Raw genomic sequence first — 127,096 nt, forward strand, 5'->3', positions numbered from 1 at the left:
GAATCAGACAAATCTGGCATTTTTATTTTTATTTTATTAAAAAATGTGTTGATCACCTAGAATAGTCCCCTGAATATTCCAAAGGAGTGATCTTTGTCCTTCCTTCTCATCTCCAAAAAAGCCGCAGGATAGGCAAAACAGAAGCCAAAAAAATACCCTTGAGGTGTGGATTTTTTAGAAGTTGAAGATAACTCTTTGTAAACAGTTGTGTATCCTATCCAGCTACCATCTATTTTTTTACTCCCCCATCCCATTTCATCTCCTTATTTCTCTTATTTCTATAAGTCTGAGAAAGAAGACTATTTATTTTTATAAGCTATCCAGGGAGCCCCCCCCCCAATTTTCTTTTCTTTTAAACTGAAACACTCATTAAAAATCGAATGAATGAATAAAACTTCAATTTCTAGGTAAACTTGAAACCAATTAAACAGTAGAACCAAATGAAAATAATGTAAACCTGTATTAATAATCATAATAACACTGCAGAAAATACTTAAGGTAGTAGACATTAGATCATTGGTTCTCAATCTTTCTAATGCCACAACCCCATAATACAGTTCCCCATGTTGTGGTGACCCCCAACCACTTATACATCACCGGGTGCCAGGGGCGTGGCCAAAGAAAAGGGGGAAAAATGGCGGACAGCCTTGTTTGGCGACCCCCGTGAAATGGTCGTTCGACCCCAAATGGGGTCCTGACCCACAGGTTGAGAACCACTGCATTAGATCCTGACTGCAACTATTAAAAGAGAGTATTTTACCTGGCACTGAAACAGGTATGTTAGTTCCCCCTCTCCCTTCTGCTTCTATTCCAAAGTGAATGAATCCTAATTGCAGCAAAAACCCTTTCTTATCTCTCTTCATAATATACCTCTCCTACCTGTGGGATACTGAGAGGATGCTCCCCCACCCCCCGCTGCTTCTCATGTGTGGTAGTATGTTCTTGCACAAAGAACAGCTATATATTCCATAATTCCTAATTTATTTAGATATGCAGTTATAACCACAAACTTAGGCCTGCCATATCAGAACTGTAAAAAACTGGATGACAATTTGATAAGATACAAAGATGCAGAAGACTTTAATTCTTTGCTGTAATTTAGTGATTATCTGGATTTTTGCAGCCCAGATAGGATACCACTACACAATCCAATACTTGGAGAGAAACTCCATTCAATTCAGTGGGGTTTTCTTCTGACTGTAATAAACTGTAAGCTTTAGCAAAAGATCTTCTGCCACCTTTAGTATTTACAAATACCCTGCAAAAAGAATAATGTTATTTTTAAAAAACCTGGGGTGAAAATAGAATACCATCAAAGAAAAAGGAAGTATTGTTTTTCCCATTTTTTAAACTTCCTATGTTCTGTTTCAAATGAAAGTAAGTTGAAAGCATTATGGTTACTTGATCCACTTGAGAGAGTGGGGTAAGTCTATCCATTATGTTAGTGCTCTGAAGTTGATGCCCTCAGTTCTATTTTTTAAAAGTGCTACACAGTGTTTTTTTCCAACTTACTATTAATTTTTATAATGATGGCAAACATAAGATAGTAGAATTATGTCTGACCATGTTCGTTGTAAAGCAGATAGATTATTGCAAATGGTCACCATGGTTAATAAACATTGTTAAATAAACTTGATTCATATTTACAATTTCATGATCCAGTGATTTTTTTTCTATCTGAAGTTTTTGGTTGTTTCCTCTTAAAATGTACTAAATATGGAAATTATGCTTTCAGGATAATGCCAATCTTTATGCTTCTTTTATAAAAGCCCAGATTAATTGCGAAACAAGAGAAAATGCATTTAGAATTGCACACAGAAAAACTGGTATAAAACAGAAAAAGAACAGTTCATGTATCTTTAATTTAGAACAAATACATGAAACCGTTTCCTAACTAACTGAATGTTGCAATGCTACGTTGGGAAAAAAACATAAAACAGTGCTTCAAGAAAGAAAATGCATTTTTACTGTAGCTCTATATCCTTCTGAATTTATTTGGAAGAAATGACCTCATGTAAGCAGAAGCACAGCCTCTTTCCTATGCATTAAAGAAGTCTATCTTATTCAGATTTCCAAGCTAGTCTAGAAATAAAAGGTGCCATTGTTTCAAAAGTTACATGTGTCAAAAAATAACATTGCTTGATTATAGATCAGTGGTATTAATGGGTGATTGGAATGGTGTCTTAGATACACAAAGGGACAAGAAAGGTTCCTCTCCTTTTCTTAAACAAGCAAGGCTACCTAAAGCCTTTTTTGATATGAAAGAAGACTGGGAATTAAGGGATTATTGGCGGGAACGTAACCAAGAGGAGAGAGACTTTACCTTTTTTTCTGATAGACACCAATCTTTTTCAAGAATTGACTTTTTCTTGATTACCACGGATTTGTATAATAAAGTAAAGAATGTAAAGATTTTTCCTAGATCACTGACGGATCATAGTCCAGTTTGGATGGAGCTGATTCAAGAGAAAGAGGAAAGAAGATCCTGGAGAGTTAATGAAAATTTGTTTAGACAAGAGAAGAATGTTCAAAAATTAAAGGAGTGTTTAAAGGACTATTTTGCTTTGAATATGTACAAGGGGACTTCAATGTCAATGGTATGGGATGCAGGTAAAGCATTTATGCGCGGTGTTTTGATAAAAATGAATAATTTTTATAAGCGAAATCAGATTCAGAAACGTAGAGAACTTGAAGATGAAATTAAATTAAAAGAAAGGGCTTTGATTCTAAATCCTTCTGATGAAAGTACTAAAGAATCTGTAAAGTTATTAAGGTCACAATTTAATATGTTGATAGCAGATCAAGCTGCAACCAACTTATTATTTATGAAACAAAATACATTTTGTAATGCTAATAAGCCGGGGAGATGGTTGGCTTATCAATTAAGAAAGAAACAGAGACAGAGAATAATAGAGAAAATAAATTATAAGGGTAAACTAGTTTCTCAGAAGGAATTAATTAAAAAATCTTTTTTGGATTATTATCAAAACTTATATAAATCTACTAATGTACAATTGTTAGATATAAATAAATATTTAGCTGAGGCGAGTTTTCCTAAACTGACTGAGGATCAGAAATATGAAATTAATGGCTTAATTACTAAGGAGGAAATTGCCTCAGCAATTCAACAATTGAAATTAGGGAAAGCACCGGGTACGGATGGGTTAACAGCTGTTTATTATAAAGCTTTAATGGAGGAGATGATCCAACCATTAAATGATCTTTTTAATGGTATCTTACAGGGTTTAGAGATTCCTCCTTCATGGCGTAGTGCCTTTATATCATTGATTCCAAAGGAGGATCAAGATCTTACTTTACCAAAAAATTATAGGCCTATATCTCTTTTAAACGTGGATTATAAGATATTTGTAAAAATTTTGGTAAATAGGCTTATGAGGGTGGTGCATCATCTTGTGCATAAAGATCAATCAGGGTTTATAACAGGAAGGTATATGAAAAACAATGTTAGACAAATTATTAATCTATTAGAATACTTAGATAAGAACAACCAAGTTCCTGCAGGGCTCATATTTTTAGATGCTGAAAAAGCATTTGATCAATTGAATTGGCATTTTATGCTAAGAGTAATGGAAGAAATGAATTTTGGTGAAAACATATTACAAGCCCTTAAGGTAATATATCAAAAACAAACAGCACAACTTATTGTTAATGGAGGTCTTTCGGAGGTTTTCACAATAGAGAAAGGTACTAGACAGGGGTGTCCTTTATCGCCATTGTTGTTTGTTTTAACATTGGAAATATTATTGATCAAAATTCGAGAGTCTCAGGAAATTAAAGGAATATATGTTAATAAAAAAGAATATAAGTTAAGAGCTTTTGCGGATGACTTGGTTGTTACTTTGTCGCAACCTGATTATTCTGTAGTAAACTTATTACAGTTGATTCATCATTATGGCTTGGTCTCGGGTTTCAAGATTAATGTAAATAAGACCAAAATTTTACCTAAAAATATGTCTAGTCAGGAGAAGCAGATTTTGACTAACCTGACGGGTTTTGAGATTGTTAATAAGGTAAAATATTTGGGGGTGATGTTGTCTGTTTCTAATGTAAAATTATTTAAAAATAATTATGAAAGGTTGTGGGTCAGGGTACAGAAGGACTTGAAGAACTGGGAAAAGTTGCAATTATCCCTCATGGGAAGAATTGCAGTGATAAAAATGAATATTTTACCCAAGTTTCTTTTTCTGTTTCAAATGTTACCAATTTTGAAAAATGAGATTAATTTAAATGAGTGGCAGAAGGGTCTTAATAAATTTATCTGGGCAGGGAAAAAGCCAAGGGTTAAGTTTAAAATTATGCAAGACTTCCGTGAGAGGGGTGGACTTAAGGTACCAAATTTGAAATTATATTATGATGCGGTGGTTTTAACACTAATCAGTGATTGGGTAAATTTGACAAATTCTGAGATACTTTATCTAGAGGGATGGGATTTACTTTATGGGTGGCATGCCTATTTAATATTCAATAAAAAAATGGATTGGGCTTTTAAATCTCATATCTTAAGAATTTCTTTACTTAGGATTTGGAGAAAATATTATAAAAGTGATTTCAAAGTACCATTATGGGCTATACCTTGGCATGCGATAGAAGCAATAAAAAGAGGGGTTAAAATGGATATGGTGTCTTACAGACAGTTACTTAAATGGGATGGACAAAACTGGCAATTAAAATCACGGGAAGAGTTAGCACAAGAAAACTTTATTTATTCTTGGTTCCAATATAGGCAATTACTAGACAGATGGAAGATGGATTGTAAGGTGGGTTTTCTTAGAGAAGATGAAAATCTTATTAAGCAAGTGAAGGATTCAAGACAAACCCACATTAAGAGAATTTATGTGGTTTTAGTTGAATTGGATTCAGAAACGGAACTAATTAAAGATTGTATGATAAGATGGGCGCAGAATTTTGGTGAGCCAGTCTCATTGGACACCTGGGAAAATATTTGGGTGAGAAATGTCAAATTTACACAAGCACAGAACTTAAGGGAGAATTTTTATAAAATGTTTTATAGATGGCACCTTGATCCACAAAAAATGTCTTATATGTACCCTGACGTGCAACCCAAATGTTGGAGATGTGGTTATAAGGAGGCTTCCTATTATCATATTTGGTGGTCATGCAGAGAGATAAAAGCATTTTGGATCAAAATATGGTGGAATATCCAGAGAATTTTTAGAAGGAGGGTAAAATTTACTCCGCAATTATTTTTGTTAGGTATTGTTACAGATTGTGATACAAAGGAGGTTGTATTGATGTTAAATTTGATTACAGCCGCTAGGCTGTTAGTAGGACAATATTGGAAGAAGGAATCTTTGCCTACATTGCAGGAATGGTTTCTTAAAGTAGCTTATCTGGCGGAAATGGCAAAGATTTCGGCTTTCTTAAAGCAACAAACGCAAGAGAAGTTTTTTGCTGTTTGGGATAAATGGATAAAATTTATACAATTTAGATTGGGTATACAAAAATATTATATAGTTTTTTCATAAGTTTTATTTTCATATATATTATAGATAATCTTTTTATATATATAAATATAAAGTTCTTAATTTAATTTTTATTTTTACTTCTTAAGCCTATATTCTGCTCTGGGAAGCTCAGGGGGGGGGGAAGGGAGGGGGGGGGGTTTTGGGAGGGGTGGGGGGTTTTTTTTTTTTATATATGTATTGTTTAGTTTTATTTTTTTTGTATATGTTGTCTCTTGTTTTGTATTCTTTTTTCTTTTTTGTAAAATTTATAAAACTTTTAATAAAAAAAAAAAAAGTTACATGTGTGAGTTCCGGCACCTTTTTTTTTTTTTAAAGAAAAAAAGCACTGTCATTTATTATAGACAATGTCTGGTATTTTGCAAAAATGGTGCTGTTTATCAGTTTAAAGAATTCAGTCAACATTGCCTTTACCTCAGAATGAAGAAATCAAAGATCAAGGATATTTGACACAGCAGAGAAGAACAGAAGGAAATTAACAAAAATTACTAACTGATCACAAATCCTTCAACATTGTTCTTGATTTGATTTAATGTTGTAATGCTTTTGATGCAGTACAGTTCATCCCAGGTTGGCAAGCCACAGCCCATAAGCTACATTAATTTGATATGCCCCCTTTTTTCATAACCGAGCTTTCCTCTCCAGGCTGTATTATTAAAATTCACAGGCAAATGGCTAGATAATTAGAAGAATGAGTTTGTTTTGGCATTCTTCAGAAAGGAAAGGGTGAAATAGAAGCATTTAATCTTTCTTTTCCTTCTTGTCCAAGTTAGCTGTACAATGGGGTACTGTGGTCCCAGCACTTTTAGAGGTACATAATGTGCACCTCCTGATGGTAGAAGGATATGGAAGTACACACATCTGATAACTGCATTCTAAGATACCTTATCCAACCTGATCTCACCCAAAGATCACTTCCAGCTAGGATGGCCGATGACTAATGAAACTCAGTATAATTTTGCATTAACTGAATTAAAAATAAATAAATAAATAAACCACTAGGTAATTTGGCAAATCTACCTAAATAGTGTAGGATTAAGTTCTTGGTAATGTAAACAACTGCATTAGTTTTATCAATTCAATCCCTCAAACTCTATGATATAGACTTGTCTAATGCACAACACCATCATGCAATCTTCAACAATTGACTGCACATTAAAAAAAAGATTGTTGAAATTTCATCTTTCAGTAATGTCATAAGGTTTTAATGTTGTCATGCAAGATTTCACAAAACATTACAAAATCTTAGCTATTAATTTTATTTCAGTAGATATAGATAGAGACTGGTAAGCATCAAATTATTGAGTCAAATCTTCTACATATTTTTTTAGGAAGCTTTAGGAAGCAGTTTATACTGACTAGCCTTTTAAAGCATGTATGCCCTGTTCACCTAGAAATGGTTTTATAGAGAAAGAGGATGACATGTATATTCTGAATGCAGCAGGAAACAAAATGGTCCAATTTATTCCTTTGCCGTAAATAAGAGATCCATTAAGTTCTACTGTCTCTGCCAGGAAAAAAAATCTTTTATATCTATGAGCAAACTTAGTATTACCATTCCAGGACTCACATTTTGCAAATCAATGAAAAGCATTTGTGTTTGTTTCTTTTAAATTCCAGCTTAATAGGCTCCTTGAAAATGCTCAGAAAATGCTTTCCCTCATCTGTTACCTATTAGATATTTTGGGATTTCAAAACCTTGGATAGACATTCTGAGAGCTATAATCTGAATACATCTGATTAACACTAATTTGAGGGTGGTTAGTCTGGAGCATTATAGGTTGTCAGAGTGAAGTGCAGTTTTAATCAGATATGTTTTGTCCTATGTGTTAGATTCTGAAAACAGAAATCATAACCCTAAGCCTAACTTTATGATTCCAAAATTAGGGTAGTAGAAGGTACATCAGTTATGAGGGGTGCTTAGCCCTCTTCCCTGTTAGGTTCCTCCACTGCTTCGATTTACAGGCATAACTGACCCCAAAATGTATGTTGCTAAACAAAACAGTTAAGTGAATTTTGCCCCATTATTATTTTTCTTGCCACCGTTATTAAGTGAATCATTGCAATTTTAAGTAAGTAACACAGCTGTTAAGTGACTCTGACTTTCCCATTGCCTTTGCTTGTCAAAAGGTTATAAAAGGTGATCACATGACCCTGGGACACTGCAATCGTCACAATTATGAATCAGTGCCAAGCATCTGAATTTTGATCACATGACCATGGGGATGCTGCAATAGCTATAAGAATGAACGTCATAAGTCACTTTTTTCAGTGCCATTGTAATTTCAAATGGTCACTAAATAAACTATTGTAAGTTGAAGAGTACCTATACTAAAAGTACCTATACTATGAGAGATCCAATGTAGCCCAAGTAATTTTCTACTCATGGAATGATTTATTTTTTCCTTTCCCTGAACAGTTCCCTCTTCTAAATATGCTCCATAAGATTCTTCCTGGGATAAATATCGGGCCCATGACCACATAAGAAATTTTGTAGAAGATGACTTTGATGCCATAGCATCCTTTGTTTTAAAGGCAAAGATTTTAAAATTGTGGTTACAAATGGAATGTAATATTACGGGAATATATATCCACTTCTTAAACAACATAGTGCCTTTGCGGTCCTTCTGCATCAAGCTGCAGGAAGATTGTTTTCATCCCTATCCACTAATGGATTCAAATTTTCATTACTAGGAGAGAAACCTAATTCATTTAACAATGATGCTTGGAATAGCAGCCATGAACGGAATATATACAGTATCTTCATCATTCCCAGCAGAGGGGAAAGGGCAAAAAATGAATCAGAACTGCTTGCTTGATTTTCTAGTTTTGTTACTGCTGTCATTAAGTGCTGTAATTGATCTGATCTATTTTATTTAAAAAAAGGGGGGGGGGAGAAGTAGCATGTGGTCCAGTTGACTGGATGTTTGATGCTAGATAATGAAAAGTGCTACAGAAATTACCTATCATTTAAACAAATACTCCCATTGTACTGACAGAGTTTATTTAAACGAAACAGTGCAGCCTTAATGAAAAGTTTGGACAGAATGGATTTGTTGAAAACAACAAGATTAGGTAAAAAACTGATCTTTGTTCATGTATCTGACTGAAGCTGATTCATTGATCATGAGGAATGATTCTACTTTTATTTGTCCCTCCAATATACACATCCTTACCACAGTTAAATCTTCATTATTTGTGGACTGCAATGGTGAATTTCCTTGATATAGTCTTTAATACATTGGTTTCCACAGAAACCAGTGGCCATATCTTAGGTGGTTCATAAAATATGCTTATCACGTCCCCCACCAACACTACCTTGGTGACAGCAGTAGTTATATTACTTACCTTGAAAATGAAAAAGTGGGATATTCAGGGAAGAGAGTAAACAAGTGGCTTTATTTCCTGAAAACTGCATGAGGAAATATTGCCTTGAAAGTCTAAGAACATTTATTGACCAAACAGCATTACAGTAGGAAGCAGAGAATTCACAACTAGTCAAATTATTTCATTTTAAAATCACATTGTGAATTGTGTTTTGCTGCATACTTGTTCTATGTATCAAAAGGTGCATAAAGTACAATAACTGCAATAAGCCAAAGTGTTGGAAAACTGCTGTCTTAAATGGACTGAGGTAAGGAGAGAATTGTAACTATTTTATGAGGCATAAAATGGTTAAATGCCTTCAAAGGGAAATGTAAAAGTAAAAAATACAATTCAAAAGCAAGATAAACTACAAAACAAAACAAAAGCAAGATAAGCTACAACAAGCATGTTAAACCCTACAGCTGAACTATCTTTCTTGACTGTAGAACAAATTAATGTCTTGCTCACATATGATCTCTAAGCTCTGTCTGTCTGTTTGTCTGACTATCATCTCTCTAATATCTCTCTATCTAGGAGTTGAAGTCCACGAGTCATAAAAGAGCCAAGGTTGCCTACTCCTGATCTACTACATTAAAACTTACATAATTTTATTTTAAATATTGCATATTATTAATATTAAAAATATTACATGAGAACTAGCACTAACTCTGACCTATTCTAGTTAGAAGCCTTGTGGAAAACACAGAGGGCCAGCCTCCAGAAACATCTTCAACCGTACTTTTGAATTCCACATAGGCACCATACATATTCTCAGAAAACCAAAATGGTGGGAGACTACAGCTGGACATTTTGTAGTATGGCCAACTGATCACTAGAAAAGACAGCACTCAATAGGGGTGCTATCTTTAGAAATTACAGATGATGGCAGGGAGCAACATCACTAGTTGCTTTCTGATAAATTAATATTTTATGAGAGGCAGCATCCACTGTGCATTCATTATGTGAATGGGCAAGCCCTGTGGCCCATTCCTTTATTCATTGCCTGTCCTTGCTTCTACTCAGTCATGGAAGAAATTTGTCAAATGATTATTTCTGTCTCTTTGGACCTGTTTTCACTCCAGCTGCCAGCTTTAAAGTCTCATGCTATGCCTAAATGAGCATGCCGGCCTTAAGCACTTTCTCCTGTCAGGCATTTAAAAAAAAAAAAAACCTTGCTGAATTACCAACAGCAAAAGGTGCCAACTCATCTCCCCAGTACTTGCCTAATGCTCAGAATTACGGGCCTGATGGGGAGGAGAAGAATTTAAATTAAGATGTCAGACCCCAAAAAGTATAAAAGACACATTTCAGCCAAGGGGCAGGAAACAAAATGAAAGAGTGAATAGAATAATGGAACCAAGGAACAAAAGAAATATCTCTCTTGCCATTCACTTTGATTGGTCCACAGAGTAGCTGAAATGATAAGTCTGATGCTGCAAAATCCAGATACATAATGATCGCAGGGCTTCTAAGGCATCCAGCTAAATAAGGGTAGCTTGTTTTTTTTTCTTTGAATCCATAACTGAATTAATTATGCTGGAAAAGACAAGTAGCTTGACCATTAATAGAACAGGTTGCTGCTGAGCTGGACAATGAAAGATCATTTGCTGCCCTTTTCATATCCAGTGGTGGAAACCATATAACCCTCAGTGGGTGGCTTGACCATGCTTTCCAGCATTTCTCACCATTATACAGCTTGACTGGGATTGCTGGTATTGTAACTGAAATTCAGCATTCAGGCATTGGAGGACAATGTCCTTACTCTTTTAGCTTTACAGAGGGCCCTGAAGATGTGACTTCTCCCCCCAAATATTGAACTAAGATGGGGGTTGAGCAGAATGCTGTTTGATCTGGTGCCTGGGAAGCAAAAGGTACTTTGGTTTTTAACTATATTTTTATGGATTGTTGTGAGCCGCCTAGAATCATTATATGAGATAGACATCCATATCACTCCTGAAAATAAATACATAAATAGATAAATATCTTTCCAGTTTTGTTGTAATAGCTAGAAACAATCTGCAACATTGTGAGATCCACACGACACTTTTGAATATATTGACTTTCCCTCACTTGATTCACTATCACAAAGCAGGATCTTTGTGCATGCACACTTTTAGATACAGGAAGCTACTACTTAGGCTGAAATATAGCTCTGTGTATATCTAAAATCCTCAATCTCTGCAAAGAAGCATTGTTTCTGACGTTTTTATTCATACCAGTTTTGATACCATTGTAAAATAACAATAGAACAACATAAAAAATGTAGAATGTAGACAAAAAAGGGAGGGCTGAAAACAACATGACCCTTCTTTTTACACTCCCACATGCATAATGTGGACTCAGATTTTATTTCAGTGCAGCATTAATCATGGAGAAAACATGTCTACAGTACATAGATGGTCACTAGGAGTGGACAATGACTTGATGGTACATAACCAGTCATTCACAGCATTAAATTGATCGTTATAATTGGTTAAAATGCATTGTTCAAAAGCCAAGTCAGAGTGTGGGGCAGTATTTATAATCTCTCTATGGCACACATCCTCCTTTTTCATGAGCAAAATTCAACACTGATGAATTATTACATTTAGGAAGCAAATATATTTTGCCTGGTTGCTTTTGTTAATAATCAGAAGCATGCCTTCCTTTTTCTAACTAATATAATATATGAGAGTGAGAATTGTTTTTTATCATAACTTATAGTGTCCAAGATAAAAAGGATTAATACATAATGGTTGTCATTTCACAGGCATATTTGAAAAAAATAGCCATGCTTCCCCCCCCCCAAAAAATATCCCCAGTCATACAATTCTAAATCCTCAGATAGCTCTAATTGGTGATTATTGTTTATTGTTCTATCAGTGATTAATATTGGGTTAACCAAATATGTTCAATTCAAAATAGGGACAATAATCCATATTTTATTTATTTCCTTTTCCATGTTCTATATTTTTTTACTTTTTTTGAAATAAATAACATAAAAATTGCCTTTTAAAAAAAATATATATCCACAAATAGAAAATTTGTTTTAATTAAGAATATTAGTGAATGTCTATTTATTTATTCATGTATTCATATTTATATAACCCTTGCATAATTTATTCTATTTCTACTCATGATGGACAGGGAAATAGATTAAATATTATATTGAATTCCTAACTCTATAGAGATTTTACTCATTTCACTAAATACTGGTCACTTTGAAAGGGAATTAGGCAGTGGTGGGATTCAGCTGGTTCGCACCAGTTCGGCAGAACCTGTAGCTAATTTTTTGTTGCCCAGGACCAGAATGGACTTCCGGAAGTGGCATCCACACAGAGAACCGGTTGTTCACATATTTGAATCCCACCACTGGATTTAGGTGCCCTGGTAGATTACTGTTTAAGTATGAGCCAGCAATATGCCGCAGCTGCCAAAAAAGCCAATGTAGTCCTAGGCTGCAACAGTAGAGGGACAGAATCAAGATCCTGAGAAGAGATAGTATATCTCTATATTGCACTGGTGAGGCCATGCTTTGAATACTATATTCACTTCTGGTTACCACAATATAAAAAAGATGCTGAGGTCCTATAAAGAGTGCAGAGAAGGGCAACAATGTTTAACCTGTGTGATGAACAGCTAAGGGAATTAGACATGTCTAGTCTATTGAAGAGAAGGTTTAGGAGTGACATGATAGCAATCTTCAAATATTTGAAGAGCTGTCACATGGAAGAGAAAGTCAATGTCAAGCCCCGACGGCTTGCCATACAACCAGGGACAGGGGGAGCACGAACGTCAACTCACGGGGGCGAGAAACAGTTGAGCTGTGCACTGCCACACCCCACCGCCGCCCCGGGCGAACTCCCTCGCGAACGTCTCCACGGACAGCACGACAGACGTCAACGGCACCTGATAGAACGGAGGGAGCTCCAACGAGCCATTTGCGAGGCGCTGGAAGGCCAACAACGGGCGAAACACCTTGTGCTAATGGGGATGCATCCCGGCGGGAGAGGCGGGGGTTGTCTCCCAGCCGCCAGGGAATCCAGCAGGGCGAGCTTAGCGGCGGGCAACAGGGGCGCAGACCGGGCGCACGGACAGCGGGGCGTGGGGGCGGAGCTTCGTCGGGAAAAGGGACAGCGCAGGGAACGGACATAGCATATATCCATTTCAAACGGATGCTGGTTTGGGATGGGGGGCGGAGCTACAGGGTGGAGCACGCCGATATATTGCGGTGGAGGGGAATCAGGCCCCAGGGCTGACTTTGTCTCACATGCTTAATAAAGAGCTTGGTGGGTGTCAGCGTGTGCCGGTCTTCTTTGCTTTACGTCACGAACGACTTTGGATACGCGGACATAAAGTCAGCCCTCACCCCAACCCTCCAGTCTACGGTTCCCGTGTACGGCTATGGTATGGCGGAGGGGACTCAGGGGGCTGCCTTGGTCGAGGGAGAGGTGGCGGCCGGCGGGGTTGTGGATGCTGTCCCGGCGGCGGAGCCGGCGGTGGCCCAGCCGGTAGTACGGCCAAAACTGTTACAGTCTGTAATATCGGAGCTCGCTGTGGGAGAGGCAGGAGCCGCTAAGCCCCAGGAGGAGTGGTGGCAAAGCCCGGCGGTGACTGGTCTACAGCCCGAGCAGCTCCTAACGCCAAAGCCGCAGCTCGGGCATTCGGGGTGGCGGGAGAGACGCGCCACGGTGGAGGAAGATGAAGACTGGAGCTACTCCACGGCTCCGGGCCAGGAAACCATGGATATCCTGCGTCACCGGTTTGGTGAAGCGAGTTACAAAGGCGCCGCCGATACGTGGCAGTCGGAAGGGGAGGCTACGGGTCGCACCCCCTCGTCTAGATTCCGCCTGAGTAGTCCGCGGCTGCGGTTGCCCAATCCCACAGGTGGCCTGGGCGTTATGGGACTCCCCTCGGGCGGGCCGGCGGGTCAGCCACACCCAGCCCAGCCGGGTGGGCCCAGGAACGTGGCAGGAGGCCTGACCACAACAGGGGGGAGGGAACGGCAGGACTTCGCGGCCGGACATCCAAACGTGGTACCAGGCCAACCCCAGGGCCCGTGGGGGCCAGGATATCTATGGGGGGTTCCCCCTATTCCGGTTACCTTCGACGGTAACCCTGACCAATTGGCGATGTTCCTGGGACAGGCCATAAGCCACCTGGACCAGTTCGCACAGCTATATGTCTCCCAATGGGCTATGGTCGGCGCCATTACTGCCGCCTTGCGCGGAGAGGCGGCCGCATGGGCGGCCGACCTGTACAGTGACCATGCCCGGGAGTTGGGGAGTGCGGGGCTGTTCCTGGACGCTCTGCATGGGCGGTTCGATGACCCCACTCGGGCACAGAGGGCCGAGGCGGACCTGCTGGCGCTCCAACAAGGGAAACGTCCGGCCGTCGAGTACGTGCGGGAGTTTCGGAAGTTAGCCGGGCGGTTGCAGTCCTCTTGGCCGGAGCGGATGTTGGTACATCAATTCAGAGCAGGCCTAGACCACGACTTACGGCAAGCCTGCGTATATCGGGGTGTGCCCAACAGACTGAGAGACTGGTTCAGGGTAGTGATCGAGATTGAAGCAGGCCTGAAAGAAGTGTATCGAGGGTACGGGGATGTTTCGCGGCTGCGGCGTCCCGGGGATAGACCTCGCGAGGGCGGCCAGGACCAACAGCGGCCAACACCAAAGCCACCGGGACCGTCAGGAGCAGCGGGTTTCCGGTGCTTCCGTTGCGACCAGCCGGGTCACCGCGCAGCCGACTGTCCAGCACCCAGCCCCCGTAAGACCGCAGCAGGTGGTAGAGCCACACCACTGAAGAAAGCCACAGAGAGTTTAAGGGCGGTTGTCCAGCAGCCGGTTCCAGGGGCGAAGCCAGGAGCCCCGGTCACGCCAGTGCCCGTAGCCGGGGTACGCTACCAGACGGGGGACGAGGAGGACAGCCCTGACGAGGGAATGGCCGATCCAATGGTGAGTGATCCCATCAACCCATTCCTCCTCCCTATAGTCCTTACGAGTCCGGTGACGGGTGTACGGAAGGCGTGTCAGGCCTTGATCGATACCGGATGTACACGTTGTCTGATGAGTAGGAGGGTAGCGGTGGACAGTGGGTTCCGGATATATCCATTACCACAACCCATACGGTTCGAACAAGTGGACGGGTCATTGTTGGGGGGGGTCCCCGCGACCCATGTAACGGAACGGGTACGCATGGACCTAGGAGACCATTGGGAGGTATTACGATTCATTGTGGTTCCCATTACGGCGAAGACGGTCATCTTGGGGTTGTCCTGGTTGGACAAATGGACCCCAACTATATGGTGGGAAGGGGGGTACCGGAAAGTGCGTCTTGGGGTAGGTCCAACGCCAGGGAATGGTGGTGGCGAGGGCCAGGTTCCCAAGCTTCCGGGGGTAGCGGCGCAACTCCAGGAAACGGTGGGGGAGGTAACATATCCCGAGGAATACAGGGATTTAGCGGCGGTCTTCAGTGAGGAGGAGTGTAATCACCTGCCCCCTCACCGGCCGACGGATTGCGCTATAGAGCTATTGCCGGGGGTTAAGCTCCCGAAACCCCGGATGTACGCGATGACACCACCGGAGGTGCAGGAACTCCGTAGATACATCGACCAGAACCTAGCGCGAGGGTTTATTCAGCCTGCTAGGTCCCGGATAGCGGCCCCCGTCCTCTTTAAAGAAAAGAAGGATGGATCGTTACGCTTATGTGTCGACTTTCGGGGGTTGAACGCGGTATGTGTTGAGCATGTATACCCCCTGCCCCTAATGAAAGATCTATTGGCACATTTGGGGACGGGCCGCATATTCACTAAATTAGATTTACGGGAGGCGTACTATAGAGTACGAATTAAGGCTGGCGACGAATGGAAAACGGCGTTTAACTGTCCGTTAGGCAGTTTCCAGTTTCGCGTCATGCCGTTCGGGTTACGAGGAGCCCCCGCGGTATTCATGCAGTTGATCAATCAGGTGTTGCATGAACACCTATACCGCGGGGTACTCGTGTACCTAGATGACATTCTAATATATACCGAAACACGGGAGGAGCATATCAGCCTGGTACGGCAAGTACTACAGAAGTTGTTGGAGGCCCAACTTTATGTGAAATTATCGAAGTGCGAATTTCACCGGGAACGACTAGATTACCTGGGCTACCGCATCTCGGGGAGCGGGGTGGAAATGGATCCGAGCAAGGTGCGAGCCGTACAGGAATGGCAAGCACCCCAAACTAGACGCCAGCTGCAAAGTTTTCTCGGATTTGCAAACTTCTACCGTCCGTTCATTCCATCGTTCGCAACCGTGGTGCATCCTCTCACGGAACTACTGCGGACGAAACACCTCGCAGCAAGGCCCCGCCCGAGCCAACGGCTAGAGTGGTCTGTGAATTGTCAGAAAGCGTTGAGTCACTGAAAACATTATTTGCTAAGGAGCCCGTGTTACGCCACCCGGACCAGAGTGCCCCTTTTGTGGTCCAGGTGGACGCCAGCGATGTCGCAGTGGGGGCAGTGTTGTTGCAGAAGGGTAGTGGGGGAGAATTGCAGCCATGTGACTATACGTCGCGTAAATTTACGACGGCCGAACGTAGCTGGACTGTCTGGGAAAAGGAGGCCTTCGCGATACGCTGGGCCCTGGTAACGTGGCGGCATTTGTTAGAAGGGGCCAAACTGGCCTTTGAGGTGTGGACAGACCATAAGAATCTGGAGGCGCTACAGACCCCGAGACGCCTGGCCCCCAAACATGTTCGATGGGCACAATACTTCAACCGGTTTAACTTCACACTGAGGTATGTGCCGGGGGGAAAGAACTTTTTGGCCGACGCATTGTCGCGGATGCCGCAGTACCGTAGCAAACGGGAGGAGGTAATACAGGCCCTGGTGCCGCCTTATCGGCGTGAGACCGTTGAGGCCGTAACTCACAGGTCTCTGGTAAGCGGGGTAGAGGACATTAAGGCTGCCTTACTGTCTGATGCGTGGGCAAATGAGCATTCTGAATGGTTGACTACTCGGGACGGTGTGGCGTGGAAAGGGGATAGGATGTATGTGCCCGAGAGCCTACGCCCCTCCGTTCTTCGAAGGTGTCACGACGCTAAACAAGCGGGCCACTTTGGGTTTTTAAAGACCCTGCACTTAGTGCGGCGGCAATTCTGGTGGCCCAAACAAAAAGCAGATGTGGACCAATATGTAAAAGGGTGCCACGTGTGCGCTAGTGCAAAACCCCGGGTAGGGAAGCCTATGGGGTTATTACAACCGGTGGCCGATCCGTCCCGGCCGTGGGAGAGATCGCCATGGATTTTATCGTAGAACTACCCAGCAATCGGGGCTACAGTGTGATATGGACCGTGGTAGATCTCTTTTCCAAGCAGGCACATTTCATCCCCTGCAAAGGCCTGCCATCAGCACGACGATTGTCCCGGTTGTTTATTCAACACATCTATCGGCTTCACGGTGTACCTAGAAGAATAGTGTCAGATAGAGGGGTGCAATTTACCGCAGAATTCTGGAGGGTGTTCGTTCGTTCGCTAGGGTCCTCACAGGCGCTGAGTTCAGCATATCACCCGAGCACTAACGGGGCGGCGGAAAGGGCAAACGCCATGGTGGAAAGGTACCTCCGAAGTTATGTGTCATTCCAGCAAACGGATTGGGTGGATTTATTGCCGTTTGCTGAAGTGGCATATAATAATACCGTCCACAGCAGTACGGGGTATACCCCGTTTAAAATAGTGTATGGTATGGAGTTTAACCCCATGCCCGAATTGTCACCAGAGGTGGCCAGCGGCCAGACCCCTCAAACATGGACGTCCAAACTTCCAGAGTTGTGGGACCGGGTGAAGATAGCCCGAAGGAAGGCCGAAGCGGCTGCCAAGGTCCAAGCCGACAAAAAACGGGCCGAGCATAAACCGTTCAAAGTGGGAGACTGGGTGTATTTAGCCACCAAATATCTGCGTCTGCAAGTGCCATGTAAGAAGCTAGGCCCGAAGTATGTAGGGCCTTTCCAGATCCTCAAAGTGATTAACCCAGTTACAGTTCGGCTACGGCTTCCCGCCTCTCTAGGCAAGGTTCACCCCGTGTTCCATAGTAGTCTACTCAAACCAACACATAGAAGTCCCTATGCTGACGGGGTACCAGGACCGATATCCGGGTCCCATTACGAGGTGCAGGAGGTCCTAGACTCACGGAAGCGATATGGCAAAACCCAATACCTCCTTCGGTGGAAGGGCTACCCGCTATCAGACGCGACCTGGGTGGGAGAGGAGGATATAAGGGCACCCAACCTGATTCGGACATTCCACCGGAGGCACCCAGATAAGCCGGGGCGGAACAAGTGTAATGTTGTGTACTCAACCCCTTTCTTTTCCTCCCCAGGGGGACGAGTGGTAGAGGGGGCCGCATGTCAAGCCCCGACGGCTTGCCATACAACCAGGGACAGGGGGAGCACGAACGTCAACTCACGGGGGCGAGAAACAGTTGAGCTGTGCACTGCCACACCCCACCGCCGCCCCGGGCGAACTCCCTCGCGAACGTCTCCACGGACAGCACGACAGACGTCAACGGCACCTGATAGAACGGAGGGAGCTCCAACGAGCCATTTGCGAGGCGCTGGAAGGCCAACAACGGGCGAAACACCTTGTGCTAATGGGGATGCATCCCGGCGGGAGAGGGGGGGGTTGTCTCCCAGCCGCCAGGGAATCCAGCAGGGCGAGCTTAGCGGCGGGCAACAGGGGCGCAGACCGGGCGCACGGACAGCGGGGCGTGGGGGCGGAACTTCGTCGGGAAAAGGGACAGCGCAGGGAACGGACATAGCATATATCCATTTCAAACGGATGCTGGTTTGGGATGGGGGGCGGAGCTACAGGGTGGAGCACGCCGATATATTGCGGTGGAGGGGAATCAGGCCCCAGGGCTGACTTTGTCTCACATGCTTAATAAAGAGCTTGGTGGGTGTCAGCGTGTGCCGGTCTTCTTTGCTTTACGTCACGAACGACTTTGGATACGCGGACAGTCAATTTATTCTTCAAAGCAACTGAGAGCAGGACAAGAAGCAATGGGTGGAAGCTAGTCAGAGAGAGAAGCAACCTGGAACTAAGGTGAAATTTCCTGACCATGAGAACAATCAGTCAGTGGAACAGCTTGCCTCCAGGAGATATGGGAGTTCTCTATTTGTATTTTCAAAAAAACATTGGACAACCATTTGTCCAGGATGGAATAAGGACTCCTGCCTTGAGCAGGGGGTTAGACTAGAACAGAGTTCCCCAACCTTTCTGGATTGGTGGCCTGAAGCAGGGGGGGAGGGGGAAGATTTTGTGAGTGGGGAGGCGCATATGCACGTGCATGCGCATGAGAGCCGACGAGGCTTGTGCAAGTGGAGCCGCAAGCACCCAAGACAAAGTTTGCACAAGTGGGACCATGCACGCAAGTGGGGCATGCAGACATGCAGACATGTGCACACTGTCCGGCCACTCACACAGCTCATTGGCGATTAGGCCAGGACCCAGTACTGAGCTGCAGCCCATAGGTTGGGGAGCCATGGACTAGAAGATTTCCAAGGTCCCTTCCAGCTACAATTTCCAAGTCTAAATATGTTGGGCCACTCCCATAATTCTCAGACAACATAGTAATCTTGCTCAGGGCTTTTTTTGTCATAGAACACCCAGAAAGGAGTTCCGGCACCTTTTTTGGATGGAACCTTGTAGGGTAGGCAAGGTGGGTTGTATGACATGTGTGAGTTCCGGCACCTTTTTTTTTAGCAAAAAAAGCACTGATCGTGCTATTGTTGTTGTTTTAAATGAAGCTGCTCTCATGTTGCAGAGTATTTTGTCCACACACCCCCCTTGTGAATAAATAAGGGAAGGAGAAACTTTTATTGGTCAGAGACTGGACTTAGAGGTCGAAGGACAAGAGCTGTAGATTCTTTCATTATATAATTACTGTGGTAATATTATTATATGAAATGGAAAGATTCAATCCTACCCAGTATGGAATAATGGTTGGTGAAGTTGATAGATTTGACTGAAATGAATAAACTGATTTCTTTGATTAGAGCAGCGGTTCTCAACCTGTGGGTTGTGACCCTTTTGGGGGTTGAACAACCCTTTCACAGGGGTCGCCAAGCCTCCTCCCCATTGTCCGGACTACACTGGGGCAGGAGCTTCTCGCCAACCACTGGAGGGCAGGTGGGGCAACTCTGCCCCGAAGTGCTCCCAGTCGTGCCAATTCAAAGGCGGGACATTGAGGGGGGCTCCCGTCCCATCCCGTCGCAGCCCTTGAGTCTCTCTGCCTGAGCGGCCCCCGGTAGCTCACCGCTCCCGCAGGCTTCCGGGGGCGACCGCGACGCCCTCCAGCAGATCCAGAGCCCCATCGGCGCCCACTTCCTCCGGCTCCTTCCCCCATGGCAGCGACACCCGCTACTTCACCTCGCCGCTTCCCCTCGCGCTCGGCCAAGAGGGTGGCGGGGCTGTGTGCAGCAAGTGAGGGAGCCTCCTTGCCTCCGAGCCAGCCTCACCCTTTTCGCTCCCCCGGTGACAATTCTGCCTTTTAATGCCATTGGGGGAGTGGGACCAACCCCCGCCCCCATCTTTATTGCCGCTGACTAAAGAAAGCGGCAGGTGAGAGCCGCTGCTCGCCCGGGGAAGCTGGTGCGCTTAAGAGACGGGAGGGCCACCTGCTCGCTCACTCACACCAGCCAGCTGGCCGGCCAGCCGGCCTGCTCGCCCTTGCTTTACTTGGCAGCTAGAGAGGCTCGGGGCTTTCGTGGACTTCCGTCCCAGGTTCTCCTCCAACCTTTGTAGGCTGGCTTGGCCGCCCAAGCCACCCAGACTGCTCATACCCAGTCAATAACCTCCACAACAGAGGGTCGGAACTGGTCAAAAGTTCCGCACCTCCAAATCGATCCCCGATTGGACAGAGAGGGAGGGAGGGAGAAAGAGAGGGAGAGAAAGAGAGATGGAGAAAAAAAGAGAGAGGGAGAGAAAGAGAGGGAGAAAGAAAGAGTGAGAAAGAGAAAGAGGGAGGGAGAGAGAGGGGGAGAGAAAGGGAAAGAGAGAAAGAGAGGAGAGAGAAATAGAGGGAGAGAGAAAGAGGGAGAGAGGGATAGAAAGGGAGAGAGAGAAAGAGAGGGAGAGAGAAAGAAAGAGGGAGAGAGAGATTAAATTAGTAACATGGTTCTTAAGTGAATCTGGTTTCCCCACTAACTTTGCTAGTCAGAAGGTTGCAAAAAGCGATCACATGACCCTGGAAAATGTGTTTGTGTATGTGTGTGTGTTGTAGGGTAAGGGGAGAAGGGCAGGCCTCTCTTCAGAGCCAAAGGTGGAGCAGCTGAAGGTGTGATTCGGCACCCATGCTTCAAGACAAAATTTCATTTATTTGTAATTAGAAATAAATATTTCACAATATATAATTACATATTGTTTTTGTGATTAATCACTATGCTTTAATTATGTTCAATTTGTAACAATGAAAATACATCCTGCATATCAGATATTTAAATTATGATTCATAACAGTGGCAAAATTACAGTTATGAAGTAGTAACGAAAATAATTTTATAGTTGGGGTCACCACAACATGAGGAACTGTATTAAAGGGTCGCGGCATTAGGAAGGTTGAGAACCACTGGATTAAAGCAAAAGACATTATCTACATTGATTGGTGACTAGAAGCTTCTTTTGGACTTTTGGTGTAAAAATGGGGGAAAACGATCTTATGATTTATGGTTTTGATGATTAGACAGCATAGATTACAGAAAGAAGAGCTTTATGTTAGAATCCTAGAATAACAGCTCTATTTATAACTGTACTTATACCTGTTGGGAAGAATATCAGAAACTACTTTTTATATCTTTTTTTCTTTTCTACTTTTTTTTCAACATTTTATCTTTTCTTCCATTTTTTGCTTTTTCTTTGATTTCTTTTTCTTTCCTTACTTTATATTAATTTGTGTTGTTTTTTTATCTTCTCATTTAAAAGTTTTAATAAAAATTATATACAAAAAACCCCCCAAGAACTGCAGTAGGTAAAATAATGATGGAAAGTCGAGCAATGATACATACAAAAAGTACCAGAATTTTTTCTATTTGTTTGAAGTTTGGGAGGTTTTGCAGAGGGCGTTTCATTTTGCTATGCATTTTTTTTTTTTTGACTCCTAATGACTGCCTGGTCAAATTCCTGCAATTTTCTTGGCAGGGTTTTTCATAAGTAGTCTGTCCTTGCTTGCCTCCTTCCTAGAGCTAAGAGTAAGGGACAAGGCCACCTAGCTGGATTTATGCCTAAGGTGCGAACTAGAAATATCTGGTCTCTTGGTTTCTAGCCTGATACTTTAAATACTACACCAAACTGGCTGAACGGGATTTTGAGTTTCTTTAAAATTTCATCCAGATGAAACAGTTTTTATATATTCCCAATCCCAAAATAGCAGAGCCCTGAAATTTGCAACGCAGCTCCCAAACTGCAAAGCCAAGCAAAACTTGCTGAGCTATTCCAATACATTAATTGGTAATCCAAGACGCGCTCTTGGAGAAGCCTTTCAGAACAGTACTTGTCATCTGGCAACTAAGTAATAACCACAGTTGACTAGGTCAGCCGAGAAAGATTTCCAACAGGCTGAACAATTTGTTTAATAGCAGCTGAAGAACTTTTCAAATATCATTAAAGTAAAAACATTTGTTTAGCAGCTTCCTGTTGTGTTTTTGCTGCCTAAGGTTTGAATTCTGGCACATGGCCTAAAAACCAGATGCAAAACATTTGTATGCATTATTTCTTACCTGTTTTTGTTTTAGCAGTGAGGTGAGGGGAAAGGAAAAACTTACCACGCAGACTGAAAATGCATGACCACAGTTAAACATTTGTTTTAAGTATCTCCATAAATTATAAATATTCCTGAAACTCATGAAGGTCAGTTCTCAATTGAACTGGAAGAAATTAAGGAACAAGACAATAAAATAAAATAAAAATGAGATCATAAGAGAAAGAACTGGAATAGAACCAATTGTCCTCACTGTTAGGAGGTTTCTCCTTAATTCCAAGTTGCTTCTCTCTTTGATTAGTTTCCATCCGTGAAGAAACTTGCAAAGAATGTGAAGAAGTAGATTTACAATAATCCTCAGTTAATGACCACAATTGGGACCAGGACCTTGATTGCTAAGTGAAGCAGTCACTAAGTGGAAAATTACAATACTACACCATGCTTACAATTTCAGCTTTCCTTTGTCCTCACTCCCAGAAATCAGCAAGCCCCCAAACCCAAAACCACTCAGCCTTGTTCAGTAATGTTTTCTTTATTCCCTGAAACAATTTTTGTTTTGTGGACACAAACTGGCCTGCTTCATTTGTGATAGGGCTGGAGATGCAGTCGGACACATTAGACTGCCCTCCATGCACTGGGAACTGTCAGTGTGGGCCACAGTGGAACCTTCACAGGAAAGACAAGATGTCTGTCTTTCACAGAAGTATTTGAGTAGTGCCTGAGAGCAATTTTTAATAGCACCTCTCAAGTCTTACCAAGATTCCTTATGACATGGACTTAGCACTATTTAGACACAACACTTGATCTGATTTTTAAACATAGGACCAACAATGTCTTGACAGAGCACTAGTGTTGTCCCACACAAAAGGACAAACTAGAAATAGACCCAGGTTCTGTCATCTTTGGTTCCAGTACAGTTTTTCTCCTACTTCGGTTAAGAAGAGGAGCCACACGTCATACTTTTGACTATTTATATAATTTGGAGGCATGACTTTTTTGTCAATTCCATTCCAATTTTGGCAAGACTAGGTGCTGCGTTCCCTGAGTTCAGAAATAGACTCCTTGATAGCACAGCTGTGAAACAGAGGTTGCATCCAGCAGTAGATTGAGGGCCATCCACCCTCTACTTTTCACCTCACTAGATCTTCACAACTGCTGCCTCTGGCTTGATTTGCTTGACAATCCATTTGTTTTCACGTTTATCCTTGGTATTCTCAGAAATCTCTTCTAATAGTTTGTAACACAACATGGACCAGGAATGTACTCCTCAAAGGTCCTGAAATGTATTCCTCAAAAATCTGGACTGACCTTACTTCAGGGGAGCAGACTCAAGAAAAGGAACAGAGGATTGTTCAGCAGTTCTGTCAACCTACTTGCTTCAAATAATTTGAGAGCAACAGGAGTATAACCTCTGTGTTTGGATCTCAGAAACTGAAGAACAATAATTGCATTTGTCTGACTGCTAAGGGCAGTATAAGAAACACAAGCCTTTGTCAGAGATGCAAAATACCATCCCCAAATATCTGAAGCATGTCAGTTTTGAATGCTGACAAGAATAAGGAACAAAAGCATTGACTGTACATTTGATGACTGATATTCTCCTTTGTACTTCTATTTCTGTAGGTAGCATGCGTGCACAGAGCTTTGTCTTCGATAGATTTTGTCAAAAATTACCCTTTCTCCATACCGCCTGTCTTAACAAAGGACATTTGGAAATAGATCATAAGAATTAGTTACAGTCTTGAATTGTTAGAGAAGAGTTTATACGAGTTCTTTTAAGAAGTTGCAAAATAGAAGGGCGCTAACAAAGGACACAAAAGAAGCGCAGTGATACTGCAGTGGAAAGGGCAAAAATCACAAAAGAGAAAAAAACCCCAAAGAATAGATAGAATTTCAAAAATGAAGAAAAAGAGAGCTGACCTTCAGGATTTCACAGCTAGGCTTGAGACAACTCCAAATACAGAGCTATATCCAGGCAGTATTTTAATTTAGAACATGGGGGATTAAAAAGACATTGAAAATAATCACTTGCAGATATGTGCCCTTCAAAAATATTCATTCTGCCAATGTAGGAATCTCAATAATGTCCTTACGTCACCCAGATAAAATGCAGTTTGTGGTTGCTTAGTTACAAGAAAAAGAAGTCAGAGATCTACGTGATATTTTCCTGATGCCCAAGGCTCTCTTTTTTTCTCACCAACAAGGTCCAGCCAACCTGTGGGATGGGTTCTGGCATTTTCAAAGTGGGAGGGAATGACCCGGAAACCTTGCTAGCCAGGAGTGATGAGTCTTATTATAGGAACCAAAGATTGTATTCTGTGTTCTGAGACCAGGTTGGGGGACATATATATAATAGAAATAAAATAGTCCGAGCACCAGGATAATATTAAAACAAAAGCTAAAGCTAAGCTTTTGTCGGCCAGCACTACCAACATCATCAGAACACAATACAAGATTACTGGGAGTCCTTTTTATATTGCCGGATTGAGCCCAGGAAAAAGAAAATAGTAACCTTGGAAGATACCAACACAGCAAGAGACACGTGCCCTTTAAGAACAAACCAAGTAGAGAAAACGGACAGACCAATGACTAGATCGAGAAGCCGGGCGCAGAGCCGTCCAGCAATATAAAAAGGACTCCCAGTAATCTTGTATTGTGCTCTGATGATGTCAGCAGTGTTGGCCGACAAAAGCTTAGCTTTAGCTTTTGTATTAAACAGTTTTTGTTTTAATATTATCCTGGTGCTCGGACTATTATATTTCTATTATATGGATTTACCCATGATTCACATTTTTGGTATAATTAGGGATTATATATATATATATATATATATATATATATATATATATATATATATATATATATATATATATATATATATGTATATATATATATATATATGGTGAGAAATAAAATGATCACCAGGGTAATAAAAATATAAAATTTAATAGAAATGTAAAAAGCGCCTAGCTTTCGCCGTCACCTGCCGGCATCCTCAGGGCTAGTGCGCCAGGGAGTGCGCCATTTCTATTAAATTTTATATTTTTATTACCCTGGTGATCATTTTATTTCTCACCATGAATATTCCCAGGGTTCATGTTTTTAAATTTCTTAAACGTGAATATATATATATATATATATTAACATTATATATATATAATCACTATTATAATCACTTTTGCCTTGCAGCCCCCCAAACTAGGGGCGTTAAGCAGGCTTAAGTCGCTACTGCGATACATTACAAATTCAAATTTCTTTTTTGTTGACAAAGAGTTAAAGAGTTAAATGGGAGACTAAGATGGCCATTTCAAGCTCATTTTGCTCTTATCAGCTAGCCATACCCTTTATGGGATTCGAACCTAGTATGCAGGCTACCCAGGTTCGAATCCCATAAAGGGTATGGCTAGTCGATGAGGGCAAAATGAGCTCGAAATGGCCATCCGGGTCTCCTGTTTAACTCTTTAACTCTTTGTCAACAAAAAGAAATTTGAATATATACATACATACATACATACATACATACATACATATATATATATATATTCAATGATGCAATCTTGTATAGTCACAACTGTGACATTTATTTATTTATTTATTTATTTAATTTTATTTATATGCCGTGACATCATACACATTTCTAAAATTTGGATTGCTAGCAAAGAATTAAGGGCAAAAGTGAGACAGAGCCTGTGGCCTAGAGGTTAATACAGCTGCCTAACATGCAAACAGCCCAGGTTCAAATCTCAGAAGGGTATGTCTGGTTGAAAAGAGCTAAAGAGTTCGAAATAGCTATTCCAGTTCTCCCTTAATTCTTTGCTAGCAATCCAAATTTTAGAAATGTATATGATGTCACAGTTGTGACTGCTGCCTGTGGATGGCTCTAGTTTGAGCTGATACAAGGCAAAAGATTTCTCTCTCCCATATTTGGGCAACAGGGTGTAACATACAGCATTCTATATATATATATATATATATATATATATATATATATATATATATATATATATATATATATGTAGGTCTTTGGTTGCTCAGGTTTTCTCCCGCGTAAAATTGGAAGTGTCTTGGCGACGTTTCGACGAAGTCCCATTCGTCATCTTCAGGCTGGTGCTTTCAACTTCGTGCTCCTCGAAGCAGGAAGCTGAAAGCACCAGCCTGAAGATGACGAATGGGACTTCGTCAAAACGTCACCAAGACACTTCCAATTTTACGCAGGAGAAAACCCGAACAACCAAAGACCTACATACAAACACTCACGAAAACCTCAGAAAACATATATATATATATATATATGAAGTTTTTCAGACAGATGTCTAATTGATTACACCTTGACATTTTTTAACTGCTATACTGCAGTTTTACTTTTTACAATCTCTTTTGCCTTGCAGCCCCCAACTAGGAGCGTTAAGCAGGCTCAAGTCGCAAATGCGAAACATTACAAATCCAAATTTCTTTTTCTGACAAAGAATTAAAGAATTAAATTGGGAGACTAAGATGGCCATTTCGAGCTCATTCTGCTCTCGTCAGTTAGCCACACCCTTTATGGGATTCGAACCTGGGCAGTTTACATACTAGGCAGTGATTTAACCTCCTGCATATACTCCCTTGACTCAGCTGGCAAAGAGGGAGGAGAGCCTGTGGCTTGGTGGTTAAATCACTGCCTAGTATGTAAACTGCCCAGGTTCGAATCCCATAAAGTGTGTGGCTAACTGACGAGAGCAGAATGAGCTCGAAATGGCCATCTTAGTCTCCCAATTTAATTTTTTAATTCTTTGCCAGAAAAAGAAATTTGGAGATAGATAGATAGATAGATAGATAGATAGATAGATAGATAGATAGATAGATAGATATATATATATATATATATATATATATATATATATATATATATACACACATACATACACACACACACACACACACACACACACACACACACACACACACACGTTCACTAGTTCTTCTTTTTTTTCAATAACCCCTCCTTCCCTTTTGGTCCTTTTGGTTTCACTTATTTGGAGAAAACTCCAAAACGTTTGCTGACTATTTTGTAACTTTTAGGTTGGTCACAATAAAAACACAATCCTTTCCATGTTTTGAATTAAAGAAAACCACAGGATTAACTGCAAAGCTCATCAGTTTGCTTTTCTAAAATGTGCTAAATCACATCTTGAATTAATCTTGTCAAATTCAGTTTGTTTAATTCTTACCTGATGGTCAAAATCGTTTAATTAACATTATCATTTTGCTTCAGAGCAGAACATTTTTTGACAAATACCAGTTTGTTAAAAGTTCTTTCACATTCAAAATTACAACAGCATGCTTAGATTTTGTTTCAGAAAGTTGTGTGTGGGTGAACAGCTTGTTCCCATTTTCAAGTCACAGTCCTTTGAAATCACAGTTGGTTACTCGATAAATTACCTTAATGCAGCCAAAGCCACATCATGAGCTCAGCTAGGAAAGAAGCAGCATGAAAAGATCAAATTTAAATAATGGTTGTCACAGCACTGAGCTTGCCCCTTGACTGTAGAGTTGGGAAGGCAAATACAAAGAAGCCTTCATAACAAAAGCAAGGCCTGCATTAAAAAACATGACAAAACAAACCCTTTAAAAATGCATTAATGGCACACCATTGCAAAACAGTAGAGAAAGCCCCTGTCCAAAATGCTAGATAAAATACTTGTGTGCCTTATTTTTAATACCAAATGTGAGGGAGGAGTAAATGTTAAAAGCATGCAGCCAGGTAGAGCAACTATAGGTCAGTACCCTAAAAAAAAAAAAAAAAAAGTGTTAATGTGATGCAATCGAATTAATGCAATTGATTAGCTACTCTCTTGCATTGCTGGAGTGACAGAGTAACTAAAGAATCAATACCAACCTCCAGGAGAGGATAGCTGAGGACTGCTAGATGCCATGAACCTCCCTCTGTGCCCTCTCCCAGGACACAAATCCCTAGGAAAGCAGTATCACGTTTCCACTCATGATGCTCTGAAAGCAATGGTGGGATTCAAATAATTGAACAACTGGTTCTCTGCAGGAGGGGGAGCAGGGGGGAGGTGGAGGGGCCACTGCCACGAGGCAGGTGGGGGAGGGTGGAGCTGCCCCATGCATTCTGCAACCGCTTACCATGCCAAAGGGCCTCCGCAGCCAAGGCCTACCATGCCCCAACACCCATCACACTACTGTTTGGTAGTGACTTCTCCCACTTTCTCCTTCTTCCTCCTCCTTCACTCCTGTTGCTGGTTTTTCAGTCCTGGAGTTTTGTCCAGAGCATGTGCAGAAGGTCATTGGAAATGAAGCCTCACAGCAATCGGGTGGGATGGGAACCGTTCCCTTTGCTTTTTGACCGGCTCTGAAATGGGCTGGAAGGAGCAGCTGAAGGACTCCAATCTGGCTTTGCAGCAAGCAAGGGGATTGGAGGCACCTGAATGCACACTAGTCTAGCATCTCAAAAAAATGGGGGGGGGATGCCCGTGCTGGATTTTCGCTGCCATACTGTTTAACTTTCTTTAAAGTTTACTGATGCAGAACGGGCAAGCTTTAAACTTTAATTAAAGACAGTTAAACTGTATGGCAGCGAAAATCCAGCATGGGGGGGGAAAACCCTGGGTTTTTTTGAGAAGCTAGACTAGCATGCATTCAGGTGCCTCCAATCCCTTTGCTTGCTGCAAAGCCAGATTGGAGTCCTTAGGCCGCTCCTTCCAGCCCATTTCGGAGCCAGTCCAAAAGCAAAGGGAATGGTTCCCACCCCACCCAATCGCTGCGGGGCTTCGTTTCCAAAGACTCTCTACACGGGCTCAGGACAAACCAAGATCCAGGACTGAAAAAGCAGCAATGGGAGCGAAGGGTTGTTTAAAGGAGGAGGAAGAAGGAGAAAGTGGGAGAAGCCCAAGGGAGGCCTCCTCTGTCACCCTGCAAGCGGAGGCGGGGAGGGGAGGGAGGGCAGGCAATCCAGACATGCTGCATGGTGGCAGCAAGCAGAGGTGGAGGGAAAGCCTTCCCCTGCCTGCCTCCACTTGCTGCCATTGTGCAGCACATCTAGATCACCTGTCTCCCCCCCCACACCTCCCATTGCAGGGTGATGGAGGGAACAGGGTATCCATCCTCCCCCATCACTGAGGAGCGTGAGAGCAGCAAGACCAGAAAGACTGAAGGGAGGAGCCGAAAGAGAAAAACTCAGCATCGGATTGAAAAAACCAGAAAAATCAGAGATGGGAAGGCCAGGAGTGGAGGCTCAGATTTATCACAACCTGTTCACCGAACTCAACAAAAAATTAGGTATTGATTCTGCCAAACTGGTACAAACCGGCTGAATCCCACCAGTGTCTGAAAGCAAAGCCTCTGAAAGGGGGATGACAAGAATACCAGATCAAGCATCTTGCAAACACCCTGATCTCCCAGAAGGCCACTCACCCACCTCAATCACGGCACAAGTAGAATCAGTGTGGTTGGTTGAATATAAAATGAGGAGGAGGAGGAGAATAAGGAGAGAAACAAAGAACTAAAACTATGGAGTCCTTGGTGATCTCTGAGCTTGGTTGTTTGCTTGCAGGACTCCACAGTTCAACCTTGAGCTACATATATTCTCTTCTATTGAAATGAGTAAAAGTCCCACTTTCAAACCAGATCTCAGGGAGGCAATGGAGGTTTAACTCTGGCCATAGATCTCTCAGGGGAATTTCCCATCCATTCCAGAAGGATTGCTCTGCCTGAGATGAACTATGTATCCAGGAATTTCTCATTCCACCTCACCTCTAAACTTAAACGTGCTTTGGACTAGGAATCTTCAAACTTGGCCCTTTTATGACTTGTGGACTTCAAATCCCAGAATTCCTCAGCCAGCATACCTGGCTGAGGAATTCTGGGAGTTGAAGTCCACAAGTCATAAAAGGGCCAAGTTTGAAGACCCCCTGCTTTGGACAGATGGTTCCTTTCAGCCTCACTTTTTCTATGGGGGACAATAACACCTACTTATCTTACCGGGTTATTGCAAGGTGTATAAGAAGGGACTATAAGAAAGCTCTTGACAAGGTCTCAATGAACTATGTTGCTATAGGAAGAAATCCTATTTTTTAAAAAAAACAGGACCAAGAGATAGGGGTGAAAAAGAGATACCACAGAAACATATTTACCTTTACTGTATGCTTTCAGTTGTACACTTTGGTTAAAATGTGCAGGATTATTAGCATTTAAAACCCGAAGATAGTGCTTGACCAAAGTTCACTACTACATTTTGTAAATTCACATATTCTATAAACATAAATTATGGGGAAAAAAATGGTAATCCTGGTGATATTTTTCTGCTCTTTTGAATAGTTAGCCTCCGGTCAGAGATTAGGAAAACTGAATTATTTCTCCCGCTGAAATACCACGTGGTACCCAACAGGCAAAATAAAAATGGTGAAGCAAGAAATCATTCAGGGAAGATTAGATTAACATTTATGCTGCATATAAGACTCTCCTCCCACACAGTGCGCCATTCTTGGAAAATGCCACAAGAGGCTATTATTAAACATGAAAGTTTTACTAATATAATGAATAACTACGGTACATGTGAACACCCTAAATACAAATAATAATAATAATCTTTACTGTGTGTTTAGAAAATATTCCATCAGCGCCAAGGAAAATCTTCTGACAACAAGGTGAAAGAGATTCTTAGATATTAACAATGGCTAGCTGCAAACAGGCTTAGTTTCTAATTGTGTACCTGAGCATCTTCACTACAAAGTTCTGAGACCATTTCAGTTGCCAGTTATACATGCTTAAGAGAACACCACTTCCTACTGCCAAGCTCTTAATATCTTCATCCTTTTGTCCAAGTTATCAGAACCAGAATCTTCCTGTGAACATGCAGGTCAGATTGGCCAGCATGTGACTTTCAAACAAGAGACTTAACTGATGGTTTGTTCTACCTTTTAAATGTCAGCCTGTGTCCTTTATAACCAGCATCACAAGAAGCTAAATGGATTTCTTATTAACAAGATTTTCTCTGCCACACCCAACCTAAGCCTTTATTTTAAATATTTATATACAATTATAGCTCTGTAACTTAGCAGGGGTCAACACTGCTTTGTTCCAATCAATGTCTACCAAAACCAACACCTCAGACAAAGGGATCTTCTTCAAACATCCCTTGCATTGGCTAAAATCCATTCTGTATCTGTACAATCCCACAGCACCATCTGTGTTCAGCAGCTGTTTATTTCTATTCTAGAGTGATGGATGTAAAACAGCACTACAGACAAACTTTTTGCAGAACTTGTGAGCCATCTGATTCTCCAGTGGTGAGAACTCTTGCCTCTTCCTAGTTATTGGCCCCTAACCAATCTTCCTCCCCTCCCTTTAAAGGCTCAACTATTGTGTTTTTCAAATCTTTTACATGCAACTAAGAGATAATAGATTGGTGACTTTGCAACTGCCTTTCACTAAAAGCACTCAAATCTCCAGAGTACTGAATCCTTACAGAAAAAAATGAATGGGAGGGCAGAGTATTGATTGAATGCTGTTATTTGTGTCACCTCATCAACTGCAGAGAGCAACTATGGTTTCAGTATTTTGAAGTTAGCAGCACTGAATTTCACCACTGGTGAACTTAAAACTCCTTTTGAGGTACTGAGTTGCAGAGATGATAGAAATAAAGCAAAGCTCCAAATAGGAGATCAACTCCAAAGTTTCCATTTATCAAAAACAGGCCACCACTTTACCCGATTGAAAATAGACCACGAAGCATTCACAGACTGCTCAGGTATATTACTTTCCAGGGTATAATGCATTGTCCAGGTCAAAATAGGCAGGAGGATTTGTCTATCATTTCTGTAAGGAAACCATCACCCCTATTTTGAAAGTCAATGCACATCTGAAGCAGGGCCTCATATATTCCTGTCTTCTCCCTCACTCCATTTTACCATTAGTACAATTTCTCAAATGTGTTAGGTTACAGTAATATTGTCTGCCTAATTTTTCTTTCCAAGCATACCATTATCTCTAGGACAATAGATCCAATAGATCAAGATATCACAGCATGTAAAAATGTTCACACTCTCACTGAGAAATACAAGAAGCATTAGAGAAAGGTATAGGTAAAAATATAACCTTGGTATAAAAAAAATAAACATAATAATACATTAAACCTCATTTATAAATGACAAAGTGCTGGAATATCATGTGTTTGTCTGGTGAGCATTCAAAATTAACTTTTTATGAATCGGTGATCATCTAGTTGAAGGTCATATGCTTTGATCACAAGAAGACCTTTACTGGCTGCCTTCTCAAATGCCACTGAATTGGGGATAGTAGAGATTTCATATTGTCTATGTGGCACAATGGTTAAGACTGGAGAGCCCCCAATTCAAGTCTACTCTTAACCAAAAATAGTCTCACAAGGACCCTCCCTTAGTGGAGCAGAAAAATTAAAGTGCTATAAATGCTGCACTGAACTCCCAAGGAAAAGTGAAGAATATAGAGTGAGTGAGTGAGTGAGTGAGTGAGTGAGTGAGTGAGTGATGGATGAATGAATGAATGAAAACTCTTCTACTGAATCTGGCCTCTAGCCCTATTTAAAAATAGCAAAATTCAGCTGAATTTATAATATTGGTCATTTAAAACAACAGAAATGGAGTTGGCTCTGAAAGAAAAACTTAATTTGAAGAATGTTGTTATTTCTCACAGTTTACTCAAGTGAAGCCCAGCATCCCCTCAGGATCTGGGTAGTGAGAACCCCAAAAGTCAAAATGTTGGTAACGGTTGAAGACCCACCTCTTTTCTTCTTTTTCTTTACATGTGGGGGTTTGTTGCATGACAGTGATTCCCATCTTGACTTTTTTGAGATACTTCCTCTCCATGGATAACCCTGTACCCATGTGACATCACACTTGCAACAAAAGGAAGGAGTGGGCATGGAGTGTTTTATGGTAGTTATTTGCACTGTATCTCCCCATTGGCACACACACACCCCTCCCTAGAATGTGCAGCACTAGCTGCAAGCAAGATAAAATTTTATATCTTCATTCTTAGAGCTATCACGTTTTGTACTATCAATTCATTCTCTATTTAATAATAGACTGGACAGACTAGAAAAGTCTGATCTTAAGATCCCTAATGCCCAAAGTAATTTTTCCATTAACTTCCCTACTGTTTCCCTATTCCCCCTTACTTATGACAACTATTACTAATGCACACAGACATACACTTAGCTCTTATTGTTAATAAAATGAATAGAGCTTTAAGCGGGGCCAGTTTCAGAGTGCACAAATGGTAAATGCCAGCTCTGCCTTCAAAAAGCGACAGGCTGCCAGTCAATAAGGAGACAGCAGGCACAGCCACACAATCAATCTATTGCTTTCAAAGACATCCAGACACTGTGACTTCAGTGGAAGCCTGTTATTAAATGAAGTAGGCCTTAGCTTGAAGAGAGAAAAAGATTTCTCTCTCCACAAAATGCCTGCTACGCTGTTTCCTTGATGATTCTTGGCAACAAGCACTAATTTGATTTATTAGAAAGGCAGAAAAGCACAGACTCAAAGCATCATAACTCTCCTTCATCGTTCAAGAACGCTTAAGCGTAGTATTTATGATGCAATGATGAAAAGTAGCATTGAAAGGAAAAGATGTGCACCCTTTTGCCTTGTGACATGTATTTCTGGCTTGCTGCCAAGTTAAAAAGACTCAGAACTGCAGTCCAATTTTTGTATTCCTGAAAAGGCTGGCTGGTATTAGAGAAATAGTCTAAGAAAGAATGAAGAAGACATGCCCACAACACTATTAACAATCATGCTATCTTCCCCACCTTGGCCATTTTTGTGTATACCAGAACAATAACTCAGCAAGGAATGGGTGATAGATAAGATTGCATTGACCATGTCTTGGAGGAAAAGATGTCACAGCATAGGACAAGTACACACAGGCTATTTCGATTTTGTTGCATTGCTATTTAGAGCTTGAAACTAATTGATCCTTCCTGTTCCTGGATTTTAGATTTGTTTTGAAAATGATGTTATGCTATGATTTGGGTTTGTGGTGACTTCCATTATTTAAATATTGTATGAATGATTTTTTTTTGCAGTATGAATTTGATTTCACAGTCCAGTGAATTGTGTAGAAGACATGATTTATTCAGCAATAAAGAAAAGCCATAAATAAGGTAAAACCCACTCTGGAAAAATACGTGAGGTAGGCAACAACTTTATAATCAACAATTCCTCGTAATATTTGTGCAAAGATTAATAATTAGGAAACATGTTCATTAATTAACTGCTGGTTTTAACAACAGAAGTGCTATTTTTGAAAAAAAAAACCTTTTAATTAAAATATATTATAGCCATCACAAATAAGAAAATATGACCCTGCTATTACATATATTATAATTCACACCCACATATATGTGAATGTGCATATGTGTGCAATTTTTCTCAACATTAATTTAGCCGATACATGCACAAATATATACTCCTATTGCTAGGCTAAATTACTGTTGAGAAAAATCAATATTTCCTTGTAAATATAAAAAAATGAGTAATAATTTATAACCAGGGTGTCTATGGCTACTCTCTTCCTAGAACGATCATCAATCTTTCTAAAAAAAAAAAAAAAAAGATCACTGAGGTCTTTTCTCCCAGGCAATTTATTTGTGAATTTGTCAATGCTATAAAAAGAACAGCAATGCCAAAAGTGAAGTGTTCCACACTTTACTGCAAAATAAGCATTTGGGGAGGGGCTGAAAGCCATATTATATTTTTCTACTCTGCAGGAAAAGTACACAGAGATGACTGATGACATTATGACGTGTGTGTGTGTGTGTGTGTGTGTGTGTGTGTGTGTGTGTGTGTGTGTGTGTGTGAAAACATATTGATGCTTTAAGTCTCACTGAAGTCACATGAGTATCTTAAGCATTATGGAGATTTCGGACATCCATTCTACTCTTTAAATTCCTTCAGATGGACAAAAGTAAGTTTGGAGAAATCAGAGATTTTGATGGCTGCAATGGATTTCCAAAGCATTGGCAAAGTTTAGGACAGCCATTTGATCCACCTAAGTCCCCCTCCCTCATGCAAAACAGAACTCAAATGTTAGTCCCATTTACTCTGGTGGACTCTGGTAGACTCTAATAAGTTACCAGCAGGATCATACAAAGACCTCAGTGCATGAGTTAGTTGGTCTGCTTTACTGCAATTTTGAATCTATTTGCCCTCCTCTGCTTGCTGGTTATTTTGTATTCCTCTCTTCAAATAAGAAATTACTAAATATCGTATATTCACAGATTATGAATTCTTCTGGTTTTGCACTGTCACTTTTCCAGAATTTTTTAGGCTTCAAAATTAATATAATTAATATAATTCTGAACAATACATACGCATAAGGAAAATGCAAGGGGGTATAGTAATGGACGCTGTAAATGCAAATTACAATCAATTTCTACTGTGTAGTTTTATTCCATTGTTCAAAACATTAATTACAGATATGAATATAAAGAGAAGCATCCTCCCTTGTGCCAGCCAGCTGTCTGCTGATGATCAGTGGCATTTTTCCACAGACCACGAAAATCATAATAATATTGTCTTTTACAAAAGGTCACACAATAATGGAAAGTAATATAAGTTTATAGTTCTACTTTAGCTCTTCAAGTTGTTTTTCATTTTGCAATTTCATAAATATCTGTCATAGGTATCAGGGGATTTTTAGTCTAAAAAAAGTTGTGTCTTTGTCCAAAGTAAAATGATACCTACAGGATAACAATAGATAATATAGTACCCAGCCAGACCTTTTGACTTATAATACCCAGAATCCTGTGCCATTGATCATGCTGGAGTGTCTAAAACATCAAGGTCAAGTTTATTCCTGCCATAAGGCAAGATAAATTGCCTCAAATGAATTCATCTTGTAGTTGCTGTGAATGATATCCTGAGGACTTCTTCATCTGTGGATAGGAAAGCCCTTTTTAGGGTGGAATAGAAAAAATAACCTCGATTGACTTTGTCTGTTTGACTTCAGTCCTTCAGCAGCAGTAATAATAAAAAGGAACATATGGAAGACTAAAAGAAACCAGAAAGTCTCTACCATTAATCATTTTAAAAGCCCATTATTAATCTCATTTCGAGTGAGATGTCCAAGTATACTAAACTTCTATCAGCATGGCAGCAACCAAAACACTATTATTGGCTTCCCTCATTTTATCAGATTAAATAACCTGTCACCTTCTCCTTATAGATGCTATTTAACCCAAATGTTTAGTAAACCCAGCAGTACTACACTTCCTATAGTGGTGGTGCAATGGTTAGAATGCAGTACTGCAGGCTAATTCTGCTGACTGCCAGCTGTCTGCAATTTGGCAATTCGAGCCTCACCAGACTCAAGGTTGACTCAGCCTTCCATCCTTCCAAGGTTGGTAAAATGAGGATCCAGATTGTTGGGGGCAGTAGGCTGGCTCTGTAAAACCGCTTAGAGAGGGCTGTAAAGCACTGTGAAGCGGTATATAAGTCTAAGGGCTATGCTGTTGCTATTCTGGATCCCAATTCAACAGTTTTTCCTGCCATTGTTCAATGACAGATTGAGGTACTGCTTTAATCTAGGATGACATGATTGATGTTTGTAACAAGAGGACATTGTTTTATTTAATCTTCTACTTAATGCTTTACTTTACTTTATACTTTACTTAATGCTCAGTGAAGCATGCAATTTTTTTAAAAAAACATATTTATGTTCCTTTCCTGCCCAGCCCCCAATATATTGTTCTGTATCTGAAGATGTAAAGGAGTGGAGCAGAAAGAATAACTCTGCTTGGGATAATATTTACCCATGAGGGAGCAGTCTTCCTTAAATCAGGAAAACAAAACATCAAGTTTGGGAATCCCACGTGGTTCACCCGCATTCCCAGGGACAAGATTGAAAAGGCCTTCCTGCCGCTACAGACAATAGCAGGAGGTTGCTGACACTACTATATCTAATCTCTTGCTTCTGCTTTCGAGATGTGGCAAACCTCAGTCTACTTGGAAGGGGGGAAATGGCAGCTTTCCTCTTTCCTCTATTCCTTTCCTCCTCCCATTCTCATTGACTTCCCTCTTAAAAAAGAACAAGCTACTGCAAAAAACTGCAAATTGATTTGATTTGATTTGGCTGACTCTCAAGGAAACGTTCCTAAACTTGCAGCCCACCCAATGTGAGGACCAGCTGTCTATCATGCGAAAGGGCAAGAATAGATAACATCATCCTCCAGATGCCCCTACAATGCTAGGAAGGCAATCTCTATGTAGATGTTTTTTCCTCTGCATCAAAAGTTGTGCCAGGAGGGCCATAAGATTCCAAAGCAGTTCTTCCAAATCATCCTCAAGTACCGTATAGCTGCTGATGACTTCACAGATAGAAGACTGCTTAAGAATATTAGACCTATAGGTAGACTGGGAAGTAAAACAAAAAAAAATCAGAAGACATCAAAGGCAAATTGTTTTCGCCCTATTGTCAAAACCCCTTAAGGGACATTCCGATGAACTCAGGTTTGAATCTTAACAAGATTTATGCATGTTTAACATTTTATTTCTTCATTATTACCAATCAATAGCTGTGTTGTTTTGAGTTTGTGTACTTTTTGTTTACCTTTTCCTGTTCTGATAGCTAGCTAGCTAGCTAGACAGACAGACAGACAGACAGACAGACAGACAGACAGATAACCTTTATTTTCATTTTTACTGTGGGCACAATGGCACACATTAAAAATGAAATTTAGTTGCTTGCTCTCAAAGTGTACACATATAGTACATAACAAACATTTAAACATACTATATACAACATATGTATAGGCATACACCCTTACATATAAGTAACATACAAATATTGATCACTGTCCATCCTGAATACATAACAGAAGGAAAAAGCTTTAGAGTTCACAAGGTTAATACTGTATGGAACAAAACTGTGACTGAATCTGGATGTTCTGCTTCGGATATCATGGAGCCTCCTCCCAGAAGATAAGAAGGAAAGCAGGTCATGAAGAGGATGTTAATTGTCAATATTTTTCTGATTTCTGTATGTTTCAATAAAAGTTTAATAAGAGAAAGAGAAGAAAATGAAACTGGGAGGCCAGAACACTCCTTATTCCTTTTTCTGATTTTCCACTCAAAAGCTGCTCACCCTCAAACTGCTTTCCTAAGATAACTAGACATTTAGGGAGAACAATTTTGAACTATGAATTTTGAAATTAGGTAAGATTAAAAAATGTTTGTCTTTTTCTTCATATGAGCTAGCAATTTGTTGATGCTGATTTTAGTCCTTAAAGTGTGAAAAGAAATTGTGAGCAACGGCTCTTTTGATTGAAGAGTTTCTAGTGAGAGTTGAATTTCCAGTGCTGTAATGAAAATAGAAATACCACTCTTATCTGTCAGATATACTACATCGCCTTTTTACCAAAAGGATTCTGCTGACATTGGTCAGCAATGTCAATCAATGTAAAGATTGCAACAGTGTTTGTCTTAGTTTATTTAATCTATTGCCCGTTAGATTCTGCTGAGGTTGTAAACCGAGACTAGTGAGAATAAACTAAAACTGGCAGTACTGAAAAGCCTTTCCAAATATAGGCTGAACATACGCCAATAAAAATGCTGCCCAAATGAACAGCATCAAAGTTATAAACTTGGTGCAAGTAGAAATCATAGGTTCCACCTGGTGGGGACAGTTCAGGATTCTGCTTTAGATTATTTTCTAGCCATTGAAAGTTTTAAAAGGCATGGCAATGACCTAATGCCACTGTCACCATTTCAAAGTCAAAGGTAAACTTACCGTAATATGCAGAAATGTATATGGGTTGCCTACCTACAACCCTTTAAACCAGATGTAATTTTTCCTGGGGCAGTGCACAATCCCAGGAAAAGAGGCAGCTACTTTCAGGAGTTGCAGAGAGAGCTACATTTGTTACCCTGCGTGCTCTGAAGTAGCTTTTGCCTTCTAATCTGAAGCACTGGACAGCCTTAACCTTATGTTTGAGTTGAGGTGCCAATGAAAATAGGTGCGTTAAAGCTCTCTAATAACATACTTTTCTCTTGCTTCCTATATGTTGATGAAAAACTGCAACAAAATTATGTGCTGGTTTGCTACTGAATTCTGATGATGCAGTTAGGAGATGAGGGGGATTCTGGGCTTGCAGAATAAGATGCTTGGCAACCAAATCAGATCGTGGCTTGTGGGTTTCTTCTCTGGCCTCAGGTTTTTGCCCGAGCCACCAAAGCTACCAGATGGCCTTTGGGCTCTAGTAATTCTCCTTTAGTTTTACGTTATTTGAAGAGTTCTTATTGTACAGATACAGAAAAAGAAAATCCCATCGGTTCTTTTGCTTAATAACTGAGTCAACAATGGGACAACGGTAATATGAATTCTAAATCAAAGTTAATGAGTTCAGCCAATTAGCACAAAAGCAGTTAGGTCTAAATCTTTAAAGAGTTTAGTCTCTTTAAGGCCTGTATTATATTCCTCTGGTCAATTAATTGTTCTGGTGTTGTGCTACATCCGTGGTTCCTGACCTTTTCTATACCCCGCACCCCTAGAATGCTTCTGATATATTCTCGCACTCCTTACAAAAGTTCGAAATAACGGCAACAAACTATGCACATACACTATGATTTTGAAAACCCAAGTTTTCGCACCCCCTGGAATATCATCTCGCACCCCACGAGAGTGCAAGCACCCCCAGTTGGGAACCCCAGTGCTATATGAACTGATCTTTTCAATTTCAATGTACTAGACAAGGTTCTATAGAGGCATCAAAAGCTTTTCTAGACATTCCAGCATTACGGTTATTTTGGTATTCAAGCATAAGAACGAAAAGAGGACAAAGTATAATTTTCTTGAAAATATCCACAGTGGTGTCACCCTGATATTGTCATTGCAAAAGGAAAAATAAATAAATCGTAGGGATAAAATTGACCGTCTTGTTGTGGCAGTTCAGTTTGTGGGCTGAAAATATGGTTTCTGAATGACTATTGAGTAATCTAGGATTGGGTGTTGCCACATAAGAGGAGTCAGTGGACTGGGAAAGGGATGACTGGATTATTAGTGCAGGGCAAAGAAGTGTTATCTGGATGCCATCCTCCAGCCACTGGAGGAAATTTTAAAAAATACTTCTAAAAATAGGAAAAAGGATTATTAAAGGAGATGGTCATTTAAAGTATGATGGATGGTTAAAATGACCCAGCACAATATCACTTTATGTGGAACAAAAGGTACCTTATTGCATATACTCTTCAGCCACAGTTTTAAGGTATTTTGCTAGCAATCCATCAAATACAACTCAAAGGTTGTAAGCGTTGATGGGTACATTTGTTTCTTTGTCCTTGTTCAAAAACCTCCACTCCCAAATCTCCAGCTCTATCCTAACAACATATGGCATTTGATTTCTGAGCGCTCTGAATGTCAGAAAATATACCGTGTCATCAGCATAAGGTGTCAGCTTTGGATGAAGTCTGAGCTATGTGTATCTCCCCAGTCAACAGAAGTGACTCATTGCCTGAGATAATTTATTGTGCCATCTCAGGTCATTCAATGCAGTGAATACTGAAAATGCAAAATAAGATAAATATAACATGAGTATGTCAGAGAGAAAGATTGATGGGAGGCACAGAACATGTCTTAACGGGGCATCAAAAAGACCATCACCTAGCAGGCAGTACCTTAGGGAAAAAGATAAACTCAATGGCAAACAGACGTGTGGCAACATGGAAAAAGATGTGTCGTGCTGTTCCCCTAATCCAGAAAATTAGACCAGAAGAACCACGTACAATGTTGACTTCAGTAATAATAAGGATAGCTCTGATGTTAACAGGGCATAGAAGAGAGCCTTCCCAGTGAAAAGCAGGAGTCGTTTTAAAAGCAAGATGTCAGTGCTGAGAAGATTGTCTATAATCATGCCCTCTGAAAGTTTCTCCTTTCTTAATCTTGTTATTGGGGAGCAAATTGTAGAACATTATTGCAGACAAGAACACAGGCCTGAATTCTAGCATAACAAATAGACTGGAAGACCTAACCTAAAGCTCAAATGAAACAGGGAGGGAGGGTCTTTGAATGAGAAGGCAAGTAGGACTGCATTTGTATCTGTAAATGTGCTGCAGATAAATGATGTTGTAAATGTACTGTAGATAATGATGTTGTACTCCACAAAGGAGTAAATAAAGAGGGGATTTATCCTTAGTTTGTATAATAGCCAGCACTGTTCAGAGTATAAGCCTGAACAGGAGTTCTGTTTCATATTGGCTAGGAATCATGTGAGGCTATGAAAATTTTTGTTGAGCTTTTTGCCAAGTATGCATTGCAGAATTTATGTATATTACCGTCTTGCTCTGGAACATAGCTTGTTTCACTCAGAGAACGTTGCTCTGGGTTTCTTCAACCCTTTTTTTCCTTCTAACCAAGTAAAAGTTACACCTTCCTATCCTGTCAAGATTCATTTTCCATATTCAGGACATGATATTAACTAAGAGCAAGGTAAAAAAAAGTAGAGTGGGTAAGTTTTCCTCAAATCAACTCCAGATCCTACCTAGTGATTATTTAGAATTGTCCATTTAGATGAGGACACTTCATTTGGTCTTCTACTGAATACCTTTTAAATATAGCTGGTTATTTTTTCTAGTACTGCTACATAATCAGCATACCCTCTGCCATTTTGCAGAAGAAATATCAAAAATATTACCATTCATTATTCTGTTAGTAGACATGTAATATGTATTTCAGTCATCACCTGAACCTTCTCACACATTTTGATCTGGATTATAATTGTTTTCAGTGCTTTTGAAGTATAACAATAAACACTGTATAATCCAGGGGTGTCAAACTCAATTTCATTGAAGGCTGCATCAGCATTGCGGTTGCCCTCAGGGGGCCAGGTGGGTGTGGCCAGGGTGGGTTCAGCCTACTAGGTGGGCGTGGATGGAGTGGGTGTGGCCTATTGGGTGGGCATGGCCAGCTCTACATCATTCATGTCAAAGGTGCCTGTGGGGGCCTGGGCAGGAGTGGGACAGATCTGAATGCGTTTCAGCATAGATGGCCATTACAAAATTGTACATTGGCTCCTGGCCGGCCTGGCCCAGGGCCAAAGCAGCAGGGGCCGTTCCCTCACTGTTTCCAGGATGGCTTTGCAGGCCACATGAAACCACTTCGCAAGCCGCATCCGGCCCCCGGGCCTTGTGTTTGACATCTCTGGTTTAATCCTTTCAATAAATAAATATTTTACACATTTTTAATGAATAAAATTATTACACAGTTCAGGCAAATTCCCATTTTCTCTCCCAATCTCTCTTTTTTTTTTCTTTTTTTTCTGATCTGGGTATACTCATAACAAACATTATAATTATGACTGCTTTTTGAATCTCACAAAAGATGGAAATGCAATGCTTTAAAAGCCTGATAGTTACAAATGTATTACAGGTTCCAGGCCTCTTTTTCCCCATTAAGACAAATTATGGGAAAATTCAAAAGTACCAAACAAAGCAGTACCTGTGCATTAATTACTGATCATCTGAACATTCAGCAATCTCATGGCTTTTGACTCTACTGTTTCATGAAAACAAAATATTTAGAACAATCACCAGATCTGCAAATAGAGAAGATTACTTCAGAGCCTGTAAATCAGTGGTTCTCAACTTTTTTAATGCCGTGACCCCAAACCGGTTGTAAGTCGAGGACTATTCAACCGGTCTTAAGTCGAGGACTACTCAACTGGTGCAGCACCATTTGCAGAATGGGACTTTTGGTGGGTTCAGCAGGGCAGAGACAGCCTGGACAATTCCTATTGGCTTTTGAAAGCCAATAGAATTAGACTCTATTCAAGAGAGTCTATTCTATTGGCTTTCAAAAGCCAATAGAATAAAAGGGAGTAGCACAGCTAAGGAAAAGGGGAAAAAAATGGCGGACTGCATTGTTTGGCGACCCCCGTGAAATGGTCGTTCGACCCCAAATGGGGTCCCAACCCACAGGTTGAGAACCACTGCTGTAAATTCACACACAAAAAAGATCAGATGTTATATGCATGGGTCTGTTCCCCTGCCTTCATTTCAGTATTCATTTCCCTATTTTTTAATGTTTTATATTATTTTCTTTAGCAATTATGGCTAAAATATTTATGAATCTCTGGACAGTTAATTTGTCAAATTTATGTTCACCAGACTGAGACCCAGAGTAATAATACTGAAACTAAAAGAGATTTCATTTAACATTTCCTGGCTTTATACAACTGGTAGCACTTTCTTGCCTTATGTCTAATCAATATGATGTAATTTAGTACTTTACTTGTTCTCTGAAGAGAATAACATTGAGCTGGCAAACTGCAGCCTTTGGTTTTCATGGAGCTTCTCTGCAAATTATTTCTCCCTCCCCTCCCTCGCACACAGACATGCCCTGTAGGCAGAAAGGAAGACAAGTGGTAAAATCTGTGTCGCTCCAGGATGACATCATGAAATTTCTCCCCTTATGTACCTTCTGTGTGACGTAGTAATACAACTGCAAAAGGGCAGAATTTGTGTTACGACATGATGTCATTTTCACTATCATTACGATTAGGCCATCCCCAAATCACTAAGCCAATATTTAGCAGATTTCAGCACCACCGTTTTGACCTCTTTTGGGAGGTGGGTTTAACAGTGGTAATGTTGTTTCCATTCTTCCATCTGCCCCTCCCCCCCGGTCTCCAGAAACCCTGGCCCACAGACAATTTTTTTCCCTTCTGGGTGGGTTTAAAGAATGAGAACAGGAGCAATCTTCATCTGAGAGGCCTCCTGCTCTTACCTCAACCAACACACGACTCCAAAAATTTAGCTCCCTCTGGTGAAGTGACAACATCCACAGATGGCCCTGGGTGTTCAAACCCATGGAATAACAGCTTTTCACAATGTGTTTTCTCTTTCGGATAGCATTTGGAGTGTTTAAATCAAGGTTCCGTTTATCAGAATAAAAGCTTTTTCTTAAAAAAAAAAAAGAAAAAAGCCACTTGCTAATCCAGATTGATTCAGTGTTTAAACAAAGGCCTCCTCGGAAATCCACTGAAGAAAACAATTGCAACCTTGCTCTCTTTCCTGGATGTCTCTTTCTCCTATCTGCACTGAAATCTTATTTTATTTATTTATTTATTTATTTATTTATTTATTTATTTATGAGACTTATATGCCGCTTTAAGTGCAAGCACTCTCTAAGCGGTGTACACCAGTAAGCAATATATACATATATATACATATATATATATATATATATATATATATATATATATATATATATATATATATATTTACATTGCCCCCAATAATCTGGGTCCTCAGTTTACCTACCTCGGAAGGATGGAAGGCTGAGTCAACCTTGAGCCAGTGAGATTTGAACCGCTGACCTGCTGAACACAGTCAGCTAAAGTGGCCTGCAGTACTGCACTCTAACTGCTGCGCCACCTCGGCTTTGAGTTTTCCAAGAACCTCTCAAGCTTGGATGCCAGATCGCTCGACCAAGTGCAGCAACATCTATCGCCATTATTAATCACATTAAGACAGTAAAACAGGTGCCATTTGGAAACAAAAAAAGCAAAGAAATCAGCATGAGTATTTCATGGAAATAACCCTGCTGTGCCTTGGCCTTCAAGAACAATTGTTCCTGATTACGGAATCAGTGTCACTAGGCAACAGTGCATCTGATTTGAACATTGCAATCTTGTTCAGGAAAAGGTAGATTGGTTCAGGTGGGAAGATGAAACTTTTCTGTCAAATGACCCGTGTTGCTGTTTTAATTAAAAACTGTTACTAACTATACCTCAAGGCAAGATCTATATAGGATCTTATTGTCTTTCCAGTTCAGTATTATAATGCACAACTAGAAACATGGGACACCGCCAGTAGAAAACAGGTATACTCCTCGCTGGTCATTTCCTGAAGCATCTGAATGCTGATTGCAGGAGATGAATTATATTGACTGCTCTACCAATGGTATCCCATCCCAGTCATTTGGCCATTCAGGAACGGAAGGCTGCATGTCTAAGATCTAAGATGAGCCCAAAAATAGCAACTCATGGGGGGGGGGAATGAACATTTAAATCAAAACTATCAAGTCATGCCTTTCGAGTATTTTCTTAGCTGAAACAGTTTTGCATAAATGGGATTGGTTAGTATAAATTTGCCATTGACTGTACGTGGAAGAGTGAATGCTAAAACAAGTTTTGAACAACTATTGAATGTAGAAGACTATGGAGATAGACTTGAAGAAGAAATGCAAGGGCAATTATGGAAATACCAACTTAATCACGAAAGAGAAAGGATGAAAAGGAAGCACAAGATTTGCCCTGCCTTGATTTTTTTTCTGCACAAGAGGAGAATGTGAGAGAAACTCTGTCAGACTTTCAAGATTCTCTTATTATAACCTCTAAATACAGAATTCCAGGAGTCTTTGTAGAACATTTTTCTCAGTCTGGCCTACCTCAAAGAGCCGACAATAAGGATGGCTATGATATTTGAAGTGCTATGTATGGATGGCTTTTTGAACTTGTAGAAAACATCCTGAGGAAAGGATACCACATTTTCCATATTCTGAGGAAGATATATTTTTATTTTGCTTTGTCCTACTGCTTTCACACATTGCTGTAATCAGAAATTAAGAATATGCAAGATGCAAAAGACTTCTATTTACATAAATGAGTCCTTGAAAAGGCTACTTGTTGTGATTGTTCTACAAAGGACACCGGAGTCAGAAGTAGGTTTTTCTACCCCTACTTTTCTGAAATGTCTATAAAGACTTATTCCAGACAATCTGTAAGAATCTACATCAAATAAAGGCCATAATAATAGAGCAATACAAGATCATAGGCATGCTTAATCAACTCTCTACACTACACTCCTCCTTATCAAGATACAGACCATATGCTATTTAAACATGTCATGTGATGTAGTGGCTTTTGAAGGTGAATAAAGTAATAACTCATCATCAACAGCAAGATTCACTGTGTCCAACATGCCCCTGCCCCGCCCCCACTCTGCCCCTACCCTGTCCCCTGCCCTGCCTGCCCACAGGGCCACTCACCACCTCCAGGGCCTGCCGCAGATCGCCCAGGCACCCCGGAAGCACCATGCCAGTCACTCCCTCTGCCCGTGCCCCACAGCATCAACCATGCGCAATGGGGCATGAGGGCAGAGTCTTGTCCATGCTGCCTGGCTGCCATGTCCTTGGCTGTGCTGCTCCACATGGGCCACGCTCGAGGGCAACTTTCCTCCAGGTGGGCTGCTGGTGAGTGGGTTGCGGGGGGAGGCGAGGCTGAGGCAATGCACATGTGCCCACACAGAGGGCTCCAAGTGCCGCCTCTGGCACCTGTGCCATAGGTTCACCACCACTGCCCTATAGTTACTAGTTGAAGCATTTATATCCCCAAGCCACACTCAGAGCTTTCTTGTCTATTTGAGCATATTTTTCCTCTAAATATGGATTTTCACTGGGCATTGTCTCCACATCAGACTTGTATTGATTTTATAGCAGACAGCATAGTTGCTATGGCTTCCCTAAAAAAAAAAATAGAAAATACAACTAGGTGAGCATATTGGGCATTTTATTTTTTACAAAAGTTCTTTACCTTCCCATCCAGAATGACATTTCCCAGGATCCTTGGGGACAATCAACTCCCTGGAGACATGTAACGACTAGTATTCAGTCAGGTTAAGATTGTGGTGCATATATTCCAAGAGTTCCAACAGAGTTTTCCATTCAAATAAAAGTGCTTGTCAATCTATTATTGTCCCTATGGTGGGTTAAATTGCCCTGATGGACAGGAATGATGTATGTAGGGTGAAAGATTTTTTTTGTTTCTCTCTGCAAAACTCTGCTCAAATATAAAATCAGTCTTATTTTTGAACTTTTGTGAAATCGTTGCTTATCAGGAAAAACGCACCTCTTGTTTTGAATAACCAGGCTATCTCAAAGTAGGCAATGTGATCTGGGGATGGGGGGGGAGCTTCTTGCTGATTTTTTTTTAAATGAAAAAGAATTTAAATCACATACCCTCGTATTTACTGGAGGGATAATTAAAAAAAGAAAGTATGAGTGAGATGTCTTCACATAGCAACCAGGATATCCATGGGTAGTACCATGGGTAATAGGCTCCTTGGGTGCAATCCCAAAACAACTGGAGCACCACTTGAACACCATTGGCATTGACAAATTCGCTATTAGTCAATTGCAAAAGGCGGTCTTACTAGGAACTGCTTCCATCCTGCGACGATATCTGTAATACCATCAAACATCCACATCTGCCTATCCCAGGTCCTGGGTAAGGACTCGATAGGTAGACAAAATGCCAAATCCAGTCTGAACATCTGGCTGACTGTGCGATGATCCATAACAATAATATGAAATTAGTATATCAGGAAGGCTTACTGACTACTGGAGAGACCAAACTGGCCTACAAGAAAGACCAAATGAAGAACAGAATAGAGGCATGGGAAGACAAAGCACTACATGGTCAATACATGAAACAAATAGCTGGGAAAGCAGATATTAACAAGACTTGGCAATGGCTAAGAGCAGGAAAATTGAAGAAAGAGACCGAGGGACTAATTCTGGCTGCACAAGACCAAGCTTAAGGACAAATGCATATAAAGTCAAAATTGAGAAGACAGCAACAGACAGTAAGTGCCGCCTATGCAAAGAAGCTGAAGAAACAGTGGACCACTTGGTAAGCTGTTGCAAGAAGATTGCACAGACTGACTACAAGCAGCGGCATGACAAAGTAGCAACAATGGTGCATTGGAAGATCTGCAAAAAATATCATTTGCCTGTAAGCAAAAACTGGTGGGATCATAAAATAGAGAAAGTCATAGAAAATGATAAAATTAAACTGCTCTGGGACTTCAGAATTCAAACAGACAAGCACCTGCAACATAACACCCCAGACTTAACAATTGTCGATAAGAAAGACAAAAAAGTCTGGATAGTGGATGTGGCAGTGCCTGGAGACAGCAGAATAGAAGAGAAAGAACTGGAGAAGATAACAAAATACAAAGACCTACAAATAGAAATAGAAAGACTGTGGCAAAAGCAAGCAAGAGTAGTACCAATAGTAATAGGCTCCTTGGGTGCAATCCCAAAACAACTGGAGCACCACTTGAACACCATTGGCATTGACAAATTCGCTATTAGTCAATTGCAAAAGGCGGCCTTACTAGGAACTGCTTCCATCCTGCGACGATATCTGTAATACCATCAAACATCCACATCTGCCTATCCCAGGTCCTGGGTAAGGACTCGATAGGTAGACAAAATGCCAAATCCAGTCTGAACATCTGGCTGACTGTGAGATGATCAATAATAATAATAATAATAATAATAATAATAATAATAATAATATAATAATAATAATAAAGTTGGAAGGGACCTTGGAGGTCATCGAGTCCAACCCCCTGCTCAGGCAGGAACCCTACACCATTTCGACAAATGGCTGTCCAGTCTCTTCTTAAAAACTTCCAGTGTTGGAGCATTCACCGCTTCTGGAGGCAGGTTGTTCCATTGGTTAATTGTTCTAACTGTCAGGAAGTTTCTCCTTAGTTCTAGGTTGCTTCTCTCCTTGATTAGTTTCCATCCGTTGCTTCTTGTCCTGCCTTCAGGCGCTTTGGAGAATAGCTTGACTCCCTCTTCTTTGTGGCAGCCCCTGAGATATTGGAATACTGCTATCATGTCCCCCCTCGTCCTTCTCTTCATTAAACTAGACATACCCAATTCCAGCAACCTTTCCTTATATGTTTTAGCCTCCAGTCCCCTAATCATCTTTGTTGCTCTTCTCTGTACTCTTTCTAGAGTCTCAGCATCTTTTTTACATCGTGGTAACCAAAACTGGATGCAGTATTCCAAGTGTGGCCTTACCAAGGCATTGTAGAGTGGTATTAATACTTCACGTGATCTTGATTCTATTCCTCTGTTAATGCAGCCCATTGTTTTTGGAGAATTTTCCTATTTCTATTACCTCAGCTCTATATCCCCTTTGTCTTGGCAATTTAGTACTGCAGAGACTAAAATTAATCTCCAGTCATATATAAATGTCGGTTGCCAGATGTCCATAATAAGAGTCATTTTTTGGAGCAAATTGCATGGTGAGCCTAATCTGAGTTGATTTTGGTACTATTGAAAATGCATCTCAACATTGGTTTGAGAGATGGATGTTTTAAGACAAAGAAGTCACAGTAAAAATGTTGACATAAATATTTTAAGGCAAAGGGGTCACAGTAAAAATGCTGGCATTCTTTGTCAATTTCTCCTCAGTTGTGGTGTCTTATCCTGCTTAAGGGCCTTTAACAATCTTTTTTCTGTTTCAATTACTTCCAATAGGTTATCATGCTGCTTCTGACCTCAGCTGCTTTCATGAATTGTTGTCTGTCATAAATTTCATAGTCTTCTTCTAGCTGTCATCTTATCTTGTGGTTCAGCTCAGATGTATTTTTCCCTTTGAATGCCTTCCTCTTCCTCTTCACACGAAATTCAGTTTACCATATTTCCAATTTTAGTGTTAAATTATATTTGCGTTAAATATATTTGTTATGTATTGTTTTTATTTTTAAATGAACTGAATTCAAATGAATTCCATTCATTTCCTTTAAACATAAACAGAACACATTCACTCAACACATAAATTGAACTGAAATTAATTGCAAGTATTATTGCTATTTATTATTTTCTAGTTTATATAAGTGGAAGGGAAGATAGTCTTTCTCCCAAATAAAGAAAGGATTGTAGTACCAAAAAGTTCAGATGCCTCTGTCTTAGATAATTGAAAAGCTGCATTATACATATAGAGCTGTCATTTCAAAAACTCCTTGCTTCTTTCTGCTTCCTGTTATACGTGTTGCCTAAAAGATTGGTGACCTCACTTGATTTTCTCTTGATTTGCTTAGCAATGCCAAAAAGTTGGCATGGGAAATCTTCCTCCCTTTAAATCTTATGTTTTCTGGCAAAGAAAGTTAGTTTATAAAGGGACAGCAGAATCCACAGCAATGATTACTAATTTATAACAATTGCATAACATAACTGGTAAGAGTGCTTTTAGTAGCTGAAACAATATATATTTAATATCCTGCACCCAAAATTGCTGACCTGAATATCTATCCCTAAGTGTATATTTAAGGTTCAGATGCCTACATTCAAACATGAATGAATGGCAATAATTATTGCAAAATTGTATCTCCAAATTTTTGGGATGTTTGATCCCTTACCTACAAGTAGTATGAGAAATGTATCTCATCCATAACTTCAAATTGCCTTAACTGAACTCAGTAATTAAAATCTGCAACAGGACTACTTATTCTCCAGCTGATTTTTAATGAAACTATTTCAGAATTATTAAGTAAACTGTTAATATCAAAATTGTATTTAGCCAATAGCTATGAGTTCCAAGAAAGAACGCACAATTAAAGAACAGGGAGATAAAATCACAGGCAAGCTAGTTAGGATATTTATTAATTCAAGGGACATTTTGATTATTTTTAAAAATCCCAGTTTAAAATAGTGAGAAGGAATGTAATCAGCAGAAGTCATGACTGTAAAAAAAGAGCAGCTGGTGAAAGCTGCTCCAAAAAATGACTCTTATTATGGACATCTGGCAACCGACATTTATATATGACTGGAGATTAATTTTAGTCTCTGCAGTACTAAATTGCCAAGACAAAGGGGATATAGAGCTGAGGTAATAGAAATAGGAAAATTCTCCAAAAACAATGGGCTGCATTAACAGAGGAATAGTTAGAAATTTAGAACATTTAGAAATGTTCAGTTCAATCACATAACCACAAAACCACATAATGGCAAGCTTAATTTGACATCTGGTGAGGTTTACCACTTTTTTGCATTTAAAAAAATATTAAACAGAGACTTAAGAATTTAAAATAAGATGCAATTGGCAAAAAGAAAAGGGATTTTGATTTAAGAAAGTTTGAAACAGATCGGGAGGCTAGAGAGGCTTGGAATATTGATTCCTTTTGCTGTAGGAGTTAAAAAAAAAACAAGTATATAATTAAATAATGTGGGAAACCCATATAGTAACTGAGGCTTAATGGTTGAAAATGGACACTAGAGGGAACTAAAGTACTAAGCAGAAAAGAGTTAAAATAATTAAGCCAGCTACAATGTAACTTTTTCTTACCTTAAAGAATTTTTGTAAACATTTTTTTATAAGAAATGTTATTGATTTTCTATTATTACATTTGATTAGTGCTTAATAAAAAGTATGTATAGTCAAGGCCATGGTTTTCCCAGTTGCAATGTATGGCTGTGAAAGTTGGACCATAAGAAAGGCTGAGCGCAAAAGAATTGAGGCCTCTGAACTATGGTGCTGGAGAATACTCCTGTGAGTCCCCTGGACTGCAAGGCGATCAAACTGGTCAGTCCTAGAGGAGATCAACCCTGACTGCTCTTTAGAAGGCCAGATCCTGAAGTTGAAACTCAAATACTTTGGCCACCTAATGAGAAGGAAGGACTCACTGGAAAAGGGCCTAATGCTGGGAAAGATTGAGGGCAATAGAAGAAGGGGACAACAGAAAATGAGGTGGCTGGATGGAGTCACTGAAGCAGTAGGTGTGAGCTTAAATGGACTCCAGAAGATGGTAGAGGACAGGAAGGCCTGGAGGAACGTTGTCCATAGGGTTGTGATGGGTCAGACATGACTTCGCAACTAACAACAAAGTGCTTAATAAACATCATGTTATCTGGGTTAGTTTGTTTGCTTAATAATACAAGTTACATTCTTAGTATCTACCCCTTTTTTTCCAACCATTGATAAAATAAATTCCATGTTTGAAAATACTCTGTATCTTCTTTCTCTTTGATCCTCAGTGTAAGTCTGTCCATTTCAGCACAATCCAATATCTTCTTGATTATCTCTTTATCTAGTGGTGTTTCTTCATTCTTCCAGTGCTGAGCAAATACAATCCTTGCTGCTGTTAATACCTGCAATGTTAAATATACACTTTGCTTATCAATTTTTTCTGGTATTATACCTAAGAATTTTTTAAACATTTTAATAATTTTAATATAATATCTCAGAAAGGTGTGCAGATTTCAGTGGATTATTTTTTAGTAGATGAGATAAAAAAAATAAAAATTATCAATAAGACATTATTGAAGGCAACAAAATTGAGAGTACCAAAAGGGAATACAGATACATATATAAGAATGAATACAATACATACGTTCAGACAGGATCTGAACATGGACAGTTGCAACAAGAAATCCTGGATGATGCCTCTTTATGGGATTTACAAAAATAGGCTGATAAAAATTTTGAAGATTCCTCTTGAATGTCAAAGACTGATGAAGCATCAAATCCTGCAGAGCTATTAAAATAATGTAAATGTTAAGATTGTGAAAAGCAAAAAAGGATATTTGATCAGATGCACATCATTTTTTGTAAGTAATTTTAAATAAGTTATTTAAAAATGAAATATTTTTTTTCCTTTCAAAGGAATGTACATTACTTTTTTCAAATGGCTACTAAGTTGCTAGGACGTATTTATTTCAAAAGTTTGAACCTACCTACTTAATAAATGGTACTATTAAGGGTTTCTTTTGGCCTAGGGGCACTATGTAAAAGATATTGAGATATTATGAGCCAAGAAAGTTCAGGAACCTAATGATAAACATTCACATCATCACCTCCAAACTCTGGTAGAAAATATCTTTTCTTTGAAATCTCCTTTGTAATATTCATTTCGTATGCTATATGAGGGTGAAAAAGATGATAAGCCGCCTGGGAAAGCCAAGGGAAATCATCAAAACAATTAAAAAACGAAAATTAGAATATATCGGACATGTAATGCGACACTCAGAAAAATACGGCATACTCCATTTAATCCTCCAGGGAAAGATTGAAGGCAAACGAGGTCCAGGCAAAAGAAGAACATCGTGGCTTCAAAATCTAAGGGGCTGGTTTGGACAAAACTCAGCAGCACTTTTTTGCGTGGCTGCTGATAAAAACAGGATCGCCAACATGATCGCCAACGTCCGATAACGGATATGCCACAAGAAGAAGATGAAGATGAGGGTGAAGGTTTGTTCTCCCAGCTTGTGGGTTGGTTTCTGAACGTTTCATTACCGGGCTGGGTAACATCTTCAGTGGAATGTAGGGGGTATCAGTGTCAGTGTTCTTCTGTTTATAAGGGCTTCAGGTGTGGGGAGGGAGTGTCAAGTGAGGGTCAGGTGTGAGTCATCAGTGAGAGACTTGTGATGGTCTTGTGATGGGAAGGTTACATCAGGTCAGGGTCATTGGGAGGTGAACTGCTGGTGGGTGGGGGAGGGGGCTTGCATGAGTTGGTTGAGGGCTTGTGCTGCCTCTGGATGGCTCTGCGGTTGATTTGGATTCTGATTTGGATTCTGTAAGCTGGCTGTAGGTCAATGTATCTGTTGGTGGAATTGCTTGTGGAGTGCCAGGCTTCAATAAACTCACGAGCATGGCGGGTGGTAGCGTGGCCCATGATTTTTGTATTGCTCCAATCGAACTGGTGTTATTTGGTGTCAGTGTGGGTAGCAATTAAGGATTTGGGATCATGGCATTTGACTGCCAGCCGGTGTTTGTGGATCCTGGTTTTTAATTGGCATGATGTTTGTCCCATGTACAAATGGCTGCCATATATACTATATATACTATATACTACTAAAACATTCACAGATGTATAGCTGCTGCAGCATCACCACAGTTAGCCATGTACAAGTGATTGTGGCCTCTGAATATACTTCTCAGAAACCCATAGGTTGCATGGAGCAAGGAAAGGCAGGAGGGGTGTATCTCCACTCTCTTTCCGGATTGGAGGCCTGGCACAGGGGAGAAGGGGAGGGAAGAGGGGATGATTTTGGGTAAAGGGCAGGCATGCATGCGTGCGCACAGTTTTATTTGTGTGAGTGTGACTCTGCACAAGTGTGGCTGAAGCACTGGCACACACCCCTGCTCGTGCAAGTTGGTCTGTGAGCATCAACGCCCGTTGCTTGTGCAAGTCGGGCTGTGTGCACGGGCCAGCCTGCCATTCAAATAGCCTGGATGCAAATAGGCCATGATCCAGTAGTGGGCTATGGCCCACAGGTTGGGGACCCCTGCCCTAGAGGGCAGAAATTCATAATGAAAAAGCACATGCTTTGCTGCCTATTTAAGCTTTGGATGTTGGGAAAAGATCATTTCCAAGGGCAATCCAGAACATGCATTTATGTGTGTAAAAATCACTTTTCCTACAGAGTAAATTCATTGCTGTTAGTTTATACCAGCATAGAAACATATTTAAACCTGCATTTTCTTTCTTTGAGAAGAATAGTGAATGATTGCCTCAAAATAGTCCCAAGCTAGAATGACAGTTGGAATGAAAAAGGCAACAAAAACAACACTTATTCTCATTTAATTTGCAAAATGTGCCACACAAAGCAATGGAAACTGTCAAAATATATCATTTATTCCACTTTCCAAGCTTTCCAAGACAATTAGCATGTGCTCACATGTGTGCGATTACTGAAATTCAAATTAAAAGTAGTAACACAGTTTGAAATCCAAATAAGGTTAAAGTTGCATTACATAATTCTTATCACAACAAAAATAATACAAAGAATATCAATCCCTTAAAAGTTTAATCAGCATGCCACACTGCCTCCTATGTTATTTTAATGTTTTAAATATCTACTGACAAAATCAAATTAAAAGTTTGCATGTAAATTGATTTTCTTTGTTAACAGAGCGTAATTAAATTCATCCACCACTGTAACAGTTTATATAAACTTTTTTCCAGATGTTTACATACTATATATCAGATTTCTAGGCAAACACAACATAGTAATTATCCCAGATGTCCTCAGAGTATCTGGAAATCAAAGTGTGAAAATAGATTTCATTAAGATTCTAAGTTATGTTATATATCCCTTAAGGTGCAAAAAGTCTGCATTTAATTAACATTTTTTTATTTAAGGAAAGGTAATATGTTATCGTAAAGAGTGATATACTTCTTAAACTTTTAAGGGATTGCTATTTTTTTATATTATTTTTGTTGTGATAAGAATTCAGTAATGCAACTTTAACCTTAATTGGATTTCAAACAGTGTTACTACTTTTAATTTGCATTTCAATAATCGCACACATGTGAGCACATGCTAATTGTCTTGAAAAGCTTGGAAACTGTCTGAAGTGGAATAGATTGGCATTTATTGAATCTATGAAAAGAACTGAGATGGTTTTAATTTCTCCTGGAAAAAAATAGAAGGGCAGTTTGCCCTGTCAGACATTTCTGATTTAGGGTGTTTTGAAAGAGCCAGAGTGATCACAATAAGCATGGCAAACAGTCAAAAATATACATGCTGAAGCTCAAGTAAATGTAAAAGTAGTAGTAATACAGTCCCAAAGGTGCTTTTCCAAAAGGCATTGCACTTTCTTGACTTTTTTTCCCTTGACAATGTTTTGCTTGTCATCCAAGAAACTTCTTCAGTTCTAACTTTAGAACTTGAGAAGTGAAACGTTTTCAAGGGAAAAAAACCAAGAAAGTCCAGTTGCTTTTTGGAAAAGCACCTTTGAGACCACCATGACTGGGGTGATTGAGAATCTCCAGAGATATAGTAGTACTAGTAATAATAGCACTAGTAAAGTCCGAGCTTTACACATTTGCAGATAGGGAACTGGGAAAGCATTTAGAGGTTATGGCAGACATGTCAAACTCACAACGTCATGTGATGTCGCGCAACGTATCAGAGCTTTTTTGCCATTGCTGGCAATGGGGTGGGTGCGACTCCGGTATGAAACCGGCCCACGGGCTGGCAGTTTGACACCCCTGGGTTATGGTAAAAGTGGGGTGTTGCTTACAGAATATGCGGCTGGTACTGTATTAATATAATTTTCTTTTGCTTTCCTTAAGTTGCAGAGAGCAACACCTAGTACTATATAAGATGTGTAAGAGATGAAATAGGCACAGATAAGCAATTGGGAAATAAATGCCAATGTACATACTTGACTAGCCAAGTCTCTTTCATTAGTATTTTATTTAACAGAACTGCTATGAAAACTAAAGCCACAAAGCAATATTCATTTTCTGCTAGCTTTAAAGAAATTCCCAGAATATTGAAAATGTGCTAGCTTTGGCTATTTTTTAACTACAGGATCATAAGAAAAGGTCTACTGTATCAGCTAAGGCTATTCAGAGTATACATCACATATTAAGAAAATACTCTTCTATTTTTCTTTCATGGTAATTTGGAATACAAAGAGTCAGTTGCATGTAGTGGTTAAAGGTACCGGCTAGAAACTGGAAGGCCATGAGTTCTAGTCCTACCTTAGGCACAAAGCCAGCTAGGTGATCTTGGGCCAGTCCCTCTCTGGCAATCCACTTCTTAACTGTGTAGTCCCTAATGGTCAAAACTGATTTAAAGGCACAAAGAAAAAAAGCAAGTATGGTACAATCTAATTTAGATTTCATGTGATGGTTGTTATAAACAAAGCATTCTGTAGGTGACTTATACATAATGCTTCCATAAAGTCAATTTGTACATTCGTGCATGTTTGTATAAAACACAGGGTTTGTGTGTGAAGTTGTGATGAATGAGGCCAACACTACTTTATCGATCTGTATGGAAATTGTATTTCAATAAAAGCTAAACACGTACCTTTAAAAAAAATATTATATTGGCAATTTTCTCCAGCTTTTGTGGGGTTGGGGATCATTCTTTTTACCCTGCATAATATGTTAGGTTTGTTTTTTCTCATACAGTATATTATCACTCCCCACCCTTTTTAAAAGTTTATATGAGATAATCACTTAATTTGTGAATCCACTAATAATGGTCTAGCTCAGGGGTTTCAAATTGCCGGCCCACTAAGACCAGTAAAAGCAGAATTCCAAGGCAAGAAGTTTCCTTAAAGAACATGTTTATTGGCTACAAGTATCGGCACAGTCAAAAATGAAACCAAGTCTGGAGTTCCCTCTCAAGCGTTACAATGTTACAAAGTTGAAGTTTCCACCCCAGCACTATGTAATTATCCACGGTCCCCAATAGAATACTTTGGCGGACTTTCTAGCGGAAGGTTCAGCCTACCAAAAGTCAGGCAGCAATGACCTTGGTTCCCACGGGACAAAGTATTGTTTAGTCTAACATTAAAATCACCCTCCCCCCCTCCCAGTACCGTGGCAACCAGAAACGAAGCACAAATGGCTTCAGCCAAGATCGTTGCAGTGTTGACCCAGGCATTTCAAGAGCATGGATAAAAATTTTGCCTGGTTCTCCAATCACAGAGGACTATTTTTCTCCAAGCAATGGCTCAGAATGGTGCCTCACTCCAACTTTGGCAGTCTTTACCTTTCTTTGAATATATTTCAAGCGTAGATTATTGAGGAAACCATATAGGCAGCATGGGACCATATAGCTCACAGGTCGGCAACCCGTGGCTCCGGAGCCACATGTGGCTCTTTGAGCCTTCTCCTGCGGCTCCCAGCCTCCTCCGCCACTTGCAGAGAGAGAGACACAGAGAGACAGAGGCACTTGCACTTCCCTTCTCTCTCTCTCTGTATGTGTGTTTGTGTGTGTAAAAAAGAGAGTGGCCTCACGCTGTTCTCAGACAAGCTGACAAGCTTATTGGGCGGGGCTCCTGCCTTTGCTGCATCTCAGCAGGAAGCAGCAGAAAGCAGCACTCTCTCTCTCTCTCTCTCTCTCTCTCTTTCACTCATTCACTCACTGAGTGGGGGAAGACGACTGGCAGACCAAGGGCAGGAGAGAGCCAGCCCAATAAGAATGTGTGTCAGCTTGTTGGAGAACAGCGTGAAGCCAGCTTGCCAGTGAGAAGATCAGAGAAAGGGGGAGGGGGGAAGAGAGGGAGGAAGACAAAGAGAGGGAGAGGGAGAGGGAGAGGGAGAGGGGGAGAGAGAGAGAGAGAGAGAGAGAGAGAGAGAGAGAGAGAGAGAGAGAGAGAGAGACCCCTAGCGCATGTTTTGCAACTCCTAGTGTTTTCTTTTCTCTGGGAAATGGGTCCAAGTGGCTCTTTGAGTGTTTAAGGTTGCTGACCCCTGATATAGCTGATCCTAGTGCCTGAGTAGTAGGTAGAAGACTGATGTTCCCTAGAAATAAACATTTGGTCGAGACAAGATTATGCTGTCATGAATGCTGAGTCAAGCATACCTCTTAGGCAAAATTTTACTGAAAAGAACAGATCCCAATAACTTTAGTGGCAATTATGTCACTTTTATCTTTAAGCTTTTTTTTTTTCAGCTGTTTTGGCTTTTTCTTCCTTTTTCATAATCCAAGGCTTTGCCTCTTATAAATTCCTCATCCCAGTGAAGAAACAGAAAGCACTCTGAGCACAAATGTTGTACTGCCGCAAACGAAATTGAAGGGAAGAGCAGATAAATCATAGCTTAGAATCTAATTTCTATCACAGACTTCACTCCAGTAAAGTGGTGTGCTCTCAAGATAAGCCATTTTGCAAATCTGAGTGGGGAAAAAAAACATTTTTAAAAGCAAGAACTTTAATGATTATCTTCAACCAGAATCCCAAAGCTACATTAGCCAAATAGCATATGTTAGAGGAAAAAAAAATACTAAGCAATGAACCCTTCTCTCAGGTCACAAGCATTTTGCACAACTCTTTGGTTAAACACGCTTATCACTAACATAACGGAGGAAGTGCTTGTTCTAAAAAGAGGACAATGGATAAGAAGTCTTTTAATCTTTGCTTTATAAAATAAATCATATTTTTTAAAAAAAACATTTCCACTTCTTTTCTTCTCTAAGAAAGCAGGAAGCAAACTGATATGCTCCAAATTTTGGGGGGCATCATCCCTTACTACTGTGTTAACTGAAACTTATAGTATGGGTGCAGCCAGCAACTTGCAGATCTCAGATACGATCCCCAACCATTTAATGCAGCATTTAATTTGCACGCTAAGATTATGAAACAATTTTGGAAACAAAATGCCTAATTTTCAAGTTTGCTATAAATTACGTTAGCCATAATACTGAATATTTTTCAGCAACAAATGATTCTGCAAAGTTAAAGTGACCTGTTCAAAACATATAAACCTCACTGTTTAGATTCTACATGTGCCCTTGTAAATGCCCTTCGTATTAACAAAAGCAAGAGATTGAGAATGAATGGTTAGAACTTTTGAGTACATGAAGAATTCTGTATTGCCGTTTATGAAAGCATTGATTTTACTTTTATTCCTTCCTTTCATTCAGGAGTTCCAGGTGTATAAAACAATCCCTATTTTTTGCTGCAACGATCCTGTGAGTGGTTGAGCTAAGACATTGTAACTGGCCCAAAGTCACCTACCACATATGCTTCTGTGGCCAAGGCTACACTAAAACCTAGTCTTCCCTGCTCCTAGTCCAACACCTTAGCCACAAACACATGCTAGTTCTGAAATGGCTTGGACTCCGGGTTAATGCAAAGAACAATTTTCTGCAACCTTCTTCTAAATGCAGGTTAATTTGCTTCTACCTTGTTCACCAGAGACTCCCCCCCCCCGGCAGCAGCAAAGGAGAAATAATATTAAGAGCAAAAATGCTGCAAAGTTCTCTTCTGCAACCTCCCAGATATTTTGAGACCTAAGGGGATGACAGCCAGGTTTAAATAGTTTGAGATCCTGAAGGCCAAAGGAAACCAGCCATCAATCTTGGAATTTATGTTTGAAGACCGATGCATAACCCAAGTGGTATAATGATAAAATGCCAAATTAAGTCCTAGAAGCATTATGCAAAATTCCTACTCAAGGTGTAAATGTAAATTAATAATGCTGTATGGTTTTATAAGGTCAGGGGAGGTGGGACTGGGAGGTGAAGAGGTTTGCCTTCCAGCCGATCTTGATTCCTGTGACTACATGGACATTTCCATGCAGTTTTCTTGAACTGAATATTTTTCAGATGTGGTTTGCTATGGACTTCTTCCTAAGACTGAGGGAGAATGATTGTCCTGGTCAATCCATTGGCTTTGTGCCTAAGATAGGGCTAGAATTCCCAGTTGTCACATTTTTAGCCTGGTATTTTAAACTATTTAAACCACTACAATAACCCCACACTGGCTCTCAAAAACCACAGGTACTATGGTATTAATATATTGTAACATACGTTTATTAAGTATTATCATGTTTATTAAGTTATTCACTCAGAATCACTATTTAAATATAAAATAGCTTCTACATGGACAATTATTCAGTTTAATGTTTCTAGGTCAATAAAGTAATATAAAAGCCAGAACAAAGCTCAATTGTATTTCCTAGAAAAGCAATTATCTACAATGTTGTAATTATGTTTTAGTATATGCTTTGGTACACATCCAAAAGAATTCATGCAAGCATATAATCTGAATATTTTAAAAAAATAATTACAAATACTTTAAAAGACTAAAATAAAAGATTTTTCTCAAAGCAGATATGTATGCTTAACAACTGAGATATAAAGTACATCAAAAGTCCTGGTAAAAATAATAATAAATCTATAGAAAACATTTCTAACATGTATTTTGTTGGGAATGGGAATAATTGATTCATGAAAATTTTATTCAGATATTAACTATATAGCCATAGTAGCTACTTTATACGCATAGGCCACATAAATGCCGTTTCTTTTCTCATCTGCATTTATTCAGAAAATAGGAAGAGTTGCTCTGAATCTAGCTTATTTCAAACATTTCTTTATCACATTCACAGCCATAAAAAACACATCTGTAGTGGCATAGATACAAATGGCTAATGCAACATAGAAAATATCAAGTAGCATATTAACCCACACATACATCTGAGGGCCAAAGAGAAATTTGAAACGTACATAAAAGCGTATTAAAAAATTCTCATATTTGGATTTCACATTTTTTAAGGAAGTGCAGATTAATGTGCTTTAAAATCTTTAGGCTTCCTACTAATTGAGGAAGGACCAGCCTGAAAGGCTTGCATACTTGCTCTTTGGTATCTATCCAAGGGACAGTCCTACATCTCTTCTTCTCTATTCCCTCAGGCCACTACACAAAATTTGGGTACATTTCTTTATGTTTCTTGATTACTGGCAAAGTGTCCAGATAAAACCCTGAAAGGGTTTCATAAGTGGATGGTATGAATTGCCCTTCAAACAGCATAAAATATTCTTTAACATTCTTCATGGAATCTGTTACCATTAATTATCTATCCACATCATAATTGCTCAACTCTCCCGATTCCTGTCATTGCAATTCCCTTTTCTTCATGCAACATGGATAGGGAAAATGAAGAGCTGCAAAACTAATTACCCTGGTTTTTCTAATAATTAATCACACTTATTTACCTTTCCACAAGCAATTCAATGTGGTGTTCAGGGTTCCTTCTCCTCCAACAGCTGTATTATTCTCTTAAGAACTATCTTGAGAGATAAACCCATCTACAGATCTTCTGGGAGGTAATCCACATTCCCACTGACATCATTCAACTGTCTCTACACATATTGGATTCCACAAAAGCCGGGCCCCGCTTTGTGTGGAAGCCGAACTGCTTTCCAGCAAATAAGAAGTTCCGGCTGAATTTGCAAGTGTTGCAAGGAAGAAAACTGTCATGAGAACTATGAAGTTAGAAGAGATACGCAAGTTCTGACCAGCTTGACGGTACTTGAACAAGGCAGCTCACCACTGTTCCAAAACTGCATAGAAAGATTCAAGGTTGTGCTGAGAGCCAAATTGGTGCAGGGGTTAAGGGCCCAGGCTAGAAACCAAGAGAATGAGTTCTAGCGCAGCCTTAAGCATGAAAGCCAGCTGGGTGATTTTGGACCAGTCATTGCTTTCCCTCAGAAGGATAAGGATGCATCCAGAAGAGAATGCAATTTCACAATGAGCTGTGATGAAATTTAATCAAAGAATTTAAACAAACAACTTATGTATACTTTGTAATGGAAGAAAATATTGCATAAACAAAATGAGAGAGAGACAGAGAAAGAGAGAGAGATTTAATAATCAAGGAAATATAAAAGTCCAATTGTAGGTTGACTATATTCCAAGATTGCACTGCTAAGACTAAGTGGCAAAATGGTCAAATTTTGGAAGCATAATTTCTAGCTATAGAAGTAGGAAATTCCTGGGATGGAAAGCACTTGCATTTTTACCTAATACCAAATTATGCTACTGAAGTTTGATTCCTACAGCACAATTTGGACCATTTTGATGAGAACATTAGAGTGCTTTTGAAAGAATAGAAATAGGAAATGGCTTCATTTGCCATTCCTACATTTAACCTCCAAAGCATTAAATAACCTGGCCAAAATATTCATCCATTTCTCTTTCTGAGCCCACAACTAGTCCTCCAGCTGTAAGAGGAAACATTGAATTAAAAACAGTTTACGATAATTCAATCATTTGCTCATTGTGGACACCAGAAAATTAAAATACTTGATACATATTACAATTGTGCTTTGCTATACATCAAATGAATTACTATCCTGCCTTCTCAGTACAAACGTTTTTGCATGCTGTCTCTTACCAGTTTTATAGAGAAAAACATACCAACAAACAAGTATAAGACAAAGGATTTTTAAAACTTTTTTTACTGCATATTCAAAATGTAATATCATATGACATTGCTTAAGAACCAGAAAGAAATTAAGCTAACATTTTAGATCCAAACTTTGCTTCCGTTGATGGAAGAATAATTGGTAAGAGGTGAGCCTTTCAGTTGCTGCAGCCACAGATATGTTCCTGTAGCCGCTGAAATTTTGTTCCTGATAGCCGATGTATCTCTAGCACAGACTTTTGGGGAGTTCAAGGTATAAAGGGAAAATACTCTTAATCACTCATTAAGTTTTCCTGTTGTTCTAATGTGCAACAGGATCTTTCTCCATAGTATTTTAGTATTTTAGAAATATAGAATCATATTTCAACAAATACATGATTTGTTCTGTGTCAACATATTTTAATAAGAACACGTACATTTTTACTTATTACAAATAATGTAGATTTCCATCTTTTTCATTTTGCCTGATCAACTGTAATACCTTAATTTTTGAATAGTTGCAAATACTGCAAATATTTAGCAATATTTATCCAAGAACATCATGCTAGACAATTATTTCTAGTAATTTCTAGTCCATGGGGTTCTAGAAATGAGTCTGCTCTTATACAGAGCAATCTGAGGCGTAAAGACTGGGAAGGCAGAAGAGTTAATACTGCATATTTAATACATGCAGGGGAAAATATCACTTCAAATCATTGGATCAATGAAAAAACATACCTTTCAAAGCAATTTGAGGTCGATACATGACCCCCTTTAATCAATAACATATAAAAAATCTAATTCCAGTAAATAAAACACTTTGGATTACAAATTCCATAAATTGTTCCTATTCATGAGACATATCAAGATAAGAACTTATTTTAAATTTATTTAATGGTATACAAAAAACGACGGTAGGAAGATCTTCAGAATTAAACATCATTCTTAGACAAGGTTGTCAAGTGGAATCTGAAAGTGGCAATGGTTCCTTAAATGTATGGGTCGACTTTTCATGTCAAATACCATCAGTTCATGTGTTTTAATATTTCCCCCCTCAGCAACATTATACAAAACAAACAAGAGAAGTGTAGCAAATATCATATTGTATACAAATGGCTACCTGGTTTGGTTTCAAGGGCTATATTCTGAAAAACAGATTTAAAAGCAGATTATAAAAGATACCAGGCTATAGTGAAAGCTGCCACGATTCCATTCAATATAGCCATACTATAGCCCATGTGAAAAGAATGTCCTGTCAGTCGCCTGAAAAGAAAAGAAGATCAATTAATTGATTAACAGATTAGAGAGGACAGATATTTCAAGGCATGAAACATTTCCCATAGATAAGCTGCTCTCATTTTAAGGCTTACTACATGCTAATATCTACCTGCCTCTGAACACAGTAATAACACCTAGTGAGCTGCCCTTTTCAATGTTCAAAAACTTTAATTCCTTCTCAGTATTTTAAATTTGTATACAAACTTTTGCATTTAGTCATCACCTAAGATTTGCAGCAATGTCCGATATAGATTTCTCAGGCACACCCCACCAGCCAGCCTTATAAACCATTATGGCAAATACTGCTGATAACTTTCTTGCGTAGTCTTAAAAATGTTTGTGTTTTTATACTCATGACACAATGTAAGAATTCTTCTTGGGTGAAACATGCTACCATATCCCAATCAAACAGGATTTGGATAATAAGGAATTGTGGAGGAATATGCTCGCAATAAATTTTAAGGCCATCCAAATTATACAACTAATTTTTAGGCATATGTCTGTGCCAACACAGACCAGCAACTAGCCTAAAGATGCTTTCTTCGTTATTTTAAACTATCACTGCACAATATAGTCAATGTATGAAAACACTAACAAATATTATTTAACCTGACATGTTTAGACTTACTGTATATCTGTCTAGTCATATGTACCAAGACATAAATGAAAACCATACATAAAAATATGCTAATCTTGGGAGAAGTACATACACTGTTTGCTAGTGCTTTCTTTTGGAATATGCAAAACACATGAAAGCCCACTAGGAGTTTGCCAAAAAAGCACCTGAAGGACTCAGACTGTAAGGAACAAGATTCTCTGGTCTGATGAAACCACGATTGAACTGTTTGGCCTCAATTCTAAATGTTATGTCTGGAGGAAACCAGGCACCACTCATCACCTGCCCAATATCATCTCAACAATGAAGCACGGTGGCGGCAGTCTCATGCTGTGGGGCTGTTTTTCAGCAGCAGAGACTGGGAGACTGGCTAGGGTTGAGGGAAAGCTGAATGGAGCAAAGTACAGGGATATCCTCAGTGAAAACCTGTTCCATAGTGCTCAGGACCTCAGACTGGGCTGAAGGTTCACTTTCCAACATGACAACGATCCTAAGCACACAGCCAAGGCAACACAAGAATGGCTTAGGGACAACTCTGTGAATGTGCTAGAGCGGCCCAGCCAGAGCCCTGACTTGAATCCTATTGAATATCTCTGGAAGGACTTGAAAATGGCTGTCCACTGACGGTCACCATCTAACCTGACTGAGCTTGAGCGGATTTGCAAGGAAGAATGGCAGAAACCCCCCCAATCCAGATGTGCAAAGCTTGTTGCGTCGTACCCCCAAAAGAATCAAGGCTTTAACTGCCACCAAAGGTGCTTCAACAAAATATTGAGCGAAGGATCGGAATAGTTATGCCAATATGATATTTCAGTTTTTTCTTTTTAATAAGTTTACAGACATTTCTAAAGTCTCTTTTCACTTTGTCATTATGGGATATTGAGTGTAGGTTAATGAGAAAAAAATGAATTGTAGAATTAGTAGTTTCTTAGAATCAACCTGCAGAATAACAAAATTGACAAAAGTGCAGGGGATCTGAATACTTTCTGAATGCACTGTATATTTTTTCATTCTTAGTCTAGCCTGCAACCTGGCACACATCAAAGTGGTCTCCCATTTCAGTTGTAACCAAGCCTGGTTCTGTTTAACACCCAAGGTCAACAAAGCCTCTAGCTGTACGTTATGTATTATATTCTGATAGTAAGAATAACAGTGAATTCGAACACAACTGACAGAATTCTGATTGGCCAATCAAGACCTATTATATATGGATTTTACATCTTTTCTACAATATACTTATATTTTCTGGAATTCTCAAGGAAAAAATGAATTTTATACTTTGGGTTGTAAAAAAATTATGCTACAACACACTCTGGTGGCCAACTCCTGAAACTGCTTAATTTGTTGCCTTAGTATACAAATGTGAACATTGCTAATAGAAAAGTCAACAAAAGGCCATTTCTATTAGATAAAAGCAAATTACTGAACCTATTTAAAAAGTAAATTTGTGGTTCATTCATTCTTGATCCTTATTTTCTTGCTTTACCAAACCCTTAAGTACTTCCTGATTTACCCAGTTCTCACAATAGCCATTTTCATTTCTTTTGGCAAATACAGTTCCTCACAATACCCTAAATCAGTGTTTCCCAAACTTGACAATTTTAAGGCATGAGGACTTCAACTCCCAGAATTCCACAGCCAGCGATGCTGGCTGTGGAATTCTGGGAGTTGAAGTCCACATGCCTTAAAATTGTCAAGTTTGGGAAACACTGCCCTACACACGTTTTTCTGCCATCATTTCCACTTAAAAATTTTCCATCCAGTTTCCCTTCTTTAAGGCACACAAATTAATCTACTTATTCTGTTTTTTGCAATTTATGTTTAAATTACAACCATTTTTTTTATCAAATACAATTGTGTGGCCTTCAATAAATTTATTTTTAGATTCATATTTCTTTTTAAAACAATACTTAAGTTTCAAAGAAAAAATAAAATACTTAATAAAAATTAGAAAAAAGGAATCAAGAAGGGGAGACGTTTAAAAGCGTGAGAAAATAAAAAATAAAAAAGAGTTCCAACTTTCCTCAGTACAGATACAAATAAATAAGAGATAATCATCTCTTATTCTGTTAACCATAATATAACCAATATCTAACCCTAATAGCATTTATAATATTTTTGCAATCTTAAACAAATGTAATTACCCAGTCATTAATTCAAAAATACTTATTTATAATCAGTAATTTAAAAATAAATCTAAACAAAATCTTAAAATAACCAAATAGTTAATTTCAATGTCTACATCAATTCATTTTTCCAAATCCACTCTTTAGTCACTACTTCTCTTTCTTTCATCTCTGTGTATTATAGTTCCTCACTGATGTAATCCTAACAAAAAACTAAGTCCCACATTTCCTCCGTTCTATTCATCCATCATAGCAAAAAAAAAAAAAATCTAATCTCAATAACACATCTGTCTCTACATTATTACAAAAATGTCATTAAACCTTAAGATTCAGATTGCATGATGTTTCATACAATCTATCTAAGCTACACTGCAAATCATTAACCTAGGTCTCAGTAATACAGGTGATCATGTGAAAACATAGTATGCATATTGTATCAATTTCTTTATGGCAAATTTCCAAGTCCAATATTTGTTCACACTGGATTCTTTCTAAGCTGATACTCACTTAAATCGTGCAGGTGAGAGTGGAGTAGGAGGAAACATTCCTGGTTCAAATGAATCAAAATAGATAACTGTCCAGGAAAAACTGCAACACGACAGCCCAGTCATCATGGCTAGAATAAGAAGGCTCCAAAATCCTTATGGAAGAAAAAATCAAACATAAATAAGGCAGGCTAGAAAGTTTTGGATGTAAATTCATACATTGATTCAGAGAATCTTAACGATTAATATGCAATTGAAACAAGGATAAATGGACAAGCATACTGTTTTTATACTGTATAAGATAACTGAAGTGAGATTATTATGGGCACAAAGGTGGGAAAATTTGGCACCATCCTCAATGGAAGAACAGTTGGTAATGATGATGGAACTTGCAGAAATGGCTAAATTTATTTCCTTGAGTAGAGAAAAAACAGTATCTATGTTTATTGTTGAATGGAAACCCCTGATAATCTTTTTGCATGAAACAGAAAAAAATGAACTGATGACTAATGTTTTTGACAAGAAAAATAGATTGCAAAAAAAAAGACAGTTTTTTGGTAGTTACAGAATAGGAGGTAATTTTGTATTTGTACTTTTAATTGCTGTAAAGAAAATAAGAAACTACTAATTCTTTTTATTCATTCTTTTTGCATGTTTAGCTTTTTCTTTTTTCTCTTCTCTTTTCCCTGTTCTTTATATTAGTTCTTGTTAGCTTTTAACTCCTTTTTGAATTTAAAAAAATAAAAATTATGTAAATAATGAAATCTCAAAATTACAAATTCAGCATTAATATACGGTATGCAAAATGCTGAATTCAAAATGCCCCATTTTAAGTTAGAAACAGCTGGTCCAGTATGTCTGGAAGTGTCCCAACCTCACAACTTTCCTCTGTTTTGAAATGTGGTCATCTTGACCCTGAACAGACTTCTGATACAATTAGTATACATTTCAAATTTGCATATCCCTAACAAAACTGTCTCAATTCTACCCTCAAGAAATGTTAACAAGTATCTGGAATAAATCAAAAAGTTAATAGACTTGCATCATGTCCCAGGAAAAAGCACAGCATAACTCAAAATATATTTAGTTAGTCCCTTAATTATAAAGGACCAGCCTCCATTTCACTGTTTTCAGAATTGCAGTCATGATTATTGTTTGCATTTTATTTTTTCATTTTATTTATCTGTCGAAAGTGATCATCTATTTAAACAGAGAAATGGAGTGGGTAGAATAGATAATAGATAAAACTCTGAAATTCTTAGCACCAGCCTACTCTGTGGATATTACACAATTTGATACAATTTGAAATTTAAATGTTTTTTGTAGGATGGAACGCCATCCATTCTATTCTCATAAAAGTTATTACTAGATATAGACCAATTGTATGTTTTGTTTTTGTAATAATAACTCTTATTAAAGATTACAATTAGAAAACAAAAAAGTAACTACAAAAATTCAAACATAGGTAAGAAAGCAGATCTTATAGGTAAGAAAGCAGATAGGTATTTTAATGATACAGCAGCATACATTCGTTTATGAAGGAATTGAAAAATGTTCTATTTCTTTTAAAAGGGATTCCCATAAAATATAAGGAAATTGCCACAATTCCAAAATGAACTTACAAAATAAGCCTCACCTAAAATGCTGGTTTCTAGACTAGCCATTTTCTCTTTTTCATGTCCTGGATCTGTAAATAAAAATACTTTATTATTATCTTACTTTAATCCTATTGTCTAACCTACTTTCCCACCCACCCCCAACTCTTGTGTTGTCTTGGCTGTGCACTAAAGATTGTTATCATGTTGGAAAGTAAACCTTCAGCCCAATCTGAGGTTCTGAGCCGTGGAACAAGTTTTCATAGAGGATATCTGTGTACTTTGCTCCGTTCAGCTTTCCCTCAACCTTGACCAGTTTCCCAGTCCCTGCTGCTGAAAAACACTCCCACAGCACGATGCTGCCACCACCATTCTTCACTGTTAGGATGATATTGGGCAGGTGATGAACGGTGTCTGGTTTCCTCCAGACATAATGTATAGAATTGAGGCCAAACAGTTCAATCTTGGTTTCATCAAACAAGAGAATTTTGTTCCTCACAGTCTGAGAGTCCTTCAGATGCTTTTTGCAAGTTTCATATGTTTTGCATTGCAGGGAGGCTTCTGTCTAGCCACTCTGCCATAAAGGTCCAGATCGGTGGAGGGCTGCAGTGACGGTTGTCCTTTGGTAACTCTGTCCCATGACCACACAGGATCTCTGGAGTTCAGTCAGAGTGACCACTGGGTTCTTGGTCATTTTTTTTATTACTAAGGTCCTTCTACCCCAATTGCTCAGTTTGACCAGGTGACCAGCTCCTGTAAGAGATCTGGTTGTGCCAAACATCTTCCATTTGAGAATTATGGAGGACACTATGCTCTTAGGAGCACAGACATTTTATTGTAGCCTTCCCCAGATCTGTACCTTGCAATAATCCTGTCTCTGAGCTCTGCAGGCAGCTCCTTTGACCTCATGGCACTTCCTCTGCTACAGTATGCATTCTCAGGTGTGAGGCCTTCTATAGAGAGGTGTGGGCCTTTCCAAATCATGTCCAATCAATTTAATTTACTCAGTCAAGGTTTAGAAACATGTCAACAACGATCAAGAGAAACAGGAGCACCAGAGCTAAATTTCAAATCTTGTTCGAAGGGTCTGAATACTTACACCAATATGATATTTCAGTTTTTTCTTTTTAATAAATCTGAAGACATTTCTAAAATTCTGCTTTCACTTTGTCATTATAGGAGACTGACTGTAGGTTAATGAGGAAAACAAAAGAATTTTAACAACTGGACAATAAGGAAGCAGCATAACAAAATTGACAAAGTGAAGGGGATCCGAATTCCTTCTGAATGCACTTTATATGTATAGGTGTAGGTATCTATATGTAAGTATATAGCATATCTATATATGTCTTATGAATGTTATGGATAGATATTTCTTTTTCAGAGAAAGCAAAAGAATTTCATTTTTAATATATGCCAGTGTGCTCAAAGTAAAAAAATGAAAATAAATGTTATCTTAATCTTAAAATATATCAACATTAATTCCCGTAGAAAATAGCTAAAAACCTATACTTAGCATGACCTTTCGTCCATGACTCTGAATAGACCTAACCCTAGATTTATTTTAATTGGCAATGGGATTTTCTGACCGATTTTATTGTTGCACACAATTAATAACTCTAAACAAAAAGCTATAAACTTCCTTTTCTTTCAAAAACGCCAATGAATCTATTCCTAACATTAGTTTTTGGCCACCAAACCAAGTAAGACTAACCTTAACAAAAACCCCAATCCTACGTTCATTTTCATTAGCAATGGGATTTTCACATGAATTTTACTGTGGTCCACAAAACACCTTCAATGAAAAACTGTCAACTATCTTTACCTTCAAAAGACACTAGGAATCTATCACTAGTATTAGTTTTTGGTCATGACACCAAGTAGACCTAACCTTATCCATAACTCTAAATTTCTTTTCATAAGGAATGGGATTTTCCCAAGAATTTTAATGTTGTCCACAAAATACTCCAAACAAAAAGCTGTAAGCTTACCTATCTTTAAAAAATGTCTAGGAATTTATCCATAGCATCAATTTTAGGGGATGACACCAAGTAGACCTAACCCTAACCCTAGACTCATTATCATTGACAATGGGATTCTTCTATAAATTTTACTGTGGTTCAAAAAGAACACAAAACAAAAAGCTGTAAACTTTCCTTTCCTTCAAAAGCTTCTAGAAATAAATCACCAGTATTAGTTTGTTGGCTAACACTAACCCTAACCATAACCCCAACCCTGACCATAAACCTAAATTAATTTTCATTGGCGATGAGATTTTCTGATGTATTTTAAAGTTCCCCACAAACAAGTACAAACAAAACGCTGTCAACTTTCCTTTCCTTCAAAAACCTCGAGAAATCCTGAAATTCACGCAAGCCCAAAACTTACGGGAAAATTTTTATAAAATGTTTTATAGATGGCACCTTGATCCACAAAAAATGTCTCGTATGTATCCAAACCTGCAGCCTAAATGTTGGAGATGTGGTTGCTCGGATGCTACTTATTATCATATCTGGTGGTCATGTAAAAGTATTAAAGCTTTTTGGATTAAGATATGGTGGAATATTCAAAGAATTTTTAAAAGAAGGATAAAATTTACTCCACAATTGTTTTTGTTGGGTATTGTTTCGGATTGTGATGATAAAGAGATTTTAATGTTAAATTTAATTACTGCGGCTAGGTTGTTAATAGGGCAATATTGGAAGAAGGAATCTTTGCCTACTTTGCAAGAATGGTTTTTTAAAGTTTCTTACTTAGCAGAAATGGCAAAAATTTCGGCTTTCTTGAAAAATCAATCGCAAGAGAAGTATTTTTTGGTGTGGAAAAGATGGATAAATTTTATACAATATAAGTATGATATAAGAAAATATTATCTAGCTTTTGAATAATTTATATAAGTTTAAGATATTATCTAGAAGTGTAATTGTTATTATTCTTTAATTTTTTATTTTCTCTTTTTTTTTCCTCTTTTTGTTTTTTATATATAATAGAGTTAAAGTACTTTACAATTTGTTTATTGAGCGTAATTATATTTGCTTAAGGTTTATTTGGGCTTAAAACTTTTTTTCTTTTAAGATCTAGTTAAGCCTGTATTCAGCTCTGGGAAGAACGGGGGAGGGTTTTGGGGGGGGGTTGGGAGGGATTGGGGAAGGGGTTTTTATTGTAAAAATTTTAAAAAATTTAATAAAAAAAAAAACCTCGAGAAATCTATCAGTAGTTTTAGTTTTCCCTATGACACCAAGGAGACTGAACCCTAACCTCAACTCTAACAATCAACCTAAATTCATTTTCATTGGCAATGGGAACTTCCAACTTACTGTTCTCCACAAACAAGTCCAACCAAAAAGCTGTCAACTTTCCTTTCCTTCAAAAACTTCTTGAAATCCATCACTAGTAATACCTTTTGGCTATGACTTTAAGGAGACCTAAACCTAACCCTAACCCCAATCCTAAACCTAAATTCATTTTTATTGTCAATGGGATATTTCCATGTATTTTACTGTTGTCTACAAAAAACACAGAAGGAAAAGCTGTCAACATTCCTTTCTTTGAAAAACCTCTAGAAATCTATCATTAGTATAGGTTTTTCGCTATGACACCAAGCAAAGCTTACCCTAACCCTAACATTTATCCTAAATTCATTTAGATTGGCAATGGGATTTTCCCATGTAGTTTAATGTGCTCCACAAATAAGTCCAAAGCTGTCAACTTTCCTTTTCTTCAAAAATCTCTAGAAATCCATCACTAGTATTAGTTTTTGGCTGTGACACCAAGGAGACCTAACCCTAACTCTAACCCTAACACTACCGTTAAATTTATTTTCATTGGCAATGGCATTTTCCCATGTATTTTACTATTGTCCACAACAAAGTCTAAATGAAAAGCTGTCAACTTTCCTTTCCTTCAAAAAGTTCTAAAAATCCATCACTAGTATTAGTTTTTGGCTATGACACCAAGGAGACCTAATCCTAATCCTAACCCAACCCTAACCCTAAATTCATTTTCATTGGCAATGGGATTTTCCCATGTATTTTACTGTTGACCATAAACAAGTCCCAACAAAAAGCTGACAACTTTCCCTTCCTTCAAAAAGCTCTAGAAATCGATCACTAGTATTAGTTTTTGGCTGTGACACCAAAGAGACCAAACCCTAACTGTAACCTTAAATTTATTTTCATTGGCAATGTGATTTTCCCATATATTTTACTGTTGTCCACAAAAAAGTAGAAATGAAAACCTGTGAACTTTCCATTCCTTCAAAAAGCTCTAGAAATCCATCACTAGTATTAGTTTTTGGCTATGACACCAAGGAGACATAACCCTAACCCTAAATTCATTTTCATTGGCAATCAGATTTTCCCAAGTATTTTATAGTTGTTCACAAACCAGTCCGGACAAAAAGCTGTCAACTTTCTTTTCCTTCAAAAACCTCGAGAAATCCATCACTAGTATTAGTTTTTGTCTATGATACCAAGGAGATCTAACCCTAACCCTAACTCCAACTGTAACCCTAACCTTAAATTCATTTTCATTGGCAATGGCATTTTCTCATGTATTTTACGGTTGTCCGCAAATAAGTCCAAATGAAAAGCTGTCAAATTTCCTATCCTTCAAAACCCCCTAGAAATCCATTACTAGTATTAGTTTTTGGCTATAACACCAAGGAGACCTAACTGTAACCCCAGTTCTAATCCTAATCTTAAATTCCTTTTCATTGGAAATAGGATTTTCCCATATATTTTACTGTTGACCACAAGCAAATACAAACAAAAAACTGTCAAGTTTCCTTTCCTTCAAAAACTCCTAGAAATCCATCACTAGTATTCGTTTTTGGTTGTGACACCAAGCAGAACTAACCCTAACCCTAACCTTAAATTCATTTTCATTGGCAATGGGATTTTCCCATTTATTTTACTGTTGTCCACAAATGAATTTAGCGTTGGGGTTAGAGTTAGATCTCCTTGGTGTCATAGTCAAAAACTACTAGTAGTGATGGATTTCTAGAGATTTTTGAAGGAAAGTTGATAGCTTTTCATTTGTATTTGTTTATGGTTAACAGTAAAATACATGGGAAAATCCCATCACCAATGAAAATGAATTTAGGGTTAGGGTTAATCTCCTTGGTGTCATAGCCAAAAACTAATACTAGTGATGGATTTCTAGAGGTTTTTGAAGAAAAGGAAAGTTGACAGCTTTTAGTTTGGACTTATTTGTGGAGAACATTAAATTACATGGGGAAATCCGGTTGCCAATCTAAATGAATTTACGGTTAGATTTAGGTTTGGAGTTAGGGTTAGATCTCCTTGGTGTCATAGACAAAAACTAATACTAGTGATGGATTTCTAGAGGTTTTTGAAGGAAAGGAAACTTGACAGCTTTTCATTTGACTTCTTTGGAGAGAACAGTAAAATACATGGGAAAATCCCATTGCCAATGAAAATGAATTTAGGGTTAGGGTTAGATCTGCTTGGTGTCATAACCAAAAACTAATACTAGTGATGGATTTCTAGAGGTTTTTGTAGGAAAGGAAAGTTGACAGCTTTTAGTTTGGACTTGTTTGTGGAGAACAGTAAAATACATGGGAAAACCCGATTGCCAATAAAAATGAATTAATGATTAGGTTTAGGATTGAGGTTAGGGTTATATCTCCTTGGTGTCATAGCCAAAAACTAATACTAGTGATGGATTTCTAGAGGTTTTTGCAGGAAAGGAAAGTTCACAGGTTTTGGTTTGAACTTGTTTGTGGAGAACCGTAAAATAAAGGGGAAAATCTGATTGCCAATAAAAATGAATTTAGGGTTAGGTTTAGGGTTAGATTTGCTTGGTGTCATGGCCAAAAACTAATACTAGTGATGGATTTCTAGAGGTTTTTGAAGAAAAGCTTTTCATTTGGACTTGTTTGTAGAGAATATTAAAATACATGGGAAATGTTTATATTTTATATTTGGTTTTCCATTAAGCCTAAAGAAAGCTTAACTTAAATACCCAGACACAATGAGCAATGTGATATATGCAGTACTGTGCAGTGAGACATGTGCAGATCTCTACATTGGAGAAACAAAACAAACCCACTTCACAAATGCATGTCACAACATAGTAGAACAAACACATCAGGACAAAATTCAGCAGACCATCTGCATTTGAAAGACAAAGGTCACTGTTTTGAAGACAGCAAAGATTTATTTATATTATCATAGCCACCTCTCCTGACATGATGATAATGTATTGGTGAGTTCAGGTGAGACTGGATTAATATTAATGTGTTCCAAAGTCCTGTATCAGTAGTAAATATAGGTACAGGAAAAATAAGTTATATGGTACTTATTCTTAAGCTCCTTTACAGTACTAATACTTGTATATGTGCATGTGTATATGCATTATGGAGTTTTATTATGGCCTGCACAAGGATCAATATCAAACATATTATGTCTGTTAGACTTTTGGCAATGGTGTGTAATGCTATGTATATATGTATAATATATGTATACATATGTATACATAATATACAAAGCTAAAACCTTTACTCAAGAAGTTTAGGAAATGAAATGCTGTTCATCATAAAAATTACCTGTTTAGCCCCCAAACAATTTGAGGCAACAGTATTTCCACGGGAGTTGATAAACCCTAATAAAATTAGAGACATTAAAGTGATTTTTCTTCCCTGAAACGTACGTTGACTTCCTGTGATTCTTATGGTGAACTACACATCCCTAAGCAGGACAGTGTTTAGACAGAGAGCAGCTGGATGTTGGATCCTGGCTACTGCAATCTCTTCAAAGAAAGGGGAGATTGTGAGATAGCCATGCACCCTCTGGACAGCTGTGTAATAGGCTGTAGGAACTGAGGTTTTGAGTTCAACTTACGAGTAGAGCGATTGGGAATTAAAGGAAACCATCTACGCTTACAGCTGTAATTCAATCTTTGTGGACAAAAAGCTTGGCTGTGCTTAATTTCTTGATCATCTTTGGAAAAGTTTTTTACTGCTTTGAAACAACTTTTTTGCATTCGGTGAGTGAGACTCTTAAAAGAATTTAAAAATCCTTCACATGGGAAGCTGTTTAGGTTTTTTTGGAAGAAAAACATGAGAAGATAGGACTTTGAAGGTTGGATATAGATGAAACTAAAAGGAAATAAAGTGCCATTAAAGAATAATAATACTTAAATTGAAGTTGTTAATAAAGAATGAAATAAGCTACTCTCACTAGATATTTGAGGGATATTTTTGAACAATTGACTCAGAAATTAATTTTAAGAATATCAGACTCCATAGAGAGATGGAATATTGATGTCACAGAAGAATAAACTCAATGGGATGAGATTGAAATTGATCTGAATTTGAATGTGGATTTAAATACGACAAGTTACAAGTACAACATGGGACGAGATGATATATTGTACATACAAATGAAAATGACTCATATCTTAATATTTAAAAGGGACATATAAGTATTAAATCTGTAGAGTGATTTGGGTAACATTTCCTTAATGTACAAAAAAATAAATAAATCTGTTAAAAAGTTTTGAAGGATTCTATAAGATGGGACAAAAAAAAAAATCAAGATTCAGGACATTATTTGAAGACAGAATGAGACAATTAGCTGTATCCACTTTGCTCCAGGTCCTCTGCTGCAGCCAACCCACAGCAGGCGTTCTTCCTCAGCTGGCTTTCTGCTGGCACTCTCCCCCACCACTGGTCCCATCGCTCCTCCCACACACAGGGACATTTTTGCCAGCCCTATTTGCTGCATGGATAATTTGCAATGAGCAAGTGCAAAGTGTTACTTTTGTCCGGAGAACATTGAAGAAATTTAACATTCAGAAAGCAGCAGGCTCAGATAATATCCCTGGGCGTGTTTTTAGGGTATGTGCAGATGAGTTGGCTTGTGTTCTTACACATATTTCCAATCTTTCACTGCAGCGTGTCCCATGTTTTAAGACGGTCATTATTTTGCCAGTGCCAAAAAAGTCTACAATTACGGGTCTCAATGACTACCGTCCAGTTGCACGTATATCCATCATTATGGAATGTTTTGAGCGGTTGATAAAGGACATTATTATATCCAGCCTCCCTGCAGCATCTGACTTGCTTCAGTTTCCTTATCATGCAAATTGTTCTGCAGAGGATGCTATTTCATCTGCTCTCCATCCAAGCTAGGCACATTTAAAGGAGAGAAACACTCATACGTGAATGCTGTCTGTTGATTTCAGTTCGGTATTTAATACAATCATTCCATGCATCTAGTAGAAAAACTGGGACTTTTTGGCTTCAATACTGCGCAACTAGATTCTTGATTTTCTTATTGACAGGCCCCATTTTGTGCAAGTTGGGACTAATATTTCTAACACCAGCACAGGTTCTTCTCAGGGCGGTGTCCTAAGTCTGCTGTTGTTCACCCTATTGATCCATGACTGTTGTGCTAGGTTTGCCACCAAGCATATTGTGAAGTATGCGGATGATACAACAGTATAGTGGGCCTTATTCAAGACGACAATGAGGGTGCTTACTGTAAGGAAGTACAGGCTTTGGTGAACTGGTGTAACAAAAACAGCCTCATTTTAAACGTAGGAAAAACTAAAGAGATTGTTGTCAATTTCAGAAATGGCAAGCAAAGCCACAGATCTCTGAGTATTAATGATTCTCCTGTGGACGTGGTTAGCAGCATCAGGTTTCTGGGTGTGCAGCTAACGAGTAGACTAGTTTGGTTATTCAAAAGTGAAACACTGGTGAAGCTGGCACAGGAGTGCCTGCATTTTCTGCGTTGCATGAGAAAAGCACATCTTCATTCCCCTGTCCTTTCTACAGAGGGACAATCAAGAACATCCTCTCATATTCCATTACTGTCTGGTTTGGAAGCATTACTGCTTCAGACAGGAAGGAGGTGCAGAGAGTGGCAAGAATGGCAAAAAAGATTATTGGTAGTTCACTAACTTTTATCCAGGACATAGCACATAAGTGATGCTTGGGCAAGGTTCATAGGATTGTCTAGGATGCTACATATCCTTTGCATGATCTGTTTTCCTTGTTACCTTCTGGAAGGGGCTTCGTGGTATCTAAAGCAGAACATCCAGATTCAGTCACAGTTTTGTTCCATATAGCATTAACCTTGTGAACGCTCAAGTTTCCTTTTTCCACTCTGTATTCAAAATGGACAGTGATTAATACTTATATGTATATATAAATGTATGGATGTGCATATGTGTGTGCGTGTGCGTGCGTGCGTGTGTTGGCTGGAGCACCCAGTCTACCAAATATAGGATAAATCAATCTGTTCTGCGTTTCGCTCCAATCTAGGAGCATGTTTTGTAGGCAGATGTCACATACTGTGAACACTGTAAATTCAAAATTTTGTGGCTGACAGTTTATATATATGTATGTATATATGTGTGTGTGTGTATGTGTGTGTGTGTGTGTGTGTGTTACGTATGTGTATGGGTAGATATATACTTTTTTTTAAGTGCGGACAACATAATTTCATATTTAATGTGGGCCTGTGTGCTCCTAGTAAAAAATCTGTCCTGGAAGTCAACCTGCAAGCCAAGGGGTGGGCCTCTACCTTCGCACTAGATGAGTGCAGAGTAGGGCCAGGCAGGACGCAATGGGGTGGCAACAGCAACAAAAACAGTGCTGGACACATGTACCCGGCAAAGAAATGACAAAGCCTGTCACGGGGTTGAATCCAGCACCTCTGTGGAGTGATAAGGTGTTGCAACGGCCCCAGGAAGATGCACCTGACAGGGAGCAGCCTGGTTACCTCATACAGCAAAAGCCATGTCCTCCGCCTCCTCGGTGCCAAAAACCCCCTTGCCATTGAAAATGAATCTAGGTTAGGGTAAGAATTAGATCTACTGGAGTTATGGTCAAAAAATGATGATCCTTACAGGTTTTCTAAAGAAAGTGACATTAACAGTTTTCATTTGGAGTTATTTGTGAATCACAATAAAATACATGGGAGAAACCCATTGCCAATGAAAATTAATCTAGAGTTAAGGTTAGGTCTACTTGGAATCATGCCACAAAACGCTAGTATATATTCTTAGCAGTTCTCTAAAGAATGTGACAGAGCCAGCTTTTATTTCAAAAAAGTTTGTGGACCACAATAAAATACCTGGGGAAATCCCACTGCCAATGACAATGAATCTAGGGTTAGAGTTAGGTCTACTTGGAGTCATGGCTGAAAATTAATGGTAGGGATAGATTCTCAGAGGTTTTCTAATGGAAACAACATTAACAGTTTCTCGTTTGAAGTTTTTTGTAAATCACAGTAAAATACATGGGAAAATCCCCGAGCCAAGAAAATGAAACTAGGTTTAGGTTAAGGTTAGATCTACTGGAATCATGCCCAAAAATTAATGTTAGGGATAGATCCTTAAGAGACTTTCTAAGAAAAGCGACATGGACAGCTTCGCTTTTCGAGTTGTTTTTGGACCACTGTAAAATCCATGGGAAAATCGCATTGCCAATGAAAATGAATTTAAGGTTAAGGTTAGGTCTTCCTCGCCCAGTTTCGGGAAGGAGGACCGCTCTCTCCCACCCTGCCTCACCTCGCAGCGCCAGGCAAGCGATGGCTATCAGGAGCGCCAGCAAGGCAACCACCGCAAGGCAACAGAGCACCGAACAGGTCCTGCTCGGCCACTTACTCCCGGCGGCTTCGGGCCCCTGCAACGAAAATCAGTTCACGAAGATGAAGCAACCGCCCCCCCCCCTGTAAACTCTGCCTGACGTCTCCATCAACCAGCCCCCTTCACCTCTGCCATAACTAACCGCAACAATTGCATGACGCGCCTCCATGGCAGTGGAACACTCGCTTTCAGGGGGCAGAAAAGAGGGGGGAGGGGAAGAAAGCCCTCCAAATAGCCCTTGAAAAAGTTCCCCACCAGGAAGAAACCTATCGAACTAGATAGAAGCAGCAGCAACAGCAGAACGGAAGTCCCGCTTGGCCTTCCGAACGCCGCCCTTCCAATAGCCACGCCCAGCGTCTGGGTCAAAACCCTCCCATGCTGCCCTGTTCCATTTGAGGAAACGCTGCGTGTGCGCGTGGAAGGTCGGCTCTACCTTCCCTTCGCCGCCACGTTCCTTTTTTTTTCCCGCCTTGTTTTTTACGCCCACAAATGGTCCCTCTTGGCTTCCGTAGCTCCGCCCTTCAACCTCCGCCACTCAGAGCGAGCTGCTTTCCCGGCGTCCCCTGCGCTACGCGCGTCTCTCCTTCCCCCTCCTCACCTCCATTCCGGCTCCTACCCTTTCCCCCCGCACCTCGCACTCGGATCTTGGACGCTCGCCCGCCTTTTCCCCTTCGGCGAGAGGAGAAGCAGGAGCCCCTCCCCTACCGGCGTGAGGTTTTGTTCTTTCCTCCTCCGGCCGCGTGCGCCGTGATTCTTCCCTCCCCCGTCGCAGACTTCCGACGAGTGTTAACCCCTTCCTACGAAGCTCCCACCCCCGCATCCCCGTGTCCGGTCTTCCTTCTCTTCTCTGTTCGGTTTCCGGCTAACGGTCTCCCTCGGATCTCGGAGGAACTAAGCAGGGCCGGCTCGGCGGAGCCAGGCCTGCGCCCGGGAAAGTGATGTCAGGTGGAGACTCGGCGGCCGCCGCGGCCTCTCCTCAGCCGTTGCCCTTCTCGCTGCCCAAGCCGCCCCCCCTAATGCAGCTCAACCCCGGCGAAGGCGTGCGCCCTGTGGGAGCCCCCGGCCCGGAGCAGTCGCCGAAGAGCGCCCGCATGGGAGGCCGGCCGGACTGGCCTGCCGGGAAGCCTGTCAGCCTCCTGGCACCTCTCCTTCCGCCGCGCGGGGAACCCGAACCGCTCCTTCCCTTCGGACCGTCCTCTCGCCAGCCCCTCCGGGGGAGACTCCTAGGCAGGGGCGGCGGCGTCGGAGGAGGAGGCGGCGTCGGTGGTGGCGGCGGTGCGGGTAGCCCCGGCCTCCTCAACCCTGCGATGAGGCTGGGCGCCGGCGGGGCAGGAAGCGGCGGCGGCGGCATGGGCCGAGAGTCCGTTATGGTAGGTGGGCAGCAGGCGATTTATTTTGTGGGGAGCGGGGGGGGGGCAAAAGTAAGTTGCCTTTTTCCTTCGGTTTTTCAACTCCCGTTGCAAATTTCATAACCGTGAAGTAAAAAAGCTCTTTTGGCCTCATTTGAAGGTGTGGAGGGAGCCTAGTTACCCTGACAAGTCTTCTTCAGTGACTTTGAGTTAAGTCTGCCCGCATTTTTCACTCCGAGTCTCTCTGCCTGTATGTTAATGGAGACGGTATGCTAGTGGTTTTTCGGCACGTTTTTTTTTTGTTTTTTTAGACCATTTAGCATTCTAGCCGATATGAGATTTTAGCTAATGCCTGAATGCCGGATGAAAATTAACTAGTTGCTTGGCATCTGTGGTGATTCTCAGTCATCCTTGTCCCAAGAAGCAACTGGACTTTCTTTGTTTTTCTTTGAAGACGTTTCACTTCTCATCCAAGAAGCTTTTTCAGCTCTGAGCTGGAGAAGCTTCTTCGATGAGAAGCAAAACTGAAAAAGCACCTTTGGGGTTGTTGCTTGGCTTTCTTTTCCCTGTACCTAGAAAGGTATATTGGAAAGGCCTGTTAAGTGCATATTTTCCCACCATTCCTGAGAATGGTGAGATTTAATCTTCGCAGCAGTGCATATGGTAGGGAATCAACAGAAATATGAATATTAGCATTTGAAAAATGGCCCAATCACATTGTTATTATGTGCCATCACATTGTTTTCAACTTCTAGTGATCACATTGATTCTCTCTTTGATCATTCTTTCTTCGATGGTCTAACTCTAACCTGGTCTTTCAGGTTTTCTAGTGCCAGTGTTACTGGGGCCATCCACCTTGCTGCTGCTGCTGCTCATCCTCTTTTTCTCTTTCCTTCTAACTTTCCCACTATTACAGCCTTTTTCAGAGAGATAGTCTCAGATTTGCTAGCTTTATGGTAATTATAAATAGAATTTGACAAATTGAAATTATTTGGCATGATCATTTGGAACACTAAGCCAGAATTCTGGAGGACTAGCTTAGGATGAATTTATATGGATTTATAAATACCGTATTTGTTTATTTTATTCATTTATTGTGCCAAACAATCCATTCACTTTCATTTCACTTTTTTACTGTTCACCTGCAACTCCTGGTTTTTCCTCTGCATTGTAAATTGCCCCCCCCCCCAAAAAAACCCTATAGTTTTTGAACTGGCTTAAAAGGGGACAGTAAGCCAAGAACCTTGATTTGAGTCATAAAACAAATCCTTTCTATTTAGTGCTGTAGTTACAAAAGGAAAAGTAGGAGCTTTCAATGACAAGTCAACATTCATTATTATTGTTCCATGTAACTGTTACTAATATATGTGAAGCATTTGAACAGTTGTAACTTGATGTTTCATAAGTTGCCAAGTTTTATAATTATTTTCAAACAAGTAGGTCAATGACAATATTATTTACAGGAATATTTAATAAACTTGTACCATTAATAGTGCTTAATTCCTAAGAAAGGTTATACCACTTATACCCAAACCTGCCTAATATATGTGTTATTTCTTCTTTGAAGACTTGCTGTCCAAGTCTTTCCTGTTTGAAGATTTGCTAACCAAAATATTTCTTTACAAAATTAAGAATATAATGAAGGTAACCTAAACTTTTCAGAGCAGATTATGAAATATACATATGTTAATGAGTTGTATTCATTTTACAATCTAAAGATAGTTGAAAACAAAACCACAATTCTACCCCCTCCCAAAATTTATTAAAATTTTAAAATAGCAAAATAACATCTGCTTAATAAAAAGTATTTCCATTTGATTGCAGAACAAAGTTAGTGACTTGAAATGCATAGTTTCCTAAATGTAGCACTTGAAAAAGCCCACTTGCAGATTACCCTAATAATGAATGGAGAAAATACAAGCAAAAGGTATTTTAGGTGATCTTTAATCAGGATTATGCACAAGGAGATAGCCAAATGCTATTTTGTTTTGGGTCTAAAAGTCATAAATCCCTAACAAGCTAGTTGCTAATGTACATGATTTAATTTATTTTTAGTAAAACTCATGTCTGCCTCAGTATTTGCACTGAACAGTTTATGTTAGCTGGTAGATGAATTCATACAGCTATTTTTTAATTTTATATAAGTAAAACCTAAATATACAAGCAGGTTTCTTTTTTTTAATTTTCATATTTTAACTTTTACTGGTTTAATTGATTTAAACCAATACATTTAAATTAATTAAAGGTTTAATTGAATGGCCATAAATAATTGGATGTTTTATTTAAATTGTTTATAGCTACCCAATTCAGTGGACTCTGTTAGAAGCATTGACCTGCTCTATGCATATTTCAACTACCATTTTCTCAGAAAATAGAATCAGGGTTTACAGTTCTGATTTTCCCTGAATGTTTTCTGACTTTCTCATCTGGCAAGCAATATATCCAAGACTGGGTCATTTGAAATCTGGTGTACAATGTTTCAATCACAGAATGTCTTGTTCAAACACAAAAACAGTAGTGTTTGAGTGCAAAATGAGCTGTTGTAACATTCTGAAGTGCTTCAAACTCAAAACAGCCCATTACATGATGGGAATGTTTTGTACATCCCTAATGCTTATTGTTACACTTTTTTTCTTGAGGATTACTCATACAATAAATACAAATAGTAATTGCAATAATAAAATAGCAAGTTTGTAAACTATCATCAGTTGTAATATCCAGAAAGGGGAAAGTATAAAATATTTATGTATTGACAGCATTGGTAAATATTGTAGCAGTTAAAAAAAAACTTGCTGTTCGTGAGTCCTAATTAACCAGATTTGGAACTTAGTTCTGTTTTGCTTGTATTCGTAAAATCCTGAACTGTGTTTTTCAGATGGGACATCCAGGCATGCCTCACTATCCACCCATGGGAATGCATCCTATGGGCCAAAGGCCCCCCAACATGCCTCCAGTATCTCATGGGATGATGCCTCAAATGATGCCTCCAATGGGAGGACCACAAATGGGACAGGTAAATGGGCTTCTGTGATTTTGTTATATATATTACTTTAAAATGAAACAGTACTATAATTTCAATCTTTTAAAAATTTCCATAGGTCATTAGGAATTGGCACTGATTCATATCAGTACAGTCTTCTTAATCTCTTTTTCTCATTATTCCTGACTTAAATGAATCAGAAGATTTTTTTTTCTTAAACAGGTCAGTTACTTTTCTGCATAACATTTGGGATAGGAAAGTATTTTGGCCTCACATTGCTTACTATTTGGTTGAATCCTTACTTCTCTGCAATATATTTCTCCTGTATGTCAGTAAGTAGTTTAGCCTTTTCAGATCTGAGCTTTTATTTTCCCTTTTTGTAGCAGCCTTAGCTCTTTGTGTTCAGTGTGATTTAGCAGAATTAAAAAAAAAACACCTTTGCTTACTACTCTAGATAGTAATCCCAGTACTATACTGTCCATACTTACACTAGTTCAAACCTTGAATTTTAAAGTCACTCATAGTATTAGTCTTGCACTAATGTAAAAAGTTTTCATCTTTTTTGATGAATAAAGGGCATTCTGTCCTTATATGGCATTAAACATCATGTAAGTCCTTTGCATTCTGGACAGTATCAAAATGTGTTAGTGCAGGTGCATGTGAAAAGTAATTTTAGCAGTTCAGCTATTTATCTTATTATCTGTTAATTGCAAAGCCCCTAATTATCAGCCTATTTAACATAGCTGATCAAATTCCCTAGGCCAGTGATGGCGAACCTTTTAGAGACCGAGTGCCCAAACAGCAACCCAAAACCCACTTATTTATCGCTGGGTGCCAGGTGGGCGTGGCCCACTGGGTGGGTGTGGCTGTGGTGGTCATGGCAAACTGGGTGGGTGCGGCCAAGGTGGGCATGGTCATCTTGATGTTGCTCGTGAGGAGGGATGCCTGTGGGGGCCGGGCCGGGTAGGGGGAGATCCAGGGGTTCTCTGGCAGGTGGGGCGGTGGGAAGGAGGCTCGTCCTGCAGGGTGAGGCAAGGCAAGGCAGAAGTGCCATTGTCGCAGGGCAAGGCAAGGCAGGGCTCGCCTGACACCATTGGCTCCGGCACACAGAAGCCAGCGAGCGCATGGGGGCTGACAGTGTCCATCAGCAGCCACAGCCTGCCGGCCCCTCGACTGGCATACTCTGGGGCTCTGCAGCCCGCCATGAGCTGGACAGCCAGTCGACAGCTGAGGAGGAAATGCAGTGCATCGTGCCCAGGAAAAGGAGAGCATGCGAGGCCAGGAGGGATGGGACGGGAGGGAGGGAAACCAGCCATGCTGGGATGCATCCAGCCATATGGGATCTCAGCGAGTTAGCGGGTGGCTGATTGAAGAGGGACGGTTGCCATCTCTGGGGCATGGTGCGCGTGCCCACAGAGAGAGCTCTGAGTGCCACCTCTGGCACGCGTGCCATAGGTTCGCCACCACTGCCCTAGGCCATTGCTTTGAATTAAATTATTGTTCGCTCACATTACTGTGGCCTGGCATATTTTATTGCTTGGCCATCGTGGAAATCATAGAACACAAATGGGCAATCTTCTTGCACATATTACTAGAAATGAATTCCAAGAAATGTAAGGCAAGCTGTATATGTGTTTGGCACTTAAAATATGGACAGTTATATCTTGGATACGAGACTATTGTCCCATTCATTTAAACAGCCCATGTTCTTTCTTCAAGGAATATTATTTTTCTGTTTAAGGGAAAAAAACTAACAAATCTTTTAGAAGCTCTTTTTTATTGCTTTTGGGGGCTACTGTGTTCCACTATTCCAGTTTATTTTATCATATTTCACAAGTTTATTCTTATTTAAATAACATTTTTTCCTATTGATATTGGTATTTCCTTTCTCCAGGCACTGATTTATAGATATCTTGAGTTGTGAATCAAGTGATATGTCATAAAAGTAAGGCTGTCTCCAAGCACTTAAAGCAGGACTACCATTCAGAGACAATGGGTTATAAATCCATGTGTTGAGAGCCACCACATAGTTGATTAAACCCTGGAGCTTTGTGGCTTTCCTAAAACCTGGATTTGTCAAGCACAAATGTTTTATTTTTTTTATGGGACTAGAATATAATTGGTGGCCTGTATTCTGAAAGTGTTTCTAAAACTATTTGGATGGAGATATTTAGGGAGCAACTCTTGATTGGAACACACTTATTTGGAAGCAGCAGTGGGGCAAGACTCCTTTCTTCTCCTGCTTCTACAGGATGGTGGGGAATGGGAGGGCCACTCCCGTTCTTTCTTCTCTTCCTCACGCTTCCAAGAAAACCTTGTGGATTGAGGGTGGAGCAGTAGCCCTACCAAATACCTCTCCCTCCACACAAGATGGAAGGTAAGAGGGAGCAATAACCTGATGCTCCCTGAAGATACATGGGAATGGGGTTATTTGGCCAACCCTTCAGGGATTGTCGTCACATATATTTGGGGGTTGATTTCCCTAGAACTATTTGCGGGATCTGCCAACAAAATTGGCTGAATACGGCCAATTAACTATATTACGTATTGCCATCCTCTTAGTCCCCAATGAGGACTGATGAAAATTTCACAAAACCTCTGCCTCTCTTTCAGAAATTTTTTTCTGGTTAACGTCCATGTGCATACACAAGCAAATTAGTTCTGTATGAATAAATGCCTTGGGTCTTTGACCGAGCTGGCTTGTATTAGACCCTTGTGTGTATTGTCTTGCGGAATCACCGTCAGAGTATTGTCCCTCACTATATTTACTCTGATTTAAGGAATAAGGAAAATGATAACGGTTTTAATTGATTAAGGTACTTTGCATCCTTGTTGCATGCCTTTCTCCGCTTTTTAACAGTTCATGTTTTTGAACCCTGCAGTCATAATTCTTAAACTTTATAGTTCTCTTCATCTTGGAACATCTTTGCAGCATAACTCTTACTCCAGCCCTGTGAGACAAGTTCTTCAGGTATTATCCTCTGTTCATAGATGAGGTAAATGAGCCCTCAAGATTAATAGAGTTTACATAGGTCACAGGGAATTGGTTTGGGAATTAAAATTAGAAGTTTTAGAGTTTTAAATGGATTGGGCCCCATACCTTCAGTGACTTGCAAGTAGTCTAATGTTTGGGGTTTTTAAGACACAAGCATATGGGCCCATATTCTTGTTTATCTTTCTGCTATCCCAGTCTGCTTCTTTCTTCACGTTTTGTCTTTGGTTCCCTTTCGAAAGACAATCAAAAGTAGATGAACAATTGTGTCCTTATTTGTTGGCCCTCAGCAATTAATATCTTGCCTACTTTAATGCTTCTGGTCATTTAGAGCTTTAATACTATTTATTTGAAATATCATCAGACATGCTGGATTCCTTTGTTAAACTTAGATACCCTTTTCTAGCTATACTCCTTTGTTATGCCCCAAGTTACCTTTTTTGGGAACAGGGTTAAACTATATCCTCCCATCAACAAAAAATAGTTACAGGTGTAGCGTGTCTAGTTGTAAACAAATGCAATAATCATATTTTGATTGTAGATGCCTGGAATGATGCAGTCAGTGATGCCCGGAATGATGGCACCTCATATGTCTCATGGCCCCATGCAGCCAACAGGACCGGTAAATATTTTGTTTACAGTTTTAAAGTATTTGCTCTCTGCTGTACTGATTTCTGTTTCTTTTTCCTATACCTTTTTCCTAATATACAATTCAGTATCTTTTTTATATTAGAATAAGTTCTGAACTTGACCTGCTTTATTGCTAATTATTTCAAACATATATAATAAACAAATGCTAATAGCTCAGAATTTTTTCTTAGAGTCACAATATGATTACCTCATGTTTCATTACAAGGTAGCCTGAGGTGTTTAATAGACTACGTAACTATAAAATTCATAGATATTTGAATTTAATAGAATTGTTTTATCTTTTTTGGTCAGGAAATGACTATCAGATGCAAACTAATAATTTCATTTTCTCCACATGCATCATCTTATGTTCTAGAGATGCTGTAGAGAAAAACTTTATTAACTCATAGAGTACGAGTAACTTAATTTTGGGTGAGATAGACTAACATTCCCAGTTTAAATCTGGAAGGATTTGAGAAAAAATACCTATATTGCGAGTAGGAGCTAGGGACCAGCAGTCCCTTTGTCATTTAAATTCTATGTCCCAACCTCTGCTTTATATGTATACATGAAAAATGTACAACTGATTATTTTGCTTTACTAGAATGACTAGTTTTAATAATTACCTGTTGTGTATCAGTAACTTGCTTCAATTCATGATGATGTAATAGTAGACGTAGATTTCCCTAATGGTCTCTCATCCAAGTATTAACCCAAGCAAACTCTACTTAACTTGAGAAGGTCAACTCTGTTACAGTCTCAAAACCAAAATGATGCCTAATTCATGGTGTGGACAGTGGCTGAAATTGGGTGTGGAGTATGTGTGGCAAATAACTAAAAAAAGAATTACAGATAATATTTGTAGGATATACTTCCTAATCAAGCTGCATTACAATCTCTTTTCTTTCACTTAATCAATATTTTAGATTGTTTTATATTGTCTGATAGCTCACACAACGTTGTTGTTGCCAAATGTTTCTCTTCAGCTTTCTTTCTCTTGTCGAATCTTTTAGGGTTCAGGGTTGTTTTTTTAACCTATTCACTATATATTGTCGCTTTTCATTGTGTTATTCACTTATTTTTGTTATTTGCCTGATCATTAATCATCTTCATTTCACATGGCTAAATAAGTAGACTACATTATATTAATTTCTGTACTAGCTAGTGAGAAAAGGAAATTTCCGCTTTTACAGACATTAAAAAAATACAGTGAACCAGTGAAGATGAATCAAACCCTTTCCTGCAGAATCTTTTTTTCTTTGTCTAGTTTCCACCAGCTTATCCAATTTAAATATCATCCTAGAAAAGAATCAAAATTGAATTGCTTACATTTTCTTCCTATATGCTTCCTCGCTTTTCATTTTTATTGACAGTAGCCTGTGATTCTTTAAGACATGCAAGCATTTCTTTTCTTTCTCTTCGTCTCCATTTTCAGTTAATTATGGAATAATGCTAATTCTCCACAAACAGCATTACAAAAATCTACGCTTCCTTTTTTGTTCTATATCAGGGGTAGGCAACCCAAAACACTCAAAGAGCCAATTGGACCCGTTTCTCACCAAAAACAAAACACTGGGAGCCGCAAAAACCCTTTTGATATCTAAAATCAAGATAACACTGCACATAGAAAAAGTATGTGAACCCCTTGGGATACCGCGGAGAATTGCATGAATTGGTCATAAAATGTGCTCTGAACGTCACCTAAGTCACAACAATAGAAAAACACAGTCTGCTGAAAATAATAATACACAAACATTACACGTTGCCATGGTTTAATTGAACATAACATGTAAACATTCACAGTGCAGGGAGGAAAAAGTATGTGAACCGTTGGACTTAATAACTGGTTGACCTTCCTTTGGCAGCAATAACCTCAACCAAACGTTTCCTGTAGTTCAGTGTTTCTCAACCTTGACAATTTTAAGGCATGTGGACTTCAACTCCCAGAATTCCACAGCCAGCAATGCTGGCTGTGGAATTCTGGGAGTTGAAGTCCACATGCCTTAAAATTGTCAAGGTTGAGAAACACTGCTGTAGTTGCAGATCAGACCTGCACAATGATCTGGAGTAATTTTGGACCACTCCTCTTCACAAAACTCTTTCAGTGTAGCAATATTCTTGGGATGTCTGGTGTGAATCGCTCTCTTAAGGTCATGCCACAACATTTCAATCGGGTTGAGGTCAGGACTCTGACTGGGCCACTCCAGAAGACATATTCTGTGCTGTTGAAGCCATTGTTTTGTTGAATTACTTGTATGCTTTGGGTCATTGTCCTGTTGCATCACCCATCCTCTGCGGAGCTTCAGTTGGCGGACAGATGGTCGTACGTTTTCCTGCAAAATGTCTTGATAAACTCTGGAATTCATTTTCCCATCAGTGACAACAATCCGTCCAGGCCCTGAGGCAGCAAAGCAGCCCCAAACCATGATGCCCCCTCCGCCATGTTTTACAGTGGGGATGAGGTTTTGATGTTGGTGTGCTGTGCCTTTTTTTCTCCATAGTGTTGTGTGTTTTTCCCAAACAACTCAATTTTGGTTTCATCTGTCCACAGTATATTTTGCCAGTAGTGCTGTGGAACATCCAGGTGCTCTTTTGCAAACTTCAAACGTGCTGCAATATTTTTTTGGGACAGCAATGGCTTCCTCCGTGGTGTCCTCCCATGTACTCCATTCTTGTTTAATGTTTTCCTTATTGTAGATGTGTCAACAAAAATGTTAGCATGTGCCAGAGATTTCTGTAGGTCTTTAGCTGACACTCTAGGATTCTTCTTTACCTCAAGAAGCATTCTGCGCTGTGCTCTTGCAGTCATTTTTACAGGATGACCACACCTAGGGAGAGTAGCAACAGTGCTAAACTTTCTCCATTTGTAGACAGTCTGTCTTACCGTGGACACGTGAACATCAAGGCTTTTGGAGATACTTTTGTAACCCTTTCCAGCTTCATGCAAATCAACAATTCTTGATCGTAGGTCTTCTGAGAGCTCTTTTCTGCAAGGCATGGTTCACATCAGACAGTGCTTCTTGAAACCAGTAAACCCATAACAGGTGTGTGTTTTTAAAGGGCAGGACAGCTGTCAGCAACACATCCAATATCATCACACTGATTGGAGTCAAGGTTGGCTCACTCCTGGCTCCAATTAGCTCTTGGAGACATCATTAGGCTAGGGGCTCACATACTTATTCCTCCCTGCACTGTGCATGTTTACATGTTATGTTCAATTAAACCATGACAACATGTAATGTTTGTGTATTATTATTTTCAGCAGACTGTTTTTCTATTGTTGTGACTTAGATGACGTTCAGAGCACATTTTATGACCAATTCATGCAAATCTCCGCGTTATCCCAAGGGGTTCACATACTTTTTCTTGCAACTGTATCCTTTTTTACCTTTATTATAGGGGTGTGTGTGTGTGTATCAGTGATGGCAAACCTTTTAGAGACCGAGTACCCAAACTGCAACCCAAAACCCACTTATGCATCGTCGGGTGCCGGGTGGGTGTGGCCCATTGGGTGAGTGTGGCCCATTGGGTGGGCATGGCTGTGGTGGTAACAGCAGACTGGGTTGGACTAAAAAGTTGAATCAATCAATTCCAACTTTGTAAGATCTTTTTTTTTTCCCACAAAAAGTTGAAATTGACTGATTGAACCTTTTTTTTTTTTAACACGGCGGCAGAGGCCTAAAGCGAAAAGGTTTTATAAAACCCAGCTGAAGGCCTAGGACTGGGGCAACGGTGCGTGTGCCCACAGAGAGGGCTCTGAGTGCCGCCCTGGCACCCATGCCATAGGTTCACCACCACTGGTATATATCATAAAGGTAAAAAAGGATATATGCAGTGTTCTCTTCATTTTAGATGTCAAAAAAGACTCTCTCTCTCTCTCTCTCTCTCTCTCTCTCTCTCTCTCTCCCTCTCTCTCTTTTTTCTCTCGTCTCTCTCTCTTTCCTCTCCCTCTCTTTCCTCTCTCTCTCTCTCTCTTTCTCTTTCCTCTCTTTCTCTTTTTCCCTTTCCTCTCTCTTTCTCTCTCTCTTTCCTCTCTTTTTCTCTCTCTCTCTTCCCTCTCCCCCCTCTTTCTCTCTCTCTCTCCCCCCCTCTCTTCCTCTCTCCAATCTTCTGCTCACCTGGCAAGCTGTTCTCCAACAAGCTGACACACATTCTTATTGGGCTAGCTCAGGGGTAGGCAACCTTGGCTCTTTTATGACTCATGGACTTCAACTCCCAGAATTCCTGAGTCAGCATAGCTGGGCTAGCTAGCTCTCTCCTGCTCTTCCTGCTTCCTGCAGAGATGCAGCAAAGGGAGGAGCCCCGCCCAATAAGCTTGTCAGCTCCTCAGAACAGAGAGAGAGAGAGAGAGAGAGAGAGAGAGAGAGAAGCTCTGTCTCTGTCTGTGCAAATGGCAGAGGAGGCTGGGAGGCGCAGGGGAAGGCTCAAAGAGCGGCATGCGGCTCCGGAGCCACAGTTTGCCAACCTGTGTTCTATATAGTAAAATGTACATTAATATCCTGTAATTTTCGTTCTTTTTTGTTATAATTTTCTGATCTTTAATATCTTAACTGTACTTTTCAAAAGCTGAATTTTTACCTAAGAGGTCTCATTCAAAAATTCAAAAAAAGAGAAGCAGGATATAAATCAAAGTAATATCTCTTATCACTAAGACTCATCCCCTTCCATCTCCAATTCTAGTGGCTTTGCAAGTTCTCCCTATCTCACTCCCGTATCTGAGAATGGCTTATTCTTATTCTGAAACAACTGCATTAGTTTTTGGTCAAAATTGAAAGCACTACTTTTAAATTTGAAAAGGAAAGTCATCTTAGATGATTAAGATGGTGATATAATATATTGTTTTCTATGTGGTGGTAGTAGTATGCTTGGTATTAACTCAGCATGCTGGCTAAAACTGCCTATATACATGATATTTATGGATAATGTTTCCTCTTTCCAATAATAGATGATTTCCTCTTTCCAGTAATAGATGATTGAGAGAAATAGATAATTGCTAAGAGAAAGTAGTAATTTATTAAATTTACAGTATATGCTGCCCAACTCTGAATTGATAACAAGTTGTTTGAAACTTTAAAACAAGAAAAAAAACGAGATTTTTTTAAAAAGGGTAAAGTTGGCAGGATGACAAAAGCAAATGAGAACAAAGGGAAACAACCCACGTAGTCTGAAGAAAGCTTCCCTCAAGCAACTAAGCTCCATGCCATGCAGGGCTTTATAGGTAATAACTATATCTTGAATCAGATAATGCATTCTGGACCAGTGTAAACTTTCAGGGTGATCTTCAATGCTCTCCATGTAGAACACATTATTACAGTAGTCAAGCCATGAGGTGACCAGGACATGGATGAGTAGAAGTTGCTGACTAGGCTTTCATCTTGTTCCATTATGTAACTATTTTAATCTTGCATGACTGTACACAAAACACATTCGTAAGATCCAAATATGAGGAATCTGCATGAAATGGTAGTGACTGTTTATTGCCCCAAAATAAATAATATTTAACATGTATTTTTCTTTTAAATACTCTCCTTTGAGTTGAACTCCACTGCTGGTGGCTATAGACATATCAGTGTAGTTTTCTTTCACAGTACAAATAGTCCTTAATGACCATTCATTTAGCAAACATTCGACATTAACAATGGCTCTGGAAAAACTGGCTTACAACCAGTCCTTGGATTTAAGAACCCGCCCCACAGTCGTATGATCATAATTTGAGAGCTTGGCAATTGCTGCACATTTATGACGATCACATTTTCCTGTAGTCACGTGATTGCCAGCTTCTGTAAAGCAAAGTCAGTGGAAAAGCTGGAAATGAGTTGCAAATCACAGAAAAGTTTGTAAAATTGGGTTCAGTCACACTCTGCCTTTCTTAATGATCACACCGCTTAAATTCTGGTCTCTGTTGTTGTAAGTTGAGGTCTACCAGTAGTTTTCTTTCTTCCTAGCCAGTAATGTCTGATTTTGAGAAGCTAAGCAAGATTGGATCTGGTTAGTACTTGGACAGGAAATAATCAAAAAATACAAGCACAAAAGACTGGAGTGGGAAGTTAAAAAAAAAAGAAGCAAGGATAAACCACTTCCATGTTATTAACTCAAAAAATTATATAAACAAGTTTGTGTTGAACCTGAGATAGTTTTTATCTGCAGCGTGAAATATAGGTATATATTTTTTGATTTTTGTTTTTTTACAGCCAGGAGTGAACAGCATGGACTCGCAAATTGGTATGTATGAGTAATCAATGCTTTGTTAAGTAATTTAGGCTGTTATAAGAAATTTTATTTTTTCTAATTAAAAATAAATTAAATTTTGCCTTTAATTTAATTATCAAAGGAAAATTTGAAAATGCCAGTTTTTATAGTGAAACAAACAAACTTTATGGTCTTTAAAAATAATATTTTTCGGGTTAAAAGTTCAGCTAAAAAAATATATCTTTGCAAGAGAAAATACTAAGAATTATTAGGGGGAAAAATTCTAACAGTGGTCAGGATTGTGTCAGCTCACCAGCTACATTTTTATTCATTTATATTTTTATCCATCACATTTCTATACTACCCATCTCACCTAAGTGACTGGATGGTTATATTAAAAACATGTCACAAAATATCAAAGCATAAGCAAGAATTTATTTGTACCCTCCCTGGACTCTGTGGAGCCTCTTGCACATCCCTTGGCCCCTTCCCCAGACAGCACCTCTCATGTACCTCCTTGCATCTTTGCCATTCTGCATACCTGATCCAAATAGTACCTCTTATACACCTCTTCATACCCTCCCAGACCTTCTTGCATGCCCGTGTCATCCTCTCACGCATCCTCCCCTGTGCACTCTCTTGCTCCTTTCCCCACCAAGCAGCAGCCACTTACCTGCCTGTGGGCCTGGGATGTGCAATTTTCTGCTGGCCTTCCCATGGGCTTTGGTTGTGGGAAACTGATAGGTTATTACTTGCTTAATAACTATGAAATTCTGTTAACATCAACTGGGGCTGTAGGAATTGCCTTTATTAAGCAATATGTCCACGTTTTATGACCATATTGCTTAGCAATGGAAATTCCAATCCCAATTGCTGTTATAAGTCAAGGACTCCCTGTATTATCTTTTGAATAAACCACAATTTTTGCTAAACAATACGAAGGTATTCGTAGAGCACATTGGGTGAATTCACGCAACATGCTAAAGTGAATCCACCCAACCCAGCCCATTACAACTTTGTACAGTACATGAATCTAATCGCTGCTCTGGCAGAGAAGTACTTGGAATATTGGCGTGAATAATGCTCTCTAGGAAATTAGGTAGTTAAAATGTCATTGTGGGTGATTGCATGTAATACATAGCTAATATCCGAAAACCTATGATCTGCCTTTTTATTTTTTATTATTTCTGACTTTCTTTTTAAGTGTAAGCTGCCCAGAGTCTAAATTACATTAATCAAATTTTGCCTCTGCTAAAATGTACGTCCATGACATTCTGCCTGAAATAGTTACTGGCAGGTAAGCTGTTCAATGTAGGACTTGTGTGCCAAATTCATTTTAATAAACTTGAAGGCTTTTTGAATCACATTAAGTAAATCAGGAAAGGTTTATTATAGTATTTACATAAAATTGTTTTTTGTTTTTTTTTCCGCATAGGTTTAGCTCCCCCTGGGACTCAGGTAAGAAAAGACATTTTGAAATTCAGTCATTTCTAGCCAATTTCTCTGTTACTCCCTGTCTTTCTCCCTCTTATATTAAAGCAAGTATTTTGTTGAGTGCTTAACTTTGCCAAAGTCTTAGAACATTCATACCTTGATATAAAGTGTGAATAGGATAAATAGTGCAGGTAAAGTACAATAACTTGGCGTCAGAACCAAGTTATAAAGTTATCAGTTATGCAATTTTGAACTAGATGTGATCTTTCTGAGGATTCATTTTATTCAAAAGTTTACATTAAATTAAATTTAAAATGTAGTGAACATTTTATCTTGATGGGATTCATTCAAAAGTGCTTAATTATGGCAGGATCATGCCTGATGTTTCAGCTAGTGCTGTTTTGTTATACCCATTAATCCATTAATAATTTGGAGTATTATTAATGAAACACTGTTAAAAACTAGCCATAATTCTTAACCAAGGAAACCTACAGGATGTTCAAAATCTACATGTTATCAGGTGTTGTGTCAAAATGCAAGCCCTGCCTGTACGTGTTACACAGATTGGGCAGGGCTTGGATCTCAATGCTATGCCTGCAATTTTGTAGATTTTTGAGCCTCTCCCCTGATATGTAGATACCCCTCTTCTCAACTAATAATACTTTGTTGTTGATTTTATTAATTGTTTTATGCCACACATCTTCCAGAAACTCTTGTCATAAAAACAGAATGAAATGCTTTTTAATCTGTTGTAGCTATTCTGGAACAAGAATCAGAAGCAAGTTTTGTAAACCTGAGACTTGGTCAGAACTTGATTAAATTAGGCTACATTTCCTCAGTTTGCAAGTTCCTAATAGCTAATATAGTAATGATCAGGAATTTACTTGCCAGAGCATGTAAGAACATAGTATATTTAGCTTCAGTCAGGGTGTTACGAATATATTGGAAAATATTTTTATAATGCAAATATGCAAATTTTTAAGTTATAAAATAGTTTTGCTATTTATCGAACACTTAAGAATTTTCACGATGAATATACAGTAATCCTCGACTTATGACCAAAGTTGGGACTGGAATTTTGGTTGTTAAGCAGTGCAGTTCTTAATGGGTCATCATGTGGGCGGACCCCATTTTATAACCAGTTTACTGTCGTCGTTAAGTGAATCGTGCGCTTCAGCAAATCGAGCTTCCCCAATTAACTTTGCTTGTCAAAGCAATCTGGGAAGGCCGCTAATCTTGATTACATGACCACAGGACATTTGCCAGCATTGGCCTGCAGGGATGGTACAGCAGTTGTGACTTTTGAGGATAGGTTGTAAGTCACTTGTTCCAAGGCCATCATAACTTGGACCTGCCATTAAACAAATGGTCAAGAACTACTTGTAACCATTTTCATTACCAATTTTCCTTACAAGGAAAGTATATACCAGTTAAGGCAGTGGTTCTCAACCTGTGGGTCGGGACCCCATTTGGGGTCGAATGACCATTTCACGGGGGTCGCCAAACCACGCAGTCCGCCATTTTTCCCCCCTTTTCCTTAGCTGTGCTACTCCCTTTTATTCTATTGGCTTTTGAAAGCCAATAAAATAGACTCTCTTAAATAGAGTCTAATTCTATTGGTTTTCAAAAGCCAGTAGGAATTGTCCAGGCTGTCTCTGCCCTGCTAAGCCCGCCAAAAGTCCCATTCTGCAAACGGTGCTGCACCAGTTGAGTAGTCCTCGACTTACGACCGGTTGAGTAGTCCTCGACTTACGATCGGTTGGGGGTCGCGGCATTAAAAAGGTTGAGAACCACTGAGTTAAGGGAAATAATAGTGTCCCTCCAGTGAGCTTGATTCCTTGTTGACATATTGACATGTTGATGAATTTTCTTGGCTTTATTGTGGAAGTGATTTTCCATTATTGTCTTCTTGGATATATTTTTCAACTTCATTTCCTATGGCCCACAGACCTGACTCTGATAAGGTTTCTGACATCAGAATTGGTTAGGTGCTGCCCTCTGCTGTAGGCGTGTGTGGCTTATAGAAAGAAGGCTTTGAAAAGGACAGCAAGTACTGCCTTGAAGTCTCAAGTTCCATGTCCTCACATCTGAAAAGTATCCACCTTTAGTATAAACTTATTTTTCCATGTCTCCTTTACTTTTTTTGAGGTTTTTTTAAAAATTTCAAACAGACTATTTGCATATAGCTATGCAACCACCTGTTACAAAATAATTAAGATCATATTCTGTTCACTTCTCCATTATTATTAGCACATTTTGAGACTAGGTTTGATCATTGCAGTCAGTGATTTCATTTCTATATAATACAGATTTACTTAAAAAACAGATTAAACTATAGTTAATGAAGCTAGGCTATTCTGGTAAGCGTCGTTACATTTAATGGAAGCAGGAGTTTCTTATTCACCATCATTGTAACCTAACTAGTTTTCATTTCTGAATAACTGCCATTTTTTAGATTGGGTTATATTTCATTGTGCATAGACACAGCTTCACACTTACAATCTCGTCTATAGATTTGGATCAGAAATAAGATAGATCATAAAAATTTGATTAGCAGGAAGGTTGGCAATACTCTTATGATATTAAAATGACAGGTTCCTTCATTTATGTCGAACATGTCAAAGTATGTTCAGTAAGGTTTGGTTCCAATTGCTTTGCTTTTTGAAATCTAACTGAGAAGTTGGACCATTAACTTATAAGGTTTGGTCTTGTCCAATTGGCACAAACTACCAATTGTAGTTATTAATTCAACTGGGTAAATAACTTTGTACTAAACAAACATGCATCCCTCTTGATTACATCCCTAGCATTTAGAATCTATCAAGACAACCAGATTGTGAACTTTTCAGCCATTGGGACTGTCTAAAGCAGAGGTCCCCAACCTTTTGGGCATCAGGGACCGGTTACATGGAGAGAGGTTTTTCTGCGGACCAGAGGGGGTGTGGTTTGTGTGCTGCCTGCATCCCGCAGATGGGGCTTTGCTTGTTTGTGTGGCCTGATTGCTGACATGCTGCGGCCCGGTACTGATCCACAGGCTGGGGTTGGGGACCCATGATCTAAAGACATATATAACACTGAAAGAAATACATTGGTTTATAGTGACATAGTGTTTTTGTTTTGTTTTTGTTAACAATAAAGCCTTTAAAAAAGGCTTTAAAAGCAATAGGATCAAAATCTTTGCTTTCTAAAGTACAGAAATAAAATTAAGGAACAGGGTTATCCCTTTTATCTCTTGAATAAAAACATAGCTGCGTTTCACTGGATTAAATTTTAATTCATATTTTCTTTATTTAGCCTACACCTCCAGTTGTTTGCGCAGTGCAACAAGCAACTCCAACCAATAACTCTACTAATGAAGAGCCCTCAAAACAGGTATCACATTTTTCTCTTAAGGTTTTGTCATGCTCTATCTTAAAATCCCAAGATAGAAGTTTTCTATAGAATGTTCTATTTTCCATAGAAATCTGTGTGGTCGGAGCATAAGTCACCAGATGGAAGAACGTACTATTACAATACTGAGACCAAGCAGTCTACCTGGGAGAAGCCGGATGATCTTAAAACCCCTGCAGAGGTAAAAGAAGCAATTGAGAGTATAATTATTTAGCTACCCATGTCTCACTAAATTAAAAAGAAATATTTACTATTAAGAAAAATTTTCCTTTTCGAGGTGCAGTCCTGCATGCTATTTTTAATCTCACTGTAGTATCCTAGTCATACAAATGCTGCAGTAGGCAGAGGATAGCCAAAGAGTTTTATTTCATGAAAGGAATTATGTGTAATTTGTATATTTTCAATTTTGCATCTTAATCAGAAGATTTTGAAAACATTTTACGACATTCATTTCTGTATTATAGAATGGTTTTGGATGTTGTGTTTTTTCCTCTTCCTTAGCAATTGTTGTCAAAATGTCCATGGAAAGAATACAAATCTGATTCTGGAAAGCCTTATTACTACAACTCTCAAACAAAAGAGTCACGTTGGGCAAAACCCAAAGAACTTGAAGATCTTGAAGGTAATTATTATAAGGTTTTGTCTTCAACATAAGCTGCTTCATAGATAGCAGTGACGATTCCAATTAGTGAAGGAAATTCAGACCATATACTAAAATCTATGCTATTTTGGTTAGAGGAACAATTGGATATTGTTGACAAGACATAATAGGGTATAGTCATCCTTTTAGCATTTGGGACTGGACTTGGCAGGAAGTTCCAAAATTGTACCAAAATTACTATTGATTTATAGTCTGGCTCATACATCATTGTTAAAATGAAAAGATCCAAGAAGTGCCTTCTTTAACTATAATGTTCATTAAGAATTTTAATTACAAGAATAAAAACTCATACAAACTAAACTTAGAGAAAAGAAAAAGAATGAAAGGTGCAAGAAAAAAAGAAGGAAAAGAAAGAATATAATGAAAAAAAAAGAAATATATAAAGAAGTGACATCTAACATTCATCACAACAGCATAAACAACTTTACTAATTATTCACCCCTGTAAGGTTACAAATATCCATCCATCCATCTCATCCTCTTTATGTGTGCAAATTCATAAAACATCAGTTTTTCAATCCTGGTCTAAACAGCAATTAAGGATTGCTTAGAGCTTTGCAAAACCAAGTCTTATTTTAACCTCAATCAGATAAACCACTTTGAGTGGCATGGTGGCCTAGAGGTGGAGCTCTCATCAGGAGGTTGTGAGTTCGATTCTAGGTAGCAGCAGATATTTCTCTCCCTGGGTGGAAAGAGAAAATACCTGCTGTGAGCTCCATGTAGGCGTCAGGAAGGGCATTTGGCCACTCAGCTCCATTCAATCACCCCAACCACCCCAATGCAAGGGATTCAGGGTCTTTAAAAGAAAAAAAAATCAAACTTTTTTACATCCCTTCCCTTCTAACAGTCTTAATCTTTAATCCGATCAAATGTTGTAGGATTTGATTTGTCTTAATCTTTGGTATGAATTACAATAGCCAGGATAGCCAAAATAAGTCTGTTTCTGATGAGAAGCTATTTTTATAGTTAATTCCAAAATCTTATACTGAAAGTCTTCCAAATTCGTTAAATTCCTTCATTTGCATTAACTTTAATATATCAAAATCTTTCTTAGCTTTTTGCTGTTTATTTCAAATTATTTAATTTCTTAATTTTTTATTTCTTTTCTTTTATTCGGAACTAAAGAGAAATTTACCCAATGACTTTTAAATGTTGTTCCAAAATAGCTTTAAGATCATCGATAGGTAATTTTCAAAAGTGATTAGACAGCAAGGTTTGCAAACGTAGGGTCATTATAATGCTCAGCTATAGTTGTGAACAAAATGGTTAATCCCTTTGTCCCCTGGCATTCAGACCTGTGGAAAATCAATCCCCTGGAGTCTCCTTGCGAGGAGCAGCTGTCCAGAACCCATGTGAGCGATCTCTCGTTTTCTTATCTGGTGAGGTTCCAGGATACTGGTTTACTCACTGGTTCTTTGGTCTTTGCCAGGATCGTTGGCTTTGTTTTTGCGGAGATGTCTTCAGTTCGACAAAGCTCCCCCCAGAAGTCTGAAGTCCCTGCATTTTTTAAACTATCTTTTGTGTTCTGTGGTCTGAAAAAGTTATTCATTTGTTCATGAAACACTTTTGAAATATAGGTTGTGCCATTTTCATTTAAGCTAAATTCTTATATGTGATTTTTCACACGTAAAATGTCTATCTGTAAAATGATATATAATATCTTACATATATATATATAACATATATATATATATATATGTATATATATATATATATACTCTTTCTTTTTTTTACAGCAATGATTAAAGCAGAAGAAAGGTATGTTTACAAACACTTTTGTTAAAGGTGTTGCGTTTCTGTGTAAGCTAAAATGCAGACAAAACCGATGAAAAGATTAATTCATTTTTAAAATCCTTTTTGGAAGCGGAAAAAATAGAGATTAAATATAATATTTTAGAAAGTACTTTGTAGTTATGTATAGCATCAAGATTGAAACCAGCATTTTGAATTACGTTCAGAAAACAATTGACAATCTTAACAGAGTTTGAAACAATGCTCGTACCATATCATTCATCATCCATTCAGCCCTGCTGCTGAATTTTACACAGTTTTAGCTTCTCAACATGCTGAATTAATTGCATCGCTGTTGCTGGATATCCATTTCTAAGGAACAAATTGTTATTTCCCTGGAAATGATTCAGTCTTTTTGTAAAATTAGCTAAAATGAGTATATGTTGACAGCAAATTACAATATCGTGACCTCTTAATTTTCGGGAAGGGAGCAGTCCCCATTTGAGGTTCTCCTATTGTTGTGTTCCTTAAAGCTTTAAACAAAAAAGTAGAAAAAATGTTTCTGAAATTTGAGTTGTGAGATTTACCTCCTGCCAAAAACACCTTCGCACGAGGCTGCAAGGAAAACCATGATTGATAATGGAATGTCAGCTATATAAATTTTAATTTAGAAATCATTTAATTAAATACGCACAAATAATGTATGTTAGCAACTAATTTTTGTGATTTGGAAGGAAGATGCTTGCCTCTCAGTTTTATACATAAAACCGATTTAAAAAAAAAATGTGGAAAGTTGTAAGCTTGAATGTACAGGAAGACTTTGCCCTGTCTTAAAGAGTAACGTTAAGTATATCCAGTGAAATTGATAGCAGGTTAGGAATAATAAAAGCACATTTTATTTCAGGTGCAATTATTAGTCATGATTTGCACAGAATGTGATTCTCAGATCTTTTGAAGTGTTAGATATGTTAAATGGCAGCTCTATTAATAATAACCATGTTTACTAAATTAAGCATCCAGTGTTGATATTTTATTTATAACTGCAGATACCTGAAATTATGTATAATAGAACTGCTGCTAAGAAGAATTCTGTATTGGCCTGTATTTCATTAGACTTTTAGTAGAAATTTTTGAGGCATTAATGCTGTCAAGCACTCTGGCTTTTCTATTCTGAAAGAGATGCAGAAAGGTAGAGGCTTTCTACCATCCCTGTTTTGTAAATCAGTTATAAATCAGCCTTTTCCTGGGGGAAAGTTATTTACAGGTGAGCAGTGGAAAATAGGATCTTTGTGAAATTGGCAGGATTTTTTTAAAAACAAAAAATTATTTCTATTTCTATAGCGGCAAATCGGAAGAATCTGCTCCAGTTTCCTCTGCTGCGGTTGCACCAGGGGTCCCAGCTGCCGCCACCAGCATTCCTGAAGCACCAGTACCTGCCCCATCAGCCCCTGTTGCCCCTGCTGTGGCCTCGACTCCGGAAACAGAGCCTTCTGCCCTGGCTCCAGTTGTAGAAAATGATACTGGAGTAGCCCCTTCAGCCCACGAGCAGGTACAGCCAGTGGCTCCTCCTGTTGTACAAGATCAGAGCGCGGAAGTTATCACAAATTCTGTGGAAGAAACTCCAAAGCAAGAATCCTCGGAGTAAGTAATAGTTCTTGATGACCTCTTCTGCTATAAAAGCTGAAGAGAATCTTTCATAGTTTGGGAGAAAAATTGGGTATTAAAAAACATGGGAGAAGAAAAGACAAGAAAAGTACTGGTTTTCTTTCAGTTGTTATTAATGTCTAGTACCTTTAGGGCCTTGCCATCTTTAATTGCGCAGTAGGAAAAGACAGCCACAATGGAGGCTTGGTTAAATGGGTTATCTTTTAATATTTTTCCCCATTTCCTGTAGCCAAGATAAGACGGGAAAAGTTTCCAGAATATCTTTCACTTATTTTTCCTGCCGGAGAACTTTCTTGTGAAACCGGGAATCTTTTTCCTATAGGTTTATTTTTCCAGCTCTGGATGTTATATATGGTATTTCTTTATATTGCAATTTCTGTCGCAAACTTCATTTCATTTCTGATAGACTGCATGATAGGTATATCCAATGAGCAGAGAGTAACGTGCTGGGCATGTTCCATTTTGTGGTAGTCTGAAAAACTGGTCAGACTTTAGTTTATAACAAATTAAAGGATTAAATCTTTTGAATAATGAATTGTTCAGGACTTGGGGGCCACTTTGAGTTTTGCATAACGTTGAGAATTGCATTCCAAAAGTGGGAGGAGCCAAAATTCAAAGGGGGCTGATTTTGGTGGATAGACTTAAGGGACATTCTAACTTTCTTAAGAGTGTCCATTTTAAGGGACATTTAGTGTATCACTTGTCTAAGTGAATGATGTGCATGAAATGTATTAACATATTTGGAAACCAACCCAAGATGGTTAGCTAGGGCCTTGCTTATCTTGTTACTTTTGAACAAGGCATCAGCCTAATATTTATGATTACTCCCTCAGTAGGTATTCCATTTAACTAATGCTGCTATTGGTCAAAGTAACCAACTTTTTTTTTAATTGATAGTGTTGTACCCAAAAAGGAAGAAGAGGAAGCCCAACCAGTTAAAAAAACTTACACTTGGAATACGAAAGAAGAAGCCAAACAAGCATTTAAAGAACTGTTGAAAGAAAAGGTTTTTATACTGAGTCAATTATTCTTTTAAATTTCAAGAATTACAGATATAATTGATAGGAAAGTTACTGATTTTCGTAAGCACTTGAGTAACATTTATGCAAAAGTAAATACTAAATACTTTATCTAAATGAATGGATTTTATAAGGTGTCCTATAAAAATCCATGGGAAAAGGGTTTTTTAATATGGAATTTTCAGTTTGTAGGCAAGGCAGTTATGTTTTGAAAGTTTTAGGCAGATAAGTTGGGGTAGGGAAAGGGTTGGGTGTGGTTAAAATTTTGAATATTATCTTAATAATTGTGACTTTATTCTTGGTGATTGCTGAAACATAACTGCTGAATAAAAAAGATATTTTTTCTGAGTGATAGTTTAATACCTTTAAAAAATCAGGAATTGAGAAATCGGTATTTTTGGATTTTTTCTAGAAATAAGGATGCTGTGACATCACATTGATATAAGTGTGTTATACATGATACTTTTCATTACTATTGTAGAGCTTTTTCTGGGAAAATGTATTAACTATATTGGGTAAAAATTTATTATCCTGATTGTAAAATATCAAGCCAGGCAACTTAATTTCCTTCAGATACCAGAAAATTACATAAGATGAAGCAGTTCTTTTTCAGCTCCTCACTTGTGAAAATAAAATTCCAGTTGCAGAACATGTGTGATTTATCTTATATCTTCACAGCGTGTGCCATCCACTGCCTCTTGGGAACAAGCTATGAAAATGATCATTAATGATCCAAGATACAGGTATCACTAGATTATTTTAAAAGATTCATTGCAAAAAATGACAATTTTTTTCAATAACCTGGATATAAAAGGGCTAATTTTAGTTGATGTTTCTTCGATTTGTAGTGCTTTGGCAAAATTAAGTGAGAAGAAGCAAGCCTTTAATGCTTACAAAGTTCAGACAGAGAAAGAAGAAAAAGAAGAAGCAAGATTAAAATACAAAGAAGCAAAAGAGTCTTTTCAGCGTTTCCTTGAAAATCATGAAAAAATGACATCGACAACCAGATACAAGTAAGATTATCTAACATGCCACTTCAGTGCTAAAATCTTAGTACCGTGACTGAGGTCTTTCCTTGGGAACGCTATGTCTGCACACAGATTGCAATAAATATGTAAGATAGGCTGGTGGGAATGACAGTACAGGTAGTCCTTGGGTTATTATGGCAACAGGGACCGAGGTTTGCATCAGTTGTAAAGCAGGTCATCACATGTCCCCATTGCTTAGCAGTTGAGATTCTGGTACTCCTAGTTGCTCTCTGGGACCTCATGGTTTATTAAATGAAGACCTCTTGTGATCATGAGAGGCAGGAGCCGCAGGCAGGCAGGCTGTCGGACGAGGGCTGCAGGCTGGGGCGGAGGGGCAGATGCCATGGATGGGTGCCAGGGAGCATGGGGCTTGCTGTTGCATAGAACTAGAGATGGCAGACCTTAGCAATGGCAGCCTTCAGCAGTCTTAGCCCACTGCTGCTGCCCCCAGGCCTTGATTTCAGGCCAAGCAATGGGCAGAGTGCTATCTCAAGCCCTGTACAGGGACAGCGCCCACACCAGCAAGCCCCAGCAGCGCTGGCCTGTGTCAACCCGAAGCAGTGGCCTCCAGGCGCAGGGCCGTCTTGCTTTAAACTCCAGCATTGCCAGATAGCCTCAAGCCCAAGTGCTGCGATAAGTCCTGCAATCTGTACACCCACCCGTGACACTTGCTACCATGGCCTTAGCTCTGGCCCACTGGCCTGCTTTCCTGGGATTCCCACCTGTTCCCAGACAACGGGCAGCAGTTAGACGGATAGTGTCAGTAGAAGTAATTGTGAATGAGGGCTGGACTGAACTTTGATCATGCAACCACAGGGATGCTGCAGTGGTGAAAATTTTGAGGACAGGTCATACATCCTTTTTTTCCAGTGCCATTGTAATTTTGATATAACTCAAGGACTACCTGTATGCCCTTTGGATTGCTTTCCTATTGGTGAATAAAATATTTTCAGTATTAGTTGCCAAGGAAATTGAAGGAAGAATCTTGGGTTGAATTAGAGGTAGAGAAATTTGGGAGGAACATTAATACAGATATTAGTGGCTGATGTTCAGAATACTTTTCAGATCTGTGTTCACTGCACATTGGTTCCTTTTTCAATTTTTATCAAGAAGGGGAAAAAAATAACTAGATACTACAGGTAATAGAAGGAATGGTGCCAGTAGTTATCAAGGGAGAATGAAGTCAAAAGATAAATTTTAATAGGTCAATTTTATAATTTCTGTATTCCTGTAGAAAAGCTGAACAAATGTTTGGAGAGCTGGAAGTGTGGAATGCAATTTCTGAACGCGATCGTCTTGAAATTTATGAAGATGTTCTATTCTTTCTGTCAAAAAAAGAAAAGGTAATTGATTTTCTTTTAATCAAAAAAAATTGTGTTGTACTCTGAGATAATAATGTCTCCTGTTTAACACAATATATTTGAGCTTTGTAGTGTAAATTTCTGTCATGATTGCCATAAAAATGTGTAATGTTTATAATTGTTAACTGATAGAATTTGTTCCTTAAATTATTAACAAAAGAATAAGGAGAAAAATTATGTGCTAGTGTTTGATTTTTTTATAGAAAGGAGTCAGATTAAAAAGTCTGATAGTTTCTTGTTAAGATTAACACCTATTATCTTTTCCTGCAAAGAGTGATTTTTATAAAATTGACAGTTCAGGCCAGAACACAGAAATAGGTGCAGTTGTTCAATATTTATGCATTTCTCTCATATCAGTTATGGGCAGTGCTGCATTTTAGGAAAGCATTAATGCACTTTTTATGTCTGTCTTTTTCAGGAACAAGCCAAACAGCTAAGGAAGAGGAACTGGGAGGCATTAAAAAATATTCTGGACAATATGGCTAATGTTACTTACTCTACAACATGGTCAGAGGCTCAGCAGTATCTGATGGACAATCCTACATTTGCAGAAGATGAAGAACTTCAGAGTAAGGATAAATGTGTTTTACCTTTCTGTAAAACAGTAGTTCTCAACCTTTCTAATGCCGCGACCCCATAATACAGTTGCCCATGTTGTGATGACCCCTAACCACTTATACATCACTGGGTGCCAGGGGCGTGGCCAAAGAAAAGGGGGAAAAAATGGCGGACAGCCTTGTTTGGCGACCCCCATGAAATGGTCGTTCGATCCCAAATGGGGTCCTGACCCACAGGTTGAGAACCACTGCTGTAAAACAAAATGATGTCCTTATCATCATGGGGGATTGGAATGCTAAAGTAGGAAGCCAAAAGATAACCGGAATAACAGGCAAGTTTGGCCTTGGAGTACAAAATGAAGCAGGGTACAGGCTGATAGAATTTTGTCAAGAGAATACGATGGTCATAACAAACACTCTTTTCCAACAACCCAAGAGACGGCTCTACACATGGACATCACCAGACGGTCAACATAGAAATCAGATTGACTATTTGCTCTGCAGCCAAAGATGGAGAAGCTGTATACAGTCAGTAAAAACAAGACCAGGAGCTGACTGTGGCTCAGATCATGAGCTTCTCGTTGCAAAATTTAGGCTTAAATTGAAGAAAGTAGGGAAAAGCACTAGGCCACTCAGGTATGAACTAAATCATATTCCTGATGAGTATACAGTAGAGGTGACAAATAGATTTAAGGAATTAGATCTGATAGAGTGCCTGAAGAACTATGGACGGAGGTTCGCAACATTGTACAAGAGGTAGCAACTAAAACCATCCCAAAGAAAAAGAAATGCAAGAAAGCAAAATGGCTGTCTGAGGAAGCTTTGCAAATAGTTGAGGAAAGAAGGGAAGAGAAAGAGAAAGATACACCCAATTGAATGCAGGATTCCAGAGAATAGCTAGAAGAGATAAGAATACATTCTTAAATGAACAGTGCAAAGAAATAGAAGAAAACAACAGAATAGGGAGGACCAGAGATCTCTTCAAGAAAATTGGAGATATGAAGGGAACGTTTCATGTAAAGATGGGCATGATAAAGGACCATAATGGCAGGGACCTAACAGGCAGAAGAGATTAAGAAGAGGTGGCAAAACTACACAGAAGAACTATACAAGAACGAGCTTAACGTCCCAGATAACCACAATGGGGTGGTCACTGATTTAGAATGTGAAGTAAAATGGGCCTTAGGAAATCTGAGCAACAACAAAGCTAGTGGAGGTGACAGACCAGCTATTCAAAATCTTAAAAGATGATGCAGTAAAAGTGCTACACTCAATTTGCCAGCAAATTTGGGAAACTCAACAGTGGCCACAGGATTGGAAAAGGTCAGTTTACATTCCAATTCCAAAGAAAGGCAATGCCAAAGAATGTTCAAACTATCGCACCATTGCACTCATTTCACATGCTAGTAAATTTATGCTTAAAATCTTACAAGCTAGACTCCAGCAGTATGTGGATCGAGAACTACCAGAAGTACAGGCAGGATTTCGAAGAGGCAGAGGAACTAGAGATCAAATTGCCAACATACGCTGGATCATGGAGAAAGCTAGGGAGTTCCAGAAAAACATCTACTTCTGCTTCATTGATTATGCTAAAGCCTTTGATTGTGTGGATCACAACAAATTTTGGCAAGTTCTTAAAGAGATGGGAATACCAGACCATCTTCTTTGTCTCTTGAGAAACCTTTATGCGGGTCAAGAAGCAACAGTGAGAACTAGACACAGAACCACTGACTGATTCAAAATTGGGAAAGGAGTCTGGCAAGGCTGTATACTGTCGCCCTGCTTATTTAACTTATATGCAGAGCACATCATGAGAAAGGCAGGGCTAGATGAATCAAAAGTTGGAATTAAGATTGCCGGGAGAAATATCAACAACCTAAGATATGCAGATGATACCACTCTAATGGCAGAAAGTGAAGAGGAACTAAAGAGCCTCTTGATGCGGGTGAAGAAGGAAGAGTGCAAAAGTTGGCTTGAAACTCAACATTAAGAAAACCAAAATCATGGCATCCGGTCCTCTCAATTCCTGGCAAATAGATTGGGAAGAAATGGAGGTAGTGACAGATTTTATTTTCCTGGGCTCCAAGATCACCTCAGATATGGACTGCAGCCAAGAAATTAAAAGACGCTTGCTCCTGGGGAGGAAAGCTATGGCATACTAAATCTAGATAGCATACTAAAAAGTAGAGACATCACCCTGCCAACAAAAGTGCGTATAGTCCAGGCCATGGTTTTCCCAGTTGCAATGTATGGATGTGAAAGTTGGACCATAAGAAAGGCTGAGCGCCAAAGAATTGAGGCCTTTGAACTATGGTGCTGGAGAAGACTCCTGCGAGTCCCTTGAACTGCAAGGCGTTCAAACCGGTCAGTCCTAGAAGAGATCAACCCCGACTGCTCTTTAGAAGGCCAGATCCTGAAGTTGAAACTCAAATACTTTGGCCACCTAATGAGAAGGAAGGACTCACTGGAGAAGGGCCTAATGCTGGGAAAGATTGAGGGCAATAGAAGAAGGGGACGACAGAGAATGAAGTGGCTGGATGGAGTCACTGAAGCAGTAGGTGTGAGCTTAAATGGACTCCAGAAGATGGTAGAGGACAGGAAAGCCTGGAGGAACGTTGTCCATGGGATCGCAATGGGTTGTACACGACTTCGCAATTAACAACAAAACAAAATCAACTTTTGAGTGCAATTGATAATAGCAACTCATCTATTAAAACTGTTAAATCAGAGCCAGGATTGAGGGCTTCTGCCATTCCAGAATGAGTTTACTTTTCCATTACAACCACCCTCTCCAGTCACACTCTCAAAATTGTTTCCAAAGAGTTGGGATTTATCCACCATGCTTTTGAGCAGTGTGGTAGGATTTGTATAGAACTGCCTAAATATTTCCCCAAAGCTGCCTCTTTCAGCAAAGCCTGCTTCCGTTGGTGGAGATATATATTTGAAATCCACCTACAGTATAGAGATACAGTTTTAAACTTGTATCGTGAATAAACACATTGATTTGTACTAAAACAATATTTTGCTCTGAATTAAGAAATTAGCTTAGAGTGAGCGTAGAAATAAATATTTGTGTTCACTTTCAAAAAGGAATCATGAATAAATCGTACTAGTACATATGAATAAGACAACTAGGTAGGCATTTTCAGTACATTGTCATTTAGTTTTTAGAACCTCTGTGTCATATAATTTTTGCCTTCATAATTGTATGAAATAAAACAATTCATATTTTTTCATTACCATCCTAAAAAAAAAGATCCCTAAATTGAGAACATAGGATTTGGATTATAGATAAGATTATAGAATAAATTGCATGTTTATAATTTTGGAATCTCACTTTTAATCCTGAAGCCAGTTGGTTAAAGAATCCAGTCCTCAAGTTTAAGCTGAAAGCTATTTTTTTTTTTATTTTGTATACCTCTTAACTGTGCTTTCCAACTAAAATTGTTTTTGGTGTGGTTTTTTGCTAAAATTATTATATTCTGAAATCAGTTTGTAAAGAAGTGACCACTTGTTCGTTTGTTTGCATAAGACATTTCCTTTAAGGTGGCTGTTCTGGACAAATTGGTTTACTTCAGATACAGAGAAACAATAAAAATGAATTGTGCCACTTTGATACAGATCCTTTTGTATTTATCTGCCTTTGCAAGTCCATGAATCAAAACTTTAAAAACTTTATTTTATATTATATCAGATGTTCTGAGTGTTGTGCAAGTGCCATTTTAAAATTAGGCCACTTTGTGTGGGGCACCTGGAATTATCACTGTCAAGATCAGGGAGTTTTGTAAAGCTCTATATTGCAGTGTTTCAGCACCCTATTTATTGTGACATAACATTAACTAGTTGAATATTGACAAGCATGAACAGGAAGAAAAACGGCTTGTGCCTAAACTTGGGGAAGATCACAAACCAAAAGGATTTGTATTTTAAGTGGCATATTATTTAATTCCATAAAAATATATTCCTGTTTTTTTAGATATGGATAAGGAGGATGCCTTGATCTGTTTTGAAGAGCACATAAGAGCACTGGAAAAAGAAGAGGAGGAGGAGAAACAGAAAGGCTTACTCAGAGAAAGGCGACGACAGCGAAAAAACAGAGAATCTTTTCAGGTGACCGAGAAAATGTTAAACTTCTGCTTAGTACCAACTGAAGAGCTTTCAGCTATTTTTAAGTTACCGGCTGGATTTTAAAAAATCAGCAACTGTTCTAATTCTGAGTGCAGAAACTAATCTCCCCAAGTCTTGTGCGATTTCTAAGTCGTGTGGACGTTTCAGTGATCTCCCTTCTTTGTGGGGAAAAGTTCTTCCAAGATTAAAAACTGGAGGAAGAACATTGGGCAAGAGAAATTTTAGTAAATTGGAAGAGCTGACTCACTTGTCATTCACGTTAGAAGTTCTTTGTGCTTCTTTGGGATTGTAAAAAAAAAAAAGGACGGTGTCTGGCTTTTTAAAATTGAATTACAAGATTCCCCATTTTCCATTTTTCCCCAGATATTTTTGGATGAGTTGCATGAACACGGTCAGCTGCATTCGATGTCATCGTGGATGGAGTTATATCCAACAATTAGTTCTGATATTAGGTTTACTAACATGCTTGGTCAGCCTGGTAAGTGTACCCTCTCTTGTTTGGATAACGTGTGTGTGAATATTTTTGGTCATTTCTGATATTGCGAAGAAAAAGGAGCTCTTTGAATAGAGAGCTCTTGACCCATATAAGGTTTTTTTTTCCCCCTCTTAGGTTCAACAGCACTGGATCTTTTCAAGTTTTATGTTGAAGATTTAAAAGCCCGCTACCACGATGAAAAGAAGATAATAAAAGATATCTTAAAGGTGAGGTAACATAAATTCTTGAATTAGGAGGACATTGAGAGTTTCTAATTCAGATTTATTACATTTATTTCAAAATCTGGAGCTAGTTTTTTTAAATAGTTTTTTTAAATTTGCATTACAAATTTTTGTTTCTGTGGGATTCCTATACTTTCCAGTATTACTCAACGCCATTACATTGCAGGATAAAGGATTTGTAGTTGAAGTGACGACTCCTTTTGAAGACTTTGTAATGGTCATCAGTTCAACGAAGAGAGCTACCACATTAGATGCTGGAAATATCAAACTGGCTTTCAATAGTGTAAGTTTAATTTTAAAAAGTCAATAACTGTTAACACCACTTGATATGAAATGTGTCCAATGTTATAAATTGTTACTAGTTTCCAATTGGTATTGTTGAAACGAAAGTATAACTTGTTCCTCAGTGATGAAATATGTGCTCACTGGTCTATTTAGGTCAGTGTTTCTCAACCTTGACAATTTTAAGGCACGTGGACTTCAACTCCCAGAATTCCACAGGGCTGTGGAATTCTGGGAGTTGAAGTCCACGTGCCTTAAAATTGTCAGGGTTGAGAAACACTGATTTAGGTAATGCCAGATCTTGGTTTAACATTGAAATTCTAATTCTAATGCATTTCAGATACAGATAGTCCTCAACGTACGACCACAATTGAGCCCAACATTTCTGTTGCTAAGTGAGACATTTGTTAAGGGACTTTTGGCCCATTTTACGACTTTTCTAACCACAGTTGTTAAGTGAATTCGCCTCAGTTGTTAAGTTAGTAACACGGTTGTTAAGTGAATCTGGCTTCCCCCCCCCATTGACTTTTGCGAAGGTCACAAAAGGGGATCCCACGACCCTGGGACAGTGCAATGGTTATAAATATGAGTCAGTTGCCAAGTGGCCGAATTTTGATCACGTGACCTTGGGGACGCTGCATTGGCTACAAGTGTGAAAACCGGTCACAGTTCACTTTTTTCAGAGCCATTGTAACTTCAAACGGTCACCAAATGAACTGTTGTAAGTCGAGGACTGCCTGTACTCATCTAGCGGAGGACCCAAGCCGGTGGCCCCTGTTTTGTCTGAACAGCTAAATGAACGTCTGCGCAGAGCTCTCAGGCCAGAATTTAATCTGAGACTTATTCTTGCAATGTCAGTCCATTGTTTTGTAGATATATGTAAACACCTTCTGTGTATGGCAAATGATAAGAAAAGTGCTTTGCAGTGACATTGCATTATGGCAGTGGTTCTCAACCTTTCTAATGCTGCGACCCCATAATACAGTTCCCCATGTTGTGGTGACCCCCAACCACTTATATATCATCGGGTGCCAGGGGCGTGGCCAAAGAAAAGGGGGAAAAAATGACGGACAGCCTTGTTTGGCGACCCCTGTGAAATGGTCGTTCGACCCCAAATGGGGTCCCGACCCACAGGTTGCGAACCACTGCATTATGGCTTTCTTCCCCCCCCCCTCCTCTTTTCCCTGCAATATTCCTTTCATTTAATGGCTCCCTTTGAATCTGTGATGCAGCTGTTAGAAAAAGCAGAAGCCCGTGAGCGTGAGAGAGAGAAAGAAGAAGCTCGCAAAATGAAACGAAAAGAGTCTGCTTTTAAAAGCATGTTAAAACAAGCAACACCTCCCATTGAATTAGATGCAGTCTGGGAAGATGTAAGTAAGCTCTTTTATTTTTTTTCTTTTGTTTAAAAAATTAAAGAACTTTTTGCAACTATTTTAACTATTAAACCTATGACCTTCAAGAAATGTGTTGTAATCAGTAGCAAATCTTTTCCAAAGTAATTAGAGGAATGATAATAGAAATAGTATCAAGGAATGTTAAGTATTTTAAAGAATAATAAGAAAAATAATAATGAAATGGATAAATTCTCAGTGCAGCTCTTATAGAAAAGGCTGACAGGTGTGTTTATGAAGTACAGATTTTTTTAATGGTTATAGGTTTAATATTCATAGAATAATATTGTTACTGCTATTATTGCTGGAAACAAAATTTTGTTGCTGATGTAATAGTTAATGCCACTTTATGAATTGCTATCCAAATCCTTAACCTGAATTAATGTCATACAAATGAATTCATCCTTCCATTTTCACCAAGGAATCTTTGTGTAAGATGCACATACAATAATAAAAAAAAAATCACTAGCTGCAGGAAAATTTATGATTACCTTATAAAGTCCCACTAATAAATGAAAGACAAGCTCTGGATGTATGCAAACAAATTCCTGTGAAATGTGGATTAATTAACAATTTCTTTGGTGACATGTTTAAAAAACCAAAACATTTTTCTCTTTAGGAATACATTGCTTCCTAAATTTGAGTTACTGATATAATTCCTTTTTGATATAGATTCGGGAGAGATTTGTAAAAGAGCTAGCATTTGAAGACATCACTTTAGAATCAGAGAGAAAACGGATATTTAAGGATTTCATTTATTTACTGGAGGTAACATCTGACCTATCAGTTAAACACAATGTTTTCTAAATAGATTTCTACAAATTCTCAAAGAATGGGTTACTTTAATGTTTGCTGAAGAGTATCATAGCTACGTTGATACAGCTGAAACTGGTGGACGTGAGAAAGATCTTCAAAGGGCAGCTGTGGGTACATGTCCAGAAAAATGGGGGGATAAAGGGAAGGAAAAGATGGGCCTGCCAGCTTCAGCCAAGGTGTTGCTCAGTGGTGGCAGGAAACCATAGAACATGGTAGGGAACCTTGGCCTTTTTATGACTTGTAGACTTGTGGACTTCAATATCCAGAATTCCTGAACCAGCCATGCTGACTCAGGAATTCTGGAAGTTGAAGTCCACTAGTCATAAAAGGGCCAAGGTTGCCTACCCCTGTTCTAGGAATATGTCAATCCTTTATTCTCATGCACGGTTTTTACTTTACACTTTAGTGATACTTTATATTTTTTTACAATAACATTACCACATGCCAAATAGTGATTGGGATCATTTTAAACCCTAAGAAAATATGTCACTTTGAGCATACTACCGATGATTGATACTTGTCTTCATGAGCTCTAGGGTTGTGCAAATTCTTCAAAAAAAAAAAAGGTGCTTCAGAATTCACTTGGCGCACCTGTTCTTCAGCCACTAAAACAACTGTATCTTTTTGTGCACTAGCACAACTATCTCAGAAACTGCTCTTGGCAGTTCTTGGGTCGTGCACAATCACGACCAAGAACCCCCCAAAAAAGATTGTAAGAGGATATCAGCTAGATTTATTCCTCATCATGCAGAGATTGCTGAGGAAGGACTTAGGAGAAGTTTCTGGCAGGCTGCGGCAATATAATAGTGCTGAAATTTGTTCCAGCAGAATAGTTGTTCTCTTGTCTCTCTCCTAGTAGATTTGCTGAGACTTCGTGTGTGTGTGTGTGTGTGTGTGTGTGTGTGTGTGTGTGTGTGTGTGTGTGTGTGTAAGATTGGTTTCGGAGAGTATTTATCTCCAGTGGCTGCTTAAGGACAAGCAGGCAGTGATCATGGCACAGGTGGCTAGATTCTGCCCATCAGAACTGGGGATTCGCCAGAAACATAAATAAACATTTTAGATCTTTTTAATAATCTTTTATAATCAACTTTATTACGTGTTTTTATCCAGCAGTAGACTATAGTCAATGCATTTTTATTGACAGGTCAGTACGATTCAGTTCTTCTTATGCGAGCTAGGTTTTTTTATACTGTCTGTAAAACTAGGCAGACCTTGGTCACCCATTGATTACATCATTAATGGTAATATATTGCTATGTCTTCTTGTGTTGGTTCTGTTTAGTTTCGTTTTACCTGAATGTTTAATTTATGTGTTGGCCTTCGGCTGTAACAATAAATTGATTTGATTTGATTTGATTTGATATAAGATTGGAATAAGGTCTGTGTAGACCAAGGGAGGTTTTTGATAGCTTCTGTCACTGTCTCTAGGTGATGGAGGCATGTACTATAAGAAAGCAGCACTTTGATTACCAGAGGTTTTCTGTTTCAAAGTAACAATTCTGATTCTTTTGATGTTGCAGCATGAGTGTCAGCATCATCATTCAAAGAACAAGAAGCATTCTAAAAAATCAAAAAAGCATCACAGAAAGAGGTCTCGCTCTCGCTCGGTAAGGTCTTTGATAACATGCTGCTGGGAACTTATCTCAGAAGTTACCTGTAAAAGCTTTTGTATGTTAAGCATGTTTTTTTATTTCTCTAAAGGGCTCAGAATCCGAAGATGACGACAGCCATTTGAAGAAAAAGAGACAACGCTCAGACTCGCGCTCAGTTTCTGAACACTCTTCCAGTGGAGAATCTGGTATTTTTTTTCTTTTATAGCAGTGGTTCTCAACCTTTTTAATGCCGTGACCCCCCCCCAACCGGTCGTAAGTTGAGGACTACTCAACCGGTCGTAAGTCGAGGACTACTCAACTGGTGCAGCACCGTTTGCAGAATGGGACTTTTGGCGGGCTCAGCAGGGCAGAGACAGCCTGGACAATTCCTATTGGCTTTTGAAAGCCAATAGAATTAGACTCTATTCAAGAGAGTCTATTCTATTGGCTTTCAAAAGCCAATAGAACAAAAGGGAGTAGCGCAGCTAAGAAAAAGGGGGAAAAAATGGCGGACTGCGTTGTTTGGTGACCCCCGTGAAATGGTCGTTTGACCCCAAATGGGGTCCCGACTCACAGGTTGAGAACCTCTGTTTTATATCTTCTCCAGGAAAAAAAAAGTGGTGCTAAATTTCAGCCGCCTGATTTCCACTTCATTTCCTAATTTGTTTTGTATTAATAGAGAGGAGCTACAAGAAGTCAAAGAAACACAAAAAGAAAAGCAAAAAGAGGAGACACAAGTCTGTGAGTATTTCTGTTTTGCATCTTTCGGTATGATCGGGATTTTCAATCTCTTCAATCTTATTAGGTTGTAAATAGCAGTTATGCGTCTGTCTCGGAGCTTGTTGGTACGATCAGCAAATGTATGTATTTATTTATACATGCAATGTATATAACTGCCTGTGCCGCTGAGGTAGTGCTAAGCAGCGCGCAAAGATTAAAAGCAAAAAAAAAAAATCATACCATTAATAGTAAAATCAATATTTTAAAAACATGAATGCATCACACGCCTGAGTTGGAAGAACCACAGGGCCATCCCAGAGGGCAGCCACAGCAACAGAGAAGGGATGACAGAGTCTGTAATATGCCAACTCTGCTCATTCTGGTGGGGTAAGAGAGATAGGCGGCCTAATGCTCCAATGCAGTGTTTCTCAACCTTGACAATTTTAAGGCATGTGGACTTCAACTCCCAGAATTCCACAGCCAGCATTGCTGGCTGTGGAATTCTGGGAGTTGAAGTCTACATGCCTTAAAATTGTCAAGGTTGAGAAACACTGCTCTAATGGTTTATACTGCACCAAGAATTAGTTGTTGTTGTTGTTAAAAATGAGAACTTGGATTCTTGTAGACCTATTTGCAATAGCGTTATTGCATATTTAGGTTGATTGTCATCTGCTTCAGTTTACACATTAACATAGAGGACTAAGCAGTGTCATTTTTATAATGGTTGGCCAACTTCAGCCTTGCGTTTTTTTTCTCCTCCTTTTGTGAATTAGAATTTCAGTGAGTCGGTGCTTAATAGGTCAAGTTACTGAGCAAAGAGGAAAAGCCAAAATTCATACTCTGGTTGGCTTGACTTGGTGTCTACTGTTAAGATAAACTTCAGGATTTGATGTAATTTTGAAGAATTAGTGGGAGGTTTAATCCAACACAGTTTTACAGTATTAGTTTGGAGCACATGAAAATTGTTTAGACAGATTGATTCAGAGTACATTGCTATAGAGTTCACATTTTAGAAGAATCTTGGGGTAATACACTGGAAATTGCAGTAGATTGCAGATTGTAATTTTTTGTTGTTGTTGTTGTTTTACTTATATTCTTTATTGTACTTTGCACAGGATTCTCCGGAATCGGATGTAGATCGAGAAAGAGAGAAGAAAGAGAGAGAAAATGAAAAAGAAAGAAGTAGACAAAGATCTGAATCTAAGCATAAATCACCACCTAAGAAGCGACCTACTAACAAAGATTCTGTAAGTTTATTTTATCTTACCAAGTTCGGTATATTAATGGTTGCAACATTTCTGAATTATACGTGGTTTATGGAATTCCGTCTATGTCCATTCCACAACAACAGTTTACTTGGATCATATATAAGCATCCCATACAACCTTTGACACTCTTTGGTATGGCTTGCTGCATGTGCCCTGCTTAGAGTATGTGAGCGCACGCACAAACACATAAGAGTTTATTTCCAGCAAACTGAAGAAAATATATGAATGATGCTAGGGAGGAAGCTTGGTGCTTGATGCTCTCTGCAGGCAAATCACTCTCAACACAGTCTGCCAGATAACTGTTTAGAAGACTCTGATAATGCAGTTGAGAACACAGCACAGCCTCTCTGCAAAATCCCTTTCCCACAAAACACATCATCCCCCTGTTTGATGGGCTGGATAAAGTGCAATTTGCACGAAAAAGGTCATTCTGGCATGTTTTTCTTCCCAGCACAATCCTGCACCAAACAGCGTTCGAGTACACGAAACATCAGAAGAAGTGGATCAGATTCGGGTAAGGCCAGATACATGACATCTGGGTGTGGCATGGATGGGGGCAGGACGTGAGAACAAAAAGAAGTGAAGTTCACACATCCTTTTTTTTTTAGAATGCAATTTTTTGAAAAATCTCAGAATATTTAGTTCAGTATGTTTGAACTGTCAATATTTGGAGACTCGATGAACTCTGTTCAAATCAGTGATTTAACCAAAGAAGAACAGATTAGATCCTCAGTTTACACAGGCATTTGCCAAAAATGAAATTACTGTAATATTTTTATGGCAACATGCATTAAATGAGATTCATCTGAATAATAGTTGAAATGTTTATTATAACCTTTTAATTAATACATTTTTTACATTCAGAAGGGCACCTGAAAATAGATGATGATAATAATGATGATGATGATGATGTTACAAATTACCTAGATGAATCATGACCTAGCTGAAAACCTGACATGAAAGTTTTGCATAGTCTGTTGTATATCTAATTATCAGAAACAATGTTTGCTTGAACCTAGGAATACCTTTCTGAGGTTAATTTAGATTAATAGTTTGGGATGTGGGAAGGAGTTTCCAGTGTGAAAGTTAGTTATGAGAGATTCATTTAAAAAAAAAAGCTGTCAGAACCTGGATAAGTAACAGCCCCCAGCTGATCTTAAGTTGATCTTGATAGCTAATTAGGCTCAGTCTTAATTCGTGCATAAATAGGAGTTCATCTGCAGACTCTTAAGTTTAAATGGAAAATTCTAATTATCAATGTTTCCAATTGATCGTTTTAATTTTCCTTACCTCTTGAGTTGAAGATTCAAAGATCACCTGATCTGTTTCATCTGGCTGTGAAGTGTTGAAAAACACTTTGATTTAGATGACTGAATGAGAATTAAGCCAGTTGTATTTTTAATATTTAAAATTGATATTTAATAATAAAAGATCATGAATCTTCATCTGAGACAACATAATGATTTAGTATTATGCCAGTAGCCATCCCTGATGGAGTATTTGTAAAAAAATACCTTATGAACTGCCTTGGGGAACACACAAAGAATATCATTATTATTTTTTTAAAAAACGAGTATTGGATTGGATGTCTATCAGTGTCAATCTGCTTAATGGAATGGATTCTTCTGTTACTGCAGTGTTTCCCAAACTTGACAATTTTAAGGCATGAGGACTTCAACTCCCAGCAACGCTGGCTGTGGAATTCTGGGAATTGAAGTCCACATGCCTTAAAATTGTCAAGTTTGGGAAACACTGTGTTACTGTATCACAGACTGATTTTGAGTGCCAATTTTGGGTAGGTGCATTTGAAGATGAGTAGGAAAATAGCATCAGACTGCTCACAGTGTTAGATGCAGCCTTCAAACTGCTTCATAAGTTCTGTGTGTAGCCAGATCACCCCTTGATATTCTCCATTCGCATAGCAGGAAAATATATTTAGTTTTATCACAGGGTTTTATGGAAATAATTTTGCAGCGGATCTGTTTTTTTCACTGTCAGGTATGAAATCTGCATTGCCTGTTGGTAACCAAATTTCATTTCTTTTAATGTGGAATTTGTGTGTAGCCCAATAAAATCAACCCCAGGAGATGAGAGTTACGGGGTGGGCTGGGCAAGAAAGGCTGCTGGTTCCTGATCTGAAGGGATTGAATTCCTGACTGTATTCAAAGGTGAACCAAACATTTGTGATTATCTGTTTGCAGGGTAATTGGGATACCTCTGGTAGTGAATTAAGTGAAGGTGAACTTGAAAAACAAAGGAGGACCCTCTTGGAACAACTGGATGAAGATCAATAAATATTTATACCAAATATGTTTACAAATTTGATTTAAATAAAGATATAGATGACTAATTTCAGGAAATGGATTCCAATGTTCTGAGTTACAGTGGCATAATGGTGGCTCTTCGGTTCTCTTGCGTAACTAAATAGCTGAAATATTTGACACAGGTAGCAGTTTGGCAAAGACGGTGAACATTCAGGATTCAACCGGAAGTCCTATTTCTTATCATCTAGATAACCTGTATATATATATTTCCCCCCCCCTCCCCCATGTACCTTTTCATTCTTCAGACAGCACATTAGGATGAGCAGAAACTCTTTTTTTAAAAAAAAAACCTTTAAAACAGTGGCTTGGGGAAAGTATTTAAGCCTTTCAGCCCTCTCATCTCTAAAATGGCTCACCCTTGGAAGTCGTTAACTTTTTTCCTTGTCAAAGAAGGACTCTAAGCGCAGGGAGCTGGTGCACCTGTTCCTCCTGGAAAGAAGCTTGGTAATTTTCTTGCGGTTCCACTTTTGTTGAGTTGTTAACTACTTTTTCAAAGAGAGGAAAGGAAGAGGGAAGATGTTTTTTTTTTTTTTTCTTGTTTTGGTTTATGGTAATCCAGGAACCAGTGTTGGGTTTTTGAGAGTTACCCTTCTGGCCAAATTGATGATGGTGATTTCTATCGAACTCTGACTGTAGGCTGCAATGTATACAAGAGTTTTACTCAGAGCTTAATTTTTAGTGTTAAGTTTTAAAACTGTGAAAACTAGATGATTGATGGAAATCCTATTGGGCCCTTAATTACAAATCTGGTAAAATAGGCTTACAGAATAGCATAGCTATTGCTTTTATTAGAGGAGAAAAATCTGGAATATTTAAAAATAAAATTGGCAGAGGGCATCGTTTCAGCAAATCACAAAATTAGACTGTAAATTAATTGCAATATGTTGCCTTAAGGACTTTCCGAAGAATGTACCACCAAATTTTGAAAAGCAGTTGCAATACTCTTGTTTAGAAAATCAATGTTGATGTAATATTTTTCTTTTAAGATATGTTGATCTGATGTTTAAAACTTGTTTTCCTTTCATTCTGTTCTCTTTGTACTAAATAACTTCTATCTGACGTTGATTTGATTAAGTACTATCTACCTATTCATTCAGGAGTATTGACTACTGTGGTACAGACTAAAATCTTTCTGATTTGAATATTTTTGTACATTTTTATCACTTATTAAACCTTGTCTTCTAGTGTGTACTAGTATTTTTCTGTTTTATAAAAACGTATGTAAAGTTGACACATCAATTTTACATTCTCTCACTTGTTACTTTGAAGATTGCATGTCAGAAATACAGTTCTCTAGTATAATCGTTCTAACGTATGTTTAACCATAGCAACAGAAAAGGCCCCTCTTCAGGATCTATCATAGCATTAACATGGAATATTTTATGTGATTATTTAATATAATGATGTTACTTCAAAGTTGATTTTTTCACTAGAGTAATTATAAGTCTTGATATTTCTTCAGCTTCCTCAAGAAATAAGATTTTTAAAATAGGTTACATCAAGTCAGTCATTCCGATTACATATATTAAGCAAAAGTATGGTCGTTTGAACCAGTGGTCGCATGAAAGGTTAAAAAAATGTCAGTCAGGCACTTCTGTTACAGCCTCCTTCAAGACAATGTGAGATGTGAATGGAAACAAAATCTTCCCCTTTTCAGCAGATGTATCTCCTGCAGTTCAGTTGCTTCAATAACTGTTCGTGATATACTCCAAACCCATCTTTGCTTAAGATGTAATCTGATCATTTAGTGACAAATTATATATTTTTTTTCTCATCCATTGCTTCAGATAAAATCATAGTATCGTATTCAGAAAAGGACAAGGTACTGGGAAATATATTGTTGCATAATGATGCTATCTTGATTCTAGTGATAAGTTGTAATTATTCTCCAGGTTCTGGATCGTTGATGTAGAACATAATGGAATTATAATATATATTTTGCTAAACTTGTTAAAAACTATTTTGAAAAACTGTAAGTGTTGTTAGCTAGTTTAAAATCCCATAGTAGTAGCAAACAAGAGACGGACAAAGAAAACCCCCATTATACTAGGTGGCGTATTGTGACTAATACTCAGGTTTATATAGAGATTAGAATCCTATCCCAAGAAAACAGATCAGAGTTTCTCCCTCCCCCACCCCCATGCAGTAGTATTTATGTAAAATACTTTTATTACTTTGCATAATTTACATGAAGGAACATGTTTCTAAGTAAATATTAATTTTTAAAGCATTGTCTTTATTTTTCCATTAAAAATAAAATGCTATAAATATAATACTGTTTCCTAATATTTCTCCATATCTATGCAGGTTACATGATAACTCAAATTTTCAGTTTATGGAGACATGTAGAAACGTTTTTTTGGGTTTCCATTTGAGTAAAATGTCTTCTAATCCTTCAAAAGAGATGAGCAGAATCTTCCCTTTCTCACATATGGAAGTTCTCCTGTTGTGGCTCAAGGACATTCTTAACGGATTATTTCTCCCACTGCGTGCCAGGCAGGATCACTTATGACAAAATCAGCTTGCCAGTATTTTGGTATCCTGCCTCTACCCACAAATTCCTAGAAAAAACATTTGATATTTTTTTTTTTACTTTTCTTCTCTCTGTGATGCCTCTAATCGGAAAGTTCTATACTCTCCCTGGACACATCAAGGAAAGTTGGTGACTGGGTTTGCCATTCCTGGACATGGTTCTGTAAGAGAAGCACGGACTTGCTGGAGCAGATTGCTCTCCTACTTGCCCAAAAGGCCATATTTCCCAACTGCACAATAGATAAGGTTAGGTTTCTTGCATCAATAGGATTCACAGGAGTCAGTCTCTGGGAATCGAGGAACTCAAAAGATTGAAGGAAACTGGAACATTCCTTACAGCACCACAACTGGGCCTGGCATCCAGGTTTCTATAGTAGTTTAGGCAAAGAGCCATTCCTGTGCTTGTCCCCTTGGATCCCAGTGTGCCCTCAATGTTCTGAGGCCCTACAACAATGGTTCTCAACCTTTTTAATGCTGCAACCCCAACCAGTCGTAAGTCGAGGACTACTCAACCGGTCGTAAGTCGAGGACTACTCAACTGGTGCAGCACCATTTGCAGAATGGGACTTTTGGCGGGCTCAGCAGGGCAGAGACAGCCTGGACAATTCCTATTGGCTTTCTTTTACTTACATTTTTAGTAGTTGCTCAGCAGGGAGGGGTGGAAGCTTCCAGGCAGCTCGCCTTCGCTGCAGACAACTTGCAGCACCGTTTGCAAAATGGGACTTTTGGCGAGCTCAGCAGGGCAGAGATAGCCTGGACAATTCCTATTGGCTTTTGAAAGCCAGTAGAATTAGACTCTATTCAAGAGAGTCTATTCTATTGGCTTTCAAAAACCAATAGAATAAAAGAGAGTAGCACAGCTAAGGAAAAGGGGGAAAAAAATGGCGGACTGCGTTGTTTGGTGACCCCCGTGAAATGGTCATTCGACCCCAAATGGGGTCCTGACCCACAGGTTGAGAACCACTGCCCTACAAGTTGACTAGCCATTCAAGGAACCTGGCTGCATGGTCAAGGCCATGGTGGCCATCGTCTTGAAGATATCAGAGAGGGAATGGCTTTTTGCTCTTCAGCACTTACCAACAAGCTAATTTGATAAGAGAAAAACAATGACTCCTTGGAATGCTGGGCATAGATCCTTGAGTATAAAGTCAGGCTTTTATAATCCAGAAGGGAAAGTTATTGCAGGAGATATGGAGGTATGTAAGAAACTCAATCTCAAAAGAGCCCAGTCCATTTTCCATTGGCCCACTTTCAGATTCTGGGTAGCCCCAGTATTTCTTGGAGTACTCCATACAGCACTTTGATCCCAGAAATATTGAGTGAGCAAAGTAAAAAAATATATTCTACTGCATGTTCAAGTCTGGTAGATGCTCCAATAGCCTTGTGATGTCACTGATTGCAAGAGAAAGCCAATAACTCCTAACATCCATGCAGTGGGTGTAATGGCATTCTTTGAGAAAGCTCATGAGACCAATATTTTGACAATCGAAGTGAGGGTCACATTGTATTTAGCCAAAAGAAGTTTTGGAGATGACTTCCAAAGAACTAGTGACAGGCTGCCAAGGCAAAGATTGGAATCTCCATCACTATCCTAGTGTAGTGCCAGTTCTACAAAGTTCTCCATGCCAGGAGACTTATAGTTTAAAATCTGGAACAAGGCTAAGTCCCACTCTATTTGCCTCTAAGGGCACCGATGTCAGAAAGATTATGTTTGTCCTTCTGTTCCAAATGGAAAGGTGGGCAACATATTAGCTCCTTCCCCCATTCTCATCACCCTCTTTTCATCCCCTATTTAAAATCAGCTACAAAGGAATCTGGCCCCCACTTTAGTAACTTACCAGCTGTTTTCTTAATTACACTTATTTATGTGACTGAGCAAGAATAAGGTGCATATTCAAGTAAAGTGATGTTCTAGTACACGGGTGTCAAACTTGTGTCACGTGACGTGTCGCGATGTATCGTGACTTTTTTTGCATTGCTGGAGCTGGGGTGGGCATGATGCAACCGGCCCATGGGCTAGCAGTTTGACACCCCTGTTCTAGTGGGTTTCTGTGCTCTAACACTGTGATAGTGATCCTATGACACATTTGTCACAGACGATGCCACATTTTCAGTGACATGACAGCATTCACGAGCATCAGACTATTGAAAACATGCCCCTTTCTTGTGCTCTTTTTGGAAGCTATGCAAGAATTTGATGTGATCTCACATGGCCTCTGGCCCCTCCAGAAGGTACATGAGAGGGTCTTTGAAAATTATGTGAGAATGGTGTGTGCTTTTGCCTTGTTTTTGGAGGCTGCAGAAGCCGAGAAGAACATTCTCCAAAGCTGCTTCAAGAAAGAAGGCCTGAATCAGCCTTGGGTAGGCTGCAGGGGTCTATCAACAAAAAGAATACATGAAGGTAAGCAGTGTGTGGCAAATCATGGGATGCATGTGTGTAGGGGGGGGCAATTGCACAATTCCCCAAGACACACACACCTTGGGAAATAGTGCAAGGTGGACTTTGTGAGTGGAAGTGGTGGCACAAGGGTTGAAGCTGAGACTTAAGAGTGCTATTTCAGGCACAGCCTCAGTGATGCTACTGTTGAAAGAAAAGTCTTCATCAGGGTCCAGTCCAAGCCGGGAATAAACAAAATGGAGACTGCTTTAGAAAGAAGGTTATAGTTTATTGAAGAGCAGAGCCAGACAAATGTGGCTCTGGGAAAGCTGACTACATGTTGCTGGGAGTGTTGGGTCTTTATACCTTCTTGGGCTTTTCTGTTTGAAGTTGTTCTTGTTTCTGTGTCATGAACTTTGACCTGAGGTTCAGTGTGCCCTTTTTGTATTCTGATGGTGGTGGGTTAATCCTATTATGTCCTAAAGGTCATGTTCTGCTTTTCTGTGGCTGTGGCTGATGGTTTACTTCCTGTGTTGGATTTCTTGGGCGAGGGGTTGCTGGTTCTAAGAATTTTTGTCTTTCTAATCCCATCAGCTCCAGCCTTCCTGCCAACCTTTCTGAATAGGATTATCAAATCTGCATTTCTAAAAGCTGGTTTGCTTGGTTTCTGCTTGGGGGAGGGAGACTTTGGGCTGTCTTTGCCTAAGATTTTTCATTATTCCTTTTGGGAAATGTAATATTCTGTCCTTTTTAATATCCCCCCAAAATATTTCCTTTTCTAGGAGGGTGGGTGGGTGCTGACTTCCAACACTACTAAATGCAACTATTCAATGTGCCCTAGAGTGGGGGAGGGAAGAGAGAATTGTTTCTCTTTGGGGGGAGGCGTGCATGACACTCCAGGAGAGTCAAGTTAGATGGACATAGTCCTAATTTTTGACATGCCAAACCAAAAGATTTGCAATCCGTGTTCTAGCACAGGGGTCCCCAACCTATGGTCCGAGGCCCGGTACCGGAATAGCTGGTAAGCCCCGCCCCACTCGCAATAGTACCACCACGCAGGCACTAGCAGCCCCATTTCCACATGCTTGCACGGGGCCACGCGCTCACACATTTCCATTCTGCTCCCTTTCCTTCCAGGCCGCAAGCCGGAAATGTGGGGAACTGTGTTCTAGCACATCCATATCTACTACAGTGGCATGCAGAAATGACTATATTACCTTTTTTTTCTTCCAATCATGTCCAATTCTTGGAGACTACCAGCACTGCAGTTTTCTTGGTAAGGTTTTTCAGAAGTGGCTTGCCATTGTCTCCTTCCTAGAGAAAGTGACTGGCCCAAGGTCACCCAGCTAACTTCATGTCCAAGGCGGAACTAGAATTCAAGGCCTCCCGGTTAGTAATGTGATGCCTTAACCACTGCACCAAACTGATACTTGGTGCCACCTGATATTAGGCACTGCACCTAACATCCCACAGTAACATCCAAGTCTGTGTAATCTCTTTGTTCTTTTTGTCAGTGCCACATTCTCCTGGCAAAATCAGTTTGGATAAGCAATATTTGGACTTCTGGACTGCCATTAGAGGTTGTATCCTGTAAATTAGGTCATCAGTCATTTCTTACTACTCAAGTCTACACCAATAGATGATTTCTAGTCATTAGCCGCTTATTCACACAGTTCTAAGATGGCTTCTCACGTTATCTAGTCTAGAAATCCCTTTCAAGAAAGATCAAATTTCATGTCTGTGTGCATGTAAATGTATCAGATGAGGTGTCACTTGGCTATCTTAGCCTAATGGACAGAGAAAAGTGGTGTCTAGTTATGCCTTCTGACTTAATTGTAGTGAAAATGGTCCAACCTCATTTAAAAAGTAACTTCTGCCCTCTGCCGAGATGGACATTTCTCAGGTTTTTTGGTGTTTCTTACTAGCGGAACCTGGAAGAGATAGCCCGAGTCATCAGAACTAAAGATTTGGATGGAATTAAAAATCACTAACCTTTCTTTTTCTCTGTCAGCAGGGAGGTTTAGCTATCTTTTGTTCTAATCCAGGGGTAGTCAACCTTGGCTCTTTTATGACTCGTGGACTTCAACTTCCAGAATTCTGGGAGTTGAAGTCCACGAGTTGACTACCCCTCTCTAATCATTTGCTTTGTAGATTCTTTACAAATTTGGGAAACAATGTTGTTCTCCCATTGTAATCCCTAAAGTCATTTATTTACATAATCGAGAAATCTGGGCCCAC

At 39.2% G+C, this 127,096-nt stretch overlaps 2 protein-coding genes across 8 annotated transcripts; one reads left to right on the plus strand and one right to left on the minus strand.

Moving 5' to 3' along the window:
• Positions 1 to 60,610: 60,610 nt before the first annotated feature.
• On the minus strand, positions 60,611 to 80,580 carry ARL6IP6 (ADP ribosylation factor like GTPase 6 interacting protein 6). 3 transcript variants are annotated; one of them, XM_039335426.1, is made up of 5 exons: positions 80,359 to 80,580; positions 79,650 to 79,764; positions 69,149 to 69,199; positions 67,535 to 67,667; positions 60,611 to 64,270 (listed from the first exon to the last, which is right to left on the minus strand). In XM_039335426.1, the coding sequence occupies exons 1-5, from the start codon at positions 80,545 to 80,547 to the stop codon at positions 64,177 to 64,179; spliced, it is 582 nt and encodes a 193-aa protein (XP_039191360.1). In that variant the 5' UTR covers positions 80,548 to 80,580; the 3' UTR covers positions 60,611 to 64,176. The 3 variants fall into 3 exon arrangements, with proteins under 3 accessions (XP_039191360.1, XP_039191359.1, XP_039191362.1); XM_039335425.1 differs by having other exon boundaries at positions 80,326 to 80,580; XM_039335428.1 differs by lacking the exon at positions 80,359 to 80,580 and adding an exon at positions 79,870 to 80,061.
• Positions 80,310 to 121,138, plus strand: PRPF40A (pre-mRNA processing factor 40 homolog A). Of its 5 annotated transcripts, none has more exons than XM_039335422.1 (27): positions 80,310 to 80,436; positions 83,952 to 84,089; positions 87,590 to 87,670; positions 93,870 to 93,900; positions 95,303 to 95,325; positions 98,596 to 98,673; positions 98,762 to 98,872; positions 99,193 to 99,313; positions 101,088 to 101,109; positions 102,424 to 102,723; positions 103,645 to 103,753; positions 104,445 to 104,509; positions 104,615 to 104,779; positions 106,029 to 106,137; positions 106,574 to 106,724; positions 110,689 to 110,822; positions 111,204 to 111,318; positions 111,430 to 111,542; positions 111,724 to 111,840; positions 113,072 to 113,209; positions 113,903 to 113,998; positions 115,566 to 115,652; positions 115,747 to 115,843; positions 116,317 to 116,378; positions 117,473 to 117,604; positions 118,077 to 118,139; positions 119,827 to 121,138. In XM_039335422.1, exons 2-27 carry the CDS (start codon positions 83,952 to 83,954, stop codon positions 119,917 to 119,919), a joined length of 2,751 nt encoding a protein of 916 aa, XP_039191356.1. In that variant the 5' UTR covers positions 80,310 to 80,436; the 3' UTR covers positions 119,920 to 121,138. The 5 variants fall into 5 exon arrangements, with proteins under 5 accessions (XP_039191356.1, XP_039191354.1, XP_039191355.1 ...); XM_039335420.1 differs by lacking the exon at positions 80,310 to 80,436 and adding an exon at positions 80,633 to 81,097; XM_039335421.1 differs by lacking the exon at positions 80,310 to 80,436 and adding an exon at positions 80,633 to 81,097 and having other exon boundaries at positions 111,451 to 111,542.
• The last annotated feature ends 5,958 nt before the right edge of the window (positions 121,139 to 127,096 follow it).

This window comes from Crotalus tigris, unplaced genomic scaffold (assembly GCF_016545835.1).
Source record: "Crotalus tigris isolate CLP2741 ecotype Arizona unplaced genomic scaffold, ASM1654583v1 scf7180000017641.3106099, whole genome shotgun sequence".
Taxonomy (NCBI): Eukaryota; Metazoa; Chordata; class Lepidosauria; order Squamata; family Viperidae; genus Crotalus; species Crotalus tigris.

Coding starts and splice junctions, on each gene's coding strand:
- ARL6IP6 (XM_039335425.1), bottom strand. CDS start 80,547: ATGCGGGGGTGGGAGCTTCGTAGGAAGGGGTTAACACTCGTCGGAAGT. Junction 79,765..80,325: donor GGGTAGGAGCCGGAATGGAG/GTGAGGAGGGGG, acceptor TTTTCGTTGCAG/GGGCCCGAAGCCGCCGGGAG. Junction 64,271..67,534: donor CTCTCACCTGCACGATTTAA/GTGAGTATCAGC, acceptor TTTTCTTTTCAG/GCGACTGACAGGACATTCTT.
- PRPF40A (XM_039335420.1), top strand. CDS start 80,666: ATGTCAGGTGGAGACTCGGCGGCCGCCGCGGCCTCTCCTCAGCCGTTG. Junction 117,605..118,076: donor GACCTACTAACAAAGATTCT/GTAAGTTTATTT, acceptor TTTTCTTCCCAG/CACAATCCTGCACCAAACAG. Junction 118,140..119,826: donor AAGAAGTGGATCAGATTCGG/GTAAGGCCAGAT, acceptor ATCTGTTTGCAG/GGTAATTGGGATACCTCTGG.